This window comes from Bos javanicus, chromosome 13 (assembly GCF_032452875.1).
Source record: "Bos javanicus breed banteng chromosome 13, ARS-OSU_banteng_1.0, whole genome shotgun sequence".
NCBI classification, from domain to species: Eukaryota; Metazoa; Chordata; class Mammalia; order Artiodactyla; family Bovidae; genus Bos; species Bos javanicus.
The window spans coordinates 52,773,181-52,917,359 of NC_083880.1; the positions used below are offsets into that span (position 1 = coordinate 52,773,181).

Sequence of the window (144,179 nt, forward strand, 5' to 3'; positions counted from 1 at the left end):
GTGAAGTGAAGCTGCTCAGTCGTGTCCGACTCTTAGCAACCCCATGGACTGCAGCCTACCAGGCACCTCCGTCCATGGGATTTTCCAGGCAAGAGTACTGGAGTTGGGTGCCATTGCCTTCTCCATCATTAGATGCTAACCTACTGGATAAGAACCTAACTGATCTGGGGCAAGGGAAATACCCAACTCCAGCCCACCCTAGCCATCCTGACTAAAGGGGTGGGGGAGAGACTGAGAAGTGCTTGTGAAGGTCACAACCCAGAAATGCAGGCTTCCTAAAAGAGTGAGACCTAATCAAAGGATAATAGAATGCCTCCCCACCCGCTCAGCTTTATTTATATTAATAAAGGTGTATTTTACCAGAATTCTTTTTAACCAGTCCAACTTTCAACAAAAAATTTTACAGCATACTAAAAGGTGAAAACACAGTTTTTGAGAGAGCAAACATCATAACCAGATGTTTGATATGTCAAGGATTTTGGAATTATAAGACTGAGAATTTAAAATAACTAAGATTAATATGCTAAGGGTCCTAATGGAAAAAGTAGACAATAAGCAAGAACAGATGGATAATGTAAGCAGAGGGATGGAAATCCTAAAAAAGAATCAAAAAGAAATGTTAGAAACACTATAACAGAAATGAAGAATGCCTTTGAGGGCTCATTAGTAGACTAGACACAGCTGAGGAAAGAATCAGTGAGCTTGAGGTTATGTCAACGGAAACTCCCCAAACGGAATAACAAAGAGAAAAAAAAGTGAAAAAAGAAGAGAACAGAATATTCAGAATTATGGGACAATTACAAAAGGTGTAACAATGCACGATGGGAATGTCAGAATACCAGAAAGAGGAAAAGGAACAGAAGAAATATTTGAAGCAATAATAAGTGAGAATATCCGAAGCTCCAAGGGCACCAAGTAGGCTAAGTAAAAGGGCTAATTGAACTGAGGTGGCCTAGGACTGAGACAGAAGCTGCAGAAAGCAAGAACTTCTAACTGGAGGCACATGGTTGGAACCACAGCCTCTAGTCCTGGGAGCCACTCTCATTCCCAGAAGGCCAGATGGGGTCATGGATACATCAGCTGTCACCAGTAAAGACTTATCAGGTCAGATAAATCTCTCTATAACAGAGAACTCCCTGAGGTAAGCCCCCACCCCAGGGCTCCCAGACAGAGCTGGAGAGGAACAGGAAGAGGAGAAAGATCCGAGAGACTGAGCATTTGTCCGTCCTGCAGGGGCTGGATCATTACTGTACGTCACATGAGCTGAAAGTGTCTAAGGTGTGGTTGATCCAAGTTTAAAATGTGTCGTTCCTGGGATTCAGCAGGACCAGGGCTCATGAAGATTCGATCAATGATAGAAAATTTAAAAGCCATATTTCCTTATCTTTTGAGAAATTCTAATAGCCACCATTTACTGTGTGCCACCGCTCTAATCTGCTTCTTATAGATCATTTGGCACGTGTTGTCCTCATTTTCCAGAAGCAGAGACTGAGGCTTGGAAAGGACACACATTTCTTAGGGTCACAAATCTAAATATTGGTGGAATCAAAATTTGAACCTGTGTAGCCTGAGTTTCGGAGAAGGCAATGGCACCCCACTCCAGCACTCTTGCCTGGAAAATCCCATGGACGGAGGGGCCTGGTGGGCTGCAGTCCATGGGGTCGCTAAGAGTTGGACACGACTGAGCGACTTCACTTTCACTTTTCACTTTCATGCATTGGAGAAGGAAATGGCAACCCACTCCAGTGTTCTTGCCTGGAGAATCCCAGGGATGGGGGAGCCTAGTGGGCTGCCGTCTATGGGGTCGCACAGAGTCGGACATGACTGAAGTGACTTAGCAGCAGCAGCGGCAGCAGCCTGAGTTTAGAGCCCATATTCTAAATATAGTGTTACACAGTGAATTAACTTTCCAGCCTCACTGAAATTCTTCCATTTCCTTATTTCTGCAACAAAAAGCAAATGCTATTTGTTGGGAAAGGAACAGGTATAGCTGGAATACAGCAGGAATACAAGGAGGTAGCCATGCTCTTGCCTCTCTGGTCCAGGCATCACTGTTTAAGATTCCTCTCTTTCTCTTGCCAGCCACTGAACATACTAGATCTTGTGTCAGGAAAGACACCGTGGAAGGTTGAGTTAGACACACTCCTGCCACCAGGCGTTACATAGTTCAGAATCCCTTAATTAATTCACGCACTCGTTCTGAGACAAGCTGGGACCTGGGACCCGGGACCCTGTGCTGCAGTGCTAGAACTTGGACAAATATCTCCTTGAGCAGCAAAATGCAAAGAAACTATAAGGGACTAAAAAAAACTGCGTGCAGGCAGAGTTGGGGCAAATTATGAACAATAAGATACGAAAGACCAAAATAACCCAACTGCTACTTCTGAAGAATCCAGAGCAAAAGCACAGTGATGGGAGCAAAAGCAGGGTACTGTACATGACCTGTGAATACAACACTGCCAAAGCAGTGGGCAGACCACTTAAACCACCCCTCTGGCCTGACCCCTACCCTCATCCTATGTAAGGTACCAGCTCGCCCCCACCTTGGGGAGTGAGCAAGCAAAGGAAGCTGTTACTTGTTCTCATTCCCCTCTGCTGCATCAGGGGCCCCAGTGAAACCTTGCCTGAATTTGTCTGGCCTCTTATCAATTTCTATTGATTTAGGACGCCAAGTAGGCTTCCCTGGTGGCTCAGATGATAAAGAATCTGCCTTCAATGTGGGAGACTTGGGTTCGATCCCTGGGTTGGGAAGATCCCCTGGAGGAGGAAATGGCAACCCACTCCAGTATTCTTACCTGGACAATTCCTTGTACAGAGGAGCCTGGCCAGCTAAAGTCCATGGAGTCACAAAGAGTCAGAGTGACTAACACACACACACACAAGGAGGCCAAGAACAACTCGATCATTTATAAAATGCTTATTAATACCTGCTCTTGGCAAAGTGATAATGAAGGTCTGGGGAGGTGGGGGAGATAAAAATGAGTAAGAGACACTCTCCAGCCTTAAGGAAACTCAACATTTATAAGAAAGAGAAAACAAGTACATAAAATAATTATGGACATGGTAGAAATGGATAATTCCTAAGAAGTGCATAAACAGAAAATGTGTTAGAAGTGAGAGAGGCCATTACCAGTAAGTTTCTTGGGAAACATAAAAAAAAGTAATTTAATTCTACTGGGAAAATTATGTTCTTTTTGTGAATCCTTAAGTGCTCTTTTTTTAAAAAATTAAATCTCAAATCTAAAATACTCTTGCACCTAACTTCCCACTTTCCTGTCCTGAAGCATTCTTCAAGCTCTCAAGGAGAGGAAAACAGAAGAAGATGATGAAACAATTAAAAGTGATAGTCTCTTGGCTCTGACTATGTTCAGGCCAGCACAGCCTGGATGGTTCTCAGACCAGTAACTTCAGAAAGCCAGATTCTCCTCATTAACCTTATTGAGAACTCTGCGGAACAGAGAGGTGTGAGGGGTGACTTCCAGGTAAAGATGTTAAGAGTGAATATATACAGTCATTTCCTGAAACCCTGCTAAAATGGCAGGAAGGAATTCCTATGCAAAAATCATAAATGCACAAGGATGGGATAACTAGGGTGAAGGTCACAGCAGCAAAACTTTAAAATCTAAATAACAGAAAGAAGAATGGCAACTTACTGCTGCTGCTGCTGCTAAGTTGCGTCAGTCGTGTCCAACTCTGTGCAACCCCATAGATGGCAGCCCAACAGGCTCCTCTGTCCCTGGGATTCTCCAGGCAAGAATACTGGAGTGGGTTGCCATTGCCTTCTCTGGGGCAACTTACTAGCAGATCTGAAAAAAAGAAAACCTATTCCTTACCTGGCAATAGAGAAATCCAGGTAGTGGAGGAAACCAACCCAACAGTCATTGTGGAGTTTCCCAAAGACTCCAGAACTGACAGCACCAGGCACCTCTGTAAATGGAGGTTGGAGTTGGAGATGGGGCTTATGGTAATAAGTAAGATTTGGTTGAAAATCTGTTTATGAAGCAGTCAGCGCCAGGTCCCTCCCTCATTCTGTGAACTGAATGATTTCTCCTTCCCTTTGCCAGGAAATCTTTACTCTTTGCATAGAATACAACAGCATGCACATTTGAGGTCTAGAGTCCTACAATGAAGCTAAGGGTACTGAGGGGATGTTTCCATACTAGGTGTTGAGATGCTGGCCCATCACACCTCTACCTTCTTCTCACACTTTCTACCTATGATGCTGGCAGCTGGGAGGAAGCACTTTTCACAAGGCTGACCACCTCAAAAGATCTAAAAATACTGGGTTGGAGTTTCCCCAGTGATCATCCTATGACACTTGGTCCACAAGCTTCACCTACCCTCTTGGAGCTTCCCATCACCAATCACCACGTCAGTTCCCACTTTTTTTTTTTTTTTTGAAATTGATGTATCATTGATTTGGGCTTCCCTGATGGCTCAGTGGTAAAGAGTCTGTCAGCAATGCAGGAGACCCAGGTTCGGGAAGACCCTCTGGAGAAGGGAATGGCAACCCACTCCAGTATTCTTGCCTGGAGAATTCCATGGACAGAAGAACCTGTTGGGCTACAGTCCATGGGGTTGCAAAATGTCAGACACGACTGAGCAATTAATACTTTTACTTTCCATCATTGATTTACAATGTTGTATTAGTTTCCTGTGTACAGCAACATGATTCAGTTATGTATATGTGTATATGTACACACACACACACACACACACACACACACATATACAGGCTTCCCAGATGGCTCAGTGGGTAAAGAATCAGCCTGCAATGCAGGAGATGTGGGTAAAGAATTCCTGGGTTGGGAAGGTCCCCTGGAGGAGGGCATGGCAACTCACTCCAGATTTCTTGACTGGAGAATCCCATAGACAGAGGAGCCTGGAGGGCTACAGTCCATAGTGTTGCAAAAAGTTAGACACAACTGAAGTGACTGAGCACACATGCATGTATATGTATATTCTTTTCCAGATTCCTCTCCATTATAGGTTATAGAAGATATTGACTCCAGTTCCTTCGCTATGCTTCCCTGGTGGCTCAGACGGTAAACATGTCTGTCTACAATGCGGGAGACCTGGGTTTGATCCCTGGGTGGGGAAGATCTCCTGGAGAAAGAAATGGCAACCCATTCCAGTATTCTTGCCCGGAAAATCCCATGGACGGAGGAGCCTGGTAGGCTACAGTCCATGGGGTCACAAAGAGTTTGGACACGACTGAGTGACTTCACTTTCACTTTCCTTTGCTATGAAACAGGTCCTTGTGTTTCTCCTAAGGAAATGGCAACCCACTCCAGTGTTCTTGCCTGGAGAATCCCAGGGACGGTGGAGCCTGATGGGCTGCAGTCCATGGGGTTGCTGAGGTTGGACACGACTGAGCGACTTCACTTTCACTTTTCACTTTCATGCATTGGAGAAGGAAATGGCAACCCACTCCAGTGTTCTTGCCTGGAGAATCCCAGGGATGGGGAAGCCTGGTGGGCTGCTGTCTATGGGGTCGCACAGAGTCGGACACGACTGAAGTGGCTTAGCTTAGCTTAGCTTAGCTTAGCTTAGTGTGTATCTGTTAATCTCAAACTCCCAATTTATCCCTCCCCCTTTCCCCTTTGGTAACAGTGAGCTTGTTTTCTTTGTGAGTCTCTTTCTGTTGTGTTCACTTGCATCATTTTTAAAGATTCTACATATAAGTGATGTTGTATGATATTATTCTTTGTCTGACTTATTTCACTTAGTATGATAATCTCTAGGTTCATCTATATTGCTGCAAATGGTATTATTTCATTATTTTTATAGCTAAGTAATAGTTCATTGTGTATGCATACAACATCTTCTTTATCCACTCATCTGTTGATGGACACTTATGTTGCTTCTATGTCTTGGTTATTGTAAATAGTGCTTCTGTGAACATTGGGGCACATATGTTTTTTCAAATTAGAGTTTTCATCTTTTCTGGATATATGCCATTAGTGGGATTGCTGCATCATATTTGTAACTCTATTTTTAATTTTTGAAGGAACCTCCTACAATTCTCCATAGTGGTTGCACCAATTTACATTTCCACATTTTCTCCACACCCTCTCTAGCATTTATTGTTTGTAGACTTTTTGAGGATGGTCATTCTGATTGGTGTGAGGTGATATACCTCATTGTAATTTTGATTTTCATTTCTGTAATAATTAGTGATGTTGAATGTCTTTTTACATGCCTGTTGGCCATCTGTATGTTTTATTGGAGACATGTTTGTTTAGGTCATTTGCTCATTTCTTGATTTGGTTGTTTGTTTGTTTTTGATATTCAACTCTATGGGATGCTTGCATATTTTGGGAATTAATCCTTTGTTGGGTGCATTGTTTGCAAATATTTTCTCCCATTTCAAACATTGTCTTTTCACTTTTATAGTTTCCTTTGTTGTGCAGAAGCTTTTGCATTTGATTAGGTCACTTTTGTTTACTTCCACTTTTATTTCTTTTGCCTTGGAAAACTGACCGAAGAAAACATTGGTATGATTTATGTCAGAAAATGTTTTGCCTGTGTTCTCTTCTAGGAATGTCATGGTGTCATGTCTCATATTTAACTCTTTAAGCCATTTTGAGTTTATTTTTGTGTGTGGTGTGAGGGAGTGTTCTTACTTCATCAATTTACATGTGAGTATCCAGCTTTCCCAACACCACTTTCTGAAGAGACTGTTTTTTCTCCATTGTATAGTCTTGCCTCATTTTTTGAAGATTAATTGACCCTATGTGTATGAGTTTATTTCTGGGCTCTCTATTCTGTTCCACGTGTCTGTTTTGGTGCCAATACCATGCTGTTTTGATAACTGTAGCTTTGTAGTATTTGCTGAAGTCTGGGAGGGTTATTCCTGCAGCTTTGCTTTTTTTCCTCAGGATTGCTTTGGCAATTCTCAGTCTATTTGAAATCTGTAGATTGCTTTGGGCAGTGTGGCCATTTAAACAATATTAATTTCTTCCAATCCAAGAACATGGGATATCTTTCCATTTCTTTGAATCATCTTCAATTTCCATAATGTTTCATAGTTCTCAGTGTTAAAGTCTTTCACCTCCTTGGTCAGGTTTATTCTTAAACCCAGGAATTTTTTTTTTTTTTGGTGTGATTTTAAATGAGATTGGTTTTTAATTTCTCTAATATTTCATTATTAGTGTAAAGAAATGCAACCAATTTCTGTATGATAATTTTGTATCCTGCCACCTTGCTGAGCTCATTTATGAGTTCCAATAGTTTTTGTGTGGTGTCTTTAGACTCTTCTATATAAAGTATCTTGTCATCTGCACATAATTGTGATTTGACTTCTTCCCTTCCAAGTTGGAAATCTTTTATTTCTTTTTCCTTTCTGATTGTTATGTCTAAGACTTCCAATACCATGTTGAATAAAAGTAGTGAGAGTGGGCATCCTTATTCCAGAATTTAATGGGAAGGCTTTCAGCTTTTTTTCTTTGGTGTGTTGGCTGTAGGTTTCTCATAAATAGCTTTTATTATGTTCAGATAGTTTTTTTTTCTACCCACAGTTTGGCAAGAGTTTTTTTTTTTATCATGAATGAATGTTGAATTTTATGAAATGCTTTCTCTGCATCTATTGAGATGATCGTGTGGTTCTGTCTTTTCTTTTGATGTGGTGTGTCACAGTGATTGATCTGCACATGTTGAACCACTCTTGTGACCCTGGGATAAATCCAACTTGATCATAGTGTATAACCCTTTTTGTGTGTTATTTGATTCAGTTTGCTAATATTTTGTTGAGGATTTTTGCCTCTATGTTCATCAAAGATATTGGATTGTAATTTTTCCCTTTTGGTAGTGTCTTTTTCTAGTTTTGTTATCAGGGTGATGGTGGCTTCATAGACTGACTTTGGGAGAGTTCCTTCCTCTTCTGTCTTTTCGAAGAGTTTGAGAAGGGGTCATAAAAATTCTTTGTATATTTGGTAGAATTCCCAGTAAATCCATCTTGTCCTGAACTTTTGTCTGTAGGGAGTTTTAAAATTACACATTCTACTTCACATTTAGTGATTGATCTGTTCAAATTATTTTTCTTCTTGATTCAGTTTTGACAGGATGTATGTTTCTAGAAACTTGTCCATTTATTCTAGGTTGTCCATTTTTTGTTGGCTCTTATGGTATTTTGTGTATCTATAGTATAGGTTGTTATTTTTCCTCTTTCAATTCTTCTTTATTTAGGTCCTCTCTTTTCTTGGTGAGCCTGGCCAGAGATTTGTTGATTTCATTTATCTTTTCAAAAGACCAGTTCTTGGTTTTATTGATTTTTTTCTATATTTTAATGTCTATTTTAATTTCTCTCTAATCTTTATTATTTCCTTCCTCTGCTGTGACTTTAAGTTTTATTTGTTATTCTTTTCTTAATTCTTTTAGGTAGTAGATTAGGTTGCTTGTTTTGTATTTTTCTTATTTTTTTAAGGAAGGCCTGTATCACCATGAACTTTCCTTTTAGTATGGCTTTTGCCACATCCCATATTTTGTATGATTGTGCTTTCATTTTCATTTGTCTTATGGCATTTTACAATTTCCTCTTTGATTTCATTGTTGAATTATTAGTTTTTTAGTAGAATGTTTTTTAGTCTCATGTAATTTTTGCTTTTGTTTCTTGCTTTTCTTTCTGTGGTTGATTCATAATTTCATGTTATTGTGGTCAGAAAATATGCTTGAAATAATTTCTATCATCTTAAATTTGTTGAAACTTATTTTGTATCCTAGTATGTGGTCTATTCTTGAGACTGTTCCATATGCACTTGAAAAGGATATGTGTTCTGTTTTCTTAGATGTAATGTCCTGAAGATTTCAATTAAGTTTAACTGTTCTATTGTGTCATTTATTTATTTATTTTTTATTATTGTTTTTTCTTTTCTTTTTTTTATTTTTTAACTTTACAATATTGCATTGGTTTTGCCATATATCAACATAAATAACATGAATCCACGACAGGTATATCTCTGTTGCCTTATTAATCTGTCTGAAATATCTGTCCATTGAAATCAGTGAGAATGTTAAAGTCTCCTACTATTATTGTATTCCCATCAGTTTCTCCCTTTACATCTCTGTTAGTATTTGTTTTATGTGTTTAGGTGCTCCTCTATTGGGTGTAATATGTTAATGAGTGCAATACTCTCTCCTTGTATTAATCCTTTTGTCATTATATAATGTCCTTCTTGATCTTTCTTTGTGGCCTTTGTTTTAAAGTCTATTTTGTCTTACATGAATATGGCTATCCCCACTTTCTTGTCATTTCCTTATGCATAAAATATCTTTTACCGTCTTCTCACTTTCAATCTATATGTGTCTTTTGCCCTAAGTTGGGTCTCCTTTGGCAGCATATTGTATAGTTTTGTTTTATTATCCAATCTTCCACTGTTTGTCTTTTGATCAGGGCATTCAGTCCATTGACATTTAAAGTCATATTGATAGATGTGTATTTATTACCATTTTAACTTTGTTTTCCAGTTGACTACGTATTTCCTTTGTTACTTTCTTTTTTTTTTGTTTTTCCTTTTGTGGTTTGATTTTTTTTCTATTATGCTTGAGTACCTTTCTGTTTGGTTTTGTGAATCTATTGTATGTTTTTGAGTTGTAGTTGCCCTGGTTTTCAAGTATATTAACCTGTCATTATATCTGTGTACTTTAGACTGGTACTCATATAAGCTCAAACACATTCTAAAAGGTCTACATTTTCTTACCCCTTTCCCCACATTTTGTAATTTTCATGTCTTATTTTACATCATCATGTTTATCATCTTGCTATTCACTGTAGTTAAAATTGCTTTCACAGAATTTTCTGATTTTTTTAAAAAATGTAGGTACTGGCTAATTTAAGTGGTCTTCAATCCTTATGTATTTTTACCTTTCTTATTGTCATTTTCACTTTCCTATAGATTATCTGTTTCTTTCTTTAGGTTTGAGAAGTTTTCAGTCATAATTTCTTCAAATAAACTTTTGATCCCTTTTCTCTTCCTTCTTTTGATTGTCATGCTTTCTATTATCCCATAGATGTCATATATTATTTCGATTTTTTCATTTTTCTTTCTGCTGTTCTGAGTGGCGATTTTCACTATTCTACCTTCCAGATCACTTACTCATTCTTCTGTATTATTCAGTTAGTTATTTGTTGCCTTTGGTTTGGTTTTCATCTTGGCAATTGAGTTGTCTAATGTTGATTGGCTTTTCTTTATAGTTTCTAGTTCCTTGTTACAATGATCCACATTTCTGTCAGTAGTCTTTCTTAATTCCTTCAGCATTTTTACTACCTCCCTTTTGAACTTGGGATCTGGTGGTTTGGAGAGGTCTGATTCACTGTTATCTCAGGGGATTCCCCTTGTTCTTTTAATTGAGGGCGGTTCCTCTGCTTTTCTCATTTTATTTGTACATTTCTGGCTTTATGAATTTAGAAGCAGCAGTTGTCTACTATGGTCTTGAAGGGCTCCTTTTATGTAAGAGTGTCCCCGTTGCCTACGTGAGTCCAGTAGTTTTGGTGCAAGGACTGTTTTTGGTGTGGATGCCTACCACTTCTTTCTTCAGAGTGTGCTGGCCATTATCTCCTTGATAGGGGTATGTTTGTTGTTGTGGTGATGACAACGCACAATGGATGCTGGATGGGGCCTCCTCTTTACTCTGTGGATGTCATGGCCCAGTTGGGGTCAGAGTCTACTCCCAAAATATTGTAGTAGAAGTCCCCAGATGCAGTGTGAGGTAGGTGGGACTGGAGGGCTCATGCTGGGAAAGGAACTGCTGCATATTCCTCCCCAGGAGCTGTTTCCTGGGTTATGCACTCTGTGACATCACCTGCCACCTGGTATGTATGCCCACAACATACACTGTTATTCACACTGCCCTTAGCCCCACCCCTACTGTGGGAATGTTGATACTAAGCTTAGATGTCCCTCAGGTGCTGTGCTCACAAATCCGGTGGTATAACCTGCTGAAGCCATGCGCCCACACCTACAGTAGGAGTGCTGAGAATTGGCTTGGATTTTGGCCCTACATGTGTGTGTGCCCTCAAAGCCAGCTGCTGCTGGCTCCAGACGTGCCTCAGCTACAGGCGCCAGTAATCAGCTTAGATGTCTCTCAGTCACTTTGGTCACAAAGCTGCTGGTGTAAATCCACTGAAGCTGCATGCCCACACCTGCTCTAGGAGTGCCAGAAACTGGCTTAAACTTCAGCCCTGCCTCCACTTGTGAGAAGCCCACTGGCTCATGCATGGTTCCAGAGCTTGCAGCTTTGGACTCATCCCCACTGTGAGCACGCAGAGAGTGAGGCTGCTAAGGCAGGACCACATACTTTCATTTGTATCCTTTGACAGTGGAGTTCTATGGTGGACCTGGACTCTATCTTGCACACACCCCAAGTTATGGCCCAGACCACACTAGTCTCTTTGGACTGGCTCCATGCAGCCGAACTTAGTCCTCGCCCTGGGTTTGTCCACTGAAGCTGGAGTTTCAGTTGCTGTGGACTTATTGGGCTGGGAAGTGAAGCCAGATGGCTAGGACCACCTGTGCTGGTTTCTTTCTGTCCTGCCCGCTATGAAGAAGCTGCTGTCCTTTCCTCTGCGTCTCTGAAGCTCCCTATCCATCCCAGTTGACCTTCCAGTTGGTGAAGGAGGTTCCCAGGGTGAGGGACCCTTCCCTTTGGGGAGGATGGGGAGTCGTGTCTACTTCATTTCATCCTTGCCCCTGATCTCTTTGCTCCCTACAATAATGAGTGGATCCTTTGGTGAAGTTGGCAACTCATCCTGAGTTTTATAGGTTGCACTCTTCAGGAGAGCAGGTTGTTGCCTTTCTTGGAGAACTGCCTTCTGAAAGAGCCCAGAGAGACTTGGTGGCTGTCAGGGGGTGAATAATTAGAACAAATTCACTTTCTCTGCCTCCCTTGTGTAAGCCCGTGGCAGACAATGTCCAGGTGTTGGGCAGGCCTGGCACAGTTAATGTCAGGAGGATGGAACAAACCTGCCCTTTGAGCTGGGTCTTGAAAAATGCTTCCAGCAGGTACAGGGTCATCTTCATGACCCTGTTTTTGGTTTTCTTTTTTCATTCTCAACTCTATAGATAAATGTGTTTAAAAGAACAACAAAAAAGTGTATTTAAAAACAGAAAGTGGGAAGAACACGATGGGGGAGGAGTAGTTGTACGTGGAGTACATCTCTCTCCACGGATACATCAGGAATACACCTTCAGACACAGAAGTGCATGCAGAACACCAGCTGAGAGCAGATAGGAGTACCTGACTAGCAGAAAAGAATATATAGAACTACACAAAACTCAGTAAGATGAAGGAAATAGGGGGGAAAATAGGAGTGTTACTAGGACTGGACTTGCCCTTGGTGGGTGGGGGAACTGAAGTAGGGCTCTGATCCCCACATTGGGGCAATTGTCTGAGTCAGAGGAGAAACATTTAAGGCTGAGAATGAAACAGCTGATCTGTGGCAACCTAGATGAAATGAGAATCAGACAGTCCTTGCTGCAGCCATATGTACCCCAGACAGGGATACAGGTCCCCTAGAAGGTGCAGCAGCTGGGAGTTGGACCTTAGGGATTGTGGAGCAATCCTAGGGCAAGGGCTGCTGTTGACTGCAGCAGAGATGGACTGAGGGGATGTGAGGGAGGAGACTGTGGTGGGAAATGCCTGTGGAGAAAAAGCCAGGCAACCATGGAAGCCAGCGGATACTGCTGAGTCATGTGGAGGGGGTGGAGCCATCACCAGAGCTTCTCCCTCCCCACAGGCCAGCTTTGACAGCTGAACTATAGAGAAGCTGGCCCATCAAGCACCTGATGCAGGGAACTACAGAGTAGGACCCCACCCAGGGTGCTCCTTTAATTGACTTATGCACCAATCTACAGAATAGGACCCCAGTCGAGGGGGCCCTGTATGTGCCTGATGTGCTGAACAACAGAGAAGGACCCCAGACAAGGGAGCCCTCTAAGTGACTGAATGGATGGAGCTATGGAGAAAAACTAGTCAAAGAGTCTTTCAGATCGCCAGCTACAAGAGGGTTGAAAAAAGACTCTGATAGGGCCATAACTCCAGTGACTGAGGCAGTCCATATCCCTGCACACTTGGTGCCCCCAAGGTCCCCACAAACCAAGCAGCTGCACTACCCTCATGCTCAACCCTTACTGGGACAGAGCTGCCACAGTCAAAAGAAAAAAGTCTTGTGTCTATGCATGTGGGGTTGCTTTGGTCTTGTCCAACTCTTTATGACCCTGTGGACTGTGGCCTGCCAGGCTTTTCAGCCAGGGGGGTTCTCCAGGCAAGAATACTGGAGTGTATTGGCCAATATTGGTTGCTATACCCTCCTAGAGCTCTATATTTCCTGCTGCTCTAGCTGCCAACTCCCCTGAGTACCTGGTGCTGCCAGAACCCCTGTGACCCAAGTAGCTGCACCACCTCCACACCTGGCCCTCAGTGGGGCAGACCCAAGTCCTCCAGAGCAGCCTCAGGAGCAAACCCCAGTGGATGACCCACATGCAGAGGTGGAAATAAAATCATAATTGAAACCAGAGGCAGTGTAGTTAAGGAAGAAGACCCAAAACCTTCCCACTAGCTGTACAAGCTGCAGATTAAATCCACATGATCAAACTCTGTGTCTACAGAATATGTAAAAGGACACTGAGAGCTCCCACAAAAGAAAACTCACTAGTTCTGATAGGTGTGGACATTGGAGGTAAGAACACACAGGAGTAGGACCAGATTAGAATCTGAGCTGCCCCCACAGCAGGTCCAGAGACCAGCACAGTGTTGGAGGGCATCCTAGGGAGGTGAGATGGACTATGACTTCCAGTGAGGGAAAGGATCCTGACAGCAGTGACTCAAGAAAAACATTTATTATTCTTATGCTTTGACTTGTTCTGTAGTTTCATTTGGATTTTTAAATTTTTCCTCCCCCTCCCCCTTGTTATAGTTGTCAATTTTATTGGCACTATGAAATCTAATTAAGCTTTTGAGCTTTTTTTTTCTTTTTCCAGTCACACTTTTTATTGTTGTTATAAACCTCTGCCTCTACATTGGTCTTTTGCAGTTCTGTGGAGTTTTCCTTTTTTTGTCTCCTTTTCTTCTTTTATTTAATTTTTAATTTTTTAACTTATTATTATTTTTTTCTACATTTATTCCTTTGTTTGCTTTTCCTAATGTTCTTTTCCCCTTGCAATTAATCTTTAATATATATAAATCTTATTTATCTAACTCTATTTAGCTTTGCATGTCTATTCTTTCTTTCCTTTCTCTCTTATCCTCTCAACATATGTTAGTTTTGCTTTCATTGCTTTATTCCCCAATTGGCGTCTTGCTTTAGTTTTGTTTTCCAGTTTGTGCTTTAGTTAGTTTTGTTCTTAACTGGTGGATACACTTTTTGGTTTCCTTTGTTGGGTGGGTCAATCTATTGTACTTTATTTTTGTTGGACTGCTTTTGATTTTGCTTATGGATGTATATGTATATATTCCGTTATTTTAATTATTATTTGTCCAATTTTGTAACTGCCATTTGTCTGGGGTTCATCTTTTGTTTCTCATTTTTGGATATATGTTTTAGTCTCAGTGCCATAACAAACTTCTTGTGGAATCTTCATTCCTGACCAGAGATCAAGCCCTGAACCTTTGGAGTGGGCGCACTGACTCCCAGACCCTAGACTACCAGAGAACTAACCACAGTGGGTATCAAATAATGAGGACTCCCACAAAGGAAATCACATGAATACAAGACTCGGCATCACCCAACCACCAGCAGCACCCTGTGCAGGATGCCTTATCCAAACAACAAACAAAACAAAAATACAAACCCAATCATCAGCAGACAGGATTACCACCTCACTCAGCCTTGCCCATCAGAGGAAAAACAAGCAAACAAAAAACTTAGAACAAATTTCACACTATATGAAGTTTACACAAACCACTGCACCAACCTTAGGGGAGCAGAAACCAAAAGGAAGAAAGAATTCAGCCTTGAAGCCTGGGAAAAGGAGACCTCAAACACAGTAAGTTTAAAAAAAATAATGAAAAGGCAGAGAAATACTGCACAAATGAAGGAACAAACTAGAAACACAGAAGTCCAAATAAATGAAATGGAAATAGGCAAACTACCTGAAAAAGAATTCAGAATAATGAAAGTAAAGATGATCAAAAACCTTGAAAACAGAATGAGAAAATGCAAGTATCAATTTAAAAAGACCTAGAAGAATTAAAGAGTAAACATACAGAGAAAAATAACACAATTACTGAAATTAAAAATACTCTAGAAGGAATCAATAGCAGAATATCTGGAGCAGAAAAACGAATCAGAACTGGAAGATAAAATAGTGGAAATAATTTCTGAAGAGCAGAATAAAGTAAAAAGAATGAAAAGAACTGAGGATAGCCTCAGAGACCTCTAGGACAATATTTAATGCACCAACATTCAAATTATAGGGGTCCTAGAAGAAGAAGAGAAAAAGAAAGGGTATGAGAAAATTTTTGAAGAGATTATAGTTGAAATTTTCCCCAAGAAGGAAAAGGAAATAGTCAATCAAGTCTGAGAGTCACAAAGAATCCCATACAGGAAAAACCCAAGGAGAAACACGCCAAGACACATACTAATCAAACTAACAAATACTAAACACAAAGAATATTAAAAGCAGCAAGAGAAAAGCAACAAGTAACATACAAGGGAAACCCCATACGTTTAACAGCTGATCTTTCAGCAGAAACTCTGCAGGCCAGAGGGAATGGCAGGATATATTTAAAGTACTCGAAGGGAAAAATCTACAACCAAGATTATTGTACCTGGCAAGGATCTCATTCAAAATTGATGGAGAAATCAAAAGTTTTTCAGACAAGCAAAAGTTAAGAGAATTCAGTACCACCAAACCAGCTTTATAGCAAATGTTAAAGGGAATTATATGGTCAAGAAATACAAGAGAAGAAAAAGATCTACAAAATCAACCTCCAAATAATTAAGAAAATGGCAATAGGAACATATATATCAGTAATTACTTTAAATGTAAATAAATTAAATGCTCCAATCAAAAGACACAGATTGGCTGAATGGATATAAAAACAAGACCCATATATATGCTGTCTACAAGAAACCCATTTCAGACCTAAAGACACATACAGACTGAAAGTGAGAGATTGGAAAAATATATTCCATGCAAATAGAAAGCAAAAGAAAGTTGGAGTAGCAATCCTCATATCAGACAAAATAGACCCTAAAGAATATTGCAAGAGATAAGGAAGGACAGTACATAATGATCAAGGGATCAATCAAAGAGGAAGACATAAAAATTGCAAATATTTATGCACCCATCTTAAGAGCCCCTCAATGTATAAGATAAACACTAATAGACATAAAAGGAGAAATTGACAATAATAGTAGTTGACTATTATAACACAATAACACAGTAAAACAATGATAGTAGGAGACTTTAACAGCTCACTCACACCAATGGACAGATCATCAAAACAGAAAATTAATAAGGAAATGCAAGTCTTAAATGATACATTAGATAAGATGGATTTCATTGATATCTTCAGGACACTCCATCCAAATGCAGAAGAATACACCTTCTTCTCAAGTGCACATGGAACATTCTCCAGGATGGATCATATCTTGGGTCACAAATCAAACCTCAGTAAATTAAAGATTGATATTGTATCAAACATCTTTTCTGACCACAATGCTATCAGACTAGATATCAGTTACAAGAAAAAAACTGTAAAAAACACAAACACATGGAGATTCAACAATACATTTCTAAATAACCAATAGGTTACTAAGATATCAAAAGGGAAATAAAAAATTTCTAGAAACAAATGACAATGAAAACACAACAACTCAAAACCTATGGGATGCAGCAAAAGTAGTTCTAAGAGGGAATTTTATAGCAATACAATCCGGCCTCAAGAAACAAGGAAAACATCAAATAGACAACCTAATTTTACACCTAAAACAACTGGAAAAAGAAGAACAAATACAACCCCCAAAATTAGCAGAAGGAAAGAAATCATAAAGATCAGAGCAGAAATAAAGGAAAAAGCAATGAATTAAACAGTACCAAAGATTAATAAAACTAAAACCTGGTTCTTTGAGAAGATAAACAAAATTGACAAACCTTTAGCCAGACTCATCAAGAAAAAAAGAGAGAAGAATCAAATCAACAAAATTAGAAATGAAAAAGGAGAGATTACAACAGACAATGCAGAAATACAAAGGATTATAAGAGACTATTATGAACAACTATATGTCAATAAAATAGATAACCTGGAAGAAATGGACAAATTCTTAGAAAAGTTCAATCTTCCAAGACTGAACCAAGAAGAAATAGGAATTATGAACAACCCAATTACAAGCACTGAAATTGAAGCTGTGATAAAAAATCTAAAAAAACAAAAGCCCAGGACCTGATGGCTTCACATGAGAACTCTATCAAACATTTAGAGAAGAGCTAATGCCTATCCTTCTAAAACTCTTTCAAAAAATTTGCAGAGGAAGGAACACTTCCAAACTCATTCTACAAGGCCACCATCACCCTGATACCAAAACCAGACAAAGACAACACACAAAAAACTACAGGCCAATATCACTGATGAACATAGATGCAAGAATCCTCAACAAAATTTTAGCAAACAGAATTTAACCACATATAAAAAACCATGATCAAGTTGGGTTTATTCCAGGGCTGCAAGGATTCTTCAATATATGTAAATCAAGCAATGTGATACACCACATTAACAATTTAAAGATAAAAACCATACGATAATCTCAATAGATGCAGAAAAAGCCTTTGATGAAATTCAGCACCCATTTATGATTAAAACTCTTCAAAAAATGGGCATATAAGAACCTACCTCAACATAGTAAAGGTCATTTATAATGAGCCTACAGCAAACATTATTTTCAATGGTGAAAAACTGAAAGCATTCCCCCTAAGATCAGGAACAAGACAAAGGTGTCCACTTTCACCACTATTATTTAGCATAGTTTTGGAAGTCCTAGCTACAGCAAGAAGAGAAGAAAAAAATAAATAAAAGGAATCCAGATTGGAAAAGAAGAAGTAAAGCTCTCACTGTTTGCAGATGACATGATACTGTACGTAGAAAACCTTAAAATTACTATCAGAAAATTAGTAGAGCTAATCAGTGAATTTAGCAAAGTCACATGATACAAAATCAATACACAGAAATCACTTGCATTTCTATATATTAACAATGAGAAATCAGAAAGAGAAATTAAGGAATCAATCCCATTCATCACTGCAACAAAAAGAATAAAGTAACCAGGAATAAACTTATCTAAAGAGACAAAAGAACTGTACCCAGAAAATTATAAGACACTTATGAAAGAAATCAAAGATGACATAAACAGATGGAGAGATATTCCATGTTCCTGGGTAGGAGGAATCAATATTGTAAAAATAACTATACTACCAAAGGCAATCTACATATTTAATGTGATCCCTATCAAATTACCAATAGCATTTTTCACAGAACTAGAACAAAAAATTTCACAATTCATACGGAAACACAAAGTACCCTGAATAGACAAAGCAGTCTTGAGAAAGAAATGGAGCTGGAGGAATCAACTTTCCTGACTTCAGGTTATATTACAAAGCTACAGTCATCAAGACAGTATGGTACTGGCACAAAAACAGAAATACAGACCAATGGAACAAGATATAAAGAACCAGAAGTTAACCCATGCACCTATGGGTACCTTATTTTTCACAAAGAAGGCAAGAATATACATTGGGGCAAAGACAGCCTCTTCAATAAATGGTGCTGGGAAAACTGGACAGCTACATGTAAAAGAATGAAATTAGAATACTTCCTAACACAATACACAAAGATAAACTCAAAATGGATTAAGTGCCTAAATGTAAGACCAGAAACTATGAAACTCTTAGAAGAAAACATAGGCAGAACATTCAATGATATAAATCAAAGCAAGATCCTCTATGACCCACCTCCTAGTTCAGTTCAGTTCAGTTCAGTCGCTCAGTCATGTCCGACTCTTTGCGACCCCATGAATCACAGCACGCCAGGCCTCCCTGTCCATCACCAACTCCCAGAGTCCACCCAAACCCATGTCCATTGAGTTGGTGATGCCATCCAACCATCTCATCCTCTGTCATCCCCTTCTCCTCCTGCCCCCAATCCCTCCCAGCATCAGAGTCTTTTCCAATGAGTCAGCTCTTCACATCAGGAGGCCAAAGTATTGGAGTTTCAGCTTCAACATGAGTCCTTCCAAGGAACACCCAGGACTGATTTCCTTTAGGATGGACTGGTTGGATCTCCTTGCAGTCCAAGGAACTCTCAAGAGTCTTTTCCAACACCACAGTTCAAAAGCATCAATTCTTCTGCACTCAACTTTCTTTATAGTCCAACTCTCACATCCATACATGACCACTGGAAAAACCATAGTCTTGACTAGACAGACCTTTGTTGGCAAAGTAATGTCTCTGCTTTTTAATATGCTGTCTGGGTTGGTCATAACTTTCCTTCCAAGAAGTAAGTGTCTTTTAATTTCATGGCTGCAATCACCATCTGCAGTGATTTTGGAGCCCAGAAAAATAGTCAGCCACTGTTTCCCCACCTATTTGCCATGAAGTGATGGGACCAGATGTCATGATCTTCGTTTTCTGAATGTTGAGTTTTAAGCCAACTTTTTCACTCTCCTCTTTCACTTTCATCAAGAGGCTCTTTAGTTCTTCTTCACTTTCTGCCATAAGGCTGGTGCCATCTGCATATCTGAGGTTATTGATATTTCTCCCGGCAATCTTGATTCCAGCTTGTGCTTCTTCCAGCCCAGCATTTCTCATGATGTACTCCGCATATAAGTTAAATAAGTAGGGTGACAGTATACAGCCTTGACATACTCCTTTTCCTATTTGGAACCAGTATGTTATTCCATGTCCAGTTCTAACTGTTGCTTCCTGACCTGCATACAGCCTAGAGTAATGGAAATAAAAACAAAAGTAAACAGTGGGACCGAATTAAACTTAAAAGCTTTTGCACAGCAAAGGAAACTATAAGCAAGGTGAAAAGACAACCCTCAGAATAGGAGAAAATAATAGCAAATGAAACAACTGACAAAGGATTAATTTCCAAAATATGCAAACACCCGAAACAACTCAATACCAGAAAAACAAACAACGCAATCAAAAAGTGGGGAAAAGACCTAAAAAGACATTTCTCCAAAAAAGACATACAGATAGCTAACAAACACATGAAAAGATACTCAACATCACTCATTATTAGAGAAATGCAAATCAAAACTACAATGAGATATCACCTCACAGTGTGGTCAGAATGGCCACCATCAAAAAATCTATAAACAATAAATGCTGGAGAGGGTGTGGAGAAAAGGAAACACTCTTGCACTGTTGGTGGGAATGTAAATTGATACAGCCACCATGGAATACAGTATGGAGATTCCTTGAAAAACTAGGAATAAAATCATCATATGACCCAGCAATCCCACTCCTAGGCATATACCCTGAGGAAACCAAAATTGAAAAAGACGCATGTATCCCAATGTTCATTGCAGCACTATTTACAATAGCTAGAACATGGAAGCAACCTAGATGTCCATTGACAGATGAATAGATAAAGAAGTTCTGGTATATATACACAATGGAATATTACTCAGTCATAAAAAGGACACATTTAAGTCAGTTCTAATGAGGTGAATGAACCTAGAGCCTATTATACAGAGTGAAGTAAGCCAGAAGGAGAAAGATAAATATCGTATACTAATGCATATATATCGAATCTAGAAAAATGGTACCGAAGAATTTATTTGCAGGGCAGCAATCTAGAGACTAGACTTATAGACATGGGGAGTCTTGGAGGGTGAGATGTACGGAGAGAGTAACATGGAAACTTACATTACCATATGTAAAATAGATAGTCAACAGGAATTTGCTGTATGTCTCAGGAAACCCAAACAGGGGCTCTGTATCAACCTAGAGGGGTGAGATGGGGAGGGAGATGGGAGGGAGGTTCAAAAGGAAGGGAATATATGTATACCTATGGCTGATTCATGTTGAGGTTTGACAGAATACAACAAAATTCTGTAAAGCAATTATCCTTCAATTAAAAAATAAATAAGTTTAATAATAAATATATAAATAAATAAATTTAAAAACAGAAAGTGAAAAGCTCATAGAAATAGAAAGCAACAAAATGGTTGCTGGCGGCTGGAGGTGGGGGGTAATAAGAAGAGGTCATAAAAGGGTACAAAGCTCTGAGCATCTAATATAAAATATGGTGGCTTTAGTTGATAACATTGAATTGTACGCAGTAAGTCCTCTACATATGAACCTTCGAGTTATGAAGTTTCCAAGATTCACACATGTATCTGGTTCCAGCAAGGAACCAGAACCTGTGCCATCAATATCAGGCATGAGTGAAATTGCAGCTTGCCCTCCATCTCCTATTGCTGACGATCTTTCAGCTCTACCGTCTGTCACCTGATCTCCCTCCTCCAGTCAGTAACTCTTCTTGCCTCTTCACTCTACGCAGCCCTGTACGCCAGTTGTTGCACTATACTATTGTACATTTGAAGGTATTGTACTGTAAGATTTAAAATGTTTTCATTATTTTTGTTTGTTTTTAATGTATTATGTGTATGAAATGTATTAGAAACCTATTATAGCACAGTACTATATAGCCAGTTGGGTTTCCCAGGTGGGACTAGTGGTAAAGAACCCACATGCCAATGCAGGAGACCTAAGGGACACAGAGTTCAGTCCCTGGGTCAGGAAGATCCCCTGGAGGAGGGCATGGCAACCCACTCCAGTATTCTTGCCTGGATAATCCCATGGACAGAGGAGCCTGGTGGGCTACAGTCCATAGGGTCACAAAGAGTCGGACACAGCCGAAGTGACTTGGCACCCACGTCTCAATCTTGACTGGACATGGAAAGCACCTGGTTTCCGGGTCTGGCGTTTGCTAGTTGCTGAATGCTGGAAGCTGACTCTGGTCTAGGTCTCCCTCTGTTGGTTATCAGAAGGATTGCAGTGGGTTCAGAGCAACTGAGTCAAAATCCAGGCTGCAGCTCAGCATCTATGCCTGTGATTCTTCAGAGAAGGAAGCCTTTGCTTTACTCTGGGCAGACCCTCAGAGCTCTGAGTTGAGCCCCAGCCTAAGTTTCTCCCTGGAGCCATGGATTCAGCCTTGATTAGACCTCTTCTGACCAAAGGAGAAATCAAATCTCATCTCCTTCAAAAGTCCTCCCTGTAACCTCTAGGCAGAATGATTGTGTCCTCTCTAGTACTCTCAAATCCCGGTGCTCTGGGGTGGGAGTGGGGATGGGGAGCTCTTTGACTAAGATGAATGCGTGAGCCTGGAAATAATAATTAAAGGTGACCTTTTTGCTCCCCACCCCCCACCCAGATTTCCCATGTCTTTATTTAGTGATGGATTATGAACCATCTGCTGGCAGGCTATGTGAAGGGTTCTTCAAACACCTTATAACAGCTATTCTTTAGAAGCACATTCCTAGTTCTACTTCATTAAGTTAAGCCTCTGTCAAGAATTCCTTCCCATCTTTCTCCAGCTTACTTCTCACTAATTTTAAGTGCCTACCGTGTACTGAGCATGCTGCTGAAGACTTCACGTGGATTATCTCATTTAGCTCTTAGACAAGGCCTCTGAGTTAGATTCTACCATTGGCACCTGATGCAGATGAATAAATTGCAGTTTTGAAATGACAAATTGCTTCTTGAAGCTGTGTCGCTAAAGAAGAATGAAGGCAAAGACATTTAAGTAACTTAAATACCCACCAACAGAGGAGTGGATAAAGAAGATGTGGTACAAATATACAATGGAATATTGCTTAACCATTAAAAAGAATGAAATAATGCCATTTGCACCAACATGGATGGACCTAGAGATTGTCATACTGAGTGAAGTTTAAGTCAGACAGAGAAGGAGAAATATCATATGACATCCTTTAGTTGTAGACTCTAAAAAGAAATTATGCAAATGAACTTACTTACAAAATAGAAACAGATTCACAGAAAATGAACTTATGGTTGCTGGGGGAAGGATGGGGGAAGGGATAGTTAGGAAGTTTGGGGTGGACATGTACACACTGTTATATTTAAAATGGATAACCACAAGAACTTACTGAATAGCATATGGAACTCTGCTCAGTGTTATGTGGCAGCCTGGATGGGAGGGGAGTTTGGGGGAGAATATATGTACGACTGAGTCCCTTCACTGTCAACCTGAAACTGTCACAACATTGTTTGTTGGTTGGCTGTGCCCCAATACAAAATAAAAAGTTTATTAAAAACGTAAAATACAAGAGTTAAGGCAAAACTAATGCAGTTCTTGATGATTCTATAATTCTTCACTTTAGCTTCTATGGTCCTGCTGCTGCTGCTGCTGCTAAGTCACTTCAGTCGTGTCCGACTCTGTGCGACCCCATAGACGGCAGCCCACCAGGCTCCCCCGTCCCTGGGATTCTCCAAGCAAGAACACTGGAGTGGGTTGCCATTTCCTTCTCCAATGCATGAAAGCGAAAAGAAAGTGAAGTTGCTCAGTCGAGTCCGACTCTTCGCGACCCCATGGACTGCAGCCCTCCAGGCTCCTCCGTCCATGGGATTTTCCAGGCAAGAGTACTGGAGTGGGGTGCCATCGTCTTCTCCATCTATGGTCCTACTGAGGCTAATTAAGGAAGGAAGTTGTTGATATTAATAATATTAAGGGATATAAACAGTAAAAAACAAATCAAACAAGCAAAGTAATATTGAGAGTTGACTTGAGTATACATTCCGATATGTATAATGGATGACCAGTGCAAGTTTGATGAGTGAAGTAGGGCAGCCAGAGCCAGTGCTCTGTGACAACCTGGAGGGATGGAATGAAGAGAGGAGTGAGGGGGGCGGTCAGCATTGGCGAGACACATGTATACATATGGCTGATTCATGCTGATGTATGGCAAAAAACAATATTGTAATTACTTTCCAATTAAATAAGTTAAAAAATCAAGAAGTGATATTTTCAAATGAAGATTTTATATACCAAATGCAAACATTGTGTGTGTTTCTAGAATATGAATAAGTCATTTAAGTAGAGAATGTAATCTTGTGCTTTTAAGAGTAAAAGAAAATTTAGCATTTGATTTTTTTAAACTGGGTATTTTGGAACCATTTGAGTTACAGAATCATTTTTAAAATAGCACAGAATACATTGCAAAAATGGACACCTCTTCCTTGGTGTTAACATCTGTTAGATGTTAACTTCTTTCAGACTGAGAAATTAACTGACAAATAAAAGGGGAAAAAATGGAATCAGTGACAGATTTTATTTTCTTGGGCTCCAAAACCTTCATGGATGGGGACTGCAGTCATGAAATTGAAAGATATTTGCTCCTTGGAAGGAAAGCTATGACAAACCTAGACAGTGTATTAAAAAGCAGAGACATCCCTTTGCTCACAAATGTCAAAATAGTCAAAGCTGTGGTTTTTCCAGTAGTCCTATATGGATGTCAGAGCTGGACCATAAGGAAGGCTGAATGCCAAAGATTTGATGCTTGTTGAACTGTGGTGTTGCAGAAGACTCTTGAGAGTCTTGGACTGCAAGAAGATCAAACCAGCCAAAAATCCTAAAGGAAATCAACCCTAAATACTCATTGGAAGGACTGAGGCTGAAGCTGAAGCTCCAATACTTTGGCCACCTGATGCAAAGAGCCAACTTATTGGAAAAGACCCTGATGCTGGGGAAGATTGAGGGCTTAAGGAGAAGAGGGTGACAGAGGATGAGATGGTTAAATGGCATCATCAACCAATGGACAAGAATTTGAGAAAACTCTGGGAAATAGTGAAGGACAGGGAAGCCTGGTGTGCTGCAGTCCATGGGGTTGCAAAAAGTTGGACATGACTTTGTAACTGAACAACAACAAATAACCTGAACTAAACCACAGACTTTGTTTGTACTTCACCCATTTTCCACTTCTGTCTTTATTCCAGGTTTCAACTCAACATCTCAAAAAACTGACCTTCACTGAACACTTAGCTTTTTGCCAACTGCTGTTCTAAGTGCTCAACACATTTAAGTCACTGATCACAACTCTATGAGGTGGGTACCTTCATTATCTGCATTGTATAAATGAAGGAACTGAGGCACAGAGAGTTTAAGTAATTTGTCCAAAGTCGTACAGTTAGTTTGTGAGACAAACCAGAATCTCCAGGGTATCTGGTACTATAAATTGGGGTCAGATCCAGAAAAATTAAGATTGATGTCAAGGAGATTACCACCTATTTTTTCTTCTAGGGATTTCATGGTTTCAGGTCTTATGTTCAAGTCTTTAATCTACCTTGAGTTAATTTTTGCATATGGTGTAAAATAGTGGTCTAGCATGTAGCTGTCCATTTTTTATCAACCCGATTTTTAAAAAAGACTGTCTTTTCCTCACTGTATATTTTTTTACCATTTTATTATAAATTAGCTCTTTGTATATTTGTGGTGTTATTTCTGGACTCTCAATTCTGTTCCATTGATATGTTTCTATTATTATGCCAATATCATACTTTTTTGATCACTATAGCTTTGTAATATAGTTTGAAATCAGGGTGTATGATACCTCCAGCTTTATTTCTCCTTCTCAAGATTGTTTTGGCTCCTCAGGTTTTTTTGTGGTTCCATACAAAGTTTAGAATTATTTGTTCTAGTTTTGTGAAATATGCCTTTGAATTTTTTAAAAATTATTTATTTTCTTGGTTTTCCTGGATCTGTGCTGTACTTGGTTTTTCTCTAGTTATGGTGAGTAGGGGGCTACTCTTTAGTTGTGGTGTATGGTCTTCTCATTTTGGTGATTTCTCTTGTTCTGGAACGTGGGCTCTAGAGCATAGGCTCAATGGTGCATGGGCTCAGTTGTCCCTTGGCACGTAGAATCTTCCTGGTCTAGGGATCAAACCTGTGTCTCCTACATTGGTAGGCAGATTCTTAACCACTAGACCACCAGGGAAATCTGCCTTTGGAATTTTTATAGAGATTACATTGAATTGAATTTGACAGTAGGTTACTTTGGGTAGTATGGACATCCAAACAAGTTTAGTTATTCACATTTATGAGCATATACTATCTTTCCATTTACTTGTGTCTTCAATTTCCTTCATCAGTGTCTTATGGTTTTCAATGTACAGGTCTTTAATTTCCTTGGTTAAATTTTTCCTGTGTATTTTATTTATCTACTTTTGATGCAATTGTAAATTGGATTCTTTCCTTAATTTCTGTTTCTGATAGTTCATTATTAGTGTATGGAAATACCACTGACTTCTATAGCTGCTGCTGCTAAGTCGCTTCAGTCATGTCCAACTCCTAGCTACACCATGGACTGCAGCCCACCAGGTTCCTCTGTCCATGGGATTTTCCAGGCAAGACTACTGGAGTGGGTTGCCATTGCCTTCTCCAACTGATTTCTATAGACTGATTTTCTATCCTATAATTTTACTAATAGTTCTTTTGATAGAATCTTTAAGGTTTCCTATAATATATAAAGTATCATACCATCTGCAAATAGTGACACCTTTACTCCTTTCTTTCCAATTTAGTTGTATTTTATTTCCTTTTCTTGCCTAATTGGTATCATTAGGATATCCAACAAAATGTTGAGTAAAAGTGATGAGAATGACATTCCCATCTCATTACTGATCTTGGAGGAAAAGGTTCCAGCTTTTTACCATTATGATGTTAGCTGTGGATTTGTCATATATAGCCTTTATTATGTTGAAATATGTTCCTTTGACTCCCACTGTGTTGAAAGTTTTTCTATAAATGGATGTCAAATTTTGTTAAATGCCTTTCCTGCATCTGTTGAGATGATCATATGCTTTTCATCCTTTATTTTGTTCATGTGGTGTATCACATTGATTGATTTGTGACTGTTGAACCATTCTTGTGTTCTTGCAATAAATCCCACTTAATCATGATATATGATGCTTTTAATGTATTGTTGAATTGGTGTGCTAGTATTTTGTTGAGGACTCTTGCATCTATCTTCATGAAGAATATTGACTTGTAATTTTCTTTTTTTATGATACCCTTGTCTGGTTTAAATAGCAGGGTAATGCTGACTTCATAAATTGAGTTTGGAAGTACTCACTGTTCTTCAATCTTTTGGTCAAATTTGAGGATAGGTATTAAATCTTTTTAAAATATTTGGTAGAATTCACCAGTGAAGCCATCTGGTCTGGAATTTTATTCATTGGGAGATTTTTTTTTATTACTAATTCAATCTTTGTACTAGTAATTAGCCTATTAAGATTTTCTATTTCCTCATGACTCAGTCTTGGAAGAGTGAATGTGTCTATGAATTTATCCATTTCCCCTAGGTTGTCCAATTTGTTGGCATATCATGTGGTAGTCTTTTATCTTTTCATATTTCTGTGGTATCAGTTATAAGGATTCCTCTTTCTTTTCTTATTTTGTTTATTTAGGACTTCTAGTTTTTCTTGGTTAGTCTAGGTAAAGATTTGTTAATTTTGCTTGTCTTTTCAAAGAACCAGCTCTTAGTTTCATTGATTTTTTTGTTTCTCTTCCATTTATTTCTACTCTTATCTTTATGATTTCTTTTCTTCTCCTAAAGTTGGACTTCATTTGTTCTTCTTTTTTTAGTTCCTTTAGGTGTGAAGTTAGATTGTTTAATTGAGATTTTTCTTATTTCTTGCAGTAGACCCGTATTGCTATCAACTTCTCTCTCAGAACTTCTTCTGTATCTCATAGATTTTGGTATGTCACATTTATGTTTTCATTTCACAAATGAAATTTTTTTATTTCCTCTTTGATTTCTTTGATGACCCATTGGTTGTTTCTGTGTGCATGCTTAGTCACTCAATTGTATCCAACTCTTTGTGACCCTTTGGGCTGTAGCTCACCAGGCTCCTCTCTCCATGGGATTTTCCAGGCAGGAATACTGGAGCTGGTTGCCATTTCCTCCTCCAGGGAATCTCCCCAACCCAGGGATCAAACCCACTTCCCCTGTGTCTCCTCCTGCATTGCAGGCAGATTCTTTACCCACTGAGGCATAGCATGCCTTAATCTCCACATTTCTAGGATTCTTCCAGTTTTCTTTTTGTAGTTGATTTCCTGTTTCATACCATTGCGATTAGAGAAAATGCTTGATAGAATTTCAGTCTTCTTGACTTTCTTGAGACTTGTTTTGTGACCTAACATGTGATCTATCCTGAAGAATGTTCCTTGTGACTTCAGAAGAATGTGTATTTTGCTGCTTTTGGATGGAGTGCTCTATGTATATATCTACTAACTCAACTGTTGCAATGTGTCATTTAAGGTCAATGTTTCCTTGTTTATTTTCTGTCTGATCTATCTGTTGATGTATGTGGGATGTTAAAGTCCTCTACTATTATTGTATTGCTGTCAACTTTTCCCTTTAGGTCTGTTAACATTTGCTTTACATATTTTGGTGCTGTTTTGATGGGTGCATATATGTTTATAAATATTATATATTTTTTCTGGATTGATCGTTTATCATTATGTAATTCCCATCTTTGCATTTTATTATAGTCTTTGTTTTTAAGACTTAAAATTTTTTAAAATTTATTTTTATTTATATATTTTTGGCTGCACTGGGTCCTTATTGCTGTGCACAGATTTCTCCAGTTGTGGTGAGTGGGGGCTTCTCATCATGGGGGCTTCTCTTGTTGTGTAACATGGGCTCTAGGTGCTCGGGCTTCAGTAGCTGTGACACAGGGCTCAGTAGTTGTGGCTCATGGGCTCTAGAGTTCGGGCTTAGTAGTGGTGCGCAGGCTTAGTTGCCCTGCGGCATATGGAATCTTTCTGGAGCAGGGATCAAATCCGTTTGCTGTGCATTGACAAGTGGATTCTTAACCACTGGGCCACCAAGTAAGTTCTGTTTTAAGACTTTTAAAATCTGATATAGCTATACTAGCTTTCTTTTCATTTTCATGGAGTTTCTTTTTCTATCTTTAACTTTTAGCCTGTGTGTATACTTACTCCTGAAGTTAGTCTCTTGTAGGCAGCATATAAATGGGTCTTGTTATTTAATTCACTTACCTATTTTATATCTTTTGATTGGCACATTTAGTCCATTTACATTTAAAATTATTATCAATAAGCATGCATTTATTGCAATTGCAATTTTGTTAATTGCTTTCTGCTTTTTTTTCATAATTCTTCTCTGTTCCTTTCTTCTTCTCATTCTATCTTCCCTTATGGTTTGATGCCTTTCTTTAGTGTTAAGTTTAGATGCTTTTCTCTATTTCTTTTCTATATTTCATTTTGTAACTACTGTGAGATTCATATATAAAACTCTGTATGTATGATGCTTTTGAATTGTGGTGCTGGAGAAGACTCTTGGAGGATTCTGCAGAGTCCCTTAGACTGCAAGGATATCAAACCAGCCAATCCTAAAGGAAATCAACCCTGAATATTCATTGGAAGGACTGACGCTGAAGCTCCAATACTTTGGCCACAAAGTATTGAAGAGCCGACTCATTGGAAAAGACCCTGATGCTAGGAAAGATTGAGGGCATAAGGAGAACGGGGTGACAGAGGATGAGATGGTTGGAAGGCATCACTGACTCAATGGACATGAGTTTGAGCAAACTCGAGAAGATAGTAGAGGACAGGGAAGGCTGGCTTGCTGTAGTCCATGGGATCACAAAGAGTTGGACATGACTTAGCAACTGAACAAAAAAAAATGTTTATAACAATCTGTTTAAGTTGATAGCAGCTTAAATTTAAACAGATTTTTACTCCCTCCCACTGAGCGACTTCCCTTTCACTTTTCACTTTGATGCATTGGAAAAGGAAATGGCGACCCACTCCAGTGTTCTTGCCCGGAGAATCCCAGGGATGGGGGAATCTGGTGGGCTTCTGTCTATGGGGTCGAACAGAGTCGGACACTACTGAAGTGACTTAGCAGCAGCAGCAGCATGGTGTTTTATATTTTTGATGTCTCATTTTCCATTGCTTTATTTGTGTATCCCTTAATTAATTATTGTCGTTTTAGTTAATTTTTACTATTTTTGTCTTTCAACCTTTGTATTTGCATTATAAATAATTGATTCACTATCTTTACTATATATTTATCCTTTTCAGTGAATTTTTGCTTTTGTATGTTTTCTTGTGGTTAATTAGTGCCATTTCTCTTCAGCTCAAAGCAATCTCTTTAACCTTTCTTGAAAGGCTGATTTAGTGGTGATGAACTTCAGCTTCTTATTTGGAAAGCTCTTGATCTCTCCTGATCTGCTGATAGCATTATGAGGTTTCCCTTGTATATAAGAAGTTGTTTTTCTCTTGCTGCTTTTAAGATCTTCTCTTTAACTTTTACCATTTTAATATAATGTGGATTTCTTTGGGTTTATTTTATTTGAAACTCTTTCTGCTTCCCCACATTAGGAAAGTTTTCAGCCATTATCTCTTCAAATTTGTTTTCTGGTCCTTCTCTCTCTCTTCTTTGTCTGGGACCCCCCATAATGCAAATGTTATTCTCCTTGGTGTTGTCCCAGAAGTCCCTTAAGAAATCTTCACTTTTTAAAATTCTGTTTTTATTTTTGCTGCTCTAGCTGCTTGCTTTTCATTGTCTTCCAGTGGGGCCCAGAAACACAAGCCCTCCTGTCCACCAACACCCAATGTTCAAGTAGTGTCCCTTGTATGGGGTGCATGCACCTCTAGATCTAGTGGGGTGAGGCGGCTGTGGATGAGAGCCAAGATGGGGCAAGCCCGTCTGCTGGATCTGGTGGTGCAGGGGCTGTGCTGAACAGGTGCTGGACTGGGGTGAGGTCACACTCTGAGTCTGGTGGGATGGGGTCTGTGGTGGGTGAGCACCAGGCTGGGTAAGCAGTGCTAGTATAAGACTGAGTGCCGAAAATGATGCCTGCTAGCACCAGGCTAACAAGGCAGAAGTTGAGTTAGAAAACCGGCACTTGCCAGCTCCTCTGTCCCTGGAGAGACCTCCAAAAGACCTCCACCCTCCAGTATGCATCCTAAGATGAGTTGCAAATCTCCCTCGCACATGGCACAGGTGCAGCGCAAGCTACTGCTTCTGTGTCAGGACTTGGAGAGAGTGAGTCTGTGTGTAAGCAAGAGAGGAGGCTCAGTTTCCTCCAGTTCTCCTGGGAGTAAGCCCTGCTGGACTTCAGAGCCTGTCATTCCAGGGGCTCACCTTTCTGGGTCAGGTCTCACAGGCTAGGGGCCCCCGTGTGGGGCTGAACCACTCACTTCTTAGGGAAGAGCTCTGTGTTGGCAGCATCCCTCCTGCTGTGGGTCACTGTACTGGGGCGTGGGGGGGAGTCCTAGGAAGGTGGCACCTCTGCCTCTCTTATCCATCTTGATGTGCACTTACCCTCCTCTTTTGTCTTTTGTTGTGGAATAGCTGTTTTGCCAATCTTCGGAAGTAGCCTATTACTCCCCAGGACAACACCTGTGTTTTTGCTTCATTCCACTTATAACAAACTGTCATTATTTTATTTGCTTGTTTACCTGCTTCTGTCTGATTCCCCATTATGATGTAAACTTCATGAGGCTATGGATCATTGTGTTCTCATGCGTGCAGTGTAGGGCCTGACAGTAAGTGTTTAAGATGGTTGTGACTGAATAAATGCATAGATGACTGAGGGATGCATGGGTGGTTAAAGAGGCTTGTTTTGGGACAGAGCTGACCTGGGAGGCACCTGACAGGCAGATAAGCCTTAAGTCACATTCCTTCCTCCAGAGTCACCTCAAGTCTCCCAGTTCTCTTCCTCCACGATGAGCAAGCATATCATTTCTACAAGACAGCATCATACAGAGAGAAACTTATTCTTAAGCAGAACCGCAAGGGTTGTTCCTGTCCTTCACTGGGAGTGTTCCTGCTTTCCCAATAAACAGCCAAGCACAACGTGGAACAATAACAAGATACTATTTAGATAAAAGGTTATAATTGGCTTTAATGTTTTTGCATAATACCTACTTAGACATTGATAACCCTGTAAATGATAGGGACACATTAATGACACTGGAAAATTATTCACCAGACTGACATGCACTGAAGCTGGTGACAGTTACTATAAATGCATAACACATTACCTCCGAACTTTGTGGGGTAAAATGTTCATGTATTGTTCTCATGAGTGAAGATTTCAGACAGGGCAAGGTGGGGATGGCTTGCCTGTGTTCCATGAAGTTCAGAGCATTGGCTTGAGGACTTGAGGCCTGAGGGTAACTCTGTCTGGGGCTGTAGCTACTGGAGGTTCACTTACTTGCGTGGTTGGCAGTTGATTCTGGCTGGTGAACCTTAGCTGGTTCACGCCTACATGAGGCCTCTCCATGTGCTTTGGGCTTCCTTACAACATAGAGGCTGGGTTCCAAAGATGAGTGCTGAGAGAGAGAGAGAAAGAGAGAGGAAGAGATAGAGCCAGGCAAGAGCCACATTGTCTTTTAAGCTTTAGAAGCCCCATAATGCTACCTCTGCTGTATTCTGTTCATCAAGGTGGTCTCAACGGACCACTCTGACAAGGGGAGAAATTAGATTCTACTTTTTGATTTAGTCTGCAAGAACACGTGAAACTATACTTGTGATCTGGTTTGGAAAATATTATCTGCCGTACTGTTGCTCCCCAGCTCTGCCCTGCCAAGTTGAAATGAACTGGCCAGTCAGAGTCAGGCTTTTCCGAGTCTTCATCTACTTGCCTCTCCAGCCTCACATCTGTCGAGTTTAGCAACACATCTTCCCTTCTCATGTCTCCCTATGCCAAGGTCCAAGGCCTCCTGCCTAAATATGACGAAGTCCCAACATCTTTCAAGGTCAACTCATCTAAGAAGTCCTTCTTGATTGCTCCAGTCTCCCATCTGCACCTCAAGTCTTTTCTCTCTGAAACCTGCTCTTCCTTCCAGGACTGCTCTGGAACTCTGAACACCTGGGACATCAATCACGGAAGATGCTTCCTGTGCTTAGGCCAGGGTCCCAGCACAGTGGATAGGGAGCTAGACACAGAGAGATCGCCAGAGTGAGCCTAGAGGGAGAGATAAAGAGCTTCTATTTTACAGTCCCTCACAGCTCACCTGGTGGTTGTTCAGTCACTCAGTTGTGTCCGACTCTTTGCGACCCGATGGACTGCAGCATGCCAGGCTTCTCTGTCCTTCACCATCTCCCAGAGTTTGCTCAAACTCATGCCCATTGAGTCGATGATGCGACCCAGTGATCTTGTCCTCTGTCATCCCCTTCTCCTCCTGGCGTCAATCTTTCCCAGGAAGAGCAAAAGAGCTTGCTCCATAAGACCTGGAATCACTGAAATGCTCAGGCTAATAGGTGTTGGTGTCAGTTACATGCCTCCTTTCTTCATATCCCACATCTAATCCTTTGGGATGTCTTATGGGTTCTGTTTTCTTCACTACTTCTCAGTCAAGGCATTGCTACCACCCTGGTCTGAGCTACCATCACCTCTCACCTGGGTGGTTACAGTAACCTGATTACTGGACTCCCTGCATCAGCCAGAAGATTTCTTTTGAAACACAAGTTAGATCCTGACACTTCCCTGCTCAAACCCCCTCTGGACCCCCCCATCTCACTTAAGATAGAAGCCAAAATGCCACGGTGGTCTCAAAGACCCTGTGGGATCTGTGCCCCCCACCCCACCTCTCTTTCTTCATTCTGATTACTCTCACCCCCACTTCTCCCCTACCAGAGCATTGCTTCCTTTGTTCTGATTACATACCAGGGATACTCCCATCTCAGGGCTTTGGCCTGCTGTTCCTGGAACTCACCCTTTTAGATCTTTACATGGCATTCCTTCACAGTCAATTTTAGGTTTCAATCTAAACATCATCTGTCAGAGGGTTGCCCTGCCCAGTCCCTCCCCAACCCATACCCCTATCCTGACTTTTATTAATTAGTGTACTAATAGTTACTTAAAGATATTTTTATTTATTGGACTGTGCATTTTATTATCTCCCCACATCTACTCCCATACCTCTGTCTCCCCATGACAACGAACTTCCAGAAAACACAGATGATCATCTGTGCTGAGTCCCTAGAGCCTGATCACAGTAGGGGTTCATGAATCATCTATGATTCAATAAAATCTTGGAATTTAATGGCTTGGTGACCTGGGAGTTTGCTCACATCAGGTGACTTGGATTGCCCATGTCATAAACAAAAATGCCAAAATCTTGTAGAGTTATGCCCCTGGTCTCCACAGGGGTATCAAGATTAAACAGAAGGTGGGACTTTCAGTCTGAAGTGTGGACCATCAGATGATTTTACAAAAGCCTGTAATTCTCACCACAGCACAGTAGGAGACCTCAACTTCCCTCAAGAGCCCAGAAATTGGGAGGTGCACCACCACTGACAACTTGTGTGTTTTCTGGAAAAAAAGAGTAGATGAGTGGGGAAGAGAACTGTTTTCCCACTCTCTTATTTGATTAAGCATTTAAGGAATTTTTATACTGTGACTATATCTGTATGAAATATTTTAATAAATGTATCTGTATATGTTAAACATATAAAGCTTCCAATACTTTGGCCACCTGATGCAAAGAGCTGACTCATTAGAAAAGACCAGGAAGCTGGGAAAGGTTGAAGGCAGGAGGAGAAGGGGATGACAGAGGACAAGATCACTGGATGGCATCACTGACTCAATGGACATGAGTTTGAGCAAGCTTTGGGAGATGGTGAAGGACAGGAAAGCTTGGCATGCTGCATCCATGGGGTTGCAAAGAGTCAGACATTACTGAGCAATTGAACACCCCACCAACAATTTACTACAGGTTGGCCATCAAGTTAAGAGACATAAGCAATATTACTTAATTTCATTCCAGATTGAACGCCCTTGGTTGCATCTCCTGAAGCATGCTAAAGTTGTGGGTTTATTCAGCAAAAGTTGGAGACACAGTTCACCTGGGAAAGCATGCAGGACTCCTGGAATTTCTGTGTTAATGCTTTAATTTCATTGCTGTTTTGCAGAAGACAAATTATGGTGTACAATAATTCATACATGTTGAACTTATGCAATGTCACTGAATAGATCGTATATTATAACGTGATATCAATAAATCATTTTTATACACATTTGCCTATGTTTCTACCTTGCATAATGGCAACTATTGACAGATAAATGACTGCAATAAAGGTGATCATAAAGGTATGTGAAGGCTAGTATGAGAGCAGAGAATGGAGAGAACTTGCTAAACCTCTGTTTCTGCACTGGTATAAGGAGGGGGGTAAATAATGTCTGCCTATGAAAGCTGCAAGGAGGGGAAATGACATAATGGCAGGAGGACCCCCTACTTATGGGGTAGGTTCCAGGAGATGCTGGTTGAATTCAGCTGTTTGAGGTTTGCTTCTGAGGCAGATATGATCAAGGTTAGGAGGAGAAGTAGCCGGGAGCCAAAAGCAGGGCGGGTGAAGAGGCTGCTTCTGGGAAGAGGGACTCTTAGCTCCCCTGCTAATGACATGTATTCAATGTGGAAAGACAGAGCCTGGAATCAAGTCATTGCAGGAAAGTAGCCTGGGAGGAGGCATCCCAGGATGCCTCTCCAGGGCTGGGTTCTATGGCAGAGGCACACTTCCTTGAGTTTCTCGTCTTTTACCTCCCTATCTCTTTGTAAACCTGTGATGGCATTTATTACTGGATACCTTTTCAGAATTTGTGTAGGTAGTACAGCATAACACAGAGGTTAGGCACTAGAGCCAGTCCACCTAGGCACTAGCACTGCCACTTACTAACTCTCCTGTGACCTAATTAAGTCTTGAAGTCTTGGTTCCCTTATTTGTAAAGTGAAGATTATTGTTACTCCTTTCCTCAAAGATTTGTTGGGAAGCTTAAATCAACAAACACCTATAAAATGCTTAGGATAGACTTCTAGCTTCCCTGTCTAGCATTTAAGAAGCTTGGAAGTCACCACTCTGTACTGTTAACAAGTAAAAATCTGAACAAACTGATAAAAAAAAAAAAACCCTCTTCTTAGATCCGTAAGAGATGTGAGGTCACAAGGCAAACTGCTGTCCCCTAAATTGGAGAGACTGGTGAATACAGAGAAATCCCATGAGCACAACCTCTACTGGAACCAGTGCCAGAGTAGGAAAATCTGAACCGAAGTGACTGTTTTGTTCTTTTTTTTTTTTTGCTTTGTTTATAAGATTTTAAAGGTAACTCATCCTAAATGAAGTCAGTTTTTACAGGATTAATCTAAAGTAAGTAGCTATTGAAGGAGGCTCAGTGTGGACAAGTCTGAAAGTTAAAAACTGCAGGGGACCAGAACTGAAAGAGACACGTGTACCCTAATGTTCATCACAGCACTGTTTACGATAGCCAGAAAACGGAAGCAATCCAGATGTCCATCGGCAGATGAGTGGATAAGAAAGCTGTGATACATATACACAACGGAATATTACTCAGCTATTAAAAAAAATGCCTTTTAATCAGTTCTAATGAGGTGGATGAAACTTGAGCCTATTATACAGAGTGAAGTAAGTCAGAAAGAAAAACACCAATACAGTATATTAATGCATATATACGGAATTTAGAAAGATGATAACAATGACCCTATATGTGAGCAAAAGAGACACAGATGTAAAGAACAGTCTTTTGGATTCTGTGGGAGAAGGCAAGGGTGGGACGATTTGAGAGAATAGCTTTGAAACATGTATATTATCATATGTGAAATAGCTTGCCAGTCCAGGTTCGATGCATGAGACAGGTGCTCAGGGCTGGTGCACTGGGATGACCCTGAGGGATGGGATGGGGAGGGAGGTGGGAGGGGGGTTCAGGATGGGGAGCACATGTACACCTATGGCTGATTCATGTCAATGTATGGCAAAAACCACTACAATATTGTAAAGTAATTAGCCTCCAATTAAAATAAATAAATTAAAAAAAAAAACCTCCAGGGGGACCCAGTCATAGAGGACCCCAACACTTCTGTGGGCTTTCCCTCCAGAAGCCTTACCAAATTTTCTTGGTGAAGATCAGAGAAAATTCCCCTAATGATTTTCTTGTTTTTATTATTATTAATTGATCTAAAAGATAGTAGTTTATTCAAAATAATAATGGCAACAATATATTTGACTGTGTATTTATATATCATGTATGGTGTGTGTATATATATATATATATATATGCTTGCATAATAACAAAATGAAGGACAGCAGTGATATGAGGGACAGGAAGAAAGACTTTGGATTATTATTATAAGGTACTTGCACTTAAAAAAAGAACAAAGGGTATGCTATGCCAGGAGATAAAATGGAATAATATAAAAGGATCAATTAAAAGCACAAGAAGCAGAAAAATAGTGAGAGAAAAAACTGGAAACTATGAACAAAGACAACAAATAGAAAACAGTAATAAATATGGTAGATAGTAACCCAATTATATCTAGTTAGTTTGAAAGTCAATGATCTAAATACACCAATTAAGGCAGAAATTGTTAGAGTGGATTGAAAAACAAGATCCAAATATGCTTTGTCTAGAAGAAATCTACTTTAAATATAAAAATGTATATAGATTAAAAATAAATGAATGGAGAGAGATACACCATATTAACACTAACTGAAAGAAACTGGGAGTAGCTATATTATTTTCAGGCAGAAGAGATTTCAGAACAGGAAAATTATCAGAAATAATAGAGGGCATTATATAATGATAAAGGGGTCAGTTCTCCAAGGAAACATAACAGTCCTCAACACGTATGTGCCTGACAATGGAGCAACAAAATATGTGAAATAAAAATGGATAGAACATGAGGAGAAATAGATAAATCCACTATTATAGTTGGAGACATCAGCATGTCCTTATCAGAAATGGGCAGATCCAGCAAGCAGAAAAGCATAAGGATTTTCAACAATGCCATCAATCAACTGGATATAATTGGCAACTATAGATTAATATACCTAACAACAGACTACACGTTTTTCTCAAGCTCATATGAAATATTCACAAGATATAACATATTCTAGACCATAAGACAAGATAGACCATATTCTAGACCATAAAACACCTAACAATTAAAGGAATAGAGACTGTGCAATGCATGCTCTCAGACAACACTAGAATTAAATTAGAAACCAAAAACAGAAAGATAACTAGAAATCCCAAGATGCATGGAGATTAAACAACACAATTCTAAATACACGAGTCAAAGAGGAAATTTCAAGAGAAATTAAAAAAAAATTTTGAGCTAAATGAAAATGTAACTTAAAATTTGTAAGATGCAGCAAGCCAGTGCTTAGGTGGAAATTTACAGCACTGAATGCATATATTAGAAAAGGAAGATCTACAATCAATAATCAAAATTTCCACTTTATGAAACTAGAAAAAGAACAAATAAAATCAAAAGTAAACAAAATAAAGGAATAAAACTTAAAAATAAAGTAATTGAAAAATAAGAAATCAAGAGAGAAAGCCAACAAAACCAAAAACTGGCTCTTTGAAAAGATCAGTAAAATCAATAAGACTCTAGCCAGGCTAAATAAGAAGAAAGAGAGAAGACACAAATTACTAATATCAACATGAAAGAGGGGACATCATTAAGTTCCATGAGCACTAAAAGGAAAATAGATAAATATTGTGAATAACTCTATGCCCATAAATTTTATTAATATAATCTAGATGAAATGGACCAATTCCACAATCTGTCAAAATGTACAGAAGGATCTGAAAGGCTTACATGTATTAAATTTCTATCAAAGAAATTGAATCAGTACAAAACAAAATGCACCAGTCCAGATGGGTTCACTGGTGAATTCTACCAAACATTTAAGGAAGAAATTATACCAATTCTCTACAACCTCTTTCAGAGAATAGAAGCAGAGAGCCTACTTCCTAACCCATTCAATGAGGCCAGACGAATACCAAAACCAGATAAAGACATTACAGGAAAAGAAAATTATAGACCAATATCTCTAAGGAACACAGATGCAAAAATCCTTGACAAAATAATAGCAATATAAATCCCACATTGTGTAAAAATAATTATGTACCATAATCAAGTGGGATTTATCCCAGGTTTGGAAGGTTGGTTCTACATTCAAAAATCAATTAATGTGGAAGGGATAAATTGGGAGATTGGGGTTGACATATACACACTATAGTATATAAAATAGGTGACTAATAAGGACCTACTACATAATGCAGGAAACTCTACTCAGTACCCTGTAAGGACCTATATGGGAAAAGGATCTTAAAGAGTGGCCGTTTGACCCCTGTGTCAGGAATACCCCTTGGAGGAGAGAATGGAAACCCACTCCAGTATTCTTGCTTATAAAATCTCACGGACAGAGGAGTCTGGTGGGCTACATCCATGAGGTTGCAAAGAGTCGGACACAACTCAACACTATCTATATGTATAATTGATTCACTTTGCTGTGCAGCAGAAACCAACACAGCATTGTAAAGAAACTATAATCCAATAAAAATTAATTAAAAAGCAATTAATGTAACCCATTACATCAATAGGCTAAAGAAAAATCACATAATCAAATCAACAGGTGTAAAAAAGGCATTGGACCAAATGCAACACTCAATTCAAACCTTCCGTAAACCAAGAATAGAGGGGAATTTCCTCAACTTGATTTAAAAAACATCTACAAAATCCTACAGACAGCATCATACTAACAGCTTTCCCACTAAGAACAAGAACAAAGCAAGGATCATACTATAAGCTTTCCCACTTCTTTTCAATATTGGAAGTTCTGGCTAATGCAAGAAGGGAAAAAAAAAAAAAAAGAAATATATACAGATTGGGAAGGAAGAAATAAAGCTATCTTTGTTCATAGATAACATTATTATTTATGCAGAAAATCTGGAAGAATCAGTCACAACAGCAGCAAACTCCTGGGACTAAGAATCTATTAGAGCAAAGTTGCAGGATTTAAAATTAATATAAAAGTCAATCATTTTCTTATATACTTTCAATGAAAAGCTGAATTTGAAATTTTAAAACCCATATTATTTAATTCACCACCCTCCAAAATAAAATAGATAAAATTCTAAGAAAATAATACAAGATCTATATAAGAAAAACTATAAAACTCTGATGAAGAAATCAAAGTACTAAATATAGGACGGCTGCTGCTGCTAAGTCGCTTCAGTCGTGTCCGACTCTGTGCGACCCCATAGATGGCAGCCCACCAGGCTCCACCGTCCCTGGGATTCTCTAGGCAAGAACACTGGAGTGGGCTGCCATTTTCTTCTCCAATGCATGAAAGTGAAAAGTGAAAGTGAAGTCGCTCAGTCGTGTCCGACTTTTCGCGACCCCATGGACTGCAGCCTACCAGGCTCCTCCATTCATGGGATTTTCCAGGCAAGAGTACTGGAGTGGGGTGCCATCACCTTCTCCAAAATATAGGACACATAGTCCATATTTATGGATAAGAAGACTTAATACTGCCAAGATGTAAGTTCTTCCCAATTTGATCTGTAAATTCAAAGCAATTGCAATCAAAATCTCATTGAGTTATTTGGTCTATATCAACAAAATGATTCTAATGTTTATACAGAGAGGGAAAGACCCAGAATAGCCAACACAGCATTGAAGAAGAACAGAGTCAAAGTACAGACACAACTCAACTTCAAGACTTGCTGTAAAGCTACACTTATCAACACAACATGGTATTGCTGAAAGAATAGACAAATAGATCAGTGAAATGTAATAGAGAGCCCAGAAATAGACCCACATACATATGGGGTCTGTACACAAAGCTAATCTTTGACAAAGGAGCAAAGACAAAACAATGGAGAAAAGATAGCATTTTCAACAAAAGAGTCTGAAACAACTGGACGTTCACATGTAAAAAAAGTGAATCTAAACACAGACTTTATACCTTTTACAAAAATTAACTCAAAATGAATCACAGACCTATATTAAAGATGTAAAATGCTAAAACTCCTAGAAGATAACATAAGAGAAAGTCTAGATGACCCTGGGTTTGGCAATGGCTTTTTAGATACAACTCCAAAGGCATGATACATGAAGGAATTAATAAGCTGGACTTCATCAAAATTAGTAGTTGCTCATCTACAAAAGACTATCAAGAGAATGAGAAAATGGCCACAGACATTAGTAGAAAATATTTGCAAATGATATATCTAATAAAGGACTATTATCCAAAATATACAAAGAACTCTTGAAACTCAGCCATAAGAAAATAAACACCCTGACTAAAATATTGGCCTAAGACATTTGCCAGACACTATACCAGGGAAAATATATAGATGGTAAATACGCATATGAAAGGATACTCCACTTCATATGTCATCAGGGAAATGCAAGTTAAAACAATGAGTATATGGAGCAACAGGAACTCTCATTCATTGTTGGTGGGAATGATTAGGTGTAGCTACTTTGGAAGAGAATTTAGCAGTTTCTTATAAAAATAAGTATACTGCTATCACATGATCCAGCAATTAGGCTCTTTGGTATTTGTCTAAAAGAGTTGAAAACATATGTCCACACAAGACTCTGCCAATGGATGTTGACAGCAACTCTATTCATAATTGCTGCAAGTTGGAAGTATCCAAGATGTCCTTCAGTGGAGCACATCTAGACAAAGGAATATTATTCAGCAGTAAAAATAAGTTAGCTATCAAGTCATGAAAACACATAGAGGAAACTTAAATGTGTATTACTAAGTGAAAGAAGCAGAGCTGACAAAACTACCTATTGTATGATTCCAACCATATGGCATTCTGAAAAAGGGCAAACTATGGAGACAGTGGTTGCCAGCCATTAGAAGAGATGGAGGGAGCACAGAGGATATTTTGGACAGTGAAACTACTGTGGTACTACAGTAGTAGACTGTACCACTGTATTATAAAATTATCTGAACCCATAGAATGTACAACAGCAAGTTCAGTTCAGTTCAGTCGCTCAGTCGTGTCCGACTCTTTGCGACTCTATGAACCGCAGCACACCAGGCCTCCCTGTCCATCACCAACTCCTGGAGTCCACCCAAACACATGTCCATTGAGTCGATGATGCCATCCAGCCATCTCATCCTCTGTCATCCCCTTCTCCTCCTGCTCCCAATCCCTCCCAGCATCAGGGTCTTTTCAAATGAGTCAGCTCTTGGCACCAGGTGACCAAAGTATTGGAGTTTCAGCTTTAGCATCAGTCCTTCCAATGAACACCCAGGACTGATCTCCTTTAGGATGGACTGATTGGATCTCCTTGCAGTCCAAGGGACTCAAGATTCTTCTCCAACACCACAGTTCAAAAGCATCAATTCTTTGGCACTCGACTTTTTTTATAGTCCAACTCTCAAATCCATACATGACCAAAGGAAAAACCATAGCCTTGACTAGATGAACCTTTGTTGGCAAAGTAAGGGTGAATCTTAATGAAACAATGGTCTTCTGTTGATAATGATGTGTCAAAATAGGCTCATCAATTGTAACAAATGTACTATTCTAGTTGTTGTTCAGTTGATTAGCCATGTACAACTCTTTGTGACCCCATGAACTGCAGCACACCAGACTTCCCTGTTCTTTGCCATCTCCAAGAGCTTACTCAAACTCATGTTCGTTGAGTTGGTGATGCCATCCAACCATCTCATCCTCAGTCATCCCCTTCTCTTTCTGCCATCGTTCCAAGCATCAGGGTATTTTCTAATGAGTCAGCTCTTTGCATCTAGTGGCCCAAGTACTGGAGCTTCAGCTTCAACATCAGTCCTTCCAATGAATATTCAGGGTGGATTTCCTTTAGGACTGACAGGTTTGATCTTCTTGCAGTCCAAGGGATTCTCAAGAGTCTTCTCCAACACCACAGTTCAAAAGTATTAATTCTTCCGCACTCAGCCTTATTTATGGTCCAACTCTCACATCCATAAATGACTACTGGAAAAACCATAACTTTGACTATACAGACCTTTGTTGGAAAAGTAATGTCTCTGTTTTTTAGTATTTTTTAATGTCTAGGTTTGTCATAGCTTCTCTTCTAAGGAGAAAGCATCTTTTACTTTAATGACTGCAGTCACCATCCACAGTGATTTTTGGAGCCCAAGAAACTAAAATCTGTCACTGTATCCCCATCTATTTGCCATGAAGTGAAGGGACCAGATGTCATGATATTCACTTTTTTAATGTTGAGTTTTAAGCCAGCTTTTTCACTCTCCTCTTTCACTTTCGTCAAGAGGCTCTTTAGTTTCTCTTTGTTTTCTGCCATAAAGGTGGTGTCATCTGCACATCTGAGGTTATTGACATTTCTCCCAGCAATCTTGATTCCAGCTTGTACTTCAGCCAGTCCAGCATTTCCCATGATGTGCCCTGCATGGAGGTTAAATAAGCAGGGTGACAATATACAGGCTTGACGTATTGCTTTCCCAAATTTGAACTAGTCTGTTGTTCCATGTTGGGTTCTAATTATTGCTTCTTGACCTGCATAAAGTTTTCTCAGGAGGCAGGTAAGGTGGTTTGGTATTCCTATCTCTTTAACAGTTTTCCACAGTTTGTCATGATCCACACAGTCAAAGGTTGTAGCATGGCCAATGAAGCAAATGTTTTTCTGGAATTCCCTTGATTTTTCTATGATCCAATGCACATTGGCAATTTGATCTCCGGTTCTTCTGCTTTTTATAAATCCAGTTTGAACATCTGGAAGTTCTTGGTTCACATGCTGTTGAAGCCTAGCTTGGAGAATTTTGAGAATTACTTTGCTAGCATGTGAGATAAATACAATTGTGTGTTAGTTTGAACATTCTTTGACATTGCCTTTCATTGGGACTGGAATGAAAACTGACCTTTTCCAGTCCTGTGGCCACTGCTGAGTTTTCCAAATTTGTTGGCATATTGAGTGCAACTCTTTCATAGCATCATCTTTTAAGATTTGAAATAGTCCAGCTGGAATTCCATCACCTTCACTTGCTTTGTTTGTAGTGATACTTCCTAACGCCCACTTGACTTCTCACTCCAGGATGTCTGACTCTAGCTGAGTGATCATCATATTTATCAAGATCTTTTTGATCTTTAAAAAGATCATCAAGATCTTTTTTGTATAGTTCTTCTGTGTATTCTTGCCACCTCTTCTTAATATCTTCTGCTTCTGTTAGGTCCATACCATTTCTGTCCTTTATTGTGCCCATTTTTGCATGAAATGTTCCCTTGGTATCTCTCATTTTCTTGAAGAGATTTCTAGTCTTTTCCATTCTATTGTTTTCCTCTATTTCTTTGCACTGATCACTGAGGAAGGCTTTCTTATCTCTCCTTGCTATTCTTTGGAACTCTGCATTCAGATGGTATATCTTTCCTTTTCTCCTTTGCCTTTTGCTTCTCTTCTTTTTTTAAGCTATCTGTAAGGCCTCCTCAGACAACCATTTTGCCTTTTAGAGTTTCTTTTTCTTGGGGATGTTTTTGATCACCACTTCCTGTATAAAGTTATGAACCTCCATCCATAGTTCTTTAAGCCCTCTGTCTATCAGATCTAATCCCTTCAGTCTATTTGTCACTTCTGCTGTATAATATTAAAGGATTTTATTTAGGTCATACCTGAATGGCCTAGTGGTTTTTGCTACTTTCTTCAATTTAAGTCTAATTTTGCAATAAGGAGTTCATGATCTGAGCCACATGAGTTCATGAGCTGAGCTGATCTGAGTCAGTTCCTGGTCTTGTTTTTGCTGACTGTATAGAACTTCTCCATCCTTGACTGCAAAGAATATAATCAATCTGATTTTGGTATTGATCATCTGGTGATGTCCATGTCTACAGTCATCTTCTATGTTTTTGGAAGAGGGTGTTTGCTATGACCAGTGCATTCTTTTGGCAAAACTCTGTTAACCTTTGCCCTGCTTCATTTTGTATTCCAAGGCCAAACTTGCCTGTTACTTCAGGTATCTCTTGTTTTTCTACTTTTGCTTTCCAGTCCCCTATGATGAAAAAGATGTCTTGTTTTTGGTGTTAGTTCTAGAAGGTCTTTAAGGTCTTCATAGAACTGTTCAACTTCAGCTTTTCCTGCACTCGTGGTTGGGGTATAGACTTGGATTACTGTGATATTGAATGGTTTGCCTTGGAAATGAACAGAGATCATCCTGTCTTTTTTGAGATTGCACCCAAGTACTGTATTTTGGACTCTTTTGTTGACTATGAGGGCTACTCCATTTCTCCTAAGGGATTCTTGTCCACAGTAGTAGATATAATGGTCATCTGAATTAAATTCACCCATTCCGGTCATCCATTTTAGTTCACTAATTCCTAAAAGGTTGATGTTCACTCTTGCCATTCTCCTATTTGGCCACTTCCAATTTACCTTGATTCATGGACCTAACATTCCAGATTCCTGTGCAATATTGTTTACAGCAATGGACTTTGCTTCCATCACCAGTCACATCCACAACTGGGTTTTGTTTCCACTTTGACTCAGCCTCTTCATTCATTCTGGAACTATTTCTTTGCTCTTCTCCAGTAGCATATTGGGCAACTGCTGACCTGGGTGTTCACCTTCAGTTCATATCATTTTGCCTTTTCATGCTGTTCATGGGGTTCTCAAGGCAAGAATGCTAAAGTGGTTTACCACTTCAGTAGGAATATTTATAATGGGGGAGGCTATGCATATGTGGGAGCAGGGGATATGTGAGAAATGTCTGTACCTTTTGTTCAATTTTGCCATGAATCTAAAACTACTCTAAAAGATAAAATCTATTTAAAGAGAAAGAGAAAGAACAAAAATAAGAATAATAGTGATTGCTACTCAAGAATGGTATATAGGATTCAGTAAGATAATGGATGTGAAATATTGAGCACAATATCTGGCACATAAAAAGCACTCAATAGATTTTCAAAAATCCTTAGAACAGTAACTTACAGATTTACCCTCTCAATGAAGGTTAGATATTACATTTTTTTTTAGTGATTCCAATTGGTCACTTCATTCATTCATTCATTTATTCATCTACAATATCATTCACTTCTTTGGTCTTTAGTGAATATCTATGAGTACTTCATCTACACCAGACACTGCTTAGCGTGGAGGATGCAGGGCTAAAGGAAACCTGGTTTTCGCCCATGACACGTACTAGTCTAAGATGGGGAGAGATGACCCAGATGACTTTAAGCCAGGTGGTCTAAAAAGACACAGTGAAGGGAGCCATAGATGAAGGAGAGGCCAACTGTGTTTGGGTGCAGCAAGTTGGGAGGGAAATGGAGAAGGTTTCTCAGAAGAGGAGAGCACATAAATGTATTCATGGAAATGGAAAAAAATGGATCCTTTCCTGTATAACAAACAGCAGGAAAACATACTGATAAAACAGCCACCTGCTCTGTGGCTGGTTAGGCTCCTGAGCAGTTCCTGCTGGTGTTCACTCCAATTTCAATTTCTTCAATAGATATAGAGAATATTTACTTTTCTTGAATGAATTTTGATAGTTTGTGTCTTTGAAGCAATTCATTTTATCTAAGTTGCCTGATTTATTGACAAAACGTTGTTCACATATGCCTCCATATCCTTTAAATAGCTGTAGCTTTTCTCATCGGAGAAGGCAATGGCACCCCACTCCAGTACTCTTGCCTGGAAAATCCCATGGACGGAGGAGCCTGGTAGGCTGCAGTCCATGGGGTCGCTAAGAGTCGGACACGACTGAGCGACTTCCCTTTCACTTTTCACTTTCATGCACTGGAGGAGGAAATGGCAACCCACTCCAGTGTTCTTGTCTGGAGAATCCCAGGGACGGCAGAGCCTGGTGGGCTGCCGTCTATGGGGTCGCACAGAGTCGGACACGATTGAAGTGACTTAGCAGTAGCAGCAGCAGCAGCTTTTCTCATGATATTTGTAATTTGTATATTGTTTAATTTTTCCCAGTCAGTTTGGCTAGAAATATATCAGTGTGATTCATTTCAAAAAAACCCACTTTTAGCTTCACTGGACAATAGGATGTTTGCAGAAATAAAATGTATAATTTAAACTTTTGACTTTCAGATTGTCCCCTTGATGGGAAAGAGGGTACCCATTGGTTTGCCTTTTCTTCCTTCCTGCTGGACAGCCTGTGGCTTTTGCCTTCAGCTGTAACAGTCACCTGGAACCGGTAGGTGGAAGCTACACGTGGAGGATGACAGTGAGGTAAGACGAGGAAGCCTGTGTCCCCCTAACTGTTTCCCTTGGCTCTTATACAAGAGAAATTAATGCCCATCCTGTTTAGGACCCTGGCAGTTTGGGTTTCCCTGCTGTGGTTGCTAAGCATAGATCCTATCCAACAGAGCAAGACCACCTAATTTTGGGGTTCAGCCAGCAGACCCACTGCATCTCACACTTCACTACCACCTCTAACTTTAAGTCTACCAGAAATAAATGTGGTGCTGTGGCATTGGCCTGCTATTATGTTGTTTTATTGTTAAATTCTTCAGAAGCCAAGTTGCAGAGGGGTATTTAGCTATAGCTCTAAGACACATGTGCTTGGGGTTGATTAGAAATTCTACATGGACTTTTCCCATCATACCTTAGGAGATTTCCCTGAGGATGGAAACCCAAAGGCAGGGTCATGCTCTTGTTGGTTTTTCATCTCCCTGGAGAGAGACTGGCAGAAAGGATGCGCTCAGGAGACACTGGCTGATGCTTGATAGAGTTAAGGTCTGAGACAGGCCTCATGGAGATGGGAGGAAATGGAAACCTCTGGATTTCCTTGTTTCTGATAGAAACCAGAGCAGAAGTATGTCTATTTAACCCTTCCCCTCCTCACTCTGAACTGGAGCCCAGCCCCAAGGGGCACTTGAGAGAGGGGCAAAGCTTCAGGAGATGAGATGAGCTTCCCCATCCACAGCTCGGAGCCTGCTGTCCTGCAGAGAATGGGAGGCCCAGCTGCATTCAGACACCAGAAACAGACCCTGGTCAGAGCTCCTTGACACCAGGAGCAAACATGGACACAGATTCTGACGCTGACTGCCCACCTGGGGAACTTGAATTGGGCAGCTGAGGCTGGACCAGGTTGAGACGAGAAGGGGGAGAGGAGGCAGCTGGGGCAGGGCAGTGGAGCCCATGAATGGAACTGGCCTCAAGCCATCACTATAAGACCGCACTTCAGTGCACTTAGAGGTAGGGCAGAACTCGGGGGGCCCAAATCTGGGGGGACACACAGTGCAGAAAGTCTGCATTTACACACCAGCCATGTGGTGGGCTTCCATGGCCATACTACATCAGCACCAGTGAAATGGAACTTTATGGTTTTTCTCTAAACTTCCTCTCTCCCTGCTCCAACTCTAATGGATCAAGCAACAAAAGAAGAAGGAGGAAGTAAGAAGAAGGCATGGACAGTGCTTCCTACAAGCCTGGGTCAGGCCTGAGTTGAGAATAAGGAAGAAACTTTGAGCTGGATGTGAGGCTGAAGCTTCTGTTTAGATGGGACTGGTCCCTTATGTCCCAACAGTGAGCCATGATCGCCAAAATGAGGTTAGTCAGCACCGGTGACGGAAGGCTATGGGATCTTCTTGGGGTGATTTCAAGGGGCACAAACTGAGGAACCACGAGAGCATGTGTGAAGGTAGAGAAGGTTCCTGTGGAGTTAGCATTGCTTTGGCTGCAAGAGGAGGAGTGTGGCACAAGTTGGGGCAAGCCCAGTGTGAGCAGAGGCTGGGCCACCACCCACAGCTGCTCTGCAGAAGGTTCCAGTGAAGACTGAAGTCCCTTCTCACTCTGATGCCCATAGAGGGTCCTGGAAGGGTTCACTTCGCCCTACAATGTCTGAACCTGCCTAGACAAGTCACTCCCTCCCAAGGCAGTCAATCTATTTTTGGACATCATCCTAGTGCAGTTTCCTAAACTGACTTGAAGTGTCTCTCTAGTTTTGCACCTGGAGCCACAGGGAACCAGCCCACTCCTTTTGGATATTGGAATGTGGAGAACACGGCTTCCCCAATGCCATCCCTCCTCCAGAAAGATATGGCCCCAGCCCCACTGTCTCCTTTTCCACCACCTTAGGCAAAGCAGCAGTCTTGTAGAGTCAGTGCTGTGTGATCACACTCTTTTTAACATTTATTTTGAGGGTAGTTGTGAGTGTCACAATGGATGGCTAACCATCATCCCCCCCACCTCCACAATGACCCAGGGGAGGAGCAGGAAAGTGCCAACTGCAGGCTGGGGATCAGCACACAGTCCAGACCGTCTTCTCCCCCAGTATCCATTTGGAGAGTTGCTAGGTCAGGTGCCACTCCGTGCCCACAACACTGAGGGTATGAGGGCTGAGCAGGGGCATGGGGCTCACACACTAGGCAGCATTGGGGAGAAGCTCAGGGAACGTGCAAAAGTGATCAAGTGATGGGCCAGGGTGGAACCAGCCCAGCCTGGGAGCGAGGCAGGGGTGTGTGCTGGAGGCTGGAGTTCCGGACCCAGGCCGCCTTGGGGGACGGAGTGAGTTTCCCAGGCTGGATAGTGAGTATGGCAGGGGCTCACTCCACAGGCAAGTCCTGCCTGCTGTGTGTTCCCAAGTTTGTATGGGGCCACCTGGGCCCTTCACTCAGCCACATCAACGGACAGCATGGCCTTGATCGCGGGGAACTTGTTGCAGGAGAAGTTGGCAAGGAGCTGCTTGGTGCCACTCCGGGTGGGCAGGATCTCAAAACGCACGCGGGACCGCTCTTTGGGACGCAGGGCTGGCACGCTGATGGGGAAGGGCAGGAGTCAGTGTGAGGCCTCAAGTCCTGCTCTGGTCAAGGTCACTGCTCCTTCAATTCCCTCTAGCTGCCACCCTGGGTCATTGAGCCCCTTTAGCCCTGGGACCCCTCAGCAGGGAAAGTAGGAGTCCCATGAGCTCCCACATATAAGGACCAGCTCCAAGCACTGAAGACCTGGACTTCTCTTAAGTTCAAGTTTGGTGAACCCCTAAACCAAATGCAAGTGTGCATCCCTATGGGCAGATTCCCAAGTTCAGAGCCTAGCAGAGTTCTGTCTACCCTGCCTGGGGCTCTGGGGAGGTCCCTCTGACCCCCTCCCCGCCATCCCCTACCAGCCCTTCAGTGTGGGACTCACTCGATCTTGAGACTGCCCAGCAGCAGGCCGCTGCCCTCCACCATCAGCACGCAGTCCTTCACGGGCTCATCCAGTGGGTTGGAAAAGAGCATCTGCACGTTCACAGGCTTCTGCACCCGGGCCTCATCCAGCACCTGCGGGGAGAGGGCTTGACAGAGTCAGGGCTAGACTGCTCATCTCATCTGCCCTTGAAAGCCGATGGGGCGGTGCCTGAGACTTGGTCATGGGAAAGATATCGCTGGGGACAAAGGAAGGGAACACCATTTGGTTTAGTCCTCCTAAGCGCCAGTGCCATCCATGCAGGGGGTTCCTAAGAAATTGCTGTCATCCCCAGGCTACAGACAGGACACCCAAGCCCAGAGGGAGAGGCGGCAGGTCGCAGCAGCTGAGAGCACTTAACTTCCCAGCTGGGTTTGTGGGCCCTTTCTCAGTTCATCTTGGGAAGGGCAGCCCCCACTTCCCAGACATGTGGTCTGCACAGGGTCCTTTATCAGGGGCTGGTCAGAGAAGCAACCTGGACTATCTGTATGCTCCTGAAGATGAAAGCTTGCACTCCTGCTGAGAAGCAGCCAAGCCTGGGCAGATGCGTCACCTCCCTGGGCCTTGACTCCCTCCCTGATAAAGAGGGCTCATCCCTCCCCTCCTCCTTCCTTGGACTAGAAGGGAACAAATGAGATCATGGATGCAGAAGAAAGCGCTTTGGAAACAGAAACCGAAACTAGGTGACGGGTGGATTTTTCTTTTGAGGATCCCTAGAGGTAGCTACTTTGTGTTCATTTGGTTTTCCTTTTTGTTGTCACCAATTCTCCCTGCAACCCTTTTACAGTAATAAACCTGCAGTTCAGATTGACTCAATAACTGAGAGATTTCTGGTTCCAGAGCCGTTTTCTCTTCTTACTAAACTTTGCAATGCCTGCCAATAATTTGTGCATAACTGAAACATTTTAGAGACCATGGTCTATATCACAATTTCTCCCATGGAACTCATTTAAGTGTATGACATGATTTGAAAGGTGAAGCATAATTTTATGCCATTGGGACCCAAGAATATATATAAATGTTGCCATATTTTTCACACTGATATTCAATTTGAGATTTTCCTATATTTGTTTTCCTTTCTTTATGGCTGCTTACCACTCTATCCTGTTGACCTAAATCTATACATACACCCAAAGAAGAGGATAAGAGCCACTTCAGAAACCTGTGTCTGACATTGTCAGTAGGTCACAGGCCAATGTGAAGGACCTCAGTCTTTGAAAGATTGTATAATCTGGTTCAAAAGTCCTCAATGCCTACTCCCAATCATAAATAAGACAATAGGGTGTTGCCCAAATTATTATCTTCTCATACAGATCACCCATGTGCCCTGCTCTGAGTCAGCTATGCATTAATTCATTCAATCACAATTAGATCATCTTGATTCTCTCAAGTCTAAAGTAAAGGAGAAGTTGTGTTAAAGGGCAAATGCATACAAAGATGTCCTAAAGAAGAAAGAGCAGATATTTATTTAAAGGATTAAATAATTTCCAGGCTGTGTGTATTCTGATTTCCTTTTTAAAGATGTTAGATTCTCTTGAAAGATGAAGCTGATTTGATATGGACATCTAAATGATGTACAGCAAAATTTTGAAAAAGAGAGAAAGCTATAAGCAAGTTTGAGGATACTGGATAAGGGAATATAATGGTGGAGAAACTAACTTTATCAAACACTGATAACTTTCACTCAGAATGTTTCATTTCTTGAAAACACCCTAGGAAACAGGGGCGGCTTCTACAATCATGGATGAAAACTTGCTGGGTGGGAAAGAAGGCAAGCCCGGAGCCCAGAAGCTCTGTTTGGTCCTGCTCGTGGAGGGGCCTCTTTCTGTTTCACAACCACTGTGATGGGCCTAGAACAGGGGTGGCTCCCTCTCCCTAACCTTGGAGATGATGGATCACTCTGGCCCCCATTCTGAAGCACAGCCCAGACTAACCAGGACAGTTAACCAGAGAGCTCTATTTCAGGCTAGTGTCAAGGAGCAGGCCCTGGGTCCCCCTGCCTTCTGTCTGAAATCAGGAATCCCTGAAGCTGGGGTGTAGCTTAGGGAGAGTGGGACGAGGGCAGTCACAAGTTACTCTAGAAATCTGGGGCTAGGGATGCTAGTGACATTGTGATGGAACAACAATAACGAAAAAGGCAATTGCTGTCTAGACTGCTGGGGCAGATGGTGCTGCAGATTTGTGAGGAGTCTGACCCATGAAGCTCTCTATGGGGTCCCAAGGGAAGACCCATCTTCCTCATCCACTCATCTGCCTCTCCTTGCCTGCCAGCCCCTCATCCCTAGATTTGTGCTATCTGGCTCTGGCTGCCTCCACCCTGGGCTGAGGTTGGTGTGGGTAGGGACAGGCTTGGAGTCAGCCCCATACTTCCAGCACCAGTGCTGAGGAAGGGACAGAGTGGCTCCAAGTGCCTCCCACAGACCTTTGAGAGCCCACATGCCTGCATTCCTGAGAGGCAGCCTGGGAGCAGAGCCTGCTGCCAAAAAAATGAGGCATCCTCATTATCAACTCTTGGGAAGATGCTGCTGCTGGGTATGGACTGGCCAGATGTCCTGGAAAGGGCCCTGAGGTCTAGCCTTTGCTCTGGCAGTATTTGGCAATTCTTTTCTCTCTGGGTCTCAGTTCACTCATGTGTGAAATGGAAGGGCATGAAAGCTTGAGACCAGGTTTCTAAGAGTCTTCACTTCTGTAACTCTGGGGTCTAGAGTCAGGAGATGCATGTGAGTTATGCCCATTTCTGATTTGCCCTACAAATGTGTCTGGGGGCTGGGCTGTGGGTTCCCTGAAGGCAGGACCCAGACCTTGAGGTCTTCTGTGATTCCTGAGCCTAGCACAGCCCAGGACACAGCAGATGTTCAAAGCGAGTGAGCTGAAGAGCCCTCCAGCTGCTCCTCAGCTGGCATTCCCAGTGGGTCTAGAGCTGCAGCCAAAGAAGCCACAGGGCAACGTGCCCGTGGATCCTTCCAGAGAGGGAGCAAGGACATGCTTTGCTGCGCCACTGGCAGGATCGTAGTTCCCTGACTGGGGATTGAACCTGTACCCTCGGCAGGGACAGCATGGAGTCCTAACCACTGGACCACTGGGATTTCCCAAGGACACTGCTCTGAGCAGAACTCTTGGCTGATCCTTTTGGTAGAGGCTGGAGCCGAGCTGAGCACTGTGCTTGTCCTGTCGGCAGACAGGGCTTTCCCTGTGGTCAGGGAGGGCTGGACTAGCATGGAGCAGCAGCCCCTTCAGCATCCCTTTACCTCAAGGGTCAAGGTGGGGTTGTCCAGGATGATGTCCCTCTCCACCACCACCTCAGGCTCATCGGTGACCTGGCACACGGCTGTGGTCCGGATCATGTTGTCCGCCTTCAGGTACTTCTCGTACTGAGCATATGCGATCTTTACAGGGTGCTCTATTTCTGGAAGAAGAAACCAGGGAGCAGCGTGAGAGGTGGGGTTGGCTTCTGAAACCTTAAAAGCTGATGCCAAGCCGCGTCAGTGTGGGCTGGCTGGGAGTACCTGGAGCCCAGGCTTGCCTGAATCTTCCCTACCAGGCCCTGGGGGAACACCCGCCTGCTCCACACCAGCTGCAGAGCGGGGGCCCTGGGACCAGGATGCCAGCTGGCTGGGCGGATTCCAGGAGGAGGAGCTCATGGGGGCTCAGACTTCCTCCCTGTCCTGGTAAATATCAGAGGGCGAATTTCCATCTAAGGGGCAGGGAAGAATATGAGTATTAACTCATTGCCCAATAAAGAAAACAGTAATGATGATAGCATGATAATAACTAGCAAGGGAAGCCAGGGGCTGTCTACGTAAGAGCTTGGTCCTCTCAGGTGACTGTATAGCCTGGGATCCTATTGCAACAGCATTGGAACCACCACCCTACTTCTGGTGTCTCCTGCTTCTAAGTCACCCGCATGCACCAGTCAGGTGGGCTTTAGAAGCACTTTCCCCTCAGATCATGTCACTCTTCTGTGTCACCTGAAAAATCTCCTGTGGTCCCTCGCTGCCCCAGGAATAAAGTTCAGACCCCTCAGTATGGCCCTGTGTCACTCTCTTCCTCAAAAGAATGTTCCTTCCCACAGTTCTCTTTGTCCTTTTAACAACACAGGTGCCTTACCACCTCCATGCTCTGAGTCACAAGGTCCCCTCAGATGGAGAGGCCTTCCCCAGCATTTCTCCGTTTCTCAAGCTTCAAGGCCCCCCTCTGACTCATTGGGCAAGCAAGGGTGGGGGGCTCGCCTGCCTCTGGGTGGTCTCCCCCTCCCTCATGCAGTCATGCTAGGTGGCTGGGGGGTGCCCGGCACCTACAGGTCACACACTCCTTGAGGTGAGGCTGTAAGGAGGGAGCTGTCTCTGTTTTTAGCACTGGAGGGATTTACCCAGCCTGCCCCAAATATGGAGACGACAGGCCCTGGCATCAGCTGGTCCAGCTCCCTTGAACAGTGAACCCTGAGGCTCAGGAAAGGAGGGAGACTTAACAGAGTCATCCAGAGAGTAGGTGATGACGTCAGGACTCCAAGACCATTTTGCCTGTTTCCTCCTGCCTTCCCATTTAACTCTGTTGCTTCTTGCAGAAGTACAGTTTTTTTTAAAAGCATTTCCCTCACATAAATTATTTTTGTCCTACAAAAATAGCTCTTCCCTTGAGCTTTGAAGGTAAATAACAGCCAGCCGGGTGCTTTTGTTATAGGGAAGATTTCTGCTCAGTTCTGCCAGAAGACAGGTTGCTAGGGGATGCTGCCTCTGACAGGTGTGATAGCTTTCAGTTTTTCTGCAGACAAAATTTTTTCAAGATGGGCTATATAAGTAATCAGTTTTTATTAGATCCTTATGTGAAGCAAATAGCCACCCCACCCTTATTAATCTGCTTTGTACGTCTAGACTTTCCATAACAGCTTGAAGGATTTTGCCATCTTGGGCACACCTGCCTGCTAATCCTTCCACAGCCCCAGCCTCTCTCTGCTCCACCTTGTTCCCCTCCCATCTGTGCTACCCAGGAGAACCAACTCACTCTTCCTCCCGGAAGCTCAGGCCTCCAAGAAAACCCATCACTGTCACTGGAAATCAAGGAACTTCACCCACCCACTGGCAGCTGTGGGGGAACACTGGTGGGAATTCAAGCCCTCATGGTATATTGCAACCCCTCTAGGGTCAAACCGGGAAAGTGATTCATTGTGGGATGGGGGTAAGGTAGGGTGGGAGCTGGAAAGGGGAAGGGGTCGCAGCAGTAAAACCGAGAAAATGGGTGGTGGCACTGGATTTCACATCAGGAATTCCAGGACCAGGATCTGGCATTGCCACCTAGTAGCTATGACACTTAATCTTTTAAGTGAATCACAATCTCTCCAAGCCTCAGTTTCTGGCTCTGTAAAAGGAATGCTGAAATCTGTTCTTGTAGAAGGTCAAATGTGATAGTACATAAGAGTATATAAGGAGCACTCTGCACACTGGGCAAAATGTATGTAAGGGGTATTGTGGTTTGTCTTTAACTGCCAAAGTCCTCTTCCTTTCTCCTCCAGGGCATGAAAGTATTTTGGTTGGCACCACCCCCACTTGCACTGCTCACCCTGTGCTGTTTCCTTCCTTAATCAGTTGATTTGGTTCCAATAGGAACTCTCCAACCCCAAGAGAATACCAGCTACCATGAGTGTGTGGCATCCCAGCAGCCTACAGGTTGAATTACCTTCTTCGGGATTCAGGGATTTAGTGACAGAGTCCTTCCACACCTCGTGTACAAGTGTGCCGTTATAGACGATGGTCCAGGCTGTCATATTCACTGTCACTGTCTTTGTATCACTTGTTAGGTTTTTGAGCATTAGGATCAGGTTGACTTCTTTGCCCACTGTCAGTACACCAGCGACCTTGAACCTCCCAGAGATGCTAGGCTCCCGTTCCTCTCTTGCCAGGCTGCTTGCAGATGTTGCACTAAATGACATTGTGGGTTTAAGTTTCATCAAAGCCTTTTCAAATACTTGTCTTTCCTGGCTGGAACCTGTGTGGTGGGAAAAGAGAGAAGTATCTCAGAGATGCGGTGGCAACGTGAACAAAGAACAGTGCCCTGCCTGGAAAGGTGGCCTGGAACTAACACTGGTTCTGCTGCTTGCGCAACGATTCTAATCCAAGCAAGTGTCTGACCTCCTCCAGGTCTCCATTTCACCCTCCTTAACATATGTCTGACCTCCAAGCAAGTGTCTGACCTCCCTCAGATCTCCATTTCATTCTCCTTAACATGAGGCTCACAGCCCAGCTCTTCCAATCAGCTCAAATTTCCATCGAGCTGTAGGGAAAGCTGCATAAAATACATAGCTTGATATTTTGCTTAGGTTAATTAGGTTAGATCCCTTCCTTCCTTCACTCTCTCCATCTCTCCCTCCCTCCTTCCCTCCATTCCTTCCTCCTTCCCTCCTTTCTTTTAATAAAAGCTCCTTTGTGAGACTTAAAGAACAAAGCGTGTGTTAGTTGCTCAGTCATGTCTGACTCTTTGCAACCATGGACTGTAGCCCACCAGGCCCCTCTGTCTATGGAATTCTCCAGGCAAGAATACTGGAGTGGGTATCCGTTCCTTTCTCCAGAGGATCTTCCTGACCCAGAGATTGAACCCAGGTCTCCTGCATTGCAGGCAGATTCTTTAACATCTGAGCCACCAGGGAAGCCCAAAGAACAAACCGATAATTTAAAAAATAACAAGTCTGAGTTTAAAAAGATTAGAATGAGTTCATAAGTGAGAAAACTATGATTTAGAATTGCCTCACTGAAAAAAATTCCAAACCACTTTATCATGTTATTCTGTTTTATTTCTAATGATGCTTTGAGAATTAGAGAGTGGAACTTCTGTCTAGGTCAGTTGACAAGAACTTCCCACAGTTGGTATGGTTCCAGGTTATGACTAGTTTAAATTGTTGAGAGAGTTCAGGGTTCAAAAACACAAAGGTTGAACCACAGGATGGGTTCAGCCTTTGTTGTGGGTGCTGCTGAATGTGATACTATAAACAGTCCCCAGAAAGTGGCCAAGATTGTGGCCAAGAAACCATGGCTCTTGGGGCACTAAGAGCTGATAACCAACTCCAAGCCTCTGAGCCAGGGTAGACCACACAGTGCACATGAGTCTCCTTGCCTTGACTGGAAGATAGATCCACTAACGAGGCGAAGATATTGACTTTCCAGTAACATGGACAGAGATACTGAAAGAAGAATGACCATGTTTACCCTTCTGCCCCTAACGTCCCCTACAAACCTGTGAAATTTTAAGATGACTTATTAGAAGCACTTTATCATTTAGTGAAATCTTTCCTATAAGTTACATGTAACAACTGGCAGAGACCCCGAAGACATCTAAGCACATCATGTTAGAGTTAAGGTCCTAAAGAGGAGGAGTGTTTGGTCCAAGTTGTTGGTAATCTGAGAATTAGGGGTGGAAAGAGGGCCAGTCCCCAGAAGTTTAGACCTGAAGTCTAGTAGTTCCTCCCACACACCCCTGAAAAGAAGGCAGGCAGCCAAATTACCCGAGTTGATCGCTCCTGGTGGGCTGGGTTCCTTTTGGTGCCTTCCCATTCTCTAGCCGAGCTGTAAATCCACACCCAGGTCTGACGGCTGAGCAGGGAGCTGAGCCTCTGTGCCCAGAACCTCGAAGCAGTTGCGTTTGCACAATGAGGCTCAGAGCCTAGATACCTATATAGGTCACCTGCCGGGCTTACTCAAGACTAAGCTTCCTGCTACTGTTTTTTCCTTTGGTGTTGCTGTTGCGCAAATACTTAGCAACCCATTTTATGGGCTTTTCCTCCCTGCGGCCATCAGACACAAGCATCATTAGGTAAAGGAGACTGAGCAACAACAGGTGGAGTGATCAGTCCTGCTGTCACACAAGGGCTGGGGCATTGCCAGGGGTCTGGCAGGGATCCCTCCACCTGGCTGTGGCCCCTCCTCATTGCTCAGGAGGTTTGGCTGGGACAGCCAGAGCCCTCAAGAAGTGGAATTAAGGTGTAACACTCAGATAAGGGGCCCCACAGAATCACACAACTGTATAGACAGTGCGTTTTAAAAGTCACTTTGGGAGGTCATTCCAATGAGGCTGCAGATGTTCAAGTTGATAAAAATCATCACTATTTATTAAGTCCTCACTATGGGCCAGGCACTGCCCTTGATACTTTCTATACACTAGCTCATTTAAATCCCATTGAAGAGAGGCCTTGCTCTTCTCATTTTACAGGTGAGGAAGTGAGGGATCAGAGATGCTAAGAATCGTGCTTGAGGTTGCACAGCTATAAGGGGTAGGGCAGAGTTCACCTCCTGCCTGGGGTTATCAGTTCTTTGGCCCCTACTCTGGTTTCTACATCAGAACACTTTTGAGAATGCTTGTCACACTCAAGCCTGACCCCCAGCCTGTGAGCTCTGGAGGGGCAGGCACCCATCTGCAGGGTGCTTCCTGGCCTCCTGGAGTTGAGCATGAATGGGCACTCGGGGAGGTCTCAGTACATGTTTACTGACTGAGAGAAAGGCCATCTGACCCCAGTGGGAGGAATGGGCCGCAGAGGTACACTGGGGTCTAACGGAAAGCACCAATCTCATTACTCTGATGCCTCCAAAGGACCCACACCCAGCAGCTCATCCACCTGGACTTGGAGCCTACCCCCTGCTCAGCTCTCCTCTTTTGTATACGGCAGCCAGCAGCAGCAGCCATCCAGGGCACCGAACTGTGGGGTTTACTTTAGGGTGCACATGGGTACCTTCTCGAGAGCACTTTTCTTGACACCTCAGAACCAGCAGTGAGGACCCGCTAAAGCAACTATTCCAAAGCGTTTAGAGTGACACGTCGATCCCATTAAGGAGCGACTGGCCTGCTAGAGCAAGCATTAATTCACTGCGGCCTATTTCTAAAATGAACATCACCTTCAAATGTAGAATTTTGTCACTATTGAGATTCCTCAGAGATATTAATTTGCTAACACTGAAAGCAACTTCTGAAACAGAGAAACACGTAATTTGTGTTAAACGTGGCCTCCTACCAGCTTCTAGGTGACTTTAGGGGGATCAGCACTCAAGTGGATGCTGACGATTTCAGGGACTCGGGCATTGTCCTCATGGTGTAGGAGGTGTCTGCACCTCATCTGGCTTTCAGGGAGCCCACTGAAGCAGACAAAGCAGTCCCCATGTCTCTGGGGACTGTCCGTTTCTTTTTTCAGAGGATGTTTCCTGCTTTCGCTTCTTAGAGGCAAGGGGAGTGGACTGACAGAGACCCTAGGGGGTCTTCTGTGGGGGCCATGTTTCTCCCTGTGATGTACAGTCATGGTGCTGTCATCCTAATGGTGCAATTGGCAAAGGGACACAGCTGGAGACGAGCTAGACTGACAGCTGCCTGAGTCCTTCAGCACATTTCCGCTGGCACTGTGTCTGCCCCTGATGGTTTTGTCCCCACAGGAAACAGTCTGGGGAACTGGGCATTAGATGCCAGGGAGCAATCCTAATATTCAGGCACAGCTGGCTGAGAAAGCGGGAGGAGCATGAGCAAGTTTTCCTTCTCCGGCCTCAAAGCTGTCTTCCCACCGTCAGGCCCTGGGTGGCACAGCCCATCAAAGCCCCTCCTACCTTCTGGATACTTGTACTTTTCGGTGACATCCATGCGAGAGTTGCTGCCCACCGCCTTGGTACTGATGTACTTGCCGACGCTGTGAGTGTCTGAGGAATTCTTCTTCAAGGCACCGTTCGACTCGTAGATCCATGTGATGCGGTCGGCATTGACCTCCGCAAAGATGAAGGGCATGTCGAAGTCCCAGTCCACATTACCCTCTCGGATAGCGATCACCGAAGCAGGGCCGCACTGGAACACCCCTGGGGGCCAGGGTGCAGAGGTTGGATGTGTGCCAAAGCAAGGCCCCTCTGCAACAGCCCGCCTCATAGCCTGCTTCTCTGGGGGCCCTGCCCACCGCCCAGCTCCCCTGCCTCTACCGCAAACTCCTTCAACCCTGACTGTCTGCTCTCCTCTTGGGGCACTCAGCAGGACCCTCTGGGGCTACCGTTATCTTGTGCAATAGCACTCTGGTCAGACTCCAGCTCCACAGAAGACGGCCCACTCCCACATTCTGTAGGTGCATAATTGGTGCTAACTCCCTGCCCTCAGTCTGTTTCCTAAAGAGGAAAGTCTGACTGTCTTGTGCTCAGGGCTGCCTCTTTTCTACTCTGCAAATCATTCTTCCCAAATCACCCCCCGATTTTGGAAGACTTCTCTGCAAACCCAGCCTACAGAGATGTCCTGCTTCTTTGGGCCCCCAAGCCCTGACCATCACCTCCCTTCTTGAGCACTCAGCATAGCTAGCTCAGACAGCTAGGTAGGTAGGTGGGTGGATACATAGAGAGATGGACAGATAGGTAGATAGATTCATAGATGGATGGGTGGATGGAAGGACATAGATGTAGATACAGGTATAGATACACAGATACAGTTTTCTTCATGAAGTGCCCAGATGAAAAAGTAAGTTACAGCAGAATAGAAGAATATTATTCCATTTGTGTTTATAAAACAAACACACATTTATAAACCTGAAACAGTGACAGTGACTTTCAGCTTTTTTTTTTTTTTTTTACCATGATCTCTAGAAATAAGATTTTACATCATGGCACATATATGGTCCTGAAACAAAAATTCCACAGGAAAATTCTTATTCTTAATGTCCAATACACTCTGATAGTTTCTTTTTCTTTCCTTTCCTCACTTCTTTCCATGCTATTCTATTTCATTTCTTAAAACAATGGTCACAACCCATTAACTTGATTTCATAACCACTAATGAGTTGCAGTGAGAAGTTTAAATAGTGGCCTAGAAAATATCTGGAAGTTACCCTCCTCACACCCAAATTCCCTGAATCTCATTGCTTCTGGTATAGATGTTGCAGCAAGGGAGGGGGGTAAGACTTCATTTTCATTGTAAATCATTTTGGAATGATTTGAATTTTTTTTAACCATTCTTAACCATGCATATATGACTTTTATAATTTTTTTAACTTTGAAAGAAACAACTGAAAATGAAGGTAATGGACAAGAATGCTCTGGAGATCAGGGGAGGGACGAGGAAAGGTTCCTGGAGAGCCCAACGCCTGGTATCTGATGGGAGAGTGGCCATCAGGGGCGGGGAAGGGCCAGCCTGCGAGAAGGAGAGCTCAGCCTGGCGGGGGACACCCAGAAGGTGAGAGGGGTGCTGGGGGCCATGAGCACAGAGGCCTGGAGCTGAGCCAGGGAATCTGGGCTAAGTCCCAAGGCAAAGGGAAACGGAAGGTTTCTGTGCTGGGAGGGATGGGCTACTAGAGGCTGTGTGGGAGAATCACTGTTGGCAGGGGACCTGTTACTCTTCCCTATTACCGGGCATGGGCCAGGGCCTTTGCAGCAGTTGTGTGGGAGCAGGGATGTCAGTCATTTAAACAGCAGCCTGAACCAAGCCAATTAAGAGGAAAATCTACTTTGAAAATACTTTTGTTTTAATCCCTCTCTGTGCCCCCAAAGGCAGAGAAGATTTAGGTGATCTTGCTGTGCCGCTTCCCACCATTGTAAAGATTGAGAGGTCATGACTTAGAGCCAAACCCAGAGAAGGGGGGCACCAGTAGGCTGACAGAGGATTGGTTACCTTGGCTTCTCTCCTGAGGGGTGGCGTCCAGAACCTGCCATCCATTGTACGAAGGGCCCAGGTCAGACCGCACAAACCAGGCTTCATTCCAGACGTGGAAATTCCTGCAGACAGAACCACAGGCTGCAGAGCGTGGCCAAGGCCGCTCAGCAGAGGAACGGTGAAGCGCCACACCTCTGACCTGACGGTGCAGCGCCCTCGCACTCAAGTGAGTTTACTCTGGGCCAGCTATTGTGCTAGACCTCCGAGAGCACCGTCTCCTTAAATTCTCACAGCACGGTTAAGGGGGTACTCTTTTTATGCTCATCTCATAAAAGGGGAAACTGAGGCTCAGAGAAGCCAAGCAGCTAACAATGCAAAGTCAAAGTGTGGCCCCAGATATGCCTAACTCCGAAATCACCATGTTCTCCTGCCTTTCTGAGAAGCAGAGTGGATCTAGGTTAGAGCCAAGACCCAGTGAGCAAACCCACACAGCTTTCTCTTGTGCATCCTGTTGGGGTACACTACTGTATTTCATGTGGGGTGAAAATGAATGGGGTGCAGCAAGATTAACAGGTCTGGCTAAGAGCCACAGAGCCCTGCAGTTGAGATCTGGATAGAAGAATGCACACACCAGTCCTAAAATATTCATCAGTGGAGCCCCCCCATCTCCCAATCTGCATGTTCTCAGTCATTGGTCCCCTCCCTCACCAGGTGTAAACAGTTATCCAGAGCTTTCTTCATTCTTTATTCTGCCCTCTATTCTCCTCCTCTCCAATCCCACAACAACTACATTAGCATTGGCAGTGTTGGGTCCAACTTGGAAGAAAATGTAAGTCTGACATAAATTCAAGTTCTATTCAACTTGAAAAACATTTTTTTTTTATATTCATGAGGTGGAAAAGATAGTTTTAAGCAGAGAACCAACTTCAGAATGATACATATGACTAGGTAAAAATATTAAGCTTTCATATACCAAGTAAACAAAGAGACTATCGTTCTGTTTCCAGCATAGAAGAATAAACTCATAATGAATGGATAGTCTCTTATGCAAAAACAACACACTGACAAAAGATAACTATCAGAGAGTAGACAGAGTAGGAGGATTTTGGAAGGGTGTCAAACTTTGAGGAAGAGACTAGCATGGAGGAAGTTGTGCTTTGGTGACCTTGCTCCTAAGGACAAGCTGCAGTAGATGTACAGAGCAGGGCAGTAAAAATTCCAACAGACAGTCCACATCTTTCTGACCTGAGGAGTTAAGAAACAAACCCTGGGTTAACTAGAATCACTAGAGAGTGTGGCAGAAGTCTTGGAAAGGAGAGTCAGAAAGCGGAACCTAGATTTGTATATTAACTCCGCCTAAGCTTCTGGGTGACCCCTGAGCTAGGCATATACAAGGCAAACCACAAACAGTCCAGATAAAAGTTTTAAGAATGAACTGAAACTTGAGCTGCTGCCTACCACAGGTGAGACAGAGTTTGCAGTTTGAGTCTACCCCAGGTAGGCTCCTAAGACAAAATGCAGAATCAAGACAGCCAATGACCAGGATACAACCCCCAATTAATGAACATCCAAAGAACCAGAAAAATGTCACTTATCCTCAAAGCAAAAGACAATCAACAGAAATTAACCCTTAGATAATCCAGATGTTAGAATAAATAAAGAATAAAACTTTAAAGCAGTTATGATAATTATGATCAATGGAATAAAGGAAAATATGCTCATAACAAATGAAAAGAGGGAACCTCTTAGCAAAAAAATAGAAAATATAGAAAAATAACCAAATGGAAAATGTTAACTGGAAAAAAAGACCTGAAATTAATTCAATGGATGGCTTACTAGCAGAACAGAGATAACAGAGGAAAGAGTAAACTTGAAGACAGATCAGTATAAATTATCCAGTCTGAAGAAGAGAGAGGAAAAAAGGTTGAAAAAATCAATAAAATAGGGAAAATATATGCAACATGTATACCAGACACTTACTATAAAGAATATTATAAAGTATTTACAAATCAATAAGATACAAAAGAACCTGTTCCCAGGTGGCTCAGTGATAAAGCCAGATTCTCCTATCTGCAATGCAAGAGACACAGGTTTGATCCCTGGGTAAAGAAGATCCCCTGGAGAAGGAAATGGCAACTACTCCAGTATTCTTGCCTGGGAAATCCCATGGACGGAGGAATCTGGTTGGCTGCGGTCCTTGGTGTCACAAAAAAGTTAGGAACTAAACAACAACAGGACACAGAAGAAGTCAAGCACACCAGTAATGGGCAATGCGCAGGCAGTTTTCATAAGCAATAAAAACGATCACTAAACATATGAAAATAGTTTTAGCTCCACCACAATGAAAAGAAAATTAAGGCTGATTTGTGTTGTTGTATGGCAGAAAACAAGATAACATTGTAGAGCATTTATCCTCCAATAAAAAATTATAATGACAAAGAGATATTATCATACCTATGAGACTGACAAAGATGAAGGCATAGGATGATACCCATTGCTGTGTGGGAAAACAAGCACTATCATACGCTACTGGTGGGAGTTTAAATGTGTATGACATTTGTGAAAGGCAATTTGGTAATCAGTGTGAAAAATCTTTAAAAATCTACATACCCACTGAACCAGTAATTCTACTTCTAGAAGTTTCTCCTATAAAAACCCTCAGATACATGCACATGGATGTACACGGAAAAATGTTCACTGAAACATTGTTTGTAATAGCAAAAATAATGGAGGAGAAGTTTACCAATAAGGAGATGGTTAGATAAATTGTGACATAACCATCCAAAGGAATATCATGCAGCCGTCCAAAAGAATGAGCAAAATCAATCTAGCATTTACATAGAAAGATGTCTAAATTATATCACCAAGTAAGAAAAATTACAAGAGCATGTATGTGTATGCATAAGCTTATAAAAATATATACTGATATGATGAACCTATTTTGATTTAGAAAATATATATTATTGAGATTTCTTACAATTATGAAAAAAAAAGTCATCATAAAAAAAGTAGTGGAAGTCCCCCGTAATTCCATTATCTTAGATAACCACAGTTTAAGTAATGGTTTGGTGTAAGTATTATGCATATGGACAGATTTTGGTGCATATGAACTAAGTTGTACATTATTTATTTCTGCAATGTTTTCATTTTCTATAATGAAAATTACTTATTACTTCTATAATTCTGTAATTACAAAATATGTGTGTTAAGTTGTTTCAGTCGTGTCTGACTCTGTGTGACCCCATGGAGTTTAGCCCACCAGGCTCTTCTGTCCATGGGATTTTCCAGGCAAGAATACTGGAGTGTGTTGCTATGCCCTCCTCCAGGGGATTTTTCCAACCCAGGGATTGAACCCACATCTCTGAAGTCTTCTGCATTGGCAGGCAGTTCTTTACCACTAGCGCCACCTGGGAACCTCTAATTACAAAATAAATGAATATTTTAAAATATGTATATTATATAAACACTAATTGCTAACACAGTTAAGTGTCAACACAGAATAATACTAAGTGTCTGTGTTATATCTTAATCTTCACAGTGTTCTTATAAGGGAAGATAAGAATAAGTGTTATCCTCTTTCAACAATTATGGAAACTGAGGCATAGAGAAGTGAAGTGACTTGTTTAAGGTCTCAAAGTCAGTAAATAGGCAGAATGGGATTTTAACCCAGGCAGAAGGGCTGCAATGTCCATGCTTTTAACTACCAAACATTCTCTCTAAATTTTAATTTATTGATACAGGAAGATATTAAATGTTGTAAAACAGACCATTTAATTTGGTCCCATTTGGGTAATGATTACTCAACACACATATATCTGATGTGTGTGAGTATAAACAGCATGAATGTCTGGAAGGCTCTAACTCATAATATTATTAGCGTTTTCTTTGGGTAGCTATATTACTATGACCCCCATTAATTTATTTTTTATTGTTTTATAATCAGGGAAAACTGTTTGCATTTTACATGTTGTAAAATGAAACTTGCAAGCCTTTCCGTAGGGACCAGATCCAGAGTTCTACACTATACAGTTGTCAGGAGTTAGAAGTGCTTCCTAAGTACTTATCAGGTGCACTATGACCCTGCTAGATTCTCCAGGGAAAAGGGAAAGAGCTAAAAAGTCAGTTCTAAAACAAGACAGAAGGGATAAGGCCATGAGAGGTGAACAGATAATGAAAAAAAATCAACCAATGATAGGAGTGGGAAGAAAGCAATCCCTTACTCACTACTGTAATGAAACATAGCTCATTACAAAATTTCTGGAAGGCAATAGCAATAGGTTCATAAGCATTTAAAATGTTCATTCTCTAACCTAGGATATACCATTTCTAGGAATCTTTCTCATAGGGCTAATCACTGACATGCTCAAGATTTCCATATAACAATGCCTGTTACAGTGTTATTTAAAGTAGGAAAAAAAGGGGGAATAGATAGGTAACATAAGGAATAGGAAACAGTTTACCATTATAGTGGGAAAAGAGATAATGGCTTTTAACATTCAATGGAATATAATACATTTAAAAATCTTATTTTTGAAGATTAATGACATTGGGAAAATGTTCATAATACTCTGTTTAGTCAAAAACACATGATTTTAAACTATGAAGTGGTTAGTTTCCAAGTATGGGGAAAAGCAGGATGTGTCTATTACATGCTCCGCCTTGTGCCCAAGTCTTATAAAATGCATGATCCCAATTCTATAAAAACAACAACTCATAAAAGATTGCATAGAAAACTATCAAATATTTAAAGTATGTGAACAATAGGATTATAGATGATTTTTACTTCTTTATATGTTTTGTGAGATTTCCTACAGTTGTAGGAGAAAAAAGTCATCAAAAAAATTATCTCCAGGCAGACCCACAAAATCTTTTTGGTGGGTTTTATTTTTTGTCGGTTATATTTTACCCAGGAGAAAGCAGGAGGAGTGTGGGAAGATGATCTTAGAAGGGTGAGAGGGCAAGAGAGGAAGAGAAAACATTTTGAGGAAGAAAAAAATCAAATTTCAGATTCATTTTGTTTCTGGCAGAGAACCTTAGGAGAAGGGTGAGTTGGTTAAGATATACAGGTGAGTGGCTATGTTTGAATATTTATTTGCAAGGCAAGAATTTAAGACAAAGTAGATAATAAGCACATCCTGGTTCCTCCCTTGTTTGAAAGCCAGCACTTTGCTCACACTTACTTGGGTGTATGTGCCTTTCAAGTGCATCATCAAGCATGTGCTGGTTTGTTTCTGGTTGTGTGTCACACTCTTTTCTACCTCCCAACCTTGGGTTCCGCTCCTGTCTTGAGGGTTTCCCCAGTAAGAGCACATAGAAGCGCAGACTGAAGCATTTATTTTACAAGAAGCTGATCCCTGCCCCTCCTTGCTCCTCCATTCAAATCAATTCTAATTCGACCTTTGAAGTTTCTAAACCACTGTCCCTAGAGACAGCAACTGAGTTATGCTGACATTTGAATTCATGGGGTTAGGGGACCCTCTCTAGAAGTGACCCAGATTTCCACCCCTTACACTCATAAAAGCTTATTTGTCTTTCCAAATGCAGTTCAGATACTAACTCCTTCAAAAAATCTTGACCTAACATACTCAAGAAAATTAGAGATGCCAAGGGAACATTTCATGCAAAGATGGGCTCAATAAAGGACAGAAATGGTATGGACCTAACAGAAGCAGAAGATATTAAGAAGAGGTAGCAAGAATACACATGGGAGAAGGCAATGGCACCCCACTCCAGTACTCTTGCCTGGAAAATCCCATGGATGGAGGAGCCTGGTAGGCTGCAGTCCATGGGGTCACCAAGAGTCAGACACGACTGAGCAACTTCCCTTTCACTTTTCACTTTCATGCATTGGAGGAGGAAATGGCAACCCACTCTGGTATTCTTGCCTGGAGAATCCCAGGGACGGCGGGGCCTGGTGGGCTACTGTCTATGAGGTCGCACAGAGTCGGCCATGACTGAAGCAACTTAGCAGCAGCAGCAGCAACAATATACAGGAAAACTGTACAAAAAAGATCTTCATGACCCAGATAATCATGATGGTGTGATCACTCACCTAGAGCCAGACATCCTGGATTGTGAGGTCAAGTGGGCCTTAGGAAGCATCACTACAAACAAAGCTAGTAGAGGTGATGGAATTCCAGTTGAGCTATTTCAAATCCTAAAAGATGATGCTGTGAAAGTGCTGCACTCAATATGCCAGCAAATTTGGAAAACTCAGCAGTGGCTACAGGACTGGAAAAGGTCAGTTTTCATTCCAATCCCAAAGAAAGGCAATGCCAAAGAATCTTCAATCTACCGCACACTTGCTCTCATCTCACACATTAGTAAAGTAATGCTCAAAATTCTCCAAGACAGGCTTCAGCAATATGTGAACCATGAACTTCCAGATGTTCAAGGTGGTTTTAGAAAAGGCAGAGGAACCAGAGATCAAATTGCCAACATCTGCTGGATCATCGAAAAAGCAAGAGAGTTCCAGAAAAACATTTACTTCTGCTTTATTGACTATGCCAAAGCCTTTGACTGTGTGGATCACCACAAACTGTGGAAAATTCTGAAAGAGATGGGAATACCAGACCACCTGACCTGCTTCCTGAGAAATATGTATGCAAGTCAGGAAGCAACAGTTAGAACTAGACATGGAACAACAGACTGGTTCCAAATAGGAAAAGGAGTACGTCAAGGCTGTATATTGTCACCTTGCTTATTTAACTTATATACAGAGTAATCATGAGAAACGCTGGGCTGGAAGAAGCACAAGATGGAATCAAGATTTCTGGGAGAAATATCAATAACCTCAGATATGCAGATGACACCACCCTTATGGCAGAAAGTGAAGAGGAACTAAAGAGCCACTTGATGAAAGTGAAAGAGGAGAGTGAAAAAGTTGGCTTAAAGCTCAATATTCAGAAAACTAAGATCAGTGTCTGACTTTGCTTTTTTGGATTCCAAAATCACTGCAGATGGTGACTGCAGCCATGAAATTAAAAGACTCTTACTCCTTGGAAGGAAAGTTATGACCAACCTAGACAGCATATTAAAAAGCAGAGAGATTACTTTGCCAAGAAGGTCCATCTAGTCAAGGCTATGGTTTTTCCAGTAGTCATGCATGGATGTGAGAGTTGGACTCTAAAGAGAGCTGAGGGCCAAAGAATTGATGCTTTTGAACTGTGGTGTTGGAGAAGACTCTTGAGAGTCTCTTGGACTGCAAGGAGATCCAACCAGTCCATCCTAAAGGAGATTAGTTGTAAGTGTTCATTGGAAGGGCTGACGTTGAAGCTGAAACTCCAATACTTTGGCCACCTGATGTGAAGAGCTGACTCATTTGAAAAGACCCTGATGCTGGGAGGGATTGGGGGCAGGAGGAGAAGGGGACAACAGAGGATGAGATGGTTGGATGGCATCACCAACTCAATGGATATGAGTTTGGGCAAACTCCAGGAGTTGGTGATGGACAGGGAAGCCTGGCATGCTGCAGCCCATAGGGTTGCAAAGAGTTGGACACAACTGAGCGACTGAACTGAACTGAACACACTCAGAGAGTGCCAACCCTACCTCTATGCTGTCTCTGATTTAACTTCTGTTCCACAATCACCCAGCTTCCTGTGCAGCTGGGAACTCCTCTAGTGAGGTTCGCATATCTCACTCTGCTTGCTGCCCAGTGTCCAGTGTGGGGTTTGACATGCAATTCATGCATCATGCTCTCTGAATTGAATTGTTCTGGAGCCCTGCCACTCTTGCAGCCTTGGTTTCCGTGCTGTGGGTCTAAGCAAGCTGCTCCAGCTACTTTGGGGACTGGCTAACTAGTAGTGGAGGCTGGTGGCCACGGAGAGATAGATGCCTTAGGAGTTAGGGCTCATGTAAGGGTGTGGGTTATGACAGTTCTTCTCCAGTACTGACCAACTCCACTTCCCTGACCACAAGAATGAGCAATCACCATTTGCCTTCCACCTCGGAGCTCTGTAAAGGCTACAAATAGAGTCAAATCTGTGACTTGAGAAACTGGGGGATCAAGTCAAATGAACCAGGAAAACAAGCCAGAAATGTCAAGATTAAGATAAAGTTGGCCAAACTTTTCTAAAATATTTGTTTTCAGGCTTCAGAGACCTCCTTCACAGTGGTACAGAGGGGAGCCGTAATAAAGAAGCTTTTCCCAGAGTGTCCTGACTCCAAAGAAGTAAAAACTCCGGAGCCTTGTGCCTTTTAAGTCAAACCACTGGCATGAGCAGAATGGCTTAGAAGAAAACAGACCCCACTGGATGCTATAATGTGATTCAAAGAGAGCTCCAGAAGAAATTGCTGAGGTCCCCTGACCTAGCCCTTCATTTTACAGACAGGAAACTGAGGTACAGAAAGTTAAGGAACTTACATAAAGTTAGACACTTATTGAGAGCACCCAAATGTCTCCAGTTGTTTACCAGTGCTTCTCCCTGGGCCTCTGGTTTCTCAGGCATGAGATAAGTGGGTCCCTCTCTAAGATCCCTCAGAGATCTTAAAGCTCTTTGACCTGGAATAGTCTTATTGACAGATACCTGTGTCCACCTCTAGCTTGGACACTATTTCAGTTCTACTTTGGGCAAATCGTTTCTCCCCACTGAACCCTGAGATAGCATCTAGTGTCATAGAAAATTTTCATTTGCCACCTAAGTGTGAACCAAAGAACCCAGATTCTTCAGCTGGTTGATGTCCAGCCACTGTCCCAACCCCTATTCTGGAAAATCTCAAGTTATGAGGTCAGATTTCTCAAACATCAGTCAGGAATAGTGATAACATTCTTTGGCATCTCTCTGGTGCTTCATAGTTTACAAAGTGGCCTGGGTTCAAATCCAGGCTCCATCGTTTCCAAGTTATCTGCCGTTGAATGAATGACACTATGTCTCAGGTTCCTCAGCTGTAAAATGGGGTGATCACAATAGCGCCTACTTCATTGTTTCTGGAGAGTACATGCAGGCATTCAGAAAGGGACCTGAAGCACAATTGCTCAGCAAATTATTGTTGCTGCTGTTTTTATTATTAAGCATTCTCAGGTGCTTAACCTCACTTGATCCTTACATTCTATTACTTTAGGCAAATCTGAACAAGGTTGTAAAAGCTTTTAACGTTTGCAACATACAGATTCAGATCGAAGAATTTCTGTCCAAACTCAAACTGTCCTTTTAATAATAGGCAAGGAAAAAACATAGGTTAGTAATTTCACTCCAGGCATAAAATGACTTGTGAGCTAATTCCCTCCAACCCCTGGCAGGAACCACTTTGAAGTGACTCTTGGGAGGTGTAGCTCTAACTCAAAAAGTAGGGTGAGCTGAAGAGTCACAGAATCAAAAAGTTGAAGAGGCTTAAGCGAACATCTAGTTCCAAGCCAACATTTACATTTCACTGATGGGAAAACTGGGGGCCAGAAAGATGGAGTGGCTTATACAAGTTCTAGAGCTAGATGGTGGTGGGACTGGAACTGGGGTTCAGGAATCCCTGTGTACACACCATCCAGTGCTGGTTCCCCACCCACAGTTGACAGGGAAGGGGGAGGAGGGGGAATGCTCAGCACCCACTGCTTTCTGAGGAGGGTTCTGATGAGGGACCCCTAGGAAAAATCAGAGTTTTACGGCCTGACACTCTGCAGCGAAGCCAACAGAAATGACAGTAGAGAATGTCTCCAGGGGTCCAGACTTGCCCCAAGGTGATTATATTTAGAATAAATTATGAAGCTAATGTGTAGCATGAACCAGTAACCAAGAGATCTCAGGTCTAATTCCAAATTCAGCTCAAAGGCCCCAACTTTCTGTTCCCAGGAGGTCTTCCTTGATGGATCCCTCTCTGAGTTCCCACAGTACTAACTGTCTGGCACACTGCATCACTGCTGCTGCTGCTGCTAAGTCGCTTCAGTCATAGACGGCAGCCCACCAGGCTCCCCTGTCCCTGGGATTCTCCAGGCAAGAACACTAGAGTGGGTTGCCATTTCCTTCTCCAATGCATGAAAGTGAAAAGTCAAAGTGAAGCCGCTCAGTTGTGTCCGACTCTTAGCGACCTCATGGACTGCAGCCTACCAGGCTCCTCTGTCCATGGGATTTTCCAGGCAAGAGTACTGGAGTGGGGTGCCATTGCCTTCTCTGACTGCATCACTAAATAGCCTCTAATGGCCTCCCCACTTTTTGTCCACTAACAGCACCAGAAATGCTCTCAGCAGAAGGACTGAGCCTTATGCTTTCTGACCCCTCTGCAGTTCCTAGTGTGCAGGATAATTACAGAAGGGTTAAGCCTAAGGGGACCACCCTTTCCCTCAAATCAGTCATCTTGTTGGAACAAGCATCTCTTTTTCTAAAGGAAGACAAAGCCAGGAATGGCATTGTCCCAAGGATCAGAAAAGGTTGCAATGGGATTTTGGATACAATAACAAAAGGAAAAAACAGGGAGAAGAAAAGACATTCATTTATGAGAAGTTGGAAAACAAAACCTCACGGTAAGTAGCAGCATCACTAGAGAGAACATTATGCATGTGTAGATTAAGGAAAAACATCTGAAATAAACTTTCTCTCCCCCATTAAACACTAGCATCCATGTGACCTTGGGTGAATTACATACGCGTCCCTCCCTTCAGAGGGGAGGGGATGCTTACAGTATTCAGTGCCATTATTGGTGTGGGCTGTTGTTTATTTGTTTTAATATCTCTTTCTGTTAATTTTAATATTCCATTGACTTTATTCTATTAGTTACCCTAAATACATTTCAGTAAAGTTGCATCTACTTATTCTGGGAATAATAAGCAATAAAGAATTTTTTATGCAGACTATCTCAAAGTTGAACATTTGGAAAAAAGATGACATCTGTTATTAAGTTATCTAGCCATGTATATGCATGTGAATGATTATTATATGTATATCCTTTGAGGATTCAAACAATGAATTATTGACATATGCATGTAGTACTTTATATACGTAGACATCTATGTGTATATACACATATAGACATAATTATTTTCATATAATATAATTCAAACAATGGATTATTGACATATGCATGTAGTACTTTATATACGTAGACATCTATGTGTATATACACATATAGACAATTATTTTCAGTTGCCATCTGGTAATAACTTGTCCTATGGTATAACCTTAAATAGCTGTAACCATATCTATTTTATGTATATAAGCAGCTATACAAAGTTATAGACATATGTCTGTAAGTTTTATTTTTATTTTTATTTTTTTTGTCTGTAAGTTTTAGATAAGCTACCTTCAGTTAGCATGTATTATATATTACACACATATATGCACATGTCATATTTATGGTTTAGAAATATATATATTTCCAGTTACATATAAAGTTTCTTATTTTCAGTTGAAATCCAGAATAAGCTAACATTTTATTCTATCAATCAAGGTACAAAGAAAGTGTATATATATATATATATATATATATATATGTATATATATATATGAGAAAATATGTCACTTTTCTTTAAGAAAGCCCGTTAAGTCATATGGGTTGCCTGAAATGACATACATTATTCTTCTTACTAGAAAATCAATGATTTCAATGTTTCTCTTCCAAAATATCATAGGGTCTAGGGGCCCCTATAAATTCAGGGCAGTTTCACAGAGCCCAGGAATCATATTTTTCACTGGTATCAGAGCTTTCATCTGGTGGCAAGATAAAATGGACCATCAGCATTTGCAGAACTCTGAGAAGGGTTATTTTGGGTCTTGCTAGCTTCGGCATTTCCTTTCTACACTTAATCTTAGCCAAAAGGCCAAGATATGACAGCATTTCCATTCTAAACCATGTGTTGACATGGTACTTGCCTCCTGATTCCTGTTGGGAGCTGGTCCCAGGAGCTGGGGAGAGCTAGGGAGAAGCTGCTCGGATTGGTGCTCAGAAAGGATCAGATACTCACCACACACTATCACTGCCTTTGTCCATGGGCCGTCCCAAGGGGTCGTAGTAGACATCCACACTGAGGTTTTGGTCTGTGTCATGAGCTGAGTTGAAGTTGGTGATCACTCGGGAGGGAATCCCCAAACATCGCAACACTGCAAGTCAAGGGCAGTCTAAGGACTCAAGGTGCAGTGGAGACAGTACCTGGGGGCCCCCCACTGCTGCCCACCCATCCAGCAAAGGCACACCTCATCCAGAATACCTGTGTTGAGGGTTCCAGCAAAGACCCAGCACTGGCCATATCGGACAGGCCTGAAGCCAGATCTTTGCCACTCCTTGAGGATTTCCACGCTGCCATTCCAGTTCCTAGGATCCCGGCCACCAGTGTAGCTACCGCTCCAGTTCCCAGAAATCACGCCACTGTCATCATTGCCATTGATCTGGGAAGGAATAAACCCCAAAGGAATCAGCACAGAGAGTGACAGGCAGAATTCAGGGGGCAAGGTAAGGAGTTAAAGAAGGGAGACTCCCTCAAGTCTCAGTGTCTTTCTGGGCAATTTGGATAATAATTGTGATAATGGGTATCAAGAAGTTTATGAATTTGAAAGTGCTTTCCTTAACAGGCCATGTTTGCCCCTAATTCACATGTCATTCCCAGCTCACAGAGAAAATGAAGGCTCCATGGCTTGTCAGTGATGAAGCAGGGGTAGAAAATCAGCTCACAGTCAATTCCTGGCCAGAACTTGCAGGCTGCTGCCGCCTGACTTGAAGATCCATAGTTTGAAGCTCTCTTTTGGTGTCCTGGTCTTCTAAAAAGATCACTTTAAAACTTTAGCAACTAACTTATTCTAGAAAAGAATAAAGATGGACTTCCGCTTTTCATCCATCCATTCATTTCACTCAGCTTAATGCATGATTCTTGTATTTGGGTGTTTTTGTGTGTGCTCAATCACATCTGACTCTGCAATTCCATGCCAGGCTCCTCTGTCCATGGGATTTTCCAGGCAAGAAGACTGGAGTGGGTTGTCATTCCCATCTGCAGGGTATCTTCCTGACCCAGGGATCAAACCCATGTCTCCTGCTTCTCCTGCATTGGCAAGCAGATTCTTTACCACTGCGTCACCTGGGAAGCCCTTGATTCTTGAATAAGTCACATGAAAAGAGCACTAGGCTAGAAATCAAGAGACCTGAATCTCTTAGTCTGAGTCTTTTAGAGACTCCTATTGAAATATTTAGGGACAAAATGATGTGATATCTGGAATTTATCACATAATCCATGGAGAAGGGGACACAAATGAAACAAGACTGGCCTTGGGTAGGTATGATGAAGCCGGTGACAGGCATACAGAAGTTCACTTTACTTTTTCCTCTACTTTTGTGAATGTCTGAACTTTTCTATAATAAAAAGTTAAAAGAGGGACTTCCCTGGTTGCCCAGTGGTTATAATCTGCCTTGCAATGCAGAAGATGTGGGTTTGATCCTTGGTCAGGGAAACTAAGATCTCATGTGCCACAGACCAACTAAGCCTGTGAGCTGCACTGGGTCCAGGCACCACAATGAGAGAATCTGTGCACTGCAACGAAGATCCACAACTGTGTGCCACAGCTAAGACCCAATGCAGCCAAATAAGAAGAAAAAAAAAGTTAGAAAGAAGAAGGAGAAACTTGAGTCACGAGCCCAGCCTGGCTGCTTGTCAGCTGGGTGATTGCTGACAAGCCGATGCATTCAAGCTCACCTTCCAACACAGGAAACAGAAGAAGCAAGTATGCCCTTATGAAACTGATTAGCGTTTACCCCTACGTCACAGTCAGAACTGCTCCCTCACTCTGTGGGGGTCACAAGACAAGGCCTGTGAGAACCAGCAGTCTGGAAATGCAAGGATCCTTGCCCACGACCAGCTGACCCAGCCTTCACAGCCCCTCTGTGTGCTGGGTAAGCTCTGCACCCTCTCCAGGATGGCCGGGCTGGAATCACAGGATCAGGGCCACGGGGCTCCTTCAAGATGGAAGACTGCACGGCCCATCTCCATCTCTTGAGTCACAGGTGCTCCAGCCTCCAGTGTGGTAATCACAGGCTCATCTCTGACTGAAAGCCGAGTGTTTCAAAGCCCCACACAGGCCATAATTAGCTCGTGGTCCAGCCCAACCAGGAGGGCTGGAGAGAGAGCAGGGAGGTGCAGCTGAGGAGCCTGGCTCTGAGATCAAGTGTTTTGTCCCGAGGGCTGGAGTGAGTCAGCAGCTGCTGGAGCCAGCTTCCTCCCCCACCCTCTCCTGAGCTGAGGAGGCTCAACTTTCTAAGTGGCCTAAACACCAGCTTTCCTAGACCTTGGCCTGGGCTTTAATCCCACCCTTCTAGGACCACTTGGTTTTCAAGGTTCAGCCCAGGTCCACTCCCTCTCTGGACTCTTCCTGCCACCCTGGTTCCCACCATCTCCTCAGTGCCTCCACACTCTCTGGGCCTCCCCACACCTGTCCTGCCAGGTTCAAGTTAAGAAGCCCTGTCTGATGACCCCCAATATCTACCATGTAGTCAGGAGGTCGTTCAATTAACCATGTAACTAGCTCATTAGCTTGGATATTCTCCAGCTCCAAAAAGACTGGAAATGCCTAGTCCATTAATCACACACACACAGAAGTTGACACTTCTGAGTAATTGTTTAGTTTCAGAGGGTTAAAGTTCAAAACTCTCTGACTTTTAGCTTTCTAACTTTTGAGCAGGTTATCCCTTGTTTGGACATTTTTCTGATGGAGATGTTTTCTACCCACTGAGTAGAGAGCATTCCTCCAGCATTCAGCTTGTGTATGTGTCCAGCTAATGTGTGTGTTTGGATAGGTGGGGTAGGTTTCTCACGTGGAGGGAGTGGGTGAGTGAAGGTGGCTCCAGGCGGGCAGTTGGAGGCCTTATTCTGGCTGGACTCACTCGAAAGCTAAGTTGTGAGTGATTTCCTTCAGCCCCCTGGCATCAGGTTCCCCATCCAGAAGACGACCATGTCAACCTCTGTCCTCCCTGCTGGCACTCAAGCCCTCTGTGCTGAGGAGGGGATGAGTCAGAACAAAGGAGCATAGCCCCTTCCCCAGGAGCCCCAGGGATGGAGTAATGTCTCAGGTTTGTGTCCTCCCAGCCCTGGTGGACCCCCACAGATCAAGTCCTTGTCATCTGAGGAAGGCCTCACAAAACAGTGGGAAGGGCTTGGGAGCCGGCAGCCTGGGTCTGGTTCTGCCTCTGCCACTCACTCCTGTGTGTCTCAGGCAAGTCCTTTAATTTACAGGTGTGTCATACTCTGTGTGTACAAAACGGGGATATAATAACCACCAACTTTATTTTGTGAGACATCAACCAACAAGATGAGTGGTTGTGCCTAACCCATAGCTGAGTTTGATATAGGGGAACAACTAGTTATTATGGTTTTCTCATCACTCACCATTGCACTGAGAACCCGGCCAACATATTTGGGATCGTTTCTGTGGGCCACATCCGTAGCAGGGTCACGGCGAAAATTCAGACTGTTATCCAGGACTGAGAGGCAAATGTTCAGGATGCCTTCTTCAAACTGTTCAAAATGGGGCCATATGTTACTATGAAAGAAATTGCAAGTAGTATCGGCTAATTGAGGGCATGGAGGCTATGCTGGTAAGAGCCACGGGCACTGCCCATATCTCAGCCCCCGCTCCATGGCCCCCAGAACTGAGAGGCTGAGGAACAACCACCCACCTGGCCTTTAACCCTGAGAACTCATCCAGACCTCTTGCTGTACACAAGGCCCTGTACTGAGGCCCCTCAAGTTTAATGAGACTCCCTCACTGTTACGAACTCGAGAGCAGTCACTTGACCTGTCTGGGCCTTAATTTCACCAGCTGTATAACAAGAGATCAGGCTGAGCACATCTCAAAGTTTCCATCTAGTTCTGACATTGATCTCTAGCATATCACTTAGACTTTGGGGAACTGATTATAAAGTGTCTCACTAAAATTGGAATTTGAAGCCATTTTCACAAAATGGAGAAGGCCAAGCTCTTTCTTGCCTTAGAGTCTTCATATATGCTGTTCTTTCTTCCTCCAATGCCTTTCCCCAAGATATCTATCCAGCTCCCTTGTCTCCATTAAGTTTCTTATCCTAAGTTCCTTTCTAAGCAAGGTTCTCCCAGATCACCCCATCAAAAATATCCTCCCTTCCACCCCTCAGTGCACCCACCCCACCCCTTTTTCTTTTCTATGAAATTTAACACAGAACACAACATTTAAAACTCAACATATAAAATATATGGCATTATACTGAAGATAGAATACATGGCAGATGTGCCCTGGTTGACTCCAGAAAGGGATCTGGACATGGCAGAATGTGCACCTGTCCACCCTCTGCTGGACATCCATGGCACTCCATCCAAGGTGCTTCATTGAAATACTTCATTTGTCTGCCGGAAAGAAGAAAATATGGAGGGAATCCCTGGATGTGGCTAGCTGAGCAAACTCGGGAATTCTGTGGATTCAGATGTCATAGTACCATAGGACCCTTGGAAGGTCGAATGCTCACACCAAGGAAATTTCATCACATTATGATGCGGAATGAATAACAGAAACTATACTGTTGTGCAAGTCTCTACTGGGCCTTATCTTCATTCATGCATCATGGTACCAATAACACGTTGTTGCATCAATTTAGTTATGTGTCTGTTTTGCCCATGAAAGTGTGACCTCTTCAAAGACATGAAATATGTCGTATCCATCTCCTGTATCCATAGGTGTACCTTGGCCCCTGGCACATAGTAGGTCATCAATGAATGGATGAACAAATAAGAAGCAGGCAAATGGACAGATTTGGGAACTGCCACCTATCTGTGGGGTCTGCTGTGGAGCTTCTTTGGGTAGAATAGGGACATTACTGCCAGCCTCTATGACCCTTTTACCTGTCCGTAGTTCCAGCCAATCATGCTAATTCGATTTGTGCTTCCCACAAAGATGATGCCAGCATCTTCCTGAACATATTCCTCTCTCTCAGCATGGTTACTCATAAAGACACTATCAGCTGTTTGACAAGAAAAAAACAGATAGCAGGGGATAGAATCTTACAGAGAACTATAGAGACTCGTCCTTTTCTCAGTCCTGAGTACCCACATGGTGGCTGGAGCAAGCCACACCTTCAACCCTTCCCCCAACTCCACTGAGGAATGAAGCCTTGGGCTAAAATGCTTCCACGTCATATCATGAGAACCATAAACTTGAAAGAGAAGCTGGGATGACCTAAGAATCTGAAAATGAGATCTCTGGGAATGAAAAACTTGCTTCTTCGGGCACAAGCTGTCTCCATGCTGCAGAATGATGCTGTAGTCATGACACCATACTATAGAGTTTTCAAAAACTCATGAGATCCTTGCAATAGCCCCAGAAATAGCAAGCTGTCCATCTAATGGTGAGGAATTTGAGGCTCAGAAGGGTAGAGAGACTGCCAGACTCACATAGTGGGTTCAGAGGCAGAGCTGGGCCAAAACCCCTGGCTTCTGACTTCTAGCTTCTGTGCTCGTCCCCTATTCCACAAACTTCCCCTAATCAAACCTGAGCCCATGAAAATCATTCCCTCCATCTCTTTTCCATGGACATCCCTTAGCTGATGGCTGGGAGTGTGGGTGTTTGGATGCCTACCTTGCAACCAGGGGTTAAAGAGCAGTATGAATGTCCCAAGTTTCAGCGTGGAGTCACTGCCCTGGGAGGAGATCTGCATGTTTAGCGTGTACCTTCCAATGGGTGCATTTGCAGGACTAAGGATGGAGATGTTCAGAACATTGTTCCTGCTGGACACAAGTTGTGCACCCCAGCCGCTGCTACTTGTCCCATTGGAGAGTGGAAACACAGCCTTTGTATTGGCCGACTCTGAGGGGTAAGGCCCTGGAAAGACATAGGACAATGGAAATCAAGTAGTCTTGGCTGACTGTGGAGAAACCAGATCCCAGTATAACTGCAGAGATTCTTTGGGAGATGTTATACAAAGAAGCAGCATGTTATGGCACTGGAAGCAACTGGAGATCATGTGGTCCAAATCCCTCTTGAGGTTAAGACTGTGACCCTCAGAGATAGGTGAAACTTGACTCTGCTAAGTCAATGGTAGATCTGGGTTAGAGCCTGAGGCCACCACCACCGCCGCCGCCCCTTGGATGCACAGCCCCAAGGTTTCCTCAAGGTGTGTATGTGGGAGGGGGGCAGGGAGCAGTGAGCAGGTACCTGTGGAAGCTGTGAATGTCACACGTCCTCCAGAGCTGAGACCTTGGGATAAGGTCAGTGACACTTGGAAGAGTTGGCCTCTCCGTACCAGGAGATCCTTGCCGTAGAACCTCTCTGTGTGATGTGCCTGCCGGTTGGAGGCTATCTGCCAGTCGACACTCTGGAGTCCTAAAGCAATGAGACAGAAAAGAGGACTTGAGATACTGGGAGAAAAGGGATGGTGGCATATAGGAAAAGGTGTAAGTTACCAAAGAGACAGCTTTTGGACAGGGCTAGCTGGGGAAGAATCTTCTTGGAAAAATCACATTAAAACGCAAGATGGCAAGCACTTCACAACCTACTCCCACCCGCATTTTCAGGTGGCTGATGCTTTGCACACACTACCTCGCCTCCCCTGCCACCTGGCTGACTGTCACTCAGCCCTCAAGGAAGTAGCTTCCCCCAACCAGCGAGGAAACTGAGTAAGCCATTCTGTCCACGCTATCCTCCTTCCATTGTAGACAGTGGTGCACGTAGGACCGGGAGGAGGCCGCTTCTCTTGAATCTACCGCCCTGCTTTGGCTTCCTCTGTGTCTTCCCAGACGCCAAGTGCCTTCTATCACGCCAACACCCAGCAAATGATTACCGTGTCATCTGTACTTTATATGTGCAACACCTTGTTGTCGGCCTATGCCCCTGATGCTGAGAAGAATTCTGGGAAGCATTTTGAGGCCCAGAGATTGGGAAACCACTGGCCTGGAGGGCCTTTCAAAGGCTCACTGGCAAGAGTGGTCTCAAGCCATGAGATCCCTGGATAAGACCCTGAGGACAAATGCCTCAAAATCTACCTCCAACTTCTCAGATGATTGTGTAGGTGAGGGAGCTAAGCTGAGAAGGGTTATGAGAGATTCCATGGGATATGAGGAGTTCAACCTTTCTAAAGCTTTTGAGATATTTAATTCCTTTGAGTTATGTTTGAGACTTTACAACATCCAATCTTCTGCAAATGAAACTGGTCTCTGTCTTTACGATGTGGTCACAGCTATGATGGGAGTGTGACGACTCAACTCTTATTTATATATGTCTGCCTCTGTTCATTAGAATGTGCCTTCTGTATCTTTATATTCTAATGCCTGGCACATTGCTTGACTAGATTAGGACAATCAGATAAACAAATGAAGGGCTAAATGAACAAACAAACATAAAACTAATGTCATGCAATGACCTTCATGACTAGGGCTCCAAATTTAGTCTATAAGGAAAGGTGTATATGGGGTATTCATTAATGTTTATAGAGAGATTACCTGTTATTTGTAGGACACTATGTAAGGTACATGTTGGGGTGTGAAAATGTATGAAAATTAGTTTTAACCCTCAAAGAGCTTCAGCAGTGCATAAGACAACATGTCAGAATGAATGATGAGAGAAATCCAATCTCCTCCCCCAACCCAAAAAGATGTCTAGGAGATGCAGGCAAGAATCACTTTCAGTTATAGGAATCAGAAAAAAAATTCATCGAAAATGCCAGGCCTTGAAGGAAGAGAGAATTTTGTCAAGCGCATTTCAGACAACAGGCAGAGAGACCGAAGGCCCAGAAGAGCAGGCGTATTTTTGGCTGGAGCAGAGGTCTTGTCTGGAAGGGAAAGGGGAGACAGAGGGCATGGCTCCAGGGCAGGCCTGGGGCTGGGGATCCTCCAAGCAGCTCCAGGGGTGGGCACAGGCTCATCATCGACTCAAGTGGGATGCAGAATCTGGGGTGATGAACCAAGGTTGCTGCTGAAGCAGGCTTAGAAGGTAATCGTGCCACCTGCTCAGTGTACTAAAGAGTCATTCATTCACACATCCACTCATTTATTTATGCATTGAGCAAATAACTATTGAAAGAATAAATTAAAAAGCTTTTTTTCTTAAACTCAGGGAAACGAAAACATTCATGCAGCCAAGTATCTACTGATTGAAGAGAAAGGCACAGAGGGAAAGGTGGGACAGAGGGAGATGAACATTCCTGCCCATAAATGTTGAACGGTGAGAGCTCAGATCTTGGGTGGTCTCTGGCAAGCATCAAGCTCTATATGACCTGCAGAGACCTGGCTTGCTGAAAGTTAGGACCCTCTAGGGCAAAGTCCCCACCTTCTAAACCCTGCCTCTTACCAACTGCACTTACTATCATCTGTGCATGGGATTTGGTAGAGATTTACTCACTGTCTCGCTTTAGAAAAAAGAAGAGCTCTTAGGTACAGTGGTCTGAGGTCACACAAGTCTCCCCAGAGATTCCTCTCCACTCCCAAATCCAAAAGGATGTGTGTCTTCTCCCCAGGAGAAGCTCACTATTCTCAACCATGGGTTGAGAACAGGAAATATGTCCCCAGACAGCCCTCTGATAGCACAGGTTAAGGAATGGGGGGCAGCAGGGATTCCCATCTGTAGCTGGTTTCTGCCAAGGCTTAAGCACTGTTTGCTAGCGCTGTGTCAAGAGCAGAGGCGTCTCCACAAATAACAAATGTTGACGAGGGTGTGGAGAAAAGGGAATCCTTGTATACTGTTGGAGGGAATGTAAATTGGTACAGCCACTATGGAAAACGGTATTGAGGGTCCTTAAAAAACTAAAAATAGGACTATCATATGACCCAGCAATTCCATTCCTGGATATCTATCCAAAGAATAAAAAAAGGCCAATTCAAAAAGATACAATGTTCATAGCCGCATTATTTACAATAGCAAGCTATGGAAGCAATCTAAGTGTCCATTAACAGATAAATAAAGAAGATGTGGTATGTATGCACAATAAAATACTACTCAACCATAAAAAAGAATGAAATTTTGCCATTTGCAATAACATGGATGGACCTGGAGGGTCTTATGAAATCAATCTGACAGTGGAAGACAAATACTCTGTGTGTGTGCGCGCGTGCGCGTGCGCACGCATGCGCATGTGCTCAGTCACTCAGTGGTGTCCGACTCTTTGTGACCCCCATAGACTATAGGCTGCCAGGCTCCTCTGTTCATGGAATTTTCCAGGCAAGAATACTGGAGCATGTTGCCGTTTCCTACTCCAGGGAATCTTCCCAACGCAGGGATCAAACCCTCTTCTCTTGCATGTTCTGCATTGGCAGGCAGACTTTTTACCACTGCACTACCCAGGAAGCCAAATACTATATATTATCACTTACATGTGAAATCTAAGAAAATGAAACAAATGAATGAATACAACAAAACAGAACAGACTTATAGATACAGAGAACAAACTAGTGGTTACCAGTGGGAAGAGAGGGCAAGATAGAAGTGGGGGAAAAGAGTTACAAACTGTTAAGTATAAAATGAATATAAAGATAGATTGTACAGCACAGGAAATATAGCCAATATTTTATAGCAACTTTAAATGGAATGTAATCTATAAAAATTGAAACCCCATGTTATAGATATGAAATTAATACAATATTGTAAATCAGCTACACTTCAATTTTTAAAAAGAGATTTGCAAGAAAAGGGGGGAATCAACACACAGAAGTACACACGGCCAGTTCACATAGGTTTGCCTAAGTCCTGAAAAATAAAACAATTCTAATTATTAAAAAAAAAAAAAGTAGAGGTGTGTCTCTTTCATCCCAGAACCCAGCGGCTTGTCTGTAGGGAAAATGATGAAGAAAAGACTGGGCTCTAGGGTGCCTTGACTGCAGAGACACTGAAAGGAGATAAAGGGCACTTTGCACACACTAGGTGGGGTCCTCGGCTGACAGAGATCATCTCTGCCTCTCCCACCGTGAGCGCTGGATGAGAGAGTCTTGCTTCTCCCTGGAGTGCTTGTGGGATGTGCAAGGCTTCTCTGAGCTGCAGGGTGAGGAAAAACAGGACTCACATTTGTCATTAGTGTCCTGTGTGTCAACTGCTGTTAACAGAACACAGAGCAACTTACACACACCATGGATGAAATCTTTACAGAAACTAGAAACTGGGTTGGGGGGATAAACTAGGAGCTTGGGATTAGCAAATACACACTGGTATATATGAAAGAGATGAACAACAAGGTCCCTGGGTAGAGTACAGGGAACTATATCAATATCTTGTAATAACCTTTAATGAAAAAGAATATATATTTATGTATAACTGAATCATTTTGTTGTTCATCTGAAACTAACACAACATTGTAAATCAACTATACTTCAGTTGAAGAAAAAAAGAAACTGGAAACTAACACTCAGAGAGATAAATATCTTAAAAATTTTTTTTAAATTTTATATTGGAGTATAGCCAATTAGGAGAAGGCAATGGCACCCCACTCCAGTACTCTTGCCTGGAAAATTCCATGGATGGAGGAGCCTGGTGGGCTGCAGTCCATGGGGTCGCTAAGAGTCGGACACGACTGAGTGACTTCACTTTCACTTTTCACTTTCCTGCATTGGCGAAGGAAATGGCAACCCACTCCAGTGTTCTTGCCTGGAGAATCCCAGGGATGGCAGAGCCTGGTGGGCTGCTGTCTATGGGGTCGCACAGAGTCGGACACGACTGAAGTGGCTTAGCATAGCATAGCATAGCCAATTAACAATGTTGTGATGGTTTCAGGTGGACAGCAAAGGGACTCTACCATACATTTACATGTATCCATTCTCCCCCAAACTTCCCTCCCATCCAGGCTGCCACATAACACTGAGCAGAGGTCCCTGTGCTATACAGTAACACCTTGCTGGTTATCCAATTTAAATATAGCAGAGTGCACATGTCGATCTCAAACTCCTTAACCAAAGGAGATGAATGTCTTATTTGAGGTCATGTACTTAGTGACTGACAGGCCTTACCCTCTCTGTTGCCATGGTCTCCTGTTCTCCACCTGAGAGGGGAACCCTGGCAGTTCCTTCAGTCCAGAATACACCCAGGTGGTGAAGAACCTCACTACACATTGTCCTCCCTTCTGGCATTTGTATTCTGATACAGAGGAGAGGATGAGTCACTGGAAGGCCAATGCATCCCAAAGGCATTCTACATGAGACGTGAGAGAACGGGAACATCCCTGAACCCCCAAGTGGGATGGGCAGGTTGAGAGCATGCTCGCAAAGCTCCCAGGTGGTTCCTGAAACCCTTCTTCGGCTGGCTGCCTTCAGTTGTCACCCCACTTCTGAACCCTAGGATCAGCTTGCCAGTCCAAATCAGTGATCTGATGATCCTGTTTGTGGATTATGCAGGGGCCTTTGTTTTCCCACCTGCCACCCCTTCATGTAGCACTAATCTCAGCCTGAGTTTGTTCTAGAAAGGAAAGAGCAGGGGATAACCTCAGATATGCTGATGATATCACCTTAATGGCAGAAAGTGAAGAGGAACTAAAGAGCCACTAATGAGGGTGAGAGAGGAGAGTGAAAATGCTGGCTTAAGACTCACTATTAAAAAAAAAAAAGCTAATAAGATCATGGCATCTGGTCCCATCACTTCATGGCAAATAGAAAGGGAAAAGGTGGAAGTAGTGACAGATTTCCTTTTCTTGGGCTCTAAAATCACTGCAGATGGTGACTGCAGCCATGAAATTAAAAGATGATTGCTTCTCGGCAGGAAAGCTATGACAAATATAGACAGTGCATGAAAAATCAAAGACATCACTTTGCTGACAAAGGTCCGTACAGTCAAGGCTATGATCTTTCCAGTAGTCAGGTACAGACGTGAGAGTTGGACTATGAAGAAGGCTGAGTGCTGAAGAAATGATGCTTTCGAACTGTGGTGCTGGAGAAGACTCTCAAGAGTCCCTTGGACATCAAGGAGATGAAACCAGTCAATCCTGGTTTCAGAGAATCAATTTTAGAGAAATCAACCCTGAATACTCATTGCGAGGACAGATGCAGAAGTTGAAGCTCCAATTCTTTGGCCACCTGATGCAAAGAGCTGACTCACTGAAAAGACCTTGATGCTGGGAAAGATTGAAGGCAGAGGCTAAGAGGTCGACAGAGGATGAGTTGGTTGGATGGCATCACCAATTCAATGGATATGAACTTGGGCAAACTCTGGGAGATGGGGAGGGACAGGGAGGCTTGACTTGCTGCAGTCCATGGGGTCACAAAGAGTCGGACATGCCTTGGTGGGTGAACAACAGGGCAGGGAATAGGGGAGGTGCACAACCATCTGAGTTTACAACTTCATGGATGTTTATGAGCTTCAGAGCTGTTCTTTGTGCCTGCTTGGATGAAGGGCAGGGATGAAAGGAGAGTGGCTTCACCCCTACAATTGACTCATCAACAGAGACTCTCAGAAACATCAAAGAGAGTAACATTTTGGAGACTGAGCATCTCCCCCGACTATTATTCTGGCTGTGAGGACATGGAGTCCCAGGAAGTGATTTTCCCACAGTGGGATGTCTCTGGACTCTTATCCAGGGCCTGTCTCACAATCCCATGCTGCCTCTTTGACTCACTGCTTAACTCCACCAGCAGGCCAGGGGCAGTTTTCCCATCTTCTTTATTCTGAGAATATCAGTGCTACCAGCACCACTGACGTGGTAGTGACTGCTAAATGTCTATCACAGTGTACACTCACTCTTCCTTTCTTGGTAATAAAATCCTTCACGCTAATGGCCAGGCTCCCCTACAGCTGGGAGTCATGTGAATGAGTTCTGGCCAATGACTTATAGGTGCAAGTTAAATGTATTAATTCTTAATTCCTAGGAAACCTCTTTGGTAAAAAGTGAGGTGAAATTCACCATTTTAACCACTTAAAGCATACAATTCAGTGGCATTTAGTACATTCACAATGTTGTGCAACCATCAACACTTCCTAGTTTCAGAACTTTTTCTTCATCCTCAAGATAAATCTCCCACCCACTAGCAATCACTTCCCACCTCCCCAACTCTAGCCCCCAGCAACCGCTAATCTGATTTCTGTTCCCATAGATTTGTCTGCTCTGGTCATTTCGTATCAATGGAGTCATATAGTCTCTGAGTCTGGTTTTTCACTTAGCATTATGTTTTTAAGGTTCATCCATGTGGTAGAGTGTATCAGAGGTTCATTCCTTCTTTATGGCTGAATAATATTCCACTATGTTGATACACTGTATATTGTTAATCCATTTATCAGTTGATGGATATTTGGGTTGTTTATACCTTTTGACTCTTCTAAATAGTGCTGCTCTGAATGTTTCTTTGCAAACATTTGTTTGAATACCTGTTTTCAATTCTGAGGAAACCTCTTTTTCCAAAATAGTTGGCAAAGGCCCTTAGCCTGCTTATTTCCATCTTCTTCCACCTGCTGTCCCAGGTCTGGGTGTGATGTGGACTCAGTCTAGACCACACATGACTTTGGGATGACAGAGTAGGGGCCTACAAGAGCCCAGGCCCCTCAGGATTGTGCAGCTGCCCCACCCACCAGAACTGCCTACATCTAGTAAACGTCTGTCTTGTTCATTTCTTTAAGTCATTGTTATTTGGGATTCGCTGTCATTTACAGCCAAACCTAGCTGCATGTAACTGGTAGTGTAATGCCCTCCCCTCTTATTCTGTGGCCCACTCTTGGCAGGGATAAAAAGAGAAGCACAGAACAGATTCTAGACTGTGAAACGTGACTCACAGGACAGATATATTAAAAATCATCTAGCCAAATGTCTTCAAGTTTTTTGTTAGAGACTGCATTAAAAAGGACATTTTGTACATTGCTTACACACATGGGTTTATAATTGATGTGAAGTTTCCCAAAACAGTATGAACCCTTACTATGCACAATGCACAGTGATATTTTCTACTTCATTTTTAAAATAATTTGCTGGTCCCAATCCACTAAACTGATTTTACAGCTTGCTAATGGTGAAAACTGGCAGCTTGAAAAGCAGCGATATGATGCAATATTCCCAGTGACAGGTAAAACAACTGAGGTCCTGGAAGGTCTACTGAGGTCACCGGTAGTTGAAAGTCAGAGCTTGGCCCACAAACCGGGTCTTAGATCCTGGTCACTGGGAGGCTGTTACTTGCAACACACCCCTCTCCTCTGGGCATCAGGATGTCTCCAGCTCCTGGCCAAGTCCTCCCTCACCCCAGCCCTCACCAGTCTCTTCTTTCTCTCTCTAGCCTGTGCTGCTTCCCTTCATCTTTCCTCTGCATTCAGACATTTTCAATCCTGTGCAGCATGGGTGGTACAATCTCTTGGTCCTCAGGTGGTGGGGAAATAGGGATTCCCTGGGGGGCACTGAGCAAGGGGCTGGCAAGGGTGCCAGGACAAAACTGAGTGAGCCCTGAACTGGTGGTTCGAGCAGCCTTGAGCAAGGTCTCAGCCTCTCTGTAGAAGGGAACAGTGAAACCAAATATCCTTCCTTGTAGGATGTTGGTTGGGACCCCACAAGCACCCATCACTGGCACCTGGGCTCCTGTCAGTGGTACAGAGGTCTTAGGATCCCACACATAATGGCACCAGCGACACAGGAGGGAGAAGGGTTTGAGCTTTTTCTGGGCTGTCATGGAGGACCTCAGATGGGCAGACAAGGTGCTGAGTGTTTTACTTGCATATGTCCCTTCACAGTTACAAACCCCTCTGATGTTGTCATTCCCATTTCACAGATGAGGGATTTGAAAGTCCAGTCAAATGTCATCACTTGCCAAACATCACACGCTCAGGCAGAGACCGGCCCAAGCTCACACTGAAGCCAGTGCAGCCTGACCATGTGCCACTCCAGGCTGCACCCTGCATCTAGCCGAGGGGGTGGTGGTGGCGGCAATGGGCATGAGTCCAGGAAGCTGCCAGGGAGAGGGGAACACCCACAGCCTCCTCCTTGCCTCGACATTACACGGTTCGCATGAGAGAGGAAGGAAGGACTCCTGGGTCCCCTTCACTTCCAGAGAGAGTTTCAAATTTCTTAAACCCTCACTGTGCACGAGGAGCACCTGGAGAGTTCATATTAGCCTAAGCCCCACCACTGGGACAGCACTGGTTGCTTAAACTCTACTGGTGATTCTAATATGGAACCAGAGCTGGAGTTGAGAATCACTACCTTAAGCCTACACAGTGTCTATTTACACTACGCAATCAAAGCTACTTTCCACGAATTCTCTCCCCCAAGCCACGTGGCCACTCTGAGCGGGAGGCAGGGGGGCAATCACTATCTCCTATTTACAAAGGAGGAAAACAGGCTGAGATGGAGGACTGCAGATCCTTCTGAACCCCTTTCAGCTCCTACCAAGATGAGAGGCCTCGTTCCCTCTACTTCCATGCAATGGGGAAAGAATTTCCTCTCTTCATCTCACACCCAGGCTGGCATGCGGGCCCTGGGGACCAGAATGATTGCCCCATATGTGGAGCACAGCCCAGCGGGGTGGAGGCTGAGCTGGGAAGTTATTTGAGGTGAGCAGAGCAGCAGGGACACAGGCGTGGGGGCCTGGAAATGGAGAAGGAGCTGCCGGCCTCTGAGCTCCCAGGAAACGTGCAGACCCACAGCCCAGAATGATATAGGTCCTCTGTAGGTTGGGGCCTGAAGCCAGAGAGGGTGAGTCCTGAAGTCAGCACTCTGCCTAGCTAAGCTGATGGTGGAGACACTCACCGGCCTAGTGGGACAGGGCGCCTGTCCCCGACACAGAAGGGCTGGGCTCCTGTAGGCAGAGGTCTGCATCCATATTTGACCCTTAGGGACTCTGCCTCAGGGCCTCTGTGTGGGCTCTAGGATGGGGAACCCCTTCGCACTGGGCCCAGTGTCTTTGTCCACAGCCTGCATGTCTGTCCAACATGGGGCTCTGGCCTTGGTGCATGGAAGGCAGAGGGTGCCAACCACTGTGGGTAGAAGGCTGCCAGGCCTTCCTCCACCATGTCATCCACCCAGCCCAGGCTGCCGTCTCCACTGGGAGGCAGAATAATCACACCCCACAGATTCCAACAAGAACCTTAACCTGGGAGCCAGAAACAGCCTCTCGCACCAGCACGCTGCAGCCCGGCTAGTCCCCGGTCACACGCACCCTACCACCCATGTTTCTTTTCCTTTTCCCTCCTCTCAGAACACTCCTCACCCCCAAAACTACTTCTGACCAAGTCCAGCTCATCGTCCACACCAGCGCTACCTGCTGCTACCTGGGGCCTAGGGTCTCCCCTACCCTAAACCGCCACCAGGGTTAATCCCTTCCTCCGCTTAGGTTGTATAACGCAACCTAATGACAGTCCACTGTGAACCCACCATGGGAAGACTGCCCTCTCGATCTCTATGCTTCTGCTGCGCATCGTGGCTCCTTCCCTGAGTGTCCAGTAAGCAAACTCATTCATTCAGGAACTCAGGAATTCATTACTGAGCCCTGCCTGGCTGCATGACTGGGACAGGCCAAGAACCACAGGTGTGACAGCTTCAAGGGAATGAAGGTGTTTCCTTGTCTCTCTTTTTTAAAAATTGATTTTCTCTGAATTGACCATTGTCCACATTTCTCTGTGACCTTTGGGCATCTGGTGGACCCAGAAGTTGAGTCTTAAGAGTGCAGTGTCCCCAGGAGTCACAGACATGGACACGCTGGGCCCCTGGGGATGCCTGCAGGGCTCTCAGTGGGTGGGCTGCTGTGCGTGCACATGCTCCAGGACTGAGCCCCTGCCGAAGCCCATCGCCCTCCGCCCCCTCTTTCCTTTCATGCAAGAGAGCAGTCAGTACTGGAAGGAACCTGGAAGTCCCTCCATTTCAAGCTCTTCATCTTGAATTGGGAGCTGGAGGCTCAGCAGTAGCAGTTGGTAACAGAGTTCAACTGAGAAACCAGGTTCAGTATTGCTTTCCATGTCACAGATTTCACCCACAGTCATGGATGAGCTTGGAACTGGTGGCAGAAAAGATGCTACTAAAACCTAGTCTGGGCCCAGCTATCAAATTTCTGTGGGACCCAAGTAAGGGCAACTCATCGTCTGGCAGGAGGGAAGTAGGGAGGGAGATGGCCTATCCCCTCTTGCTAAAGTCTACAGAATCCAAGGTTCCCCTTCTTAGCAACCCAGCACTGTTGCATATTCATGGGAAGAAGTCCGGGATAAGGGAAGAGTCCATTTTTGCAGCCACCCTATCCTGGTCTTTGTGACCTCTGAAGTAACCAGCATTCCCCTTTTGCATCGTGCTCAGCGATTTCTTGGGCAGACCTTCCTGCAGCCTTAACCTCCATTCACAATATTTTACTGGTTTGACTCATGCCTTGTTTGGGTTTGGCGTCGCTGCCAACCCACTAGGCTGAGCACCCACGACAGGCAATAATTAGCCTGCTGCTGAGCAGGGGCGCTGTCTAAGCAGAGCCCAGTCCTCAAAGTGACCACAGAGTCAGAGAACCCGTGCTCCCCAGCAGTGCTTTTTCACACCCTTCCCTGGTGCCGCTCTTAGGGACTGTCCTCGGCATACCTGCTCCTTCTGCTCCTGGTGGTTTCACTCATCAAGTCACTTTCAAAGAGCCTGCCAGTGCTTCCGGATGTGTAGTTTACTTAGGAGCATTCCAGCACCGCTGATGGTTTCTGTTAAATCGACTTACACGCTGTCATCCCTCCCTCCCTTGTAGCTCTGAGACGTGCTTTTCTTTGCCTACATTACTGACAGCTGGTAAAATGACATTGAGAAACATGGGAAGCAGGTGCCAACTGGCTTGAAAGGGCAAAGCTTGTCCATCTAGCTAAGGGGATATGCCTCTGGCTGCACTGAAGAACCTGCCCTATACTCAGGACTTCGTCCCAAACATGCTCTAACCCTAAGACCACACTAGAGGGACTAGGCAGGCATGGAGAAAGAGTTGCCTCTGAAGAGAACCTTAAAAAAAAAACCAGGCTCTAGCTTTCAGAGCCCCAAAGGCAGCTGTCATGAGCTGGGCACTTTGGCCTCTCAGTAGGCCCAAGAGAAGCATGGGAGTCCAGCGGGGACTGGCAGAGAAGATGCCATGCACTCACCAGACATGTTTCGCTTTCCTCTGCCTCCTCTCTGGCTCGTCTTGGAATGGCACGGATGGTGTGGGGAGACTGACTGTCTTGCTGGGATCGCCTTGCCATTTATAAAGGCCTCTCCTACACACCCCAATTAGAATTCTAATGAGGTAGGCGAGGCACCAGGTCATTCCTGTAGTGCCTGTAAACGTTTCACTTACGACATACTTGTCACCCAATGGAAGGTCATACCTGCTTGTGCAAGACCAGTTTGGGAAGAAGAGGGGAGATAAGAAAAAAAAATGCAGAGTTTGATTTTATTATTTTTTTCAAGATGAACTACTTCCTGGATCACAGGTTTCAGGAAATGATGTAATGCTTGTCCAGAGCTGATGCTGAGAAGTCCCCTGGGGTCAAAGAAAAGTCTCTGCAGAACCTAGAGCAGAAAATTGCCTAATGCTTTCTCATCGTCCTGACATGCTAGTGGTCTCCACTTGCACGAGGGGCGTGAGATACTCATCACAGTTCACTGTACAGGTTGCTGTGTGCCAGAAATGGCGTGTGATTTGTGGTTAGAAGCACTCGGTTCCAATGCTGGCTGGGTCCTGGCCATCACTGGACCTTGAAGTCTTGGAAGCCTTGTCTGTGATTTGAGGGGAGGCCCATCCACTCTTCTCAACTCAAGATGTGGGGGAGTATTCAAATGAAGTGATGTGAGTGGAAAGTGCATGGATGTGTACCATGTGGATTAAATCCAGTTGTCATCTGGAATCAGATGTCAGTTTAATTCCAGATGTGGGGTAGGGGTCAGTGTTAGTCATTCAGTTGTGTCTAACTCTTTGCCATCCCTTGAACTGTAGCCTGCTAGGCTCCTCTGTCCATGGAATTCTCCAGGCAAGAATACTGGAGTGGGCTGCCATTCCCTTCTCCAGGGGATCTTCCCAACCCTGAGATTGAACCTGGGTCTCCCGGGAGTGGGGGGAGGGAGGATTATTCTTTTCAGTGAGGCGGTGAGGACAGCCAGTGAAGCTATACTGTGACACGACTTCATTCTGGTTCTGCCACACGTTGTCTGTAAAACTGGAGGGCAAGTCACGGACCTTCTCTGAGCCCAGCTTCTACACCAGTTTTAAAAAATTAAGAGGGGGGGAGACTCTCATTCTACATTTTTTGTTTGCTTGTTTGTTGTTTTAAGGGTATATGTATATATATATATATATATATATTTAAAGATCCCATGGTGGCTATATACAAGTTCCAAGCTTTCCTGTGATAGACAAGGGAGTTTTAAAATATAATGATAATGCTCCAAGGGTTTGTGACAGAGAGGAAACTTCTCAAGGCTTCCGCCAGACTTGGGGTGGGAAGGACGCACCATGACACAATTAGGTCTTTTTTTTTTTTTCACAATTAGGTCTTTAGGGAGAAGATGGGAACGCTGGACCCTGAGAAAGATGAGACTGAATAAGGCGGATGGGAAAAAGGAAATCCACGTCACCTCTCTGTCATCTGGGCTCCCACAGCACTTGGTGCCTTTCAGGACCTCTCTTGCCACATGCGTCTCCCGCACTGGGGCCGTCTGGTTACGTCTATCCTCTCTGTCATCTGGGCTCCCACAGCACTTGGTGCCTTTTAGGACCTCTCTTGCCACATGCGTTTCCCACACTGGGGCCGTCTGGTTACGTCTATCCTCTCTGTCATCTGGGCTCCCACAGCACTTGGTGCCTTTTAGGACCTCTCTTGCCACATGCGTTTCCCGCACTGGGGCCGTCTGGTTACGTCATCTCTCTGTCATCTGGGCTCCCACAGCACTTGGTGCCTTTCAGGACCTCTCTTGCCACATGCGTCTCCCGCACTGGGGCCGTCTGGTTACATCTATCCCCATCACTCACTCTCTAAAGGCCCAGGCTATGTATTACTCACGTCTTCTCAGAACCGAACATGGGCTTGTCGCATGGCAGGAGCACACCTATTTTTGAATGCGTGGATCAATCAATCGATGTAAAGTTGGAAATAATAATTCCCGTCAGTGTAGAACCCAACCTGGGTAGGCATTGGCTAAACACTTCACGTGTGTCACCTTTTCTTGTCTTCAGATCAGTCCTATGGCATAGGTACCATTACCTCTGCTGTCTTACAGGAGGGAGAAATTCCCACCCCTATGTGAGTGACTCCAGAGTCTTTCTGCTTAACCTGGAGGTTGGCTGCCTAAGTGAGGTGGTAGGTCAGCCATTCCCAGGCCTGGCCGCTCTGCATCCATGGCCCCATGGAATGTGGTCGCTGTTGGCTCCTGCAGATGATCCACAAGAGAGCAGAGCATAGAGAGGTAACAGCAAAGTGAGCTGGACCCTGATCAGCAGCTGGGTGTGTGGCGTGGGTCCTGGCCCCTGCCGTGGGATTGGCTGAGACTCTGGGCAAGGGTCTCACTACGCTGAATCAGTCCTGCCAGAAACCCAAGAGCTGTGTGAATCCAAGGGAATGAGTGGATGTAAAGGGCTGTGCATGCCCTCAAGAGAGGGATAAAGAAATGGATGGGGGAGTTGCTTATTACTGCTGTTGTTGTTGGCCTGAGAGCCAAGAACTGGACCCTTGGCATCTCTTTCAGTGACCTGGCAGGGAAACCTGTCAGATGACAGGTAGGCAGCTCTGCCCTTGTACTCTGAGATCACACAGATCTGGGTCCAAACTCTGGCTCTGACATAGCCCTCCTCTCAGAGTCCTGGTTTTCACATGGGTAAAGCTAAGCTAGAAGCTCAGGGAGGGTCAAAGGAGAGCATGAACACAAGTGCTCAGCACCGCCTCTGGCACCGCTCAGCGTAGCCCCTTCGTGCTGATGTTATCGGTGTTCTCAATGCCCTTAAAGCACTCCCAAGTGTCATAGATTTTGCAATGGGACCCACAGTGTGGACAGTGGTGCCTGCCCAATGACCCCTTGGCATCCCCTTGGAAGGATCTGTAGCTGATCACTCTTGACCCCAAGGTGGTGTGGCAGAAAGATGCCCATGCTGGATTCAGAAACCCCAACTGAAAGCCGGGCTCTGGGGCTTGCCTGCTGTGTGGTTTGCAGAGTCATTTTCCTTCTCTGAGCCTCAGTTTTCCCGTCAGCCTACCCAGACACCTCTCAGCACTGTCGTGAGGCTTCAAACCCTGAAGTCATAGATATGACACTCCCCTATAGATAGGGTGGTGCCGGGTTGCCTCCTCCCATGCCTGCCACTTGCTCGCTGGTCCCTGCAGCTTCTAGCTGCTCAGCAGCAGGGCCTTGTGTCCTCACCCTGAATCGACTCCCTGTTAGCAGCTGGAGGATTGCACCATGGCTGCAGCTGCAGCCCCAGCCTGCAGGCGGGCGGTAATTTGCATGCTGTCACAATCTCAGCTAAATGATTTTCAATTCACAGGTGGAGTCACCCAGCTACACGCAGGATGAAATTCCTGCTTGGCCACCCACTTTGCACCTCAGACTCCAGTTAGAATGGAACGTGCAAATATGGACTTAAAAAAAAGAGAGAGAGACACTAATTGATCATTTGCCTTTTTTCTCCCTCTAATTGAGAGATTTAGAGTTGCTGAAAATTTCACAACACATGTAAAGGTACAGAACCTTATAAGAATCATCTAACCCCCAGCCATTCTCCCATAGTAAGAATCCTGTTTCCTGACACATATCTCTTGAAAACTCCGGTGACAGGGAATGCACAGTCTCAAAGCAGTCCCTACATGAAACAGGCAGCTCTGCCTGTAACATCCATGTCGGGGATGATTCTGTTTAAGGCACATGTCCCCCTTCCTGTTTTACAGGAAGTCTGTGAGGGCAGGGGCTTTACTGTATGCTTCACTGCTCCATGCTCAGTGCATCACTGTGCCCAGCGCATGCGGTGGGCTCTCAGTAACTGGAGTTCAAAGTGCATTGAGAGGACTAGAAAGTTCCTCCTTTTTTTTCCTAAACGTTTTATTTTGTATTGTGGTATAGCTGATTGACGATGTTGTGAGTTTCAGGTGAACAGCAAAGGGACTCAGTCATACATATACATGTATCCATTCTCCCCTCCCATCCAGGCTGCCACATAACATTGAGCAGGGTTCCCTGTGCTATACCGTGGGTCCTTGGTTATCTATCTGAAATACAGCAATGTGTACATGTCCATCCCAAACTCCCAAACTATCCCTTCCCCTCATCCTTACCCCTGCAACCATAAGTTTTTTCTCTAAGTCTGTCTCTCTGAAAGTTCCTCCTAAAAAGTCTATCTCCCTTGAGCTTCTGCCCATTGATCTTCACTGCTTCTCTTCCATCCATCACTGACCCCACACAAACCCACCTGTCCCCTCTTCACCCAACAAAGATCACATGCTCCCCCAAATATGCCAAAAAAAAAAAAAAAACCCTTCCCTTCCAACAAGTCTTTTCTTCTTCAGATTAAGCATCAGTTTCTCCAACCATTCCTGGGGAGTCACAATTTGGAGACCTCTCATCTCCTTGATGAGATCAGGTCATCCCCTCTTCTGAAACCTTCAGTGGCTCCCCAGGGCCTCTCGAAGCTCTAGTTCTTTAGTCTGGCATTCAAGACCCTCCAGTGTATGTCCAAATGAATTCTGTTTTTTTTTTTCTGCTACTCTTACATTAACTCTCCTATTCAGCAAAACACACCTAATCATTTTTCCTGGAATCCCATATGTTTTCCCTGCCTCTACACCCATTTGTAAAATGCCCCTGCCTGGAACACCTTCTCTATTTCCTCTGCATCAGGATCTCTCACTACCAAGCCAAAGATCTTCCCTCCTTGTGCTCAATGCAGTGTGCTGTTCCAGGAAAGAGGGCTGGTGCTAAAAGAGGCAAACTGAGGTTTAAGCCTCAGACACACTCTTACTTATCACAAGCACACATTTTTATAATCACACAGACCTTAGGCAAATCACTTAATCTCTCTGAGCCTAAGTTTTCTCCTCTGAAAAATAGGTCTGGTGATGCCAGCACCACTCACCCTCCAGAGCATCCTGAGGAATCCTGTGATGACACATGTAAGTGACAAGATGCAGTGACTTCTCTCCACCCGAGCCTCTGCAACTTGCCCTGTGTCACTCATCAGGCACCTAATGATACATGATCTGACTCAGGAGGGGAGCGTGTGGGTCTGGATGGTTGGCCACCTTTTCCTGACACCAGGCTCTGTGCTGAGTTTCACATCAGTTGACTTTTAAGTGTCACAACAGTCCTCCGAGGAAGATATTTTCAATGCAATCCCATTTAATAAATAAGAAGCCAGAGGCTTAGAGAAGCTAAGGAACTTGACAAGGGTACACAGCTAACCAAGTAGCAAAGCAGGATGTGAACCCAGGTCTGCCAGACAGCAGAGGCCTCTCTATGCTGCCCTGTCCCTGATGAATCCTCCAGTTCAGTGACATCTGAGTGACTCTGGACCTTGCATTCAGGAGAGTGTTTCTGATTCTGGGGATGATAGTATTAGTAACTCAGGGCTGAACAGAAGGAAGCGTCCCTGCAGAACTAATATGAAAGCCTCGACTTTAATGTGTTTATGCCCACATTTCCCACTCTCACCCAAACGAATAAAGCAAAATGCTGGAGGAAGAGTAGAAGTGTAAAAGTCCTTCATAGCTCATGTCAGCACTGATTTCTTACAATGCCTGTTGAGGGGGGTCAAAGGTAGTCAGAACTGCAGACATCCAGCCTTCAGGGAGCTTCCCTCAGGGAGGAAGACAGGAAGCAGTTTAGGGAGAAGCTGAACTTTTCTTAAACACAGAGACTGATAAGAGCTGAAAAGAGGTGCAGAACGAGTGACGGGCTCCAATTACAGAGATTAAAAAAAGACTTACTTATTGAGGAGAAGGCGGGAAAAGATCAAAGAGAGGACAGCAATCAAGTCGTTCTGGGAAAAGACTGAACATGAGGTTATGGGGAGCACCCAGTGTGAGAACAGTGGGGGAGGGTGGGGGAGGCTAGCCACGCCCCAGAACAGGGTGAGGACATGGATCCTGGGCATGAGGAAGGGACCGCAGGGGGCAGCCCCGCTCAGCACACGTGTGTAATCTCTTAACAGGAGGGGTGGTTCAATCTGTCCAGCTGTCACTCAGTCACCTCTTTCCGGTTGGGGCCGGAAAACCAACCAGGAAAGAGAGGAGGCCACAGCCCACCACCTGGTGGCTTGGGGGACACCACCCGGAAGGCTGGCGATTTGCCCAAGAGCACAGGCACCAGAAGGGCACCAGGAAGCAAAATGGACAGAGGGCATGTCTCTGGGGTTGAGTCAATCCTCAGAAAGGAAGCGACCCAGAGAGGTCATCCAGCCCAACCCTTTCTTTCACAGATGGGAGAACTGAGGCCTTTAGAGAAATGATTTGCCTAAGGTCATGGAATAGCTGGCGTGGGCTCAGAGCTTGGAAAGTGTTAAAGGTCATTTGTCCAACTTCTTTATATGCAGAGTACATCATGCGAAATGCCGAGCTGGATGAAGCACAAGCTGGAATCAAGATTGCCAGGCGAAATATCAATAACCTCAGATATGCAGATGACACCACCCCTATGTCAGAAAGCAAAGAACTAAAGAACCTCTTGAGGAAAGTGAAAGAGGAAAGTGAAAAAGCTGGCTTAAAGCTCAACCTTCAGAAAACTAAGATCATGGCATCCGGTCCCATCACTTCATGGCAAATAGATGGGGAAACAGTGGAAACAGTGAGAGACTTTATTTTCCTGGGCTCCAAAATCACTGCAGATGGTGACTGCAGCCATGGAATTAAAAGATGCTTGCTCCTTGGAAGAAAAGCTATCACTAACCTAGACAGTACATTAAAAAGCAGAAACACTACTTTGCCAATAAAGGTCCATCTAGTCAAAGCTATGGTTTTTCCAGTGGTCATGTATGGATGTGACAGTTGGACTCTGAAGAAAGCTGAGCACCTAAGAATCAATGCTTTTGAACTGTGGTATTGGAGAAGACTCTTGAGAGTCCCTTAGGCTGCAAGGAGATCCAACCAGCAAATGCTAAAGGAAATCAGTCCTGAATATTCATTGGAAGGACTGCTGCTAAAGCTGAAACTCCAATACTTTGGTCACCTAACACAAAGAACTGACTCGTTGGAAAAGACCCTGATACTGGGAAAGACTGAAGGCGGGAGGAAAAGGGGATGACAGAGGATGAGATGGTTGGATGGCATCACTGACTCAATGAACTTGAGTTTGGGTAAACTCCAGGAGTTGGTGATGGACAGGAAAGCCTAGCGTGCTGCACTCCATGGGGCTGCAGAGTCGGACACGACTGAGGGACTGAACTGAACTTCCTTCCTCCGAGGAGAGCACTGAGGCCATGACACCCGAAATTAGAATGCATGCTTCCAGTTCATCACCCTCTTTCTGCTGCCAACTTTCTGTTAAGAAACCCACCTTAGAAAGGCCTCTTGGTTGAGCTGGCAAGAGTAGGGAAATATTTTTCAATCTTATCAATAGCAGAAAATACTAACATTGTTAAGAAGTAAAGTGAAGTGAAAGTCACTCAGTAGTGTCCAACTCTTTGGGACCCCATGGACTATACAATTCATGGAATTCTCCAGGCAAGAATTCTGGAGTGGGTAGTCTTTCCCTTCTCCAGGGGATCTTCCCAACACATGGATCAAACCCAGGTCTCCCAAATTGGAGGCAGATTCTTTACCAGGTGAGCCACAAGGGAAGCCCAACAACACTGGAGTGGGTAGCCGATCCCTTCTCTAGCGAATCTTCCTGACCCAGGAATCAAACCGGGGTCTCCTGCATTGCAAGGAGATTCTTTACCAACTGAGCCACAAGGGAAGCCCAACAACACTGGAGTGGGTAGCTGATCCCTTCTCTAGCGAATCTTCCTGACCCAGGAATCAAACCAGGGTCTCCTGCATTGCAAGCAGATTCTTTACCAACTGAGCTATCAGGAAAGCCCCAACATTGTTAAATACAGTACAATTATCACAACATCTGCTTTTATATTCACCATCTCCCCGATCGTTACCTGGTTCCTAAGGAAGCAGATTTTAGTACAATTGCCATGTTACAGGGGAGAGAATGGAGACCAGATTCAAATTTAAAATTCTGGCCTCCAAATTTTGTCCTCTTTCTTTTGCATTTCAGGTCAAGTGCTAATAATAAATGGGAAAAAAGATTTTCAGGGTCACTCACGTGCTGGATGATTTATAGTAAGTAACTTGTATGTACCATGTTTCACTTTATTTTTGCCACCTGACATAAGTTACTTGATATAAATATGATTTATGAAGAATCTACAGGTTTGGGAAGAGGTAAAGGGCTGTCCAGGGGAGTATGAAGGGGGAAGGAGGGCTGGGCTAGGAGTCGATAGCCTCAGGGCCCTCTCTGACACTTGCTTAGCTGCTCAGCCACAGGCTGGCTCAGAACCAGATGCTCCCTCTCAGGGCCCATTTCCCCAGCCTCCAAAGTGCTAAGGGAATTGAGGCAGTTACTTTGCACTGGTCCTGCCTCTAACCTGGGCCCTTCCCATGGTGCCCGAAGAATCAACAGATCTTCCACTGAGGTCTCAAAAGAGAAGAAGAAAGATTAGAGAGAGAGGCAAAGATTTTTCTATATTCCATGCATTTATCCACCCCAATTTATTATGTCCACAGTGTGCAAGGCTCTCTTTAGACACTTTGGGAAATTCAAAGATGAACACGTCTCAGAGGGCAATTTGTACCAAAACATTTAAAAGTACACATATACAAATGTATTTAACACAATGATCCATAAAATTTGTTAATAAGAGGAAATATTTTGGAAAAAAAAGAGTCCATGTTCAGTAATAGGAAGTATATTAGATTGTGGCAGATCCACACATTGGTACAGTGATGGTAGAGTGATTCTGTCTGCCTGCGCAGGGGATGCAGGTTCTATCCCTGGTCTGGGAAGATTCCACAAGCCAAGGGCCAGCTAAGACTGTTCACCACGACTATTGAGCCTGTGCTCTAGGGCCCATGAGCCACAACGACTGAGCTCGAGGGCCACAACTACTGAAGTCCCCTTGCTCTAGAGCCTGTGTTGCAAAACAAGAGAAGCCACTGCAATGAGAAGCCCGGGTACTGCAACTTGAGAGCAGCCCCTGCTCGCTGCAACCAGAGAAAGCCCCAAGTGCAGTAACGAAGACCCAGCGCAGCCAAAAATAAATTCATTCATTAGTTTAAAAGAAAAGGGATGATGTAGATATGTAAGAATTTGACACTGAAAGATGTTAATATTAAGTTAAAACACTTACATGAATGAATATATTTAAGTAAGTATACATGAGTGTGATACATATACATACACTTGCTCTCAGAAGAAAATCTAGTATTCCAGCGTATCGAGGGCTATATACAAGAATGTTAATAGTGGTCTATCTGTGTGGTGTGATTAAAAGATAATCTTGACACTGTATGCAATTTTCTATTCTCTCAATTTTTATAAATCATATCACACTTTTATAATCAGAAAAACATATTACCATTCATTAAAAATTACCATATTATCACTGACGTTACTGATATACAATAACGTGAAAGAAAATCTTAAAACTTTATGTATAGAAGGACCCAATTTTGATACACCTATAAAGGTAGAAATTTTAACTGTATGAATTTTTAAAAATTGACGTATAGCCAATGTATAATATTATATGTTACAGGTATACAATATAGTGATATAGTAATAAAGTAACACAATTTTTACAGGTTGTACTCCATTTATACTTACTATAAAATATTGGCTATATTCCCTGTGTTGTATGATATATTCTTGTAGCTGATTTCATACCTAATAGTTTGTATCTCTTAATCTCCTATCTCTATATTGCCCCCCTTTTCCCTCTCCCCACTGGTATCCACTAGTTTATTCTCTACATCTGTGAGTCTGCTTCTTTTTTGTTATTAAATATAGGAATTTTAAAAGCCTCGAATGTACAACAAAATGCAAATGATTTGCATTCCCTGATTTTGCTTTGCTGTATTGTCTGCTGTCTAGAATGAATGGGCAATAATAAATTATTAACAGGCAAGTAAAATTATGTAACAAGAAGGTTTTTATTTTTCTTAAAAAAAGTATTAATAAAATAGAAGAAATGTGAAAGTGCTAGTCGCTCAGTTGTGTCTGACTCTTTGCGACCCCATGGACTGTAACCTGCCGGGCTTCTCTGTCCATGGAATTCTCCAGGCAAGAATACTGGAGTGAGTAGCCATTTCCTTCTCCAGGGGATCTTCCCGACCTAGGGATTGAATCCAGGTCCCCCGCAATGCAGGTAGATTCTTTAGAGCCCCTGCCTCTAAAATGTTGATAGTCTAACAGAGGAGATGAGAAGAGAAATGGGATGACATGGTACAGCAACATTCTGCGAACTCACCGAGATGGGAGCAATCACAGTGGAAAGGGGCTCAAGGAAAGATTCATGGAAAAGACACATTTGAGCCACACCTTAAAAGGTAGGTGTGAACAAACAAAAATTGGAGGAAAGGGCATTCTCAGCAGGGAAAAGGCCTGGAATAGGCTTAATCACACATGACCAGCTCTCAGTCTTTCTTTCCCACCCAACCACCATGCTTAGTCATCAGGGTCATCCACACCTTTTCAAACAAGGCAGTTCTGAATGAGTGCAAAGGGTGCACTTTCCATTCTGGTTTGATCTTATTGTATACTGGATAGGGAAATGAACATGGATTCATTATATATATGTGACTTATACTCATAAGTCACTTAGTTTTTTTAATGTGACTTATGTCACATGAATTATTTTAGTTTGAATTATTGGTTCTTGGCAAACGGGTTTGATTGGCAGTTTTCATCTTCACCAATTGCATCTGATACTAACAATTCTTTAATTCTCATGGACAAGTGGGGATTTCCTAATTCATCAGATTTAGATCTTAGTTTCATGCATCTATAAAGAAAGCTATAAATTATAGAGGGCTCAGGCTTGTCCTGGCATCCCTCTGCATAAAGCTTTTCCTAGGCACCACCTGCTTCCAGCAGGCCCCAAACACCTGGCCTCTCTTCAGCTTTGGTCCCAGGAAAGCAGCTAGGAGCACTTCCTCTGGCTCACAGTCTCTGTTCTTAATGATTACATTTCAGTGACATTTGAGCAATAAATTGACTAGAGACTTGGATGCTAATCCTGGCTCCATCACTAACTCAGTTGGAGACCTTGGAAATGAGGGGCTTGGTGTCCGTTAGTAGGCCAAAGCTTCTCTTCAGTCCCCACACCATCACACATTCTACACACTCTCATCCAAATGCTTATTTGGACACAGTGATTGTCAACAAGTGTGGTCCTTTCTCTGAGCTCCCCTGAGAATCTCAACAAAATGGTCTTCATGTGTTTCACACCTGTAAGTCTTAAGGTTTGCTGCTGCTGCTGCTAAGTCGCATCAGTCGTGTCCGACTCTGTGCGACCCCATAGACGGCAGCCCAAAAGGCTCCTCTGTCCTTGGGATTCTCCAGGCAAGAATACTGGAGTGGGTTGCCATTTCCTTCTCCAATGCATGAAAGTGAAATGTGAAAGTGAATTCGCTTAGTCATGTCCGACTCTTAGCGACCCCATGGACTGTAGCCTACCAGGCTCCTCGGTCCATGGGATTCTCCAGGCAAGAGTACTGGAGTGGGGTGCCATTGCCTTCTCTGCTTAAGGTTTAGGATTCTAGATTTAAATGATCATCAAAAGAGCACTGAAAAAACAGACACACACAGTGATGCCTGCACATACTTGTATGTGCTTAAGCAATAACTGAAAAGGTTTAAGTAACAGTGATTTTCCTCTAGGGAAGAGACGGAGAGTCTGGTGGTTAAAGAAACAAAGACACAGACTTTTCACTGTATACTCGTTGAATTTGTTTACTGAATACATATTAAGTTAGGAACATCAATTGGTTGCATGTAAAAGAGACCTGAGAAATGATGACTTAAGCAAACATCTTTTGTATTCTTACTAAATAAGAATTCTGGGCCAGGCTGTCCAGAGTTGATACCAAGGACCCAGGATCCTCCCAGCTCTCTGTTCCCCCTTCTGAGGTTCCAGCCTAAATCAGGCCTCAAGCTCATAGACAGCTGCTCCAAGTATGACCCCTGTGTTTCTGGCAGGAAGGTGAAAGGGCAAACAGTATTGCCTGCTGACTGTAATCCTTTAAAAAAGCTTTACTGGAAACCCTCCTCAGCTTACTTCTGCTTACATCTCATTGCTCAGAACCTGTGTGGCTCTGTCATTTTGGACTGAAGGGATGCTGGGACTCATGCCACATCATGCAATACTGGGATTCTTTTAGTAAGAATGGATATGAGCTTTGTGATTATCAGTGTATGTGCTGTCTTTTTGAAATTAAGACTATCTTTTACAGCAGTTTTGAGTTCACAGCCAAATTTAGGGAGAGGTGCAGAGACTTTCCATTCACCTCTGCCCCAACACATGTATAGCCTCCCCTACTATTAACATCCCCCACCAAAGGGTACATTTGCTACAACTGATGAACCTACATTCAGCTCAGTTCAGTCGCTCAGTCGTGTCCAACTCTTTGCGACCCCATGAATCGTAGCACGCCAGGCCTCCCTGTCCATCACCCACTCCCGGAGTTCACTCAGACTCATGTCCATCAAGTCGGTGATGCTATCCAGCCATCTCCTCCTCTGTTGTCCCCTTCTCCTCCTGCCCCCAATCCCTCCCAGCATCAGAGTCTTTTCCAATGAGTCAACTCTTTGCATGAGGTGGCCAAAGTACTGGAGTTTCAGTTTTAGCATCATTCCTTCCAAAGAAATCCCAGGGCTGATCTCCTTCAGAATGGACTGGTTGGATCTCCTTGCAGTCCAAGGGACTCTCAGGAGTCTTCTCCAAGACCACAGTTCAAAAGCATCAATTCTTCATCACTCAGCTTTCTTCACAGTCCAACTCTCACATCCATACATGACGGCTGGAAAAACCATAGCCTTGACTAGATGGACTTTTGTTGGCAAAGTAATGTCTCTGCTTTTCAATATGTTATCTAGGTTGTTCATAACTTTTCTTCCAAGGAGTAAGCGTCTTTTAATTTCATGGCTCCAGTCACCATCTGCAGTGATTTTGGAGCCCCTCCCAAAAATAAAGTCTGTCACTGTTTCCACTGTTTCCCCATCTATTTCCCATGAAGTGATGGGAATAGATGCCATGATCTTCGTTTTCTGAATGTTGAGTTTTAAGCCAACTTTTTCATTCTCCTCTTTCACCTTCATCAAGAGGCTTTTTAGTTCCTCTTCACTTTCTGCCATAAGGGTGGTGTCATCTGCATATCTGAGGTTATGGATATTTCTCCCGGCAATCTTGATTCCAGCTTGTGCTTCTTCCAGCCCAGCGTTTCTCATGATGTACTCTGCATATAAGTTAAATAAGCAGGGTAACAATATACAGCCTTGACGTACTCCTTTTCCTATTTGGAACCAGTCTGTTGTTCCATGTCCAGTTCTAACTGTTGCTTCCTGACCTGCATACAGGTTTCTCAAGAGGCAGGTCAGGTGGTCTGGTATTCCCATCTCTTGAAGAATTTTCCACAGTTTATGGTGATCCACACAGTCAAAGGCTTTGGCATAGTCAATAAAGCAGAAATAGATGTTTTTCTGGAACTCTCTTGCTTTTTCCATGATCCAGCGGATGTTGGCAATTTGGTCTCTGGTTCGTCTGCCTTTTCTAAAACCAGCTTGAACATCTGGAAGTTCACGGTTCACGTATTGCTGAAGCCTGTCTTGGAGAATTTTGAGCATTACTTTACCGTATCATAATTACTCAAAGTCCATAGTTTACATGAGGGTTCACTCTTGGTTTAATATATTGTGTGGATTTGGATAAATGAATAATGATATGTACTCATCATTATAGTATCACACAAAATAGCTTCACTGCCCTAAATTACTCTGTGCTCTGCCTATTCTTCCCTCCCTTCCTCAATCCCTGCAACCACTGACCTTTTTATTGTCTCCATAGCTTTCTCCTTTCCAGAGTACCATATAGTTGGAATCATACAGTGCTTAGCCTTTTCAGATTGTATTAGTAATTAGGTTATATTAGTAATATGCCTTTAAATCTCCTCCATGTCTTTTCATGACTCCATAGCTCATTTCTCTTTAGTGCTGAATGATATCTCATTTTCCTCACATAAAACAGGTTATTTATCCATGTACCCACAGAAGGACATTTTGGTTGATTCCAAGAGGTAATTATGAAGAAAGCTGCCATAAACTTCTGTGTGCAGGTTTTCATGTGGACATAAAATTTCAGTTCCTTACAGTAAGAGTATGTTGAGTTTTGCAGGAAATTGCAAAAGTGTCTTCCAAAGTGGCTGTGACAGCTTGCATTCCCATGAGCAATAAATAAGAGTCTCCGTTGCTCCACAGCCTCTCGAGCATTTGGTGCTGTCAGAGTCCTAGATTTGGGTCATTCTGATATATATGTAGTGGTCATGTATTGTCTTCAAATATATACATTTAAATATATATTTAGTACATATTTTATATAATGTCTGGGAGTTGTTCCACATGTGGATGTAGTTTTGGTATCTTTGTGCAGAGAAAATGAGCTCCACGTCTTACTCTTCTGCCATCTTGTTCCTGTCATCTGAGGTTATTCTTAAGAACTGCTTTGGTTTTCCTAGGACTGGAAAGCCCAAGTACCCCAGTATGACAGAATGCAAGAAATAGGACCAAGAAATGAGATATTCAGGTTTAAGTTCCTGTTTTTGTGAGCAAATCACTTCCTTTCCCTGAATTTCTACTTCCTCAAGAGAGAAAACAAACAAAAACCCAGAACAATTAGGAAACAGGAAGACAACTCAGGCCAGTCCCAAAGACTCAAGAGCCAGGACCTAAGTCTGAAGGCCCACAATCTCCCCCTCCTGAATTCTGCTTCCTCTCCTCCCATAAGTAACACATGCTCTCTCTGTCTCTTTCTCTCTCACATCCATTAAAATGTTTAGCTCCCTCTCTTTGTGCCTAGCACAGCCTCAGGGTCCCAAAAAGCACCTGAATTGCAGAGCAGCTCCAAAGAATTGGATGCTGGATAAATTGACTGGTGTGTTTGCCCCCCATCCATCTACCAGTCCCCACAAGCTGAGGGAATGTCTCCCTCTAATTATTTTCCTAAGGAACAGACTTAAGTTCTAAGGAACAGACTTAAGAAGATGAAGTAAAGATTTGCATGCAACATGTCATTAAGATTGATGGCAAAGTCTGCACTGATATAATCTACCCTGTTGGTTTTATGGATGTCATCAGCATTAATAAGACTCAAGAGAATTTTTGTTTGATCTATGACACCAAGGGTCGCTTTGTTGTTCATCAAATTACACTTGGGAAGGGCAAGTACAAGTGTGCAAAGTGCAAAAGATCTTTGTGGGGACAAAAGGAACCCCTCATCTGGTGACCCATGATACTCACATATCTGCTACCCCGATCCCCACATCAATGTGCATTGACACCTAATAAATGAACTTGGAGACTGGCAAGATTACTGATTTCACCAAATGTGACACTGGTAACCTGTGCATGGTGACTGGAGGTGCTAACCTGGGAAGAATTGGTGTGATCATCAACCTGGAGAGACATCCAGGTTCTTTTGATGTAGTTTATGTGAAAGATACCAACGGCAACAGCTTTGCCACCTGGCTCTCAAACATTTTCATTATTGGCAAAGGCAGTAAACCATGGCTCTCTCTTTCAGTGGGAAGGGTACTAACCTTACCATCGCTGAGGAGAGCAACAAGAGACTGGCACCCAAACAGAGCAGTGGATAAAATGATCTCTATGTGACATGACTGGAAAAGTTTTTGTACTTACATATGATAATACATTTTAAAAAACCTGTTTCTCTCCTGCAAAGCTCCGAAGGATTGTTGAACAGTGCTGCAGATGAGGATTTAGAATAGGTAGAATTTATTATATAGGTATTGTTAGAATTTCCAATACCTGGTTACATCAGAAGACTTAGGCAAGAATCATTTTCTAGTAGGAAAGCTAAGAGATGCGTCTGAGAGGAAACAGAGGTAAGCAGGCAAGTCCTACATAAAGGGAAACTATGGAACTAAAGGGTGGGGCTAAAGCAGACTTACAAATCAAGTAGGTACATAAGTCAGTCGGTTTGCTTCCTCCCTCCTTCCTCCCTTCCTTGATCTTCTTCATCTCCTGGGAGTAGAAGAGGAAGAAGGAGAAAAGCCCTTCAAGGCCTGCCATGTGCCAGCCACAGTGTTGGGTTCTGGACAGTTTCCCTCCCTTGTTCACTCACGTAACATATTCATGGGTTTTGCCATATCTACACACCAGGTATGGCATCATCTACTTAGTATTTTTCTTTGAATCAGCTCTCTTTTCTTTTTTTCCTTTAACTTGTATAGCTACTTTAGCCTTCTACCAATCAATGGCATCTATAGAAGGGCTTGGTAGGTTAGTTATTTTTCTAGTGCATATTTAAATCAACATATAGCTACTAGAAGTAAAACAACATTTGTCCCCATGTCATAGTTACTCATGCCATACTTCAGGATACATCTAGATTAGCTTCTTCAGTCTTGGCTATCACTCCCTGGTGTAGAGATGATGGTCCTCCCCCTACACATGAAGAAGCCAAGGTTCAGAGGGGTTGTAACTTGTTCAAGGTCACAAAAGTAGCAGAGGCAGAGTAAGAATTGAAGCCAATTACATTTCTAAGGCCCGTGCTCTATCTCTTAACACTGCCCTACAGTGGGAAGGAAGGAAGAAAGGAGATATACAAAAACGAGATCTTTATGCAGAGTTCAATGCATTCATCCACCCAGCTTGCTCAGTTCCTAGGAAGAGCCAAGCCCCACAGCCCATTCTTGCCTCCCTGGAGAACTGGTTCCCTTCATCATGATCAAGCCCTGTACCTGGCACAGACCTGGTGCTTGATTTGTCTGTCAAGTGGTGGCTCTTCTCCAAGGGCAGATCCTGAAACAACTGTCCTGGTGCCAAGGCTCCTAGAAGCCATCTTGAACCCTGCCCTTTTTTGCTGCCATCACTCAGACCACTGCTTTTGTTTCAGCTTCTGGTCTGGGCAAACAGGCCAAGGCTTTGCCCTCAAGCTGGGACTTGAGCAGGGTTTGGTATTTTAGGTAGTGGATTTATGACAGTAGCCATTTCTTCTGGAACAGTTTGACAGCATTCTTAATCTTTTCTTTCTACCAACAGCATCTGGTTGCCTAGTATAGAGAGAACACACTTGCTTGGCAAAGAAGGGCAGGAGCTTCTGCCGCCTCTCCTTTGGCCCCTTCACCTTGGTCCTGCTGACGTGTGGTCCTTCCATGAAACTGACAGAACACAGTCAGGGTCATGTGGAGACTTAGCCTCAGCATACCTCCTGCTACATTCTCTGCCCTGCCAATGGCTGCTCTAGGAATGGGGGATGCGGGGTGAGAGATGAGAGAAGAGGGTCACGAGTAATGGGGCAAAGGAACTGATATTTATTATGGGCCTCCTGTGTGTCACACACGGTACTAGGTGTTCCATACCTGTTATTTCATTAAATTCTCTCAACAACCTACAACCTTAACAAGTAGGTGTTATCATACTCATCTTATAGATGAGGACATCCAAGCCTAGAAAGTTAAATGACTTGTTTAAGGCCGCACAGCTACCATAAAACAGGGCCAGGATTCAAGCCCAGCTCTGTCTGCCTCCAAAGTCCCTGGTCTTTTCCCTACATCAGGCTACCGTGTCTCTGGGTAGGGTATATTATGAGGGGACTTGGAAATCATCTAGTTTGGGATCCCCTAGGCTGTGTGCATCAATACACCAGTTCTTCAGGGAGGAGGGGGAGGCCAGGAGATTTTGGAGAAAGTTGGTTTAAATAAATTAAATTGACATCTTTTCTCTGGGATTTCTCAGAGCTTTTAATATCCTACTGTGTACATGAGTCTCTGAGAGGGAGCTGTAGTATGCCACATCATCTAAATTACTGTTTTTTCGCCTGAAAAATACCAAGAAACCCATGTTTTTAGAGCATTTTGGAAGCAGAAAAATACAAAGAGACTTGTGTTCTTAAACCTTTTTGGAAAATATTCATCTAATCAGACTTCTTTATTAAACTGGAGGCAGGAGACTTGCCCAAGTAATACAATAAGCAGAAGCAGGGTAATTCCAAGCACCCCCACACCTGCGTTTCTGTCTCCGTGGAGAGGCTCTGCCCATTTCATTAGTTGTTAGGAATAAGGTAAATACCCAGCACATGCCAGGTGCTGGGGTTAACATGGCACCGTGGAGAGGCAGCCACATGGCAGTGCAGAGATGGCACTGGCGATGCTGTGGCAGCATGTGGACCTCCCTTGAACCTGGCTCAAAGGCCTGGAGAAGGCTTCCTGGGAGACTGAACAGATCAGGGACTGGCTCCTGTGAGGTGCCGTCTCAGCCCATGGGAAGCTAGAGCCTCTGCCCCTGACCCACACAACAGGAACAGCAGAGCTGCCTTAGGACCTCCAGTCACATCCACAAAGCCCTTCCTTCTCTCGTGACAGTGAAAGAAGCAATTGGCAGAGGCAGAGATTCCTGAGGAATTCACTGACAGTGGTTGAAATCCCTCTGCAATGTAAGTAAACATTCCTGGCCTGACCACAGAATGATCATGGAAAGTCTGAGCTGGAAAAGAAAGCTCAGTGACTAATCTGGTCCAGGCTACATGGGGGCATGAGGCCTGGAGGCTGAGGTCGCACGTCACTGGGATCCAGTGAGGGCACCCCCCACAGTTCATGTGCAGTGTGAGACCTTAGGCTATCGAGGTGGAAAATCAAAATGTGATGGTTATGAGGCTGCCTCCTACCTGTGGGGATTGGGTGAAGAAAGGGGGAACTGAATCAAGTGCCTCCAGCCATGGAGCCTTCCCAATTCAGTTCAGTCACTCAGTCTTGTCCAACTCTTTGCAACCCTATGGACTGCAGCATGCCAAGCTTCCCTGTCCATCACCAACTCCCAGAATTTGCTCAAACTCATGTCCATTGAGTCGGTGATGCCATCCAACCACCTCCACCTCTATCGTCCCCTTCTCCTCCTGCCTTCAATCTCTCCCAGCATCAGGGTCTTTTCCAATGAGTTGGCTCTTCTCATCAGGTGGCCAAAGTATTGGAGTTTCAGCTTCAGCTTCAGTCCTTCCAATGAATATTCAGGGTTGATTTCCTTTAGGATTGACTGGTTGGATCTCCTTGCAGTCCAAGAGACTCTCAAGAGTCTTCTCTAACACTACAGTTCAAAGGCATAAATTCTTCAGTGCTCAGCTTTCTTTATGGTCCAACTCTCACATCTATACATGACTAATGGAAAAACCATAGCTTTGACTAGACGGGCCTTTGTTGGCAATGTCTCTCCTTTTTAATATGCTGTCTAGATTGGTGATAGCTTTTCTTCCAAGGAGCAAGCATCTTTTAATTTCATGGCTGCAGGCACCATCTGCAGTGATTTTGGAGCCCAGGAAAATAAAGTCTCTCACTGTTTCCATTGTTTCCCCATCTATTTGCCATGAAGTGATGGGACTGGATGCCATGATCTTCATTTTTTTGAATGCTGAGTTTTAAACCAGATTTCACTCTTCTCTTTTACTTTCATCATGAGGCTCTTTAGTTCTTTTTCACTTTTTGACATAGGCGTGGTGTAATCTGCATATCTGACGTTATTGATATTTCTCCCGGCAATCTTCATTCCAGCTTGTGTTTCATCCAGCCCGGTATTTTGCATGATGTATTCTGCATATAAGTTAAATAAGCAGGGTGACAATATACAGCCTTGATGTACTCCTTTCCCAATTTTGATCCAGTCTGTTGTTTCTTGTCTGGTTCTAACCATTGCTTCTTGACCTGCATACAGGTTTCTCGGGAGGCAGGTAAGGTGGTCTGGTATTCCCATCTCTTTTAAGTATTTTCCACAGTTTGTTGTGATCCATGCAGTCAAAGGCTATAGCATAGTCAATGAAGTAGAAATAGATGCTTTTCTGGAATTCTCTAGCTTTTTCTATGATCCAACCGATATTGGCAATTTGATCTCTGATTCCTCTGTCTTTTCTAAATCCAGTTTGAACATCTGGAATTTCTCAGTTCAAGTACTGCTGAAGCCTAGCTTGGAGAATTTTGAGCATTACTTTGCCAGCATGTGAAATGAATCCAATTGCGTGGTAGTTTGAACATTCTTTGGCATTGCCTTTCTTTGGGATTGGAATGAAAACTGACCTTTTCCAGTCCTGTGGCCACTGGTGAATTTCCCAAATTTGTTGGCATATTAAGTGCAGCACTTTAATGCATTATCTTTTAGGATTTGAAATAGCACAGCTGAATTCCATCACCTCCACTAGCTTTGTTTGTAGTGATGCTTCCTAAGGCCCATTTGACTTCACACTCCAGGATGTCTGACTCTACATGAGTGGTCACACCATTGTGGTTATCTGGGTCATTAAGATCTTTTTTTTTTTTTTTTTGTATAGTTCTGTGTATTCTTGCCAGCTTTTCTTAATATCTTCTGTTACCTTCTGCATATCTTTCTTAATATGCTTCTGTTAGGTCCATACCATTTCTGTCCTTTATTGTGTTCATTTTTGCATGAAATGTTCCCTTGGTGTCTCTAATTTTCTTGACGAGATCTCTAGATTAGAACTTTCATCCATAGTTCTTCAGGTACTCTGTCCATCAGATCTAATCCCTTGAATCTATTTGTCATTTCCACTATATAATCGTAAGGGATTTGGTTTAGGCCATACCTGAATGGTCTAGTGGTTTTCCCTACTTTCTTCAATTTAAGTCTGAGTTTGGCAATAAAGAGTTCATGATCTGAGCCACAGTCAGCTCCCAGTCTTGTTTTTGCTGACTATATAGAGCTTCTGCATCTTCAGCTGCAAAGAATGTAATCAATCTGGTTTTGGTATTGGCCATCTGGTGATGTCCATGTGTAGAGTCTTGTCTTGTGTTGTTTCAGGAGGGTGTTTGCTACGATCAGTGCATTCTCTTGGCAAAACTGTTAGCCTGTACCCTGCTTCATTTTGTACTCCAAGGCCAAACTAACCTATTACTCCAGGTATTGCTTGACTTCCTACTTTTGCATTCCAGTTCCCTATGATGAAAAGGACATCTTTTTTGTTGGTGGTGGTTAGTTCTAGAAGGTCTTGTAGGTAATCACAGAACTGTTTAACTTCAGCTTCTTTGGTATTAGTGGTTGGGGCATAGACTTGTATTACTGTGATATTGAATGGTTTGCCTTGGAAACAGAGACCATTCTGTCGTTTTTGAGATTGCACCCGAGTACCGCATTTCGGACTCTTTTGTTGACTATATGGGCTACTCCCTTTCTTCTAAGGGATTCTTGCCCACAGTAGTAGATATAATGGTCATCTGAATTAAATTCACCCATTCCAGTCCATTTTAGTTCACTGATTCATAAAGTGTTGATGTTCACTCTTGGCATCTCCTGTTTGACCACTTTCAATTTACCTTGATTCATGGACCTAACATTCCAGGTTCCTATGCAATATTGTTCTTTATAGCATCGGACTTTGCCTCCATCATCAGTCACATCCACAACTGGGTGTTGTTGTTGCTTTGGCTCAGTCTCTTCATTCTTTCTGGAACTATTTATCCAGTAACTTCTCCAGTAGCATATTGACTACCTACCAACCTGCGGAGTTCATCTTTTAGTGTCATATCTTTTTGCCTTTTCATACTTTCATGGGGTTCTCAAGGCAAGAATACTGAAGTGGTTTGCCATTCCTTCTCCAGTGGGCCACTTTTGGTCAGAACTCCCCACCATTACCCATCTATCTTGGGTGGCCCTTCTCAGTAGGTCCTAGGAAAACAAGACTAACTGCTTTGGACTCCAGGGGTGGGTACTGAGCCCTTCTCAGACTCTGCCTGCACAGCACTGTGTGCCCTTGTTGGGGTGCAGGGGTCACTTCCCATCTCTCTGGGCCTGTTTCCTCATATCTAAGAAGGAAGAGGTTGGGTTTGTGATGTTTATCAGTGAATGATCCATGGAAAGGAGTTTCATATCAAAGACACAGCATAGCTGACGTCCTTCTGTCTTTCACTGCCCTGTTCTACAGCCTTATCCATTTAATTCCTGGCCATTTACCTGCCATGTTTTCTGTCTTGAGATTACAGAATCTGTGTTCAGGAGACTCAAGGCCCAGTCTGGACAGGCCATACTATTGGCAGAGAATAAATTAAATTTCAACTAACCTGCCAGAGTGAGACTAGGCCTGATGGGGCCACTGCCCAAGCTGCAGGAAGGAGAACCAGCCTGCCCCAAAGGACCCTCTGAAGAACATGGCCCCTCATCCTCTTTTGGGCCCACAGCCACAGGCAGGGGCCAGCACCAGGAACTGATGGCCAGAGCATTGAGGTATTGACATGGTGCTGCCTGTTGCTGTGACAACCCAGAACAGTTCCAGGTCATGGACCGTGCCATTTCTAAAGCTCTAAAGTTTCCTGAGCTCAGAGACCATCCTTCCATCTTGCACGCACTCCCCTCTCAGTGGGCATTTTTCTGAGGTCGGAGGTAGGCAACGAGGAACCAATCTAGAGAAAGTGCCTGCTGCAGTTCAGACTATCTTTGGAGCCCAGTTTCAGTTCTGAAATTTGGACAGGAGGACAGCCATGATGACAATGGGACTGGAAACCCAATTCTTCTTGGAATGTTTTCAGGGAGCCCCCTCTGACTGAGATACTTGTGTAGAGCTGAGTGGCTGCATGAGACAGAAGTATCACAATTAAGGTCTTCAGCAGCTGACAGGCTGTCATGTTGAAGAGGGATTGTCTTTGTTTGGAATGAGCTCCAGTGTAGAAATATCAGGGTGGCAGGTTGGGCTCAACATAAGGGCAACACTTTCCAGAACTCAGATCAAGAGAAACAACACTTCAAAGGATGGTGGATTTGTCCACTGCTGTGGAACAAGTGGAGGCTCAAGGACATGACAGAAACGTTTTGAAAACAGTTGGCAGACAAACCAGGGTCAAGCAGGTTACCCTAGAACGTCAATTTCAGGAAGGGCCCTTTCAGTTTGGAGACTTGATTTCTAGAAAATCCCTAATAGAAGATGCTTGCCCTTTTGGGTGCCCAGTAGTGCCTGAAACCTTCCTGAAAGAAATCACTATCCAAACATCTTTGGATTTATAAAAAAAAAAAATTACATCTTTTCTCTCATCATTGGCCATCATTCCTCCTTTGGGGCCTCCTTATAAACACTGGGAGTTTTAAACTTCTTTTAACACTTCTCGCTTCACCCTTGAAATTCCTGGAGAATAAATAAACAGTATCTCCCTTGTTAAGGCATCTGTCCTATAAAGTGGGGTTCCAGTACCAGGTGCTGCTGGGGGATTTTACGTGTGGGTGTGTGTGTTCGTGTGTGTGTGTGCGTGTTCGTGTGTGTGTACTTCCCCCACTTTCTTTGCCAAGTTGGCTTTATTTTACACCTGTGGTTGATGGCTCTTGGATTAATTCCTCTGCTCTGGATTCTTGATGAGATGATTAGAAATGTGGCTACTGTTCCCTGCCATCTTCACTCTGCCTTGGGCTATTTAGGAAGCAGAATGCCAAGTTGATCTTTTGACTGCTCTTCCAGAGACAGTGAATAATGATTTAATTTATAGAAATGATTGGGAATGACAGAAGAGACTTGAGATAACCCCAGATCCTCACATCATGGAAAGTCTGACTGTTTTCCCCAGTGATATTCCATGGTGCAGGTTCAGAAACCATATCTTAAGGGAGAACTCATATAGGAACAGGATCAGACTTGAACTCAGAAAATAAGGGATTCAGTCTTGTGTCTCCCCACTTCAGATCTCAATTTTCTCATCCATAACATGGAGATTCATTTATTCATTAACTCAACTCAACAGAGCATTGTAGGCAAGAAGTAATAACTTTCTCTACTTGTGAAGTTGCTACACATATGAACTGGTTGAGCCATGTCTGAAAAAGTTTTATAAACTATAAAGTGCTTTGGGAAGGAATGGGTTATTATACATAAGATGGGATCCAAGATTTTTTTTCCTTTCTAATAAAGTCCATTATGTCCAGTTCTAGGGAACTGTGTCTTAGCAATGATCCTACATCTTCTGTGGCTGACATCACTGGAAAAATCGCCCTTTCTTCCATCCTGTCCAAAGTGAAAAGTCAACACATATATGAGAGAACAGAGGCTGACCTACGTCTATACTTGAGTTCTCTTTCAGCAATTAGCTGGAAGCCTAGTTGCTGGGATCTCTCTAGACATACAGTCTTCTAAGAAGCTCTTCACATGCCCCAAGTTGTATAAGGCATCAAGGCCACTTTTCTGTTCTGGGGAAGCTGAGGAAGGCAGCAAGAAGTAGTGACAACCAACACAACAAACTGTATCACTCTTAGAGACATCTTCGTCATTCACTGTGGTCCTGTCTCCCTATCTTACCAGGAAGAGCTGTTGTGATGCTCCAGTGAGGCAATGTTGCAAAAGATCTTTGCAAAGTTAAAGAGCAGGTACTATTTTTCAGGTATTATTTTTCTATGCTTACCACCTGAACTTGAGTTAGCCCTTGTGATGCCTGCCTATCTCCATGCCTCTCAATTACCAATACTGGCTTGGGCTGCAACCACAAGTGATATTTGATATTCTGATCAGTATCTACTAAATAAGTTTCCAACACTTTTATTTTTTAAGAGTTGTTCTCTCTCTTTCTAAATAACTTTGAGAATCATTCTCCCAACACAGAAGTTAAAAACTGATTTCACCTGATAGCTTAGCTGTCTGGCTAATGCCACCCTGTTATCAGGAAGTAGAGCTCTATTTCCTTTTTTGTTTAAGCTGCAGTCATTCTAAGTCATGACCATCTACAAGTTAATGAATATGACTTAATTTCCAAGCCGATGACGGTACTGAGATAGTACACCACTCCTTGCAACACCTCCCAGACAACTTCCTGCAGTTAGACCTACTGATAGATGGGAAGGATTACTTAACATTTCTAAAGCACAAAGGAATTTATGACTTGTTTTTATTAGTTCTTCCTTAGATGTCCCTAAAAGTATGGTCCATAAAACATTGGTGAAGAAATCTGGGTCCTGGGTAACACCATCAACATGACAAATCACCATTTCCATGGATAAGACTTGTGTGATTAATTCCTCCAGTAAATTCCTGTGGGGTCAATCAAGTTTTGACATTAACAGTAAAGGGATTGTGAGAGTGCCATCCAACTATCAATGAAAGTGACTGGTGCCGATGGTCTTTCAAAACTCCACCAAGTAAGCTAATGATTTTCAGATGCATTTTCCTCCAGCTGGGTTTCTCTCTTTCCTACATGGATATCTTAATTTTCTCAAAGGTGGAACAGGGAATCTGGAGCCCTAAGAAGAGAAATAACTCGCCCACATTCATTGAGTAAAGTGGCTGCAGAGCCAAGACCATAGCACTGGTAGGTGCTTGATAAATAAATACTTGATAAATGAATGACTGAAGGAACTCAAAACTGGTACATGTTTCTCTACCCTGACTTGGCTCTACAAAAAGCTAAAATGTGGCAGGTCCAAACAGATGGGCTATAGATGAAGCTCAAATTTTGAAGGTTTTGTATGAAAAAAAAAAACTGTAAAATATCTCATTACTAATTTTTAAAAAACTATTGTTCAATCAATAATGTTCAACCAATAATAGTTTGGATATACTGGGTTAAATAAAATACTATTTTTTTTTAAATGACAAAAAATAGTTTATTTCTTTGATACAGAATATACAATATTGCACTCATGTTGCAAGTAGTGTGTAAAAAAAGAACTCTATTTAGACTGTCATAACAATTGTCTGGGCCTGATATTTCATGGCGTCACCAACAATAACTGTAGCACTGCCCTTTAACCCACTGAAAAGGGCAACGCTTGATAAAGCCTGCTTTTTATTCCAGCGTCAGTGACCAGCAGTTTAAAAACTATATGCATAATGAGGAAACTTCAGTTATATAACTACCTTTCAGTCACATAACTACCTTTAAGTCTGAGGCACTGGTAATCTGTATCCATATATTAAAGAACTAAATACTGTCAAGCTATTTTCCAGGTTTTATCAATTATTTTTCAATAACTTTTCCTTTCCATTGTACTTAATCATATTACCTAATATGCTATTCTTTCCTGAACAAATGAAACTATTTTGCAGCAATAACTATTGTTCATCCTTGTGAAACCCATTATAAACTTTTTTATTCAGACTGAGCTACAAAGTCTGATTTTCTCAGAGTCACTCAGCAATTTGGGTTAATTCAGAGTTAGGAAAGGATTTCCCGCCACCAGCCACACACTCAGCCCCTGAGCTGAGGCCTGAATCCAGACACACAAGAGGGAGTGTTAACCTGATCCTGCTGGGGTCTGGGGACACCCTATTCCTGCCTCACACACACCCCTGACATTTACTTCATAGAGTCACTGTCATTGATACACAAGTGCTCTGGAAGATCTCAGTGCTTTTAAACAGTAACCAATTTGTTTTCCTGGTTTTCATCTATTACATGGGTGTTTGGTAGCTATTTCTGCTGCTTAGTCACTTCAGTCATGTTGGACTCTGTGCGACCCTATGGACTGCAGCCTGCCAGGCTTCTCTGTTCATGGGATTCTCTAGGCAAGAGTACTGGAGTGGGTTGCCATGCCTTCCTCCAGGGGATCCCCAGGACCCAGGGGTTGAACCCGTGTCTCCTGCATCTCCTGCACTGCAGGCAAATTCTTTACTATTGAGCCACCAGGGAAGCCCACATGAATATAAAATACTATTAAAATCAATCATATTTGTTTCTTTTTTTAATATGGCAAGAAAATTTTAAATTCCATGTATGGCTTCCCTTTGTGGCTTGCATTATAAATCTATTGGGCTCTATTGCAATCTAGATTAGAGAAGCTTTAGAAAAAGAATTATTGCAGGGTTACAGGAGATGAGTAAAATAGGTGAGAGATTAAGAGATACAACCTCCCAATTATAAAATAAGCCACAGGGATGTAATGTGCAACATTGGGAATATAGCCAATAATATTGTAATAACTTTGTATGGTGAGAGAGGATAACTGCTAGATTATCATGGTGATTATTTTATAATGCATAAAAGTATCAAATCACTTTGTTGTACAAAAAAAGAAAAAAGCCTTAAAAATTAACCAAAAAGAATTATATATGAATTGTTAACCTTTCAGCAAAAATTACTTTTTCAGTCTAGCTGAGAAACTAGGAAATAAAGATAAGGGTAATTAACTTTCTTGGCAACAACAAAAAGATTCCTCCTTCTTTTTTCTACCTTAATTCTTTCCCTAAAGTTTCCTTTGCAGTCTCTTTAACCACATACCTAGAAAGCTGGGAAATCCACTGAAGTATTGGTAGCTTGTTGGGTGGCTGACCAGCCAACCCAGGAAGCCAGGCATCTAACCAGAAGAACAACCACCCCAATTCCAACTGCCACAGGCACAGAAGTCATATTCGAACCAAGGAAGTATTTTTGGAGTATACTCTTGGTGAATAAGTTTTCATAACAATAATTGCCATAATAACTGACATTTTTATAGCACTTTGCAAATTTATCACGTATTTTCATGTATCATCCCATTCGATTCTTGTAATGACCCTATAATATAGGCGTTATTATGATCCCATTTGATACAGACACAAAACTCAAAATGATTAAAAGCTTTGCTTATGCCCACACAGCTAGAAGGTGGTAAATGTGGTTGGAAACCCTGGCCTCCGAATACAGGTCTTTAGTTTGTATCTCAGGGCATCCAGAATCCAGCGTGTGAGCTCCCACCAGCCTGACTGAGGGTTCAGCGGCCCCAGTGTCCTTTTCCTGAAGTGCTTCTCTAGAATAGGCAACAGCAGAGGAGGAAAGGAAAGATTTAAGAAGAGAAGAAAAATTCAGGTAAGGGAACACAAATGTAACATCTTGATGCGAAACTCCCTTAACAGCACACCATAATCCTCACTCTAATGACCTTTTATGCTGATGCACACGGAAAAGAAAGTGTTATCAAGGCCAAATCCTTACTAGGGGAAATCTTACCTACTGCTGGGCAGACGCCAGCATTACTGTGTCCATCTGAAAGATGAGGAAACTGAAGCTCAAAGGTATTAAGTTCAATGTTCACTCCACCACCCTAAGTTGGTTTGTACATCATTATGCAAATCATATGCATCTTTATTACTGCCATCTATTTTTTGTCCTTATTCATTAATATTCAACAATTATCTTTATTTTTATACTAGTTTCTATTTCTAGTTTCTTTGGATTTACCTTGTTTCCTTTCTCTGGCTCTTAAAATAGGTTTAGGGTCTTAAAATTTTTTTTGCTGTTTTTTTCTGGTAAATGCACTTAAGGCTATGAATTTTCCTTCAAGTATCACTTTTACTGCATCCATGTGTTTCCATTACTTCCACTGCATGTGATAATATCAAAACTCATTTCTTTAATGCTACTTCATTAATACTTTCTTATTATTCAGTTCTAAATATTTTTAAATTTTCACTGGCTTTCCTCTTTAATATGGATTTGACATGGAAGTATGATTTTTATTATCCAAAAATAATATCTGTTTTTTGAATACATGGTGCAAAATTAAAGAGATATGAAAAAGCATGCAGTGAAAAGAGCAGTATGGAGATTCCTTTAAAAAGCTAGTAATAAAGCTATCATATAACCTAGCAATTCCATTACTGGACATACACCCTAAGAAAATCATAGTTCAAGAAGACACATGTACCCCAATGTTCATTGCAGCATGATTTACAATAGTCAGGACATGGAAGCAACATAGATGACCATGGACAGATGAATAGATAAAGAAGTGTGGTACATATATAAAATAGAATATTATGCTCAGCCATAAAAGGAGCAAATGTGAATCGGTTGAACTGAGGCGGATGAACCTAGAGCCTGTTATACAGAGTGAAGTAAGCCAGAAAGAGAAAACAAATTTTGCAGATTAACACATATATATATAGAATCTATAAAAATTATACTGATGAACTTGTTTGCAGGGCATGAATAGAGATGCAGATGTAGAGAAAAGATTCATGGACACTGTAGGGGAAGGACAAGGTAGGACGAATTAAGAAAGTACCATTGACGTATATATATTACCTTGTAAAATAGATAGCTAGTGGGAACTTGCTGCAAAGAGCAGGGAACTCAGCTTAGTGCTCTGTGAAGACCTAGAAGAGTGGGATGGGAGTGAGTGGGAGGGACTCTCAAGAGGGAGGGGAGATATATAGAGATATATATACATAGAGAGAGAGAGAGAGTTATAGTTATGACTGATTTGTGTTGTGCGGCAGAAACAACACAACATTGTAAAGCAATTATCCTCCAATTAAAAATAAATTAATTAAATAAAAAAGAAAAGTCTCTCAAAAGCTACATATGTGTGATTCTATTATGATGCATCACAAAAAAGGCAAAACTATAGGGAGAGAAAGCAGATCAGGGGCTAAAGATGGTGGGAGCTTGGCTCTAAAGAGACGGTAGAAAAGCTGAGAGGTAATGGAACTGTTCTATGCCTGCACTGTGGTGGTGATTGCATGCTGTATACGTTTGTCAGGGCTTCCCAGGCGGGGCGGTGGTAAAGAATCCGCCTGCCAGTGCAGGAGATGCAAGAGACCCAGGTTCAATTCCTGGGTTGGAAAGATCCCCTGGAGTAGGAAGTGGCAACCCACTTCAGTAGTCTTACCTGGAAAATTCCATTGACAGGCTTCAGTCCATGGGGCTGCAAAGAGTAGGACATGATTGAGAGTGCACACACACACACACACATTTGCCAACAGTTGGGGAAATGTTTAATAAGAATGGTGTGCTGCACTGTACATAAATTACATCTTAATTTCTTTAAAAAAAGTCTCCTTTGCCTCTCCAGAATTAAACACTACCTTCCCCTTTCATCTAAAATTTATAGCTTTGTTTTTTCTCTTCATAGTACAGCAACATCTATTTTAGTTACAAGGAAATTTCTAAAACTATCTAATTTAAAAAAACTGACTATTAAAACAATATTCTGGACTAGAACATGTCCTTTGCAATCATCACAATTTGCATACTGTGATTCACTGGTAAAAAATTATCTTTAACACATAGACCCCTATACCTGGGATCTACCATGTGTGCTGGAATCCATTAGCACATCTTGGAAAGCTCAGGGGACTCTGGCAAAGTTCTGAACCCTCCTCTCTGTGTCATTGCTTGAAATACAACCAGAAAGATCAGGTTCACAGTGTGCTTAAGCCCTGGACAGCATCAGCTCTGGTGACATGAGTTAAGTAGTCATAGGAGAAGTTTGCTAAGATGACATAGTTATACTCATCCATTCCCAAACTAAAATAATCTCATTGTCTTTAATATTGCTGGGTTATGACAGCCAAACAATAGGATTAAACAGGGAGTGGGTGAGGTCCATCAACAGTATCATAATAATCCCTCCTGTGCGGGAGGATGCAGTAAAAGAAAGCCCTGCTCTAGGAGGACTGCTCATTAATGGAGTCTTCACCTTAATCCAGAAAGTCTTTAAAGATGTTGAACCCTTGCTTAGTCATTAAGTACACAAGTATGGTTGGAAAAATCACTCTCCCTATGCCTTGTTTTCTTCTTCCATAGAGAAAATTCCACCCATTTCACTTGTCACCAGAGAGACTGAGAGGAATTGTGGGCAGAGTCCAAGCACCAGAGAAGATTCCTTCCATAACCACTGTATTTGTCAAGTGAGGATCTCTGATTCTCCTACTGTAATGATGAGGGTAGCCTCCTATCCTAGTCCCTCAATGGTCAGGAGGTCCAAAAGAAACTCTCATCTGTGAATTTCTCAATAAGCATCATATCATCACCAAATGAAATAATGGATGGATAAGGGCTTTGGACCTTACAAAATGCTGTAATGGCGTCAATACCTCCCTTACATACCCACACACTCTTTCCTACATAAATAATTCAAGCCTGTCCTTCAAAAATCAGCTCAAGCACCAACTCCTCCAGGAAGCCTTCCTGGAATGCCTGGCTGGAGCTTTAGTGGCCCTCCTCTGGGTTCCCAGAGCCTCTCATGCTACACTGTGATTGTAATTTGCTAGTCTGTCACCTCCTCTGATCTGGAGGCTAATGGTCCAAGTCTGCATCCCTCCTGTTTTCATCTCAGGGGAGGTATGACGCCCAGCAGAGTGGGCATGCAAACACGGTTGTCAACAAATTCTTACTGATGAAATTTAAGGTGTTGCTTTTACAAAGTCTTCCCATCTCTCGACCAGATATAATTTTTCTTTACTCTGAACTCAGAGTGTTTTCTGTCTTCTTCTCTTATGAGATTGTAGCAAGTCACGTCACTCTCTGAGCCCAGTGACAGCCACAATACTCATGCTAATGCTGCGGGAGCAGAGAGCTGGGAAGGTGCTCTGAAGGGACTGAGGGAGAGGAGCAATGGGGAAAAGGCTCAAAACTTTTAAAATTTATTTTATTGAAGTGTAGTAGATTTATAATGTGTTAGTTTCTGCTGTACAGCAAAGTGATTCAGTTTTACATATGTATATGTTCTTTTCCATTATGGCTATCCGGGATATTGAATATAGTTCCCTGTGCTATACCGTAGGACCTTGTTGTTTATCCATCCTATATATAATAGTTCAGGGTTTCCAGGTGGCACTAGTGGTAAAGAACCCACCTGCCAACACAAGAGACTCAGGAGACACAGGTTCAATCCCTCAGTTGGGAAGATCCCCTGGAGGAAGAGCATAGCAACTCACTCCTATAACCTCGCTTGGAGAATCCAGTGGAGAGAGGCACTTGGTGGGCTACAATCCACAGGGTCACAAAGAGTCAGACATGACTGAAGTGACTTGGCCTGCACACACACGCATGCTAGTATGCTAATCCCACACTTCAAGTCCTCCCCTCCCACACTCCCTCCCTTGGCAACCACAAATTCGCTATGTCTGTGAATCTGCTTCTGTTCTTTGGATAGGTTCATTGTGTCACATTTTTATTATGGATTCTGCATAGAAGTGATATTATATGGTATTTGTCTTTCTGGCTTACTTCATTTAGTATGATAAATCTCTAGGTCCATTCCATGTTGTTTCAAATAGCATTGTCTCATTCTTTTTTATGGCTGAATAATATTCCATTGTGTATATGCACCACATCTTCTTTATCCATTCATCAGTTGATGGGCATTTAGGTTGCTTCCATGTCTTGGCTATTGTGAATAGTTCTATTATAAATCTAAGGGTGCATGCATCTTTTTGAATTATAGTTTTCTCTGGATATGGGCTTCCCTGGTGGCTCAGATGGTAAAGCGTCTGCCTGCAATGTGGGAGACATGGGTTCAATCCCTGGGTAGGGAAGATCCCCTGGAGAAGGAAATGGCAACCCACTCCAATACTCTTGCCTGGAAAATTCCATGGATGGAGGAGCCTGGTAGGCTACAGTCCATGGGGTCGCAAAGAGTTGGACATGACTGAGCAACTTCACTTTCTTTCTTTTCTCTGGATATAGGCCCAGGAGTGGGATTGCTGGACCATATGGCAACTATTTTTAGTTTTTCAGGAACCTCTATACTGTTCTCCATAGTGGCTATGGGAAAGCCGCTCAGTCACGTCTGACTCTTTTCGACCCCACGGTCTGTCCATGGAATTCTCTAGGCAAGAATACTGGAGTGGATTGCCATTCCCTTCTCCAGGGGATCTTCCCAACCCAGGCATTGAACCAGGGTCCTCTGCATTGGCAGACAGATTCTTTTCCTTCTGAGCTATCAGGGAAGCTGCAAATGTCTATTTAGGTCTTCTACTCATTTTTTCATTAGGGAAGTGGTTATACCAATTTACATTCCCACTGACAGTGTGGGAGGGTTCCCGATTCTCCACACCCTCTCCAACATTTGTTATCTGTAGATTTTTAAATAGCGGCCATTCTGATTGGTATGAAGTGGTACATTATTGTAGTTTTGACTTGCATTTCTCTAATAATTGTAGACATTGACCTTCTTTTCTTCTGCCTGTTGGCCATCTGTATGTCTTCCTCAAGGAAGTGTCTATTTAGGTCTTCTACTCATTTTTTCATTAGGTTGTTTGCTTTTTGGGGTTGAGTTGTATGAACTATTTGTGTATTTTGGAAATTAAGCTCTTGCTGGTTGTATAATTTGCAAATATTTTCTCCCAGTCCATAGGTTGTCTTTTTGTTGATGGTTTCTTTTGTTATAGAAAAGCTTGTGAGATTTATTAGGTTTCTTTTGTTTATTTTTGCTTTTATATCTTTTGTCTTGGGAGACTGACCTAACCTTGGAAGAATGACCTAAGAAGACATTGGTATGAATTATGTAAGAGGATGTTTTGCCTATGTTCTCTCCTAGAAGTTTTATGGTGTCTGGTCTTGTATTTAAGTCTTTAAGGGCTTGAATTCTTGCTTCATCTTTCCTGTGTACCCTTTTCCTGTGAAACCAGGAACACAGTTTAGAGACTGAGTCAGGATTAACTCTCAGCCATGCATTCACTTCCCTCCCTTCTCTGGAATGCCTGACTCTTCACAGGGCTGATCTCTCTTCTGTGGAGGTCCCTGACATTCCCACTGGCTTCCTGTGGGTGACACACATCTTGCTGATTTCCCAGCGTCCGCAAAGACAGAGAGGCTCTGAATCCTCATTACACACTGATTACTAAAGAGTGTTCAAAGATTCCTCTCTACAGCCCTACTCACAAACTCTGGCTTGATCAATGTGCCATAGGTCTATGAATGTCCCAACTTACATGGGTCACAGCTGGGATCCCAATAGAGGAGAACATATTATTTAGAAAGTTTAACTAAATGGTCTCCAGAATGCCTCAGGCCTACAACCTTACATGTTTAAGCACATTCCCTGCTTCCCAGAAATGTAGAATCTTAAAAGTCAATGCTGAGAAGGCTCTTGGAGATCAGCCAGCCCGGCCCACTAATTCTTAGATTGGGAAACCGAGGCCCAGAGAAGGTATGTGAGGTGGCAGGACCAGAACTTGAACACAGCTTTCCCGACCCAGATTAATGATTCTTTCCTGATCCTTTGGCTGCCTTTGGGGATAGCAAATAGCTCTCTGCACCAGGGAATTGAGTGGCGAGGTTCTTAACATTTCTTTCAAATGAACTGCAGAAGCTTATGTGTGCTTTGACTAAAGCTGTTCATGACTATTGTCTAGACAATCTTGAACAGGAAAATTCTGAAATCACTACAGTTAGAAAGTCATCAAAGAGGGATGAGTTTGAGCCGCAGCTCTACTACTGACAAGATGACTGACTTTGGACAAATTGCTTGCGTGAACCTCAGTTCTCTGTCGTGGGCAACTGAGTCATCAGTGGCACATCACATCAGTGCTGCCCAACACAAACCCTGTGAGCCATGCTGGAATTCTCTAACAGCACAGCAGTTGCCAAGTCCTGCTGATTCCTACACTGATGTCTTTATCTCTTCCATTTCTCTCTTTCCCCTGATCCTTTTCTCGTTCAGGCTCCTGTTTCTGCTGCTCTGAATTATGGTCATAGCTGACCTCACTTGCAGCTCCAGAACTGGGACATCTCAGCTGCCATCCCACAACTGAAAACCTTCCCACCAATCTCAGGGTAAATTCAGACTTCATACTAGGCCCTCTAGGGTCTGCTGTCTGCCTACCTCTCCGGCCTCATTCCTCATCTTCCCAACCCATCATCTCCATTCTTCTATCCCACGCCTGGTCCTTTTAGTTCCTTTAGGAAATCTTGCTTTCCCCGGGTCTGAGTTAACCCATTAAGTTAACACTCTGAGCCACTTCTATTATGACCACAGGACACACTGTATCTTCCCTTTACCTGACTATCCCCCACAGCAAGATGGTCCCATAGAAGGGACCTTCTTGATCATGAGTTTCATTGTATCTCCAGAGCCAAGTATTGTGCCAGACAATATGGCAGACACTTCATTTCTTTTGAGAAATGTGAATGGATCTGTAAAATGATATGATATGATAAGAATGTCACACAGAGTAAATGAAATACGTCTGCACAGTGTGTAACATGCAGAAGTGACTTTTAATCAGTTTTTTCTCATCCCTGTTTCCCTTTTTGATCTGCTTCTAAAAGGGTAAAAACTGGAAGGGTGACAACACAGCAAAGAAAGTAGAAAAAGACTTGAAAAAATTCTTCATAAAAGATGATATCCAAGTGGCAGAAAAGTGCTCAATTTCATTAGTCATCAGGAAATACAAATTAAAACCTCAATGTAATACTGCCCCCACCCACCAGAATGGCTAAAATGAAAAGGATAGATAATAGCAAATGTTAACAAGGCCGTGTAACAACTAAAACTCTCATACATTGCTGTGGGGTGTGTAAAGCAGAACAATTACTTTGGAATAGTGTTTGGGGGAATCGAGTAAAATGAACATATTCATACTCCGTGACTCAGCAATTCCACTCCCAGATGTGTGCCCAACAGAACTGCATTCATATGTTCACCAAAGATGTGCTAGAATGTTCATAGCAAGGACTGGAAACAACCCAGATTTCTATCAACATCAGAATGGATAAACAAACTGCTATTTACTTACACAAGAATATTACATAATAATTAAAATGACAACCTCTGCAGGACATCATGGTTTAATTTCGTATATATCATGATGAGCAAAAAAAGCCAGACACAAAAGCATACCTGCTATATAATTCCATTCATATGAAGTTCAAGAACAAACAGAAAAATTATGGCCTTAGAAGTCATGACAGAGTTTACCCTTGGAGAGATGCAGTAATGATTGGAAGGGGCTACAAGTGGGGCTTTGGGGATTCTGGTAATTTTTTTTTCTCTATTTAGGTGGTGGTTACCCAGATGTGTTCACTTGTGACAGTAAGTCTAGAACTTCGATTTGGGGGAGATTTCTGTCATTCTTAATGAAAAGAGTGGCTCACTGTGCTAAACTATTGGGAGGAACCATGTGGTTTATGCTTTCCTTCTGGGAATCTGTATTTAGTACATGCTTGGCAGAAGGTGCCTATGTGACCTCCCTCTACTTAAAGATCTAGGCCTCTGAGCTCAGGGAAGCTTCCCTGGTAGGCAAGATTATATACCTGCTGTTGCAATTCATTGTTGAAAGAATTAAGTATGTCCTGCTAGACTCCACTGGGAGAGGACTCTTGGAAGTTGGGCCTGGTTTGCCTCTGGGCTTCACCGCATGCACTTTTTCCCTTCACTGATTTTGCTTCGTATCCTTCCACTGTAATAAACCTTAGCTGTGAGTACGACTATATGCTGAGTCTTAGGAGTCCTGCTAATGAATGATTGAGGGCCTCCCTGGTGTCTCAGATGGTAAAGAATCCACCTGCAATGCAGGAGGCCAGGGTTCAGTCCCTAGGTGGGGAAGATCCCCTGGAGAAGGGAATGGCTATCCACTCCAGTATCCTTACCTGGAGAATTCCATGGACAGAGGAGCCTGGCAGGCCCCAGTCTGTGGCGTCACAGAGATGGACATGACTGAGTGACTAACACTTTCACTTCAGTGAACGATTGAACCTGAGAGCAGACCCTGGGACAGAGTTAGAAGTGGATTTCCCTAGAAGGAACCTGACTGAAATACAGTGAAGGGGCTGTTGGGAAAGAAGGAAGGACAAAGGGGCAGGAGATGCTGCACACCTGCTGTCAGGATGGCTTTGGAGATAGGGCTGGAATAAAATAGCTGCTGGTTCCTGCCTCTTGTTAGAGGGAAAAGTTACCTATAGCATTCAAAAACGTGAGTTCTACTCCAGAAGAACTGGCTTGCATCTCCCCTGGCTACTTGCTGGCCAGAGTGAGAAGGGAAATCCAGACTGAGAGATGCCTTTGGTTTCATCCTCTCCTCCAGAGCCCAACTCTTCCAAAAGGGAAGCTCAAGGGGGCTAAGGAGGTTGACATTGCAACGTCCTCTTCTCTAAGGCAGAGGGCAAAGTGGTTGCCAGGAGTAAAACTTTGGATAAACTAGGGAAAACCAGAGGAGGCAATGCAGCCAATTCTTCAGGCCCACATCCCCTTGGCATTCCAACCATGATCTCCTGGCAGCTGTAATGTTAGCCGTATAAATGCTGAATGCTTGGGACTTGTGTAAATATGCAATTTTTTGAAAGGGGGAATTTTTGTAATGGCTTTGTATTTTGTGGCTAGAGCATCTGGATGTTTGGTTAAAACTGAAGAAAAGTCCTAGCCATGTAAGTTCATAAATGCTAGAGAGATCATCCCAAAGAGGGAAACTGAAAAATTAACAACAAAAAGTATTCGTGAAATACATCCTTACTGATGATTTTCACTTTGAGTTTTGCCTATTGAGCCTCTGGCATGACCAAACCAGGTCTGTTTGCCTGGTGCTCAGCCAGCCAAACTCTGATATGCTGAGGTTTGCAGTGGAGAAAGCATTTATTCACAAGGTGGCCAAGCAAGGAAGTGGGAGAACAAGTCTCAAATCCGTCTCCTGGAAGGCGAGGGGCTGGGGATACTTATGGGATAAAGAAGTAGGGTAGTCTGAGGTGTGGGGACAGATGACTGGAGGTAAGAGAAAGGTGAAGTAATCGATGTTCTGTACAAGCATATCTGTCTTACATGCTTCTTTGTGGGACATTGTTCAGAAAATAGCATCATTAACATGATCTGAGAATGGAGTTTTTGGCCTCTGAAGACAAAAGGTCATGAACTGGACACTCACACAGGCCCAGTTGAATGGTCAGTGGTCTCTACTGATTTGAATTGAACAAGACTAGCTCCACGTTCCTGGAAAACAATTCAAGCAACCAATTCTAGAGTGACCCACACATCAGAGGTGTTATTTATAACGGGAAGTTAAAGGAGTCTTGTGATATATTATCTAAGTTACCTGAAGCTTGGAGGACATATGTTTGTGAGAATAATTAAAGCAAGTTATTAAAGCAATAATAAAAGCAATAATTAAAGTAAGTTATTCAATGAAGGATATTATTTACTAAGCAACTTATGGGCTTCCTAGGTGGTACTAGTGGTAAAGAATCCACCTGCCAATGTAGGAGCCACAAGAGATATGGGTTCGATTCCTGGGTTGGGAAGATCCCCTGGAATAGGAAATGGAAACCCACTTCAGTATTCTTGCCTGGTAAATTCCACGGACAGAGGAGCCTGGTGGGCTATAGCCCATGGAGCCACAAAGAGCCAGAGTCAACTGAGCACACGCACAAACAAGCTAAAGTTTAAGGGATCTAATTAATAGTTGCCCTTGGTTTCATGGGGAAAAGGCAATTGACATGAAAATATAGGCACTCACCGGCTGAAAACACACTTTGGAGTTTTAAAAAGCAGTTTTTAGTAGCTAATACTCATCTGATAATATCAGATCTTGCAAATGCCGATCGTAACAGGCTTATGTTTTTGCCTGTTGTGCATATATTTGAGTGGGTCGGTTTGGACTCTAAGAATCCAGACTCTAAGAATCTGGACTCTCAGAAAGTGCTTGGGAAAGACTCGCTTGTCACTGGGCTTAGAACCTGGCCCTTTGGTCCACTAGCATCAGCTATTTCTGGCACCAGGGAAATGCCATTGGCCTTTGGGGTCCTAAATTCACTGATCCTAAGGGCCTACGCCTAACTCTGACCTTAAACCTAACGCTCTCTGCTCTGGGTCTTTATAGCCTCAACTGGAGCTGGGCTTACCTAAAAGCTGGACTCAAGCTCTAGAAACTGGTACCCATGTAGATAAAAAGTCCTAAACAAAGAGAATGTCATGGATTCTGGCTGAACTGTCTGGTTCGCATACAAGTGTCCACAGGAAAGGGCTTAGGATCAGATGGGACCATCTGAGAAGGAGCTCCTGCAGAAGCTCCTCAGTGCTTCTGACACAGACTGATGGCATTCTCACTTGAGTTTTTCCTGCTGGCAGCTGCACCTCAGTGCCTGCAACCCCTCAGCTTCCCACAGAAAAATGGGAGTCTCACGCCCACTTCAGAGACGTCTGCCTGCTGTTCCCAGAATACGCACTGATGGCCCCTCCCCTCTCTTCCTGGGCCAACATCTTAGGAGGTAGTTTGACTGTTGAATGCAGCTGCTCCAGAAATTGCTGCTCGTTGGATGAAAGATCAGGGTGAAAGGATGGGAAGTTATGGAAGCCCATTCTTAAAGGTGTTAAAGATTCTGGGTTTCATCCCAACCACTTCTTGAACAGGATTATCTTTCTGGTTCAGTTGTGTAAGAATGTTTTTCTATAAGAATGCTTTTGATCCTTCCACATACAACCCTTCTAGTGAAAGGTCTGGAGGACCCTAAGGGATGATTTCAACATGTTAAGTTATGATTCCTAAATGGGACACACTGAGTTTGAGACAAGAGAGGAAAATCCAAAACCAGTACCTAGGGAGCTCAGGGCAGCACCAATGCTCTGTTTTTCAGAACTTCCCTGGAAGCTTCCCTGTTTCTGAAGGAAAATTCACTTTCCAAGTGGCTGAAACCTTTCAATTCTCACTAAGCCTGGAGCACATCTGACATTGCGGAGCACGGTGCAACCCAGCCCCACACTTCCCATGGAGAATGCCTTCAGATGCTGTCCACTCGAGGTTGGGTGAGCTGCTGTTTCAGACAAGCCCAGCGTTTGTAACTGCCAGCCTTGGGTAGCCCCTCCGAATGTGAGGACTAAACTGAACTAACTGGATGGAAGTGGAGACCTTTGAAGGGAGCCCCATGATTGGGTGGGGGGCACACTGGGGGCCCTATGAACCTGTACTGCCTGCCTAGTGGCTGTCCTATTTGGGGTGCCCTGATGATCACCAGCTCTTGGTTTTCAGGAGTTCCAGGTACGCTCTCTGGGGTGCTCTTCTTGTGTGTTGCACCTCAGCATCACTTCACCACTTGGAAGCCTTCACGTCAGCTTCAACTTTCTATCTGCAGCTGTGCTAAACTTCAGCTGATGCCTTGGACCAGTAAAACTTGAGGAGAAAGCCACCTACTTTCCTAAAATAGCCCTTTCTGGTTACTGGGCTTTAACTGGCAGAGTCCTGAACCTCTAAAGTACATGACTGAGGTCGGTGCTGCAGGCTGGGCTGGTCTCACCCTGTTTCATGGGCTCCTAGTGAGAATAATTTTGCTGCAAAGACGTCTTGGCCAATAAGGGAGGAAGTGGACAGTGCAGAAAAGAGTGAATATAGCAGGCCTGAGATTACATTTCAGAAAGACAGGCCCTCGGCTGGCACTGGGCAACATGAATTTCTGGAGGGTTCCCTCCAGACCTGAGATGATGAATGGTTGTCTATCCTGACCTGTTTGTACAAATGACATGGTTCACACTGAACATCTGCTTTCCTTCTGGGAACCTGGTGTTTGGGGGCCTGCCAGGCAGAGGGTACCCATGTGACTGATCCCCAACAAAACCTCGAACCTCTATGCTCTGGTGAGCTACCCTGGTAGATAAAATCTCACATGCATTGTCACAGTTTGTTGCTGGAGGAATTAAGTGCATCTGCTGGGACAGAGTCTATTAACGCTCCGGGAAGCCTGAGCCTGGTGCCCTCTGGATTCTGCCCCACGTACCTCTTCCCTTCGTTGATCTCACCTCATGTCCTTTCACTGTAAATAAATCATTGTGTGAGTCCTCATAACAGGTCACAGAAACTGGGAGTGGTCTTAGGAATACCCACACAGTATCGAAAAAGGACAAGAAGGATTAAGAGATTTGTAAGAAGGATGAAGAGAGCTCAATGCAAGATGGGGAAAGGGACAAAGACAGGAAACGAGGCAAGAATTAATACGGCAGCAGGACTGAACTTGTGGCTCCTGGGGCTGCCACCCACAGTGTGAGCTCAAGGGCTCACAGAATTGTCCAGAGGACAGTCCTCAGATGACCCCGGCGCAGCACAACTGCCAGAGGGAACACCCTAACCCTCAACCCTACTGGAAACATGAGCAGATGGGATAATAATCTATTATAGGCTGTACCATTATATAGGATTGAGACCTTTTGTCCATTTTGTTGAGCTTTTGTAACCACTCTGTGAGGAAGAATAGACAGGGATTATTATTGTTCCTAATTCACAGGGCATGTAAAGGCCTCCTGTCCCTAGAGTCACAGTTTACTGTCCCAGCTGTTGCTACCTCTTTGATGAAACTCACCATGATCTTCCACAAGCGCTGGTTCACTGTGCATATCTGTCTCTTCTACTAGACTTCGACTTCCTTTTTCCTTAACTTTTTTTAAGATGGGGGAGAGGAAAAGATCTTCTCATGATAAATTAATTGTGGGAAAATACTAAAATAAAATAAAAATCACATGAAATCCCTATTTTAGTCATCTTTGTGTGCCACCTGTTTCCAAGAATAAGCTGGCACACAGTAGGTGTTCAATGAACAGTGCCTTGATCTGTTGTCAGCTGAAGGGTTGTCAGAGGATTAAATGAGACAAGACCTGGCACTTAATAGGCACTCTATCAATGTTAGTTGAGTTTCTTTGGTATTTTTATTGCTGTTATAAGTTGAAACGGAAGGAAGAAGATCATCATTTTGGCTTGCAGAACCTAAGTGAAACCGGTCTAGCAGGTCACTTGTGAAACCAACCTCAAAAGTTCTTTCCCCCAAGAGACCACACAAATAAAAAGTTAAAGTCAGCAGCTTCCACCCCTGAGATGAGGCACAGAGTAGAATCAACAGTCTCATGCAGGTGTGAGGCTTCTTTTCAGGATCGGCTTCACTGTGACTCATTCAACATGGAGACAGGAGTAGGAATGGCTGCCTTTGTCATCGCATCTCATGAATAAGTGTCTGGAGCAAGGACAATGGAGACAATTAGGGTGGGGAAGGGCAATTAAAAACTTCAATGAAGAAACTGAGGAATGACCAGAAACAAGCAATGTACAGAGGTGAGACATGTCGACTTGAGATCACATCATGATGGTACCTCGGATATTTTAAAAATGCAACATGTGGGGTCAAACTGCAGTGGACAGAAAATATGAGAAAAAAAAAAAAAAGCTATAACCATAATTAGAAAAGGCCAAGGTCAACAAGCAGAGAGGGAGATCCAAGGTCACCTAGAAGTTTTCGCTGCAGGCAGAGGGGTCTTCAGAGATGCCACAGGTACTGCCAATCATTAAGTATCTCTTGCCAAGAAGACAGCTTGCTGCTTGTGGAATCTCAAGCTTTTAATCTGTTTCTGTTCTAGTGCTAAAGATCTAAAACTTAGTGATGTATGTCAGGCTTATTTTTTATAGCTAGGAATCTAAAGCCTAGAGAAGACAATTAACTTGTTCAGAAAAACTCAAGGGCAGACCTGGGTCTTCACAAGTCTTGCTTCCCTACCCAACATGGGGGTAAATGGATACAACTGATAGACACACTGGTGACCGATTCCAGGTGACGTGCGATGCCAGATGTGGGCCTCTTCCTGCCGCAGACCTAAAGGAGGTCTTTAAGAGAGCCCTCCTCTTGTCATCAAGCAGTGACGCTCAGCAGTGCTTCAGGTTTTGGGGATCAGAGGGGATTTGAAACATGGCCTCCCCAGATTGCTCCTTCCTGCTTACAACAGCTTAGCTCCAGCTTCTAATCCATGCTGCTCTGGCCCAGCGTCTTCACCTTCTGCTCTCACCTTCCTGCCCCCAGGGGCTCAGGCTGTGTGGTGCAATGCACAGTGAGTGAGAGGTCTTGGATGTCTCAGCTCCCTGTTTTGTCAGCTCTCTCTCAGCCTGGACGGGCTATACCTCCTTGTAGTGCCCTAGGGCAGTTAATCAGTCCCAGTCAGAAGAATCCGAGTTCTTACAGCTTGAAGAAAACTTCAAGACCTTCTAATTCAATCCTCTGATTTTGCAGATGAGGAAACACAGACAAAATCACACAGTAAAACTAAGATTCATATTTAGGCTTTAACAGTGAAAAAGCTGGCTTAGAATTCAACATTCAAAAAACTAAGATCATGGCTTCCGGTTCCATCACTTCATGGCAAATAGAAGGGGAAAAATGGAAGCAGTGACAGATTTTATTTTCTCACTCTTCAAAATCACTGCAGATGGTGACTGCAGCCATGAAATTAAAAGATTCCTGCTCCTTGGAAGAAAAGCTATGACAAACTTAGACAGCATATTAAAAAACAGAGACATCATTTTGCCATCAAAGATCCACATAGTGAAAGCTATTATTTTTCCAGTGGTCACATATGGATGTGAGAGTTGGACCATAAGGAAGGCTGAGAGCTGAAGAATTAATGCTTTTGAATGTGGTGCTGGAGAGTCCCTTGGACCACAAGGAGATCAAATCAGTCAACCCCAAAGGAAATCAACCCTGACTATTCATTAGAAGGACTAGTGCTGAAGCTCAAGCTCAAGCTCCAATACTTTGGCCACTTGATGTGAAGAGAGACTCATTGGAAAAGACCCTGAGGCTGGGAAAGATGGAAGGCAAAACGAGAAGTGGGCGGCAGTAGTTGAGATGGTTAGATAGCATTTACCAGCTCTACAGACATGAATTGGAGCAAACTCTAGGAGATAGTGGAGGATTGAGGAGCCTGGCATCTGCCAGCCATGGGATCACAAAGAGTTGGACATGACTTAGCAACCGAACAACAACAACAATCCAACACCCTCATCCAACATCCTTTCAATAACCACACCAGTATTCTCCCTTTTAATTCCACTCAGTTTAAATCAACACACACTTACAGAATGTCTAACACGTGAATTTTAGGAACGGGAGAGAAGGAGGAAAGACACATGAGAAAGGAGCAGGAACCACAAAATGATCCAGAAGAAGCTGTGAGGGGGACAAGGGTGTGGAGGATGCACTCATCATCCTTAAGAAGCATGTGGACTAAAAGGAAAGTCAAGACAGGTATATATATCCCAAGGAAATATATGAGGGCTCTAAAAAGCTTTACCCAGGTTAGATTAGAGCAAAGGGAGTTTAAGAGGCTTTGCAAAGTCTTTGGGGGAAAAGGCAATATTTCAAACAGGTTCCATTCCCTTCTAGCTGACCCTTAGAGACTAGAAAGTCAGAGACCTTCCCCAACTCCTTTGCAGTTGGGATGGCAAGACTCCTTTCTGGCCAATGAGACATAAGCAGGTTCCTTCGAGGACAGCTTCTATAACTTCTGCTTCATTCTTCCAAGAACTTGGGTTATGCTTAGAGTACAGCAGACATCACTAAGGCAGGTACAGTCGGGAAGATGTAAAGAGCCTGGTTCTAGAAGGAATTCAGGATGAAGGGCACCCTAGACGGCCTGCCCCTGGGCTTCCTGTTGCACGAGATACTTTGACCCTATTGGTTTGACCTCTACAGTAGAACTTCTCTAATATGCAGCTGAACCCAAAACTGGTTGCTTCGCAGACCTTGGAAAAGTGATGGGATTTCAAACAAGCAGAGGTGGAGGGCAAGATAAGCGAGCACTCCAGGATGGGGGCCTGTATGGGGCATGTTCTCAGAAAGCAGGGGCAAGTACAGAGGAGAGGTCGAGAGAGGCAGACTGGCTCTGGGACAGAACCTAGAAGCTTGTGGACTTCATTCAGAAAGCAGAGAGGGATTGCTGAAAGGGAGCTGTACTCTCTCGGGGAGCTGATGTTCGTTCCTCGGCACTGAACACCAGGCACTTGGTGAACAGGCTTGGTGGCTGGTGAGGAGCCTGGAGCAAGAGTGGGTGGCCTATTTCCTTCTAATCCACAGCATCTGTACTACATTCCTGTTTGCTGAGTGTGTACATGGAACCTCAGGAACCACAGTACCGCAAATTCCCTCCCATCCAGAGGTGCTGCTCTCATCACTTTCCTCCCACAAGCCCTTCCCCAGCTGGCGAAGCACAGCCAGAGCCCTCTGGCTCTGAAATTGCACCCTGCTCTGACTGTGGCCCGTGTCAGGCCACAGGCATCCTCACCAAGCTGTTCAAAGAGGGAAGTCATGAGACAGATGTACACAGAAATAAACCTGATCTGGGCTCATTGATGGGAAAGTGGAAGCGGGGAAAATATCCAACCTGTGATGGTCCTGAACAGGCTCAAGACCCCCAGGCAGCAACAAGGAGTAAATTCTTCCCAGACTGGACGGTTTGTGTATGTGTGTTTCTCTGATTCAGACACTTGGGCCCAGAGACAGCATGAGACAGTGGAAAATACTGCTTCCAGTTTGCTTCCAAAATAAGTTTGGACTAAATATTTTATCAGTTTTGAAAATCTTTAAATTTTATTTTATTTTTTTCAAAAGGATCACTTTATTCACGTTTTTAATTTACAGTCTTTCCTACCATTTCTTGTTTGTTTTTATTTATTTATTAGTATTTTTTTTTACTTTACAATATTGTATTGGTTTTGCCATACATCAACATGCATCCGCCATGGGTGTACACATAATTATCCTTCCCTAGATTTCTATCTCCTCGTATATTCACCTGTACACAGAGAGGTCTGGAGGGGAAAACGAGCTTCACCCTCCAAATTCCCAGAGCAACCAGCAGAGGGCCGCACTCTCTCCACATCCAGCTCTGGGCCCTGTTCTGAGTCCTCAGTTCCTTGATCAGCAAGAATCTTGTTGTCTCCCCAGTCAGTTACACAGCAGAAACTCAGTGAATCTTTACTGAATGGATAAATGAGCTGCCACAGTTATCTTTAATAAAAGATACTTTATTTTGTACTTTAGGAGAAGTACAAACAGCCTACAGGCCTGGGACCGTAATAAGTACAACCAAGCCCCAGGCCTGTTGGCTCGAGGAGAGAATGAGGCTAACTTAATGTGGTTTTTCACCACCTACATTCCATAGAACTAGTCCCCCTAGATTTTGATAATGTTCTAAGAAAAAGGTCCTCTGGTCAAAAAAAAGTTTAAAAATTTGCCAATTTTACCTGGCATTCTACCCATCCCCTGGGCATTAATTAGCCTAGGAAAGCCTATAGGAAAGCCACTCCAAGAAAGCCTATAGGAAAGATACCTGGTTAATTGTGTAACCTAGAATTTCCCAAACTTATTTATCCATGGAAACAGTTTTTGGAAAATACCTATGAGCATTACCATGGTTGGAGAAACACTGTTTTAATGTGAATGGTTTATACGGTGAAGTTTTTACATACAAATCCTATTGAGCAGTAAAAAGCCCCTCTAGGACAAAAACTCTTTGACTGCTGTATAAACAAATGGACAGGATGAGGAAATGAGGACAGATATAAGAATTCAGAATTATTAACAAAATTACTATCTCATCCTTCAGTGAACATTTACTCAACATCAGCAGATTATCCACTCTGTTAAATGAAGAGGATATAAAGAGAAATAAGGTAGGGTTCCATTTCTCCATAAGATCACTGACTAAATGGAAGAGACAGTAAGTACAGAATAATGTTCAAGCATCCAGAAAGAAAGACCTGAGCGATCATGGAAACTAGACCTTGAATAAGATAAATAATAATAGCATTAACAGCAATATGTTTGTATAGTTCTCACCACACTACCAAGTACTATTCTAAGCACTTTACATACATTAAGCCATTTAACCTCATAAAAATCTTATCAGGTACCTTTAGTACCTGCATTTTACAAATAAAGTCAGTGAAGCTCAGAGAGATTAAACAACTTGCCCGAGATCACACAGACAGAAATGGGGCACAGTCAGGTGGCCAGGCAGTAGGCTGTAGGGCTTCTCTAGCAATGAGGAGTGTACCAGATGGAGGACAGAAACTTCCATGTAAAGGGAATCAGGAGTAGAGAGTAGTTCTGTGTACATGAAACAGAGAGTACATGCAGGGAGAAACAGCCCATAGGTAGACAGACAGACAGATTGAGACCAGAGCTTAAAACTAGAACTCTCAAACCTATGCTGAAAAGTTCCGAATGCATCCTGTTGATTGGTGTCCTGAGACTGTTCCATTAATGCCCTTTAGACAAGAAAGGAAAACATAAGCCTTTAGGAGAATTGGAGAGTGTAGCCTGAAGTGCCTCCATGGATTTTTTTTTTTTAATATTTATTTACTTGGCTGTGGCGGGTCTTAGCTGTGGCACTTGGGATCATTAATTGTGGCATGTGGGATCAAACTCAGTCCCCCTGCATTGGGAGCATGGAGTCTTAGCCACTGGACCACCAGGGAAGTCCCCTCCGTGAGTTTCTTTTGAAGTTTGTTGACAAGAGCTGAAAACCTGAGAATTCTATATTTTATACCATAACAGAATTGTGTTGTTTTACTATAAAATATTTTATTCACGTACAAGTTCAATGATTCTTTTTCTACATGGAATCCCAGGCAGATCTATCTGTATCCCTAATTCCCAGAGGGAGGCATAGCTGTCAACAATGGAAGTCATTTAAGATGCCCAAGCCAGGGAGGGGCTCATGGCAGACACCAGTCAGATCTGTGTCTTCACAGATAACTAGTTAGAATTTCTCAGATCTGAGAAAAAAATTTAAATATCTATCAAGAGAGAACTGGCTGAATAAATTACACTGATATGATGGAATACTCTGGTATTTAAAAAATATGCATGAGATCAGCATGTACACATAAGGAGAGCCCTCTAAGGTAAGGCCAAGTGAAAAGAACAGCGTGGACGTGTTTGTAGTGTCTTCCTACTGATGTGGAGTGAGAAAGCACATGTGTTGTAAGGGTGTCCCTTGGACAGGCAGAAAGGGTCCACAGTAAACCATCAACCTCTAGGGAAGGATGCCGAGAACACGCAGTGAGAGAACTTGGTTTTCATCCCATCCTCTTTGGTACTATTTGAATTTTTACTGTGAGGCCTGCTTTGCTTTCTCAGATAAAAGGAGCAGCTCAGTCAGTCTTAAACTGCTTCAAAACAAAAAGTGCAAGAAAATAGTTTTTAAGAAAAAGACACACTGAAAAGAACTCTGGCAGCACCGCGTTATGGATGATGGATGGGGAGATGAAAGAGTGGTTATTCAGAAAGATCTAATGAAAAGCCACTGCCCGAGAGCAGGTCTGCAAAGGAAGCAGGGACAAGGGAGATGTTCAAGAGACATCTGAGCAGTGAAGCTTCAGGATTTGGCAACCGGTCAGTTGTGGAGCGTAGGACAGAGGCAGAAATTAAGAATAAGTCTGGTGATAGGAGAGATGGGGAGCTGTCCACTAATGGAAGGTGGGCAAGAAAAGGGGGCAGAACATGGGGAGATAATGAGTCCAGTTTTGAACATTCAGGTAGAGATGACATATTAGAAGCGTGAGTCTACTACTCAAGTCACTTAACTTTTAAATTACTTGTTGGTCCCATTTCTCCATCTACCAAATGAAGAGCTTGGCAACAAATTAAATGAAATGGAGATGGAAGGCACAAGGGAAATTCTAAAAAAAAAAAAAAAAGTTCAGGGATAAGAGAATGGAGCTGCCCATGGAAACAGTTCCATTCTCTTCTCAAACACTTGCTAACTTTCCAGCAGAGAGTTTTTAAAAAGGGGAAATAGATTTTTGCCGGAAGAGCAACTGATACCAGACAAATAAACAAATATTGGTGAGTTGAAAATACAAAAAAAAAAAGACGCATGAGTCTAGAACATATGATGATAAACAGTCACGTTTACCTTGCTGATGCAGCACTAGGTTCTAACAGAACTTTCCATGCAGAAAAGACTTAACACAACAGGCCTAAGATGGGTTATCTTTAGAAAGTCCTGCCTGGGACTTTCCTGGTTGTCCAGTGGTTAAGGCTCTGTGCTTCGCAGGTTCGATCCCTGATCAGGGAAATAAGATTCCACATGCTGTGCAGCGTGGCCAAAAAAAAAAAAAAAAAGGCCTGCTTTGCAAGGTTGACCCTTGGCTGACATCTGGGAACCTGACCTGAATGGCAAACAGCTCCCTGCACTGATAAGAGACTCCCTAAATGATGAAGGTGTTCCTAGACTGTTTATACAGACACTGCGCATGCTGAAAACCATTTTCTTCCTGGAAGTCTGGAATTTTGATATGTGTTAGGCAGAGGGTGTCTATGTGGCCAGCCCTGGGTAACAACCTCGGGGATGAGCTCTCTAATGAGCTCCCCAGGTCGATAACATTTGACATGTGTTGTCACTGTGTTGCTGAGGAATTAAGCACAGCTTGCATCATTCTACTGGGAGAAGACTCTGGGGAGCTTGGGCCTGGTTTCCTTTGGGCTTCACCCCATCAAGCTTTTCTCTTCGCTGATGCTGTTTGGATCCTTTCTCTGAAATAAATCTCAGCCACAAGTACAGCTACGTGCTGAGCCCTGTGAGTCCTCCTAGCAAATGATCAAACCTGGAGGTGGTTGCAGAACCCCTGCAGGCCTCCCCTCAGGTGGTGGTGGGCTAGGAGGTACACTCCAAACCCGCATGGCCTCTCTGTGTTATCCTGGCTATCCTCTGGCTATCCTCCCATCACTCTCTGTCGCAGTTCCAAAGGAATACAGAGCATCACGTATTTCTTTAAAATAAGCCTAGAGCTTCTCAGATAAAGGTAGGGTGCGGGTGACAACTTGTGTTCCTCCAGCCCCACCTGTCCTATGACTGCATCCAGAGCACCAGCCAGATAGCACCCAGGCCTGGTGCTCATCTCTGGGAGCCTTAGCAACACACATGGGTCAACCGCGTGTTCTCTGGGTACCGGTTCACTCCAGTGGCCTGTGATTGTGTGATTACTCCATACTGGAATGGCCTGGGATTCTCCCGAGACAGATCCCAACAGAGGAGACAAAGGCTGATGGTCACAAAGCTTGTAAAAGGAGGTGCAGGGCGAAACTTCCACGCCCGGTCAGAATCCAAAGTAGCCCCAATTAACATGTGATGAGTGAAGGGTGATGCACCCGGACCTCTGATCTTTCTTGTCCCCAAGTTCAGGAATCTGCGTGTACTCCCAGCCAGGCCCTAGCTCCAGGGGTCTCAGTCATAAAGGTGTGTCTCAGGGAGGAGCTGTCAGGACAAACCCTGGCTCCTCGCACGGGCTCTGCTCTGAAAATCGCCAAGGTCCCCAATACTAAGCTTGTCTGAGAAATGGGGGTAGGGAGTTGAGGGTGGAGAGCTGAGAGGGGGAGGGTTGGTGGCCTATTTGTACTGCAAGTCATAGCTTTTGTTGCTGCCACACCTTTAAGATATGAGCTGGGGTAAAAAAAGAAAAATGAGTTCTAGCAAGCTCTTCACTGTCAGATCCCCATCCCTCAAGGGACTGACTTTCTTCCTAGAGCTTCAACATTGGCAATAGAGATGTTTTCTTTTTATTCTTTCCAGAAATAGTCCTCATTCCTTCCAGGAAAACAGAACACCACCAATCTTGAAAGTAGCAGCCTATTTAACTGCAGATGGAAGAGTCTACAGGGTTGCGAAGGGCGCAGAGTGCCTCTCACACAATTCCATACCAATATGTGAGGGTAGGTACCTGATTTTCTTATATGACCACGAAGACCATCTGAGTCTTTGTAAGAAATAGTCGTCTTTTTTTTTTTTTTTTTCAGATAGTCCTTAGTCTTCGCTCTTTGATATAGTCATCTGAGGCTAGCCTTGCCTAATCTAGATTTTCCTTTTGGCAGTTCACTAAGAAATTTCTATTTTCTTCTTAGTTGCACCCAAATTCTATTTTCCCCCAAACTAGAGTATTCCTTCTGTAATCTATTACCTTGCAGAAACAACCAGAGTTCTGAGTTAAGATCCAAAAGGGCTTGGTTAGAAATGCCACCTGTGGACTTTGGCAGGTTCCATAATCTCTCTGGGCCTCGTTTTTCCCACCTGTAAAATAGGAGCAAATATAATAATCCACATGACACATGCTTAGCCTTGTGCCCTTCACACAGCAAGCCTGGAATAAAAAGTGGCTGTTATTATATTATTTGCTACAGCAAAGACTTTCTCCAAGTCTCCTTAACCTCAGATTTTAGAGGACTACCTGCAGACAAAAGTATTGACTTTTTTCCTATTTCTCTCTCATCATTTTTTAACTCCCGATTTATTTTCTCTCCTCTTACTCCTAATGGATTACTCTCTGACATCTGAGTCCCATGGGCTCTTTGTCGCCTCGATTTGTTGTTGTTCAGTCGTTTCGTTGTGTCCAATTCTTTGCAACCCCATGGACAGCAGGACACCAAGCTTCCCTGTCCTTCACCATCTCCCAGAGTTTGCTCAAAGTCATGTTCATTCAGTCAGTGATGCCATCCAACCATCTCATCCTCTGTCGTCCCCTTCTTCTCCTGCCTTCAATCTTTTCCAGCATCAGGGTCTTTTCCAGTGAGTCAGCTCTTCCCATCAGGTGACAAAAGTATTGGCGCTTCAGCATCAGTCCTTCCAATGAAGATTCAGGACTGATTTCCTTTAGGATGGACTGGTTTGATCTCCTTGCCATCCAAGGGACTCTCAAGAGTCTTTTCTAACACCATAGTTCAAAAGCATCAATTCTTTGGTGTTCAGCCTTCTTTATGGTACAACTCTCACATCCATACATGACTATTGGAAAAACCATAGCTTTGACTAGACAGACCTTTGTTAGCAAAATAATGTCTCTGCTTTTGAATATGCTGTCTAGGTTGGTCATAGCTTTTCTTCCAATGGGCAAGTGTCTTAATTTCATGGCTGCAGTCACCATCTGCAGTGATTTGAGGGTCCAAGAAAATGAAGTCTGTCACTGTTTCCATTGTTTCCCCATCTGTGTACCATGATGTGATGGGACCGGATGCCATGATCTTTGTTTTTGGAATGTTGAGTGGAAAGCCAGTTTTTTCACTCTCCTCTTTGACCTTCATCAAGAGAGTCTTTAATTCCTCTTCACTTTCTACCCTAAGGGTGGTATCATCTGCATATCTGAGGTTATTGATATTTCTTCCCAAAATCTTAATATCAGCTTGTGCTTCATCCAGCCCAGCATTTCATATGATGTACTCTGCATATAAGTTAAATAAGCAGGATGACAATATACAGCCTTAATGTACTCCTTTCCCAATTTGGTACCAGTCCCTTCTTCCTTGTCCAATTCTAACTGTTGCTTCTGGACCTGCATTTAGGTTTCACAGGAGACAGGTAAGGTGGTCTGGTATTTACATCTCTTTAAGAATTTTCCCCCTGATTAGCAATCTTTGTCATAAGTACACTGTGGTGCTTCTTCCCCACAGCTCTCAACATGCCCATCTTAGGCCATCTTGCTGTTGTTTGGTCGCTCAGTCTTGTCCAACTCTGAAACCCCATGGACTACAGCATGCGAGGCTTCCCTGTCCTTCACCATCTCCTGGAGCTTGCTCAGACTCATGTCCACTGAGTGGGTGATACCATCCAACCATCTTCTCCTTGTTGTCCCCTTCTCCTCCTGCCTTCAGCCTTTCCCAGCATTAGGGTCTCAGTCACTTAGCAGGTGTTCACAGAGAACTTTCCAGACTACAGACAACATTTTCATGACAGATAAGACACATTACATTTTTCTTCAGTCAAGACACTTGGAGTTAATAATTAATAAGAGCTACTAGAAAAAGTTTGTTTCCTGATTTATCTCTGTTTTGTATTACCTATAACAAAGATTTTATGGTTGATTGAGATATCTAAATTACCAGTTTTCTTTTTTCATCAGTCACATGCATTCTAGATGCTTCTTTCCTCCTAAGGGTCTAGCAACGTCCCAACCTTTCTGCCAGAATAACAATGGCCACACAACAATTGTCTAGTTGTGTGGACTTCTGGGATTGGCAGGGAAAAAGTAGGTGTGAAACCCCATCACAAATCCAGTCAGAGTAGCTTCAAGGAGAAGCAAAAGAGGGCATTTAAATATCAGATTCAAGATGTAGAATAGGTTTAGACGTCAGTGAAATGTAAATCAAACCCATGAGATATCACCACACCTACCATTATATAAGAAGCTGAAGAAGCTGAAGTTGAATTGTTCTATGAAGACCTACAAGACCTTTTAGAACTAACACCCAAAAAAGATGTCCTTTTCATTATAGGGG

General features: G+C 43.1%; 1 protein-coding gene and 1 pseudogene across 1 annotated transcript; one reads left to right on the top strand and one right to left on the bottom strand.

Moving 5' to 3' along the window:
* Window positions 1-48,875: 48,875 nt before the first annotated feature.
* Window positions 48,876-91,525, bottom strand: TGM3 (transglutaminase 3). Its single transcript, XM_061436767.1, has 13 exons — window positions 91,416-91,525; window positions 79,599-79,766; window positions 79,023-79,265; window positions 78,290-78,408; window positions 76,808-76,936; window positions 73,649-73,826; window positions 73,406-73,541; window positions 61,534-61,637; window positions 59,505-59,747; window positions 55,606-55,914; window positions 53,181-53,338; window positions 49,894-50,027; window positions 48,876-49,525 (listed from the first exon to the last, which is right to left on the bottom strand). Exons 1-13 carry the CDS (start codon window positions 91,420-91,422, stop codon window positions 49,378-49,380), a joined length of 2,076 nt encoding a protein of 691 aa, XP_061292751.1. The 5' UTR covers window positions 91,423-91,525; the 3' UTR covers window positions 48,876-49,377.
* A 14,169-nt stretch (window positions 91,526-105,694) lies between these two features.
* On the top strand, window positions 105,695-107,335 carry LOC133259366 (small ribosomal subunit protein eS4-like; annotated as a pseudogene).
* The last annotated feature ends 36,844 nt before the right edge of the window (window positions 107,336-144,179 follow it).

Excerpts from the sequence above, each read along its gene's own strand:
- TGM3 (XM_061436767.1), bottom strand. Across the intron at positions 59,748-61,533 it reads CCCTCAGGAGAGAAGCCAAG|GGGTGTTCCAGTGCGGCCCT; the intron begins GTAACCAATCCT and ends CCTGGCCCCCAG. Across the intron at positions 55,915-59,504 it reads AAAGTACAAGTATCCAGAAG|GTTCCAGCCAGGAAAGACAA; the intron begins GTAGGAGGGGCT and ends CCCACCACACAG.